This window comes from Aythya fuligula, chromosome 1 (genome assembly GCF_009819795.1).
Source record: "Aythya fuligula isolate bAytFul2 chromosome 1, bAytFul2.pri, whole genome shotgun sequence".
NCBI lineage: Eukaryota > Metazoa > Chordata > Aves > Anseriformes > Anatidae > Aythya > Aythya fuligula.
Genome location: NC_045559.1, coordinates 65,823,027 through 65,963,463, shown reverse-complemented (window position 1 = coordinate 65,963,463; position 140,437 = coordinate 65,823,027). Strand labels below are relative to the sequence as shown.

The 140,437-nt window shown below is 44.4% G+C and overlaps 8 protein-coding genes across 10 annotated transcripts in view; 3 read left to right on the top strand and 5 right to left on the bottom strand.

The window, feature by feature from the left end:
• Positions 1-10,272, bottom strand: part of BPGM (bisphosphoglycerate mutase) — a 14,336-nt gene extending 4,064 nt beyond the window's left edge. The window contains exons 1-4 of one of the 3 annotated variants that reach the window (XM_032207434.1): positions 10,199-10,265; positions 9,720-9,819; positions 7,728-7,787; positions 4,996-5,651 (exon numbers count right to left, since the gene is read on the bottom strand). In XM_032207434.1, the coding sequence (XP_032063325.1) occupies positions 4,996-5,596 (601 nt within the window). In that variant the 5' untranslated portion in view covers positions 5,597-5,651; positions 7,728-7,787; positions 9,720-9,819; positions 10,199-10,265. Of the gene's footprint in view, positions 1-4,995; positions 5,652-7,727; positions 7,788-9,719; positions 9,820-10,198 lie in introns of all 3 variants that reach the window. The other 2 variants (XM_032207432.1, XM_032207435.1) reach the window with 2 other exon arrangements.
• Positions 10,273-20,022: 9,750 nt separating this feature from the next.
• Positions 20,023-25,524, top strand: LOC116494278 (aldo-keto reductase family 1 member B1-like). The gene is made up of 10 exons (XM_032196061.1): positions 20,023-20,088; positions 20,488-20,655; positions 21,139-21,255; positions 22,601-22,678; positions 23,295-23,417; positions 23,888-23,994; positions 24,158-24,239; positions 24,413-24,496; positions 24,967-25,036; positions 25,457-25,524. The coding sequence occupies exons 1-10, from the start codon at positions 20,023-20,025 to the stop codon at positions 25,507-25,509; spliced, it is 948 nt and encodes a 315-aa protein (XP_032051952.1). The 3' UTR covers positions 25,510-25,524.
• Positions 25,525-27,921: 2,397 nt separating this feature from the next.
• On the top strand, positions 27,922-35,137 carry LOC116494270 (aldo-keto reductase family 1 member B1-like). Its single transcript, XM_032196049.1, has 10 exons — positions 27,922-28,010; positions 28,278-28,445; positions 29,216-29,332; positions 30,604-30,681; positions 31,254-31,376; positions 31,894-31,994; positions 32,212-32,293; positions 32,799-32,882; positions 33,669-33,751; positions 34,486-35,137. The coding sequence occupies exons 1-10, from the start codon at positions 27,948-27,950 to the stop codon at positions 34,526-34,528; spliced, it is 942 nt and encodes a 313-aa protein (XP_032051940.1). The 5' UTR covers positions 27,922-27,947; the 3' UTR covers positions 34,529-35,137.
• Positions 35,138-48,552: 13,415 nt separating this feature from the next.
• On the top strand, positions 48,553-57,640 carry LOC116488494 (aldo-keto reductase family 1 member B1-like). The gene is made up of 10 exons (XM_032186086.1): positions 48,553-48,652; positions 48,909-49,076; positions 49,534-49,650; positions 50,899-50,976; positions 51,350-51,472; positions 54,735-54,841; positions 55,005-55,086; positions 55,620-55,703; positions 56,182-56,264; positions 57,005-57,640. Exons 1-10 carry the CDS (start codon positions 48,587-48,589, stop codon positions 57,045-57,047), a joined length of 951 nt encoding a protein of 316 aa, XP_032041977.1. The 5' UTR covers positions 48,553-48,586; the 3' UTR covers positions 57,048-57,640.
• A 23,554-nt stretch (positions 57,641-81,194) lies between these two features.
• On the bottom strand, positions 81,195-94,829 carry USP18 (ubiquitin specific peptidase 18). The gene is made up of 11 exons (XM_032207398.1): positions 94,794-94,829; positions 91,689-91,878; positions 90,722-90,818; positions 89,488-89,633; positions 88,078-88,157; positions 87,119-87,265; positions 84,871-84,966; positions 83,399-83,569; positions 82,334-82,465; positions 81,825-81,874; positions 81,195-81,253 (listed from the first exon to the last, which is right to left on the bottom strand). Exons 2-11 carry the CDS (start codon positions 91,849-91,851, stop codon positions 81,205-81,207), a joined length of 1,131 nt encoding a protein of 376 aa, XP_032063289.1. The 5' UTR covers positions 91,852-91,878; positions 94,794-94,829; the 3' UTR covers positions 81,195-81,204.
• Positions 94,830-100,107: 5,278 nt separating this feature from the next.
• Positions 100,108-103,314, bottom strand: TUBA8 (tubulin alpha 8). The gene is made up of 4 exons (XM_032207498.1): positions 103,272-103,314; positions 102,408-102,556; positions 101,189-101,869; positions 100,108-100,395 (listed from the first exon to the last, which is right to left on the bottom strand). The coding sequence occupies exons 1-4, from the start codon at positions 103,297-103,299 to the stop codon at positions 100,108-100,110; spliced, it is 1,146 nt and encodes a 381-aa protein (XP_032063389.1). The 5' UTR covers positions 103,300-103,314.
• Positions 103,315-112,776: 9,462 nt separating this feature from the next.
• Positions 112,777-117,318, bottom strand: LOC116487630 (tubulin alpha-2 chain). Its single transcript, XM_032184735.1, has 5 exons — positions 117,192-117,318; positions 115,656-115,869; positions 114,920-115,068; positions 113,816-114,496; positions 112,777-113,070 (listed from the first exon to the last, which is right to left on the bottom strand). Exons 1-5 carry the CDS (start codon positions 117,192-117,194, stop codon positions 112,777-112,779), a joined length of 1,341 nt encoding a protein of 446 aa, XP_032040626.1. The 5' UTR covers positions 117,195-117,318.
• Positions 117,319-118,506: 1,188 nt separating this feature from the next.
• PEX26 (peroxisomal biogenesis factor 26) lies at positions 118,507-124,886 on the bottom strand. Its single transcript, XM_032184602.1, has 5 exons — positions 124,483-124,886; positions 123,968-124,108; positions 123,233-123,546; positions 121,768-121,914; positions 118,507-121,009 (listed from the first exon to the last, which is right to left on the bottom strand). The coding sequence occupies exons 1-5, from the start codon at positions 124,884-124,886 to the stop codon at positions 120,906-120,908; spliced, it is 1,110 nt and encodes a 369-aa protein (XP_032040493.1). The 3' UTR covers positions 118,507-120,905.
• Between the last annotated feature and the right edge of the window lie 15,551 nt (positions 124,887-140,437).

Genomic DNA, 140,437 nt, shown 5'->3' with positions numbered 1-140,437 from the left:
TGTAATACTGATGTTTAAGTATTCTTCAGCAGGGCTGAGTCCATGCTGCTGGAAGCAGATTTTCCCCCAGAGAGGTTTAATCATCCCTAAGAAAGTAGTCATGAGAATACAGACATTACCAAAGTACTCAGAGCCTTCTTTAGGAGGTCAGATAAAATGCTGACTGGTCAGCCACCTTCTTCAAGTGGGCATTCTCCATGTTCGTTTGAGCACCTCTGAAGCATTGGTTCTTTATTAGCTGTACGGCAGGAAGCAGTTAGGTACATGATCATAAGAATTTGCTACAGTACTTAAAGATTTTTCAGAGTCACATTTAGAACTATTCCACCTCACTTAAACTTCATTTAACTGATCTGGATGATCAAACAGGCTGCTACTTCTCTTCAAGGTGTGAAATACACAGGGGGGGACTTTGACTGGTAGACAGTCCTTCAGTATCATCTTCACAGATTTACTACAGAGTACATTTCTCCACAAATCTCAAGCTTAAAAGTTCACTTTTATCTGGTAGCTCTGAAGTACTGGCACCCTGGCAAGTCCTGCAGAGACAAACCCCATGGGGCTTAGTTTTCAGCACCTACAGCCAAATCCCACAAGAGATGGTTCAGCTTCTCCCTCCCTCTCCCATACTCTTCCCACATCTTCCTCCCATTCTTATGGTCAGAGCAACAAAAAAGCCAACGTAGTTTGAAGAGCTGGTCAAAGACCTTGACTGGAAGTTGGCTGAATGGCTGAGCTCTGAGGGTGGAGACCAGTGCTCTAAAGACTAAATGATGACCAGTAAGTAACTAATGGTGTACCCCTGGGATGGGTCCAGGCCTGTTCAACATCAGTAATAATCTGGATGATGGGGCAAAAAAAAAAAAAAAATGTACTGCCAGATGACAAAACCTGAAGGAGCAGCTGATACACCAGAAGGCCTTGTTGCCACCCAGAGGAACCAGGGCTGGAGAAGTGGGCTGACAGAAGCTCATCGAGTCCCACGAGGAGAAGCGCAGAGCTCTGCCCCTGGGGAGGAACAGCCCCAGGCACCAGGACATGCTGGGGACCGCCCAGCTGGAAAGCAGCTTGGCAGAAAAGGGCCTGGGGGTCCCGGTGGGCACCGACTGGACATGAGCCAGCAACATGCCCTTGGCTAGCAGTAACCTCTAGAACTGCTTTGTATTTGAGATCCAGATCAGGTCCTTGCATCCTCCCCACAGTCTTAATGAAAATATTGTGGCTTTAGTCTAAGTTAAATACCCAGGACCTGATGCTGCCCTTCTTAAAGGGGTGCCAGCTGCATGCAGGCTGACAGAGGACCTAGCTTCAGTGAAGTAGCAGAAGTAGGCTGTGTTATGATCTGGCTCTTGACCTTTACAGGATCTAATCTCACTGTGCAGACTTGGGGAACGATGGGCTACCACCATGGCTGCAGCCTGCTCCTGAATTTGAGAGGTGTCATTACTGAGGCCAGTCCCATGAAACAGCGTAGGAAAAAACATGATCTACAGTATTGTCATGCAGTAGAGGACTCACAGCCTGCCTTAAACTCCCCAGCAGTCACAGATTAGATCTGATTAGCTGCCAGCTATGCCATTAGGGTGAAAGAGGCCCACAGTCCTTCAGAAGTGACCCAGGCCACACTACCACAGCCAGGAACTCACAGCAACACTGTGACCAACAATTCTGAGCATGCAACTCCGGAGCCTGCCAGCATACACCTTGTTCTTGACAGGGCTTTGGCAAAAGATCCCATCTTTGGCTGAAGCACTGTTCAAATTCCCTCAAGCAAGAGGCCTGATATGCTAATATCACTGCCTTTCTGCCTGGTAGGGCACTACAATGAACTCTTCTCTCTATTAGCCTGAGTTTGTAGAGAAGATCACCACCTTCTCACAAACATGCCCCAGACCAGTCTGCTCAAGATGATGCGACTCCACAGGTCTTCCTCACACTCCAGCTTTGGAAGTCACAAACAGTTGGTCTCCAAAGCCATGCCCTTGCAGCTCCAGATCTGTTCCAACCTTCCTGCACTACCCGCAGGCACTTGCCACCCTCTTCCCTGAGGGGACTCAAGCCACCAAGGGGGCAGAAAGCTACCCACTCCTTGCTGGTTTTGCCAGTTTAGAGACAAAGCTAACTCAAAAATGCCCAACAAGCTCACAAGAAAAACAGGAGCACAGCCAGAGAGTGGGATGATGCCACTCCTTTGCCAGCTTAATTGGCAGTGATTACCAGCATCATCACACAGATCACCTGAAGATGATGCAAAAATGAGTATTCTGTAAGGACTAGATAAGCCTGGATACTATGACTGGGATCTGCCACCAACACTGTATCTTTGTGACACAAAACAGCCATGCATCTGCCTCCTCAGTGGCATTTATTAAATTCAGGGGGCTTTTACCTAGAAGGACCACTGCCCAGCATCCTCAGAGGCCACCAGCACTCTCTGGAAGAGGTCACTCAGCCCACAGGAACCAAAGAGCAAGCACTAAGCAACTGCTGTTTCTGATCTGAGTGCATACAACATGACCATTCAGTTGTTTTATTTTGTTAAACACTGTTTTCAGCAAGACTACCGCAGTTTTACTTTTACATCTTCTCACATGGAAACTGTGACAGATCCCACAGACATCTCACTTACCCTATTGAGGTCTACCCTGAGCACTGAGAAAACAAACAAAGTCCAAACCTACAATCAAAGGCTTGTTCGCCTGACATTCCGCTGCTCTGATGATTTTTGTGTGCAAGTGGAAAACAGCCGCTTTTTCAATTAACAACAAAAACATTCTGGTTCAGAAGACTGCATGCCTGTTTTGAAGAAACACTTCAAAATGGGAAGTTCAAGGATAACTTGCAAAATCTTTGAGAAAATACATTAAGTTTCACCTCAGAACAACTGGAATTATTTCATCAACTCAAGTTGAGTGAAAGTATTTATTGCCATTTAGAACTTGAGCTACAGCTTCTACAATTAACTTGTTACTAAGATACCCAAGCAGTCATTTATGACTGCTGCTTGAAACATTTGAAGCCCATTTTCTCAGTGTCCCAAAAAAACACAGCTCCAGTGAAGACAGAGGAGCCTAGACACTTCCTGCAAGCGTAGGGCAGTTTGTTATAAAAAGCCCCCACGAAATAAAGCCCACTCCACAGTGGGTGCTAGAAGTACAACAGACTAACAAGCTTTAAACACTGTTGGATGAGGTCCAGCTCCAGCAAGGCTCCAGAGCAGCTCACAGCCTTTCAGGAGAAAAAGAGAAAGTCATGAAAACAGACAAGACACCTCTTATCTAACTAGATATAGGTTGAAGATAAGCAAAAAATGCAGGTGGCAGTATCAGGTCTTAGAGGTCTGTTCACACCACCCTTCAGGACAGCTCTGCAGCAATCCAGATCCCCACTGCTTAGGGCAGAGAAAAGCCAGCACATCTCCTGCAATTGTGCACATGGTAGCTGATGGACAGTCCTTGGTGAAAAGAACTAGATCCTCTGCCAAGGATTCCTCACATTTAACTATGCAGGCATGCACTGGGAAGGATGAGGCATGGTCCAGTACAGAAAAGAAATTCTGCTTTGTTTGGTTATTTTCTCTTTTATAGTTGTAATGTGGGCAGCTCTTGAAGAATTGTACCTAATTCCAAATGCCTCACAGAAAAGCTCTGCAGCTGGCTCTAACTTACTGCTCTCACTGATATCAATGCAAAAAGGAGTCCAGCCACACTTTAAAGTAATCTTTACCAGTTGCTGATGCTGTCCTCTCTACTTTTGGTGCATAACTGCACGAACAACTGCCCGGGGTTTCTGCAGAAAGCAGCATCTCACACCTAGACATCTTGGCCAGCAAGGCTTCCTGCACTGCTGCAGTTCTTAAGGGGCAGGGCAGGGGCACTGGCTGGGGGTCCTCTTATCCCTTTATCCCTTCTGGTTTTAAATCATTTCACATATTGACAGCCATCCTGACCACATCAGTGGAACCAGCTGAACCAGCCTTCCTCCTGCATCTGAGGGATCTGTACCCCAGAATTCACTGGCTCTGTAGTTCTGGAAGCCACCTGGGTGTGCTTATCCTCTGGGCTTTTGACTCCCACTACAGCATCAGCTGCACTGACTGTTCCAGCATGCCTGAATGCAAAACATGCCTTACAGAGTCAGAGCTATGAGGGTACACAGGATTTACAGCTAGAGAAAACTGAGTGGGCACAAATCCAGTTTGCCCATATTCACAGCTACATCCCTAGCAGGCTGCTCTCATGCATGTGGTAGTCACTAAATTCTACGCTGCCCATGAAGAAATACAGACTTCCTTCCAGTTCAGGATTGCTTATACTAGAAGCAATGTCATTATAAAGAGGTGGGAGAGAAGGAAGAATCCAGCAAAAATAAATCACTTTCCAGGTCTCAAATAATAAACCTTACGTTAAGCTACTAGCTTAGCTGTTGACTGGTAGGCATCTTCTATATCTGGAAGTATTACAGTACATTCATAAGCTTTAGCAAGTACCTACTTCCTACAGAACTCCCTGTCACAGAAGCTTTTAAGAATCACCAGGATTGAATCCTTAAAAAAAGGAACGTACCACAATAAAGTCAAGAACACATCCTGCAACCCAGGATGGTTTATTTCACCATGTTAAAGCAATGCTTGTTTAATAAACAGATTATAACTTCAACCCTTCTGGCAAAACAGCTGAATAAATGCAAAAGACAGTCTGAAGAGTTTGTCTAGACTAACCTCAAAGTTTGTCTGAATACACTTGTTTAAAATGAGCAGCTAAAAGAAGGGGAAGTGCGGTGCTCTTCAACTACATTAACCCAACTGATTCTTCATCACCTCTCTTCAGCCCCCAGTTTGAATCCTGTTCCAGTAGGTCAGCTTTCCACTCTCCTTACAGACCGCAGACATTAAACATTACTGTCCAGATGAGCAATATGCTATAGAGAAAAATGCGGGACTCCACACAGGTGTGTAGGGAAGAGGGGAAGGACAGCTAAGAGGAAGACCCTTACCTTCCACATGCTTGAGCAGTGCCCTGCTGCTGTTGCCATGAGCAGATATAAGGATCATTTTGCCACTTTTGAGTTCTGGCACTATCTTTTCATTCCAATAGGGAAGGAGTCTATCAAGCACATCTTTTAGACTTTCAGCCTTTGGAAGATGATCCTGGGAGACATCACCGCATTTATACCGGCGGTCATTGTAGATCTCTTCGTAGTAGGGATGAGATTCAGTTATGGGAGGTGGCGTAACATCATAGCTTCTCCTCCAGATTTTCACTTGCTCTTCCCCATGATTCAGAGCCATCTCTGCTCTGTTAAGACCGATCAGTGCACCGTAGTGGCGCTCATTCAGTCGCCATGAGCTCTGAATGGGGACCCACTCCTGGCCCATCTCTTCCAGGATCAGCCATGCAGTCTGGATGGAGCGTCTGAGTACAGAGGTGAAGACGAGGTCAAACTCAAAGCCCAGGGCTTTAAGGTGCTTGCCACAGTTCTGAGCTTCCTTTATCCCATCACTGCTCAGCTTCTGGTCCACCCAGCTGCAGAAGCGATTCTCCTTGTTCCAGGCTCCTTCCCCATGTCTTAGGAGAACAAGCTTGTACTTAGCCATGGCGGGTGCAGCTTGGCACAGATGAAGATGGGTCTGGCATCTAGCAATGAGGCATCTAGGCATAGATGGGACACACAAACACAACCCACAGATAATGCATTACAAATATTAATATGGCAGCAAAGAGCAGACAACTATCAGGATGAAAACAACCTAAGACTAATAATGTCTGGTGAGTATGTTTTTACCTGTGAGGTCTCCTGGACTTGAATTCCTTTCCACCCCCACATGCAAGGGAAAGCACTGTCCTCCACCCAGCTTGCTGGGACAAGCCCACTTACCCAATTGATTAGTGGTAGATTTGCACAAGGTGTTCCTGCCTACAGATCTCCATCAAGTGCTTAAATAGAGCCTCATTCAACAGCAGTGGCTCCCAATCAGAGAGGCAGACCTCACTCTGTGGTGACTCATGAAATTAGAGGCAAGACATGGAGCCAAAGCTCAAGAGCTGCCCAGGTCCACACCAGCTCCAAGGGAATGCAGGCACACAGACACCATCTGTGAGTCTCAGCAATTGGAGAAAGCCACCACAAAACCTTATTAGCTTTCTCAAATGAGATTTGACTATAATTATGTTCCACATAACTTGTTTCCTCCAATTTTCTCCCCAGCACTCCTCATCTGCTAATCTCTGCTTCATTTTTCTCCAGGCTACCTCCTCAACCATTCCTCCACACAAGTGCCACAACACAACCCTAGGATGCACAGCTAGTGAGCCCTCATCTCATGGAGCCCAGAACTCATTTAACAATGAGTCCTATCCCTCTGCCTGACTTTATGACTTTAAAGCCCATTTTCCAATTCTGTTCTTACAGGCTGGGTTTTATGATCCTACTTTTTCCATAGGTAAAATTAGCATTTTACATTTTATCTTCAATAAATACAGCTACACATCCATGAAGTCAAACAGCACCTTCCTCTATTTCAGAGAACTATAGAACTGGAATTCAGGGTTGTCTTAATGGGTAAAGGACTGTGACCTAACTTAGGACTGGATTCCCAGAAATTAAATATTTATGTAATATTCATAAATTGTTTGGAGCTGCTTCAGTCACATTCCACATGGCTCAAATTCAGGCCCATCTGTAGTATGAGTTAGACCCACACAGCCTGGGTTTTGGGAAGCACCCACTACAACATCAGCATTAATTTTTACCAAACACTTTCAAAAAGCATGTAAGTTGATTTCATTACAACCAACATCAAACTAGACATGCCAACAGCACCTTAAGCTCTCCTCTACATCCACAAGGACAGAAAAATCTGGGTTAGAAGAGACCTTCAAAAGAATCCAGCCACCAGCCTGGCCCCATTGAGTCCCGTCACTAAACTATGTCCCTCACATAAAGATGCAGAAGTGGCACCTCCAGAAGTGGCAACTCCACTTCCTTGGGCAGTCTGTTCCCATGACTGACCACCCTCTCTGAAGATCTTCCCAATGTCCAGTCTGCAAACTTACTGTGGGTGGATTTGGTCCCCTCATGCTGATCATTGAGGGAAGTGTTAAACAAAACTAACTCCAAGACAGAGGCCTAGAAAACACTCTTGGTGACCAGCTATCAACTGGCTTGAACTCCATTCACTGTGGCTTTGATTTCTTCACCCTAGACACCCATCCAAGCCATAAGCAGCCAGTTTCTCCAGCAGAGCACTGTAGTAAGTGATGTCAAATGCTTTACTACAACCCAGGTAAACACCACCCACAGCCTTTCCCTCACCTACTAAACAGGTCATCTTGTCAAAAAAGGAGATCAGGTTAGTCAGGCAGGACCTGCCCTTTATAAACACATGCTGGCTCTTTTTGATCACTCAATTGTCCCATGCATGCCATGCAATGGCATTTGAGATGATCTGCTCCATAACCTTCCCTGGTAATGAGGTCACACTGTAATTCCCTGGATCCTCCTTTCTAACTCTTCTTGCAGATCAGAGTCACATTTGCTAATTTCCAGTCAACTTGAACCTACCCAGTTAGCCAGGACTGCTAAAAAATTACTGAAAGAGGCTTGGCAAGGCAAGCACCTCCACCAGCTCCTTCAGTACCCTCGGATGAATTCCATCCAGCCCCACACTTACAAACATTCAAAGATGTAGTAGGTCACCCCATTGGATTGTAGGGATTGTTACTTACCTCTTTCCCTGTCAGTCTTCCAACTGAGGAGGCCGGGTACCCTGGGAACAACTGGCCTTACTAATAAAAACCAAGGCAAAAAAATGCATTAAGTACCCCAGCCTTATCTTTCATCACTAGATTTCCCCTCACATACAATAAAGGAGATTCTCCTTAATCCTCCTTTTATTGTTGATACATAAAAGCATTTAATTGTCTTTTACTGCACTAGCCAAATTGAGTTTCAGCTGGGCTTCAGCCTAATTCTCACCCTGCGCAGCTTGACAATAGTTCTGCAGTTCTCCTGTGCTGCCCATCCCTTTTTCCAGGGTACACAAATTTTTGTGTTCAGTTCCAGAAGCTCTGTTCAGTCTTCTCCCCCACACCAGCCTGCCTTTTCCCTGACTCCCATCCAGGAGACTCAACCCTTTCATCACCAGTACCCAGCTCCACGCAGCCAAGGCATTCCCTAACACAAGGGCTACCCCTCCTCCTCTCCTTCCCCATCTCTCCTGAAGAGCCCCAAACCACCTATCCCACCCATCTCCAGACAGGCAAGCCACCCCACCGCATCTCACTGAGGCCAGTGATACCACAGCCTGGAGACTGAACCGAAACTCCCAGTTCCTCTAATTTTCCTTGGCGCATGCATTCAAGTAGAAGCACTTAAGCTTGGTTCCTAATGAAACTTATTTGATGAAATGGCTGACATTCCTCTGTGCTGCTCTTCAGGCACTCTGCTGCTGGTCTGAGCCCTTCCCTGGTTCTGGGCATCTATTGCTGCTCTGGCATCAAACCACTAAGTCAGTGAACTGAGCCACCTGTGCTCCAGAGCCTCAGAGAGATGCTCTAAAGTCCTCCACAATATGCCTTGGACTGCTTGACAGCATTGTTGGTGCCCACATTAAAGTAACAATGGACAGCTATCTGTGGGATGTACGAGACCCAGCAGTCTCTTGGCAATAGCCCTAATAAAAGCCACATAGGCAAACCTCTTGCAAGTAGGTCAGCTCATCAAATAGGCACTTCTGGTCCCTGAGAAGAAAGTCTCTTACTACTATCACCCATCTGTTTCTTGGTTGGACTGGTCAAGATAGAGTGACCAGACAAAGCTGGCTCAGTCAACACCTGCACCTCCCTTGACGCAACTGCTCCTTCTCTGCAGTCCTGGGGTTCTGCAAGGGCACCTCAGGCATCAGGGGAAATCTCTTCCTCCTGCTGCTCTTTGCTGTAAGAAGCTTCCATTGCTTTTTTTTTCTCTCCATTTTCACTCCCTTCTCTAAGGGCTTGAAGGCAAGCTTTTGGCTGTGAGTTCACTGCAGACAAGTGGAACCACCTAACTCCTCCTCAGCTTTCCTGATATCACAGCCTTACCACCTCTTGCAGGAGGCCCTCTACCCACAGAGGCATTTTGCAGGCAGGTTTGCTGCCCACCCCACCAAAAGGGAAAGGTCTGGGTGCTGCCTGCACTCTGAGCTGGGCACTGCAGCCTCTCCCTCCAGCAGCTCTGTCTGGGTAGAAGTGTCAGCAACTCTTGGGAGGTGGAAGAAACCCCAGATGGAGCTGCAGCCTTTACTCTCAGTCAGGTGCCCACCACTCTGTCCAGACAGTGACCCTGCAAGTGCTAGTAAATACACAGGGTGTCACACCTTCCTTGTACATATCTGCAGTCATTAGCACACCCCAGAGCTGCATATTCTTCAAGTGGTAGCTTTCCCAACCCATGCAAGTGCTTCCAGGAGGTCACTCCACCACCCTGGGGCATCCCTGGCTCAGGAAATCACCCTGGTCCAACACCCAAACTGACCAGCTCTGGAGCAACATGCCTCACCATGCAAGGAAAGACCGTGTGTCCTTGTGAGATGCCATGCAACAGCTCCCCAGCAATAGCTTCCAACAACTGGCACAGCTCAGAGGCTTTGCGGAGCTAAGAGCTACTAAAGTTCTACATAATATCAGCAGGTGTTGTGTGATACACAACAGAGAGTTGGTAAACACAAGGTAAAGCCTGACCTCACACAGAAGAGGCTCGAGTTTTACGTAGCAGAAGGAGCATCTCAGTTTAAATCCCTTGCACGTCCCACTTCTTCCACTCGCAGTCATCACCTGCACACTACGCAAAGAAATCAACTTATAGCAGGCACAGACACAGCACTGAGCCAGACACCAGGCTTACAGCAAGAGCCGCACAGCGCAGCCCTGAACGAACTGAACAAAGCACAGCCCCCAGCAAGCTGCATCTCCGCCAGCACCTCACCGCCCAGACCAACTGCGCTGCCCGGGAGAACAAATCCGCTCAGATCCGCGGGGCCGCAGCGGGAGCCGCTGTGAGGAGGCACAAGCAGCACGCAGCGGCCGCTCGCACAAAGAAGCCGCGGGCGGCTCCTCCACGCCAGCCCCCGCTTGCTCTCGGGGCTGCCCGAAAGCAGAGCGCACCCCACAGCCCCCGGCCCGCCTCTCACGGAGCCCCCGACCGTTAACGGCCGCCTTACCCGCAGGGGGCAGCGGCCTGCCCGTACCGCCGCAGCCGCGCCCCGCAGCTGAGCCCCCCCCAACCCCGGCCGCCCTCCTCCCGCCGCTGAGCGGTTGCCCCCCGAGCTCCGCTATAAACCCCGGCGTCCGCGCGCCCGTGACGCCGGGGAGGGAGCGGAGGTTGCGATTGGGCGGCCCGGCGGACGAGCAGCGCCGCGAGCCAATCGGAGTGCGCCCGTGGGCGAGGCCGCGGGAGGGCGGGGCGGCGGGGCGGTTGGGGGGGGAGGTCACCTGTGCCGGAAGCCGCCGGCGGCCCCTGCGCGGCCCCGCGGCCAGCACGGGGGGAGGGCGCGGGGCGGGGCGGGGCTGCCCTGAGGGGCGGCCTCGGGCTGTGGGCAGCGCCGCCCGGCCCCGAGGGGGGAATTCCCCCTGAAGCCTGGTGTAAAGCGCCCCGCTGGGGGTTCAAACCATCCCCCCGTGTCTTAGCACTGCACCCCCTGACCAAGACTCCTCCCTCTGTTCTGTAGGGCCCCCTCCAGCACTGACAAGCCACAATGAGGTCTCCCCGGCGCCTTCCCTTCTCCAGGCTGAACACCCCCAGCTCCCTCAGCCTGTCCCCAGAGGAGAGGTGCTCCAGCCCTCTGATCAGCCTCGTGGCCTCCTCTGGGCCCACTCGCACAGGTCCCTGTCCTGGTGCTGGGGGCCCCACGGCTGGACGCAGGGCTCCAGGTGGGGCCGAGCAGAGCAGAGCAGAGGGGCAGAATCCCCTCCCTGCCCTGCTGGCCTCGCTGCTTTGATGCCGCCCAGGACAGCGCTGGCCTTCCGTCCACCACCCCACTGCTGAACCCAGTGAAGAGGGAGGCCGAAGGCTGGTGCCCCCGCTGTGCGGTCACACACCTCCCATCACCCTGCCTGCCCTGGATCGCACCCAGCGCCTCGTGCCCCAGCGTGCAGGTGGGGCCGTGGGTCCAGCACGGGCAAACCGACTGATGGAGCCCGTGAGGTAAAGAAAAGAGGCAGGGATACTAGAGAAAAATAAGTATTCCTGGGCCTGAGGACCTTGGTACCTATGGGCTGTACTTCAGTGGGTAAGAATGCGCTTAACAGAAAGATGCATTACAGGCCAATATGCAGTCACAGCCACAGGACACAAGCCAGGATCTCCACGGCCATTAGATGCATAATCTTATTACGGCTACTCTTTGAACAAGATCATTTCATTAGCATGGCAAAAGCAGCCAAGCGACTTTGATTCGCATTTCAAACTGCACAAGGACCGGCAGTCCAAGCCATATCCTGTTCCCGACTTCTTGCAGACAGCTACGCTCCTTTGGCAGCAATTATCTCTTGGACCAGCTGGGCTGTGTTTTGCAGGGTCTCTGCTCTGGAACCCTTCCAGGCCGTAGCAGATGCTTTTCACTGGAATGTTTATTGCAGAAGAAGCAGCCTAGGGAACTCCTTTCCTCAACACATGAGCTTCTGCTTGGGCACCAGAACAACCGCACCGCACTGAAGAACGGCTGGGATCTGAGCGAGGCAGACACAGAAGAAAACAGGGTTGGAAAGAAGAAAGGCAGCTTAATGACTGGCGAAAACTGTGGCAAACAGGAGGGTTCTGTGCTGATTATGCTCAGTGCCCTTGATATGTTTTCAGAGAATAGTTCTTTTGTTCAAAGCTAGATCAAGTATTTGCCATAAAGCACTGCAGACATCCCCATAGTAATTTCCAGAACACCCTGAGCTCATTGTTTAGCGCTATTTGATATATGAGCTGTCTTCCTTAATAATTTCATCTTCAAAAGAAGTTTCTGTAATCAAATCCTCACATTCTTTAATAACTAAACCTTCTCTCCAAAGCTTCCTCCTGGGAGTTTTTCTACTGTGACATCGTGTCTTCCCTCCTAGGTTGTCCCCACTCCCTTCCGCCTCTGGTTGCTGCCAGCAACATGACCTTTCTCTCTGCCACCCAGATGTGTGCCCAGGAAATCCTCACCCTTTATTTCTGAATGTGTGCCAGTTTCAACAGGCCAGTTTCAACACTTCAACGGGTTTTCCTCTACGCAAGTTCCAGATCCTGTCTTTTTTTGTCTTTTATCCATGCTATTGTTGTCTCACATTTGTAGGGCTGAATCATTTCTCTGCCACTTATCTGATGGTCCACTTCTATACAAGGCCATGAAAACCTGTGTGCGTTCACATACTCAAAGCTGTTTCCCCTGTCCCTGAGACCACATCACATTCTCGTTGGCCTGAACTTTTTCATACATCTCTAACACACCTGGCTCTGGTCTATTATACGAGGACAACAAAGCCTTCTCCATCAGAGCTCAGAGAGCACATACTGAGTAAGGACACACCAGCCCTTCACCTGTCTTTTTGTTACAGCCACTCACCACGTCTTGACTTCATCAGACAAGTGGTTCTCAACATTTTTTTGGCTCGTGCTTGCCTGTGCGTCAGTCATTTTTCATCACACACCTACCCCTATTTGCCAATATATCACAAAACCACATCTTCAACCAAGCCTGTTATTAACTAAAACTTGGGGGTATACCTGACAGAGCAGTGAGGCTTCCCCCCCACACCAATTAGTCACTGAATTAGAATTTAAGCTCCTCGGCAAATGGCCTCTTTCACCTTCTGTTTTGCTAGTGCCTTATACAATGGTGCTTTCAGTTGTAAATACAGTGGGGCTTTCATCCCGTTTGGGTATGGAGGCAATATATAGCTTCACGCATCTGAGTGGTTTCTCTTTGTGTCAAAACCAAAAGCATAAATCTGTGTGGAAGACAAGTAAAGTATTCTAGTTGGTTGGAGTTTTTTACTTCAACTCCATTGCCTGGGAGAAAAATCTGTTCAAATAAAAGGACTGAGTGTATAAGCACTCAAAGTAATCTCGCATTTGTTACCAGCACTGTAGCTTTAGTCTTTAAGTGAGTGTATATGTTTTTCTCTATCACGAACTACTGAATAAGTGATAGACTGATAAAAAGGAAAAAAAAAATACATCAAAGCCTTCATTTCATTATATGCAAAACAGATGGAGGGAAGCTGCTCTGTGCTGTATCATACTCCAAATCCAAGACAGAGAATTGAATTTATGTAACCTCTATTTCAAGGCTTTGGTAATGTGAGTCTGAAGTATTAGTTGGTTGTGCTTCGAGGAATGGCAGAAGGCCCTAGAGATGTTCTGGAACATTTTTCTGAAATAAAACATGCCTTCTGTCTGTTCATCTGAAATCTTAACTAAAAAAAATATTTTATTTCTGCATATCACAAGTTGAAATCATACACATGGGGAAAACCTTGAATTTTCTCTGCCCTCAAAGCCATTGCAACAGTAAATGAGAACAGCCCTGAGACATCTTCAGACAAACACCTTACCACAAACACCAGGTGCCCGGATGCTACAGTAAGGTGTGTGTATCCCAAGGCTCCGAAGGAAAACGTTCAAGTTTAATGGCATGCGTTCCAGCACTTTTTTACCTTGCCTAAATGCTTTTCCAAAACACATCCTATATGCCTAGATACACTTGATGTATTTTCTAAAGTGTAAGATGATTCAAACAGCGATTCAGAGAGCTAAGGAGATTACAGCAACTCCCCTGTGTCTCAACACTGGCCCGGCAATTGCTTTTGTACTGCAAGGCAAAGATATGCAGGTATCCAGCCCACGTTAACAGGTACAGTTTTAGCCCCAGAACAGCTCTAAAATAAGTTGTACAGGATGCTTAACAGCTGGGAGAACAAAATTCTTTCTCACAACCAAAAGTTTTCCCATTTTTAAACCAAGAAATGCATTCTGAAGATCTACAAAGCTCACTGAATTTTTCAGTTTTTGGAGAGTTTTACATTGCAGCTTTTGGTTTGGGGCATTTCACTGTTTTCCAGTCACAAGACTGTACAAATGAATTTACTGTATCAATATCAAAAGCGAGGGAAATCCCATGATGAATCTGCTTTTTTTTTTTTCCCTGCCATGATAAACAAAGTGCTGCAGACATCAGACGTCAGTAAAAAAACTGTCTATGAAGAGATAATTCAAAAGGGGCTCCTCTAAAAAAAGAAAGCAGCAGGGTGGTGTCTAGTGAAGGCATGATAAGTTAGTTAAAAAACAAACTGGATACTGCTGATACTAGAGCATGGTAACAGCACGTACGAATCTGGGCAAATATAACCAAAAGAAAAAAAAAAAAAAAAAGGGAACTCCAGTGTCGTAGAGAACAGAGTATGTAGAGAACATATTCAACTTTGCTTGTGCTAGTGTCCTTTTGTTAGAAATTAGCAGTTCATCTTTAAAAGCTGCTTAGCAGATTTTACTTCCATGTTACAGTGAGCAGTAGGTTAACCAGGAACTTGCGGGTGTGCTTGTGCAGAGCTGTCTCCATCTCTAATTATAATGTCTGTTTTCTCACAAGCACTCTAAAAATCACAAATATTTGTCTTGTGCCGTTCTAAATTTCTTTCCATGGTATGCGGCTCTCTTGCAGATACCAGTTAAAAAAAAAAAAAAAAAATCCTGACTTATGCTTAGTTTGGTTTTGAATTGAGCAAAAAAATAATGAGTTTTCAGTATAAAAAACCTGCCCTGTGCGTCCTGGTTAGAAAAAGAGCAGGGCTGAGTCACAGCACTCTACCTTACTGTAACTTCTCTGAATGTGTTGGGGTTGCCCCAGACTTACAAAAGCCAGAAAATCAGGCCTTTCTTTTACAGGACTGTTTCCCAGGCAACTTTAGGAGTTAAGTCCCTAAATCAACAGCTGTATATCACAAGTTAATTCATGCTCCCTCCCGCCCCTTCCATTTCTTTAATGAAAAAGCTGCGTGAGTGGAAAGGCGGCTGGGACTTGCTTTTCATGCAAAAATATCATGCTTGGATGGGGAGCCAAGATTTCCAACTTCCCAGAATTTTTCAAGTCTAATTTTCGTCTCACACCTGTTTTGTTCACATGGAGATCTATTAATTTAAATCATTTTGTGTCTGACTTGCGTTGTTTTTTGATTCAGGATCACTCTTTTCCTCTCTATTGCCATCAGATCCAGCCGTCCACAGAACCTGGAAAAAATATTTTGCCTATATTTCAGCATCTCCTTTTTTAAGTTAGAAAAAATGCCAAACTTTTCTGCTTCGCAGAGACACTGGGCACAAGCCAACATTTGATGATTTGAATGAGTCTAGTACTTAGTTAAATATTAAGTAATGCTGCCATTATTCTTTCTGCGCAAATCATGCCAAATAGGTTACTGAGCTCAGCTCAGTGGATCTGTGCAAATAAATCCCAGGCAGCATGGTCCTGCCCTTCCTAAGAAGGCATTTGCAGAAGTAGCATGTATCTGATAAGGAACTATTATCTTTTGTCTGTTTGATATAGTACCTCTAGAAGAATACCACAAAATGAGGCCCATGCAGTCTGACGAAGGTCTTATGTCCTTTCACAGGTATTTAGAAACTTTCACAGGTATTTAGACACAGAAACCACTTCCTCTGGTCTGCTCTGTTACATCTAGTTCACCAGGGCTGCTGAGGGCGCACGCAGGCCAAATCGATGTTCCCAGCTTCTGCAGCAACCCACATCACGCGTGGCCATCACCTCTCCTCAGCCCCTCAGGGTCCTCGCATGTTCTGGCTACACGAGTGAGAGTCCCCAGGCAAAACAACAGCGGGAGGCATCCTGCCAGAACAATTTGCAGCTCGTGGCCACCTCCCTGCACACCCTGGAAAAGACCAGTGCTGAAAGAGCAGAAGTCCATCTGACCAACCCTGCAGCAAGCCTGGAGCACAGGGTGAAATTAGTGAAGGACAATGAGTCAAACTTTTCTGGGAATCACTGGACCTTCCACATGCCCACTGGATAATCACGTTGTCCATGGGTCCTGCCATGTGACAGGAGGAAGACCACATGAGGCTCTGCCCACACATTCACAAAACCTGAGTGACTTAGCTAAAACAGCTGGGTTCCCCTCTTGTGTGTGAGCCCAGGTTATAGAGCAGCTTCCATTCAGCTCTAACTGCACAATTACACAGCAGTATTTTTCATGTTGTTCCTAATCAAGATGAACTCGTTATTTCTACTGTGGGCTTCATTTTGTTTTGGTTTTCAAACATGAGGAAAATATTTTCAACACGTTTGTGTTTCTCAAATGGAAAACATACCTTCCTCCGCTGTTAAGGCATTCTAAGCATCAATGCATCCCCTTCCTTGTCAAAACTAGACACAGCTGATTGCTAAAACTTGAAATGGAGCATGAAAATATTTTTCCACGAGGACAATAACCTCCACTTGGCAAGACAAATAGCAGACTGTTCTCAAAAGTGACGAGTTTTGGAAAACTTACAGTCTGTGTACATGAGAGAGGAAAATCTCATTCCTTTGATAACCATGCCTACCGACAGACATTTACTGAACAGGAATGCATGTCTCGGACAAGCAAATTTTCAATTTGTAGATGAACTGGGTTTGGAGGCTGGCCATGGTGTCCTCCCTATTGTCCTTCAGTTGCTTATACCCTCACTACAAAGCCCAGTCTTCGGTGGAAAGAACTGAGGAGGTTTGGTCTTTGCTGGTGCTTTGGCACCTGTTCTTTTCACAGGGATTGACTTGGAGAAAATCAGGCAAAGAATCTGCCAGTCTCACATTAAGCCACCTCTCCAGTCTATTATCAGGAGCCTTCTCTTTATGAGTTTGAGAAAAGACACGCAAGACACTGGCATGCTTGCCTTCCGCAGCAACCAGTCCTGGCCTGTGCAAGGAAGTTGCAGTTTAATTAAACCAGCTCAAAAACTGATGCTATTAAATTAACGCTAACTCTGTGGGAGGATAGATGTTATTTTACTGAAGAGTGCTTTCTCCTGTTTCAACTGAAGTGGTAGGAACAGATTTAAGTTAAGGCAATATACAACGTACTTCAACTGATATGTGTCCAAAAAAGGCATTTGCATCAGCATAATGAAACAGCACAAGATTTTCATGTAGACAAGACTCAGAAGAAAATGTAACCATATTATACTTTGGGAATACTGTGAACATGCCTTGTTTTGCCTTTCTCTGCTGTCAACACCTCCTCCGGTGCCTCCAGGGGTCTGCTCCCTGCTGCCTGGCAGTTTTATTAACTCTCTCTTCCTGCCTCACGTGCCCTCAGGTACCCACTTGTTGGCAAGTTACACCTCGTTTTTTAGCACCGAGCTACCCCATTTGATGCAGCTCTAAAAATTTTACCTTCCTCCAGTTCTGCTAAGTTAAAAGGCTTCTCTTCAGGATAGTTACAAGCTCATATTCCAGGGTCTCCCCTGCTCCCTCTGTTTACAGCAGTATTCTTTAGTACAGCCTCAGAGCCAGACTTGTTGGGGCTTTCTTGGAAGCTGAAACATATCACTTGAAGCTCCGTGTGCTGTGGCAGTGTCAAAATCTGGCTGCTGGTTCTTGGAAGTTCATCTCTCTCCACAGGCTCACACAACAGCACCAAGGAAAAATACAAAAAAGGCCATAAACCACTGTAAGCGGCTCTACTTTCTCAGCCTGGCACAATATCCCAGCCCCTGATCAATCAGCTTGAGCCCTCCCGTTTACACTACAGAGTGGGAAAAGTGCCTGGGAAAAGGTCAGTTCTTACTTTGCTTGATGTCCTTGGTTCTTTCCCCCAGATGCCAGCATGCACAGGCCAGCACTGTGATGGAAATCCTGTGCAATTTTGTCTTTCTCACTGCTGGAGCCATCACCACGACTGCATTGTGAGCTGCAGAGGGAACAGGGATGTCTGGTGCTAAAGCGCTGGAGAGCATGCACAGTGCTGAAATCCTGACATCCATCCATTCTGAGGACATCAGCGCCGATATATAAAGCAGGTGAGACAGAGTTTGGCATTTGACTGGCTGAAGAAAGGCACAGCTGATACTGTTGGCGGACCTTTTAACAAAAGTTGTGCTCCCATCCCATTGAATCAATGGCAAATCTCCCAGCAGAAGTAGACTCTGGCCAAAAAAGTGTACCTGACACCCCAAGTCTGTAACGTGTGTGTTCCTTTCTACCAGCTGTAGACAATTCACAATCCCCATCGATCACTGCAGTCAAAACAAGCTAGAGCTGCTGAACACATCCGAGTGCTATCAGTCATAAAAAAAAAACTAACTATTCCAGATGTTGGACAGTCTGCTTCCCCTGGGATATACAACATTCCCCAGGGATACTGTAAGCTAAGTGCCTGGTTAAGAGGAGGTGGAAAACAGACTTGATTTCCCCACACACATAACAATTCCTAGAAGCGCTGTTTGGGAATGTCTTTCAGACAGAGCAGTGAGTTCAAGCAGAAGAAGCAGTCTCACTCATTTCAGTGCAAAATACAGCAGAGTAAATAATTATTTTTTTTTTCAGTGTTTTATAATTTAAGGATCAAACAATCCAAAAAGTCAGTATGTTAGTGACAATTGCTAGTTTCCTCTTCAAAACTCAGACTGGATATCTTGAAACCCTACCAGAAAATTTTGATGCCTTACATTCCTTTCGAATGTAAGCCACCTTCAATTCTTTTTTCTTTTTATTCTCTTTAGCAAAAGGACCTGGGAAGAGAGATTTCCACCATCTCGTTGTTAAAAAATCTTCAGAACACAATATGCAATTCCGTCTGCTAAAGTATTACTGAAGAAATTCAAAAGCAGCGATTGTCACACACAAGTTTAACTCTGCCCCCATGTGTGCAAACATTAAAATACACTCTATTGTCTGGCTCCTGTGCTATTTTTGTGCAGAAGGATGCATTAGCCTGTGACACTGATTATATGTGACTTCTACAACGATCCTGTAGCTATAGGTCACCTTTTCTCTTCTACGCTCGTCTCTGCATTGTGAAACTCTCCTCTATGAATGCATGGGCCATTAAAGATAAGCCTTATTGATGTGCCCGTAGCCTGTACAAATAAAATGGCAAGAATTAAAAGTCAAAAGAAAAGACAGGCCACTCTGGAATTTACCAGAAGGATGGGCCTGTTAAGAACCTAGAAAAAAAGGACCTACTTTTCTTCCCCAACTTCGCCACACATGCCCTTCAGCACGTCACATTTCCCCCATGCCTCACGTCCCAGTCTGTAAAGCATAGATAACACCACCTCCGGGTGTCTGGGTGGAAAGGAACTGCTTCTTCCCCTGTAAAACCACGCCGAGGTTTCTCCCCAGCACACGGGGTCACCAGGCTCTGACGGGGCCCCAGCCCCGGGCACCAACACCGCTGCGGGCTCTGGATGGCGGGCCCAGCCCTGCCTCGGCCTGTGGTGCCCAGCTGAGGCGGCCTCATGTCCTGCCTCGGGACTCGTGTTTGCTGACTGATCTGGGGGCACCCCCTGGTTTAGCATAATGCCGAGTCATGGGGCACAGTGCCACGGACTCAAACACACTCTTGGTGAGGCAACCAACGGGGCGAGCTTCAAAAGGGTGTTGCAAGAGCCTCGCGTATCAAAAGCAAGATAGACGCGGGCAACAGTGGCATGGGGACAAGGTGCGGCAGGGGCAAGCCCTGTACAAATACAAATCCCAGCAGGGCACAGCTGCCCTCAGCCCTCGTCTTTTGATAAGGAACTGTACTGGGAGGAAAGGTCTGCAGAGCATGATGCAGCACGTCCTGCGGAATTGATAACCACCATGATTGTTATTTGATATCAGCTTGCACATTAACCAGGGTGAGTTGAGTTTACAGTGAAGAAACCACAGCCTTGTTGCTGGATACGGGAGAACCTGGAGCGCAGGTGCGGTTCCAGCGTCTTGCCCCACCCTGGACCAGGACCCGTCGCTATTAAAGGCCCTGGGCAGGAGGCAGGAGGCAGCTGCAGCAGCACCTCCGGGCAGCACACGCAGCGATGGCGACCCACGTGCAGCTCAACACCGCGGCCAAGATGCCCCTCCTGGGGCTGGGCACCTGGAAGGTAACAGCTTCAGAGAAAAGCAGCCGCGTTGCAGAGCTCCCTGCACAAAACTCGGTTCCTCCTGGCCCAGCTGTGGAGCAGTGTCCTGGCGTCAGGGCATCTGCTCTGCCTGGCTGAGGGGCTGAGCCTGTGGGGCTGTGGAGAAATGGCTGGGGTTTGGCTTCATGCCCAGGAGCTGATGTTTCTACAAGGAATACTGTGCGGTATTCCATCTCCGGAAGGAATACTGTTCTTGACCAAAAAAAAAAAAAAAAAAAGAAAAGAAAAAAAGGAAAGAAATGTGGGAGAGTTGCTTTGGGTAAGGTACGGCAAGGCAGTTCTCCTGTTTTTATTTTTCTAGGAAATGGATATTTAATGTGTATTGTTTTGAGATTCTTAAGATTTCTTTATTATTTTCAGTCTGTACCAGGCGAGGTAAAAGCTGCAGTGATGGCTGCTATTGATGCTGGGTACCGCCACTTCGACTGTGCCTATGTTTATGAAAATGAGAGCGAAATCGGGGAAGCGATCCAGCAGAAAATAAAGGAAGGTGCTGTGAAACGAGAAGACTTATTTGTCGTCAGTAAGGTATGGATCAAAGCAGGAAGGAAAAAATGCTTTGCCTGTACTATTTTCAGAGTAGGAAGCTTAAGTGCTAGAACAAACTTTACATTGTAGGATGAAGCACCTCTCTGGATTGTGAAGTTACTTTGGTTAAGGCCCATTTCAATCACTGTTTTGTGACTTGTCTTATATTTTCATGACTTTGCCGTTTGATTTTTTTACAAGAAATGTATAAATGGTTGAATCTGACAGAAAATTTCTTTTGAGCAAGTCCATCTTGTTCTACACAAATGTGATCTCACAATAAGAGGTTTTACTGCAGTAAAACCTGTCCTGCAGTGTCAGAGGCCAGCCCTGTTCACAGAGCAAGCCCCCTTTGAAAGGCAATAGGATGTCCTAATTCCCCATGGCCTCCCAAAGACAACAGAGTGTTCCTGTCCTGTGCAGGACAGCACACGACAGCTTTAACCCAGCAACTTATGGTGTGCCTTGGCTTTTTGTCTCCAGCTGTGGTGCACATTCTTTGAAAAACCTCTGGTGAAGGGAGCCTGCCAGAAGACTCTTGCTGACCTGAAACTGGATTACCTGGACCTCTACCTCATGCACTGGCCTCTCGGCTTAAAGGTACTGCAACAGCAACTCCACTGACTTTTTCTTTCTTACATTGAATTTCCCACGTGGGGGAGCGCTTCAAAACTGCCAGTCATGCTTACAGCACTACTGCTGTTTCAGTCCAGAAAGATCACGTGTCTGTGGTGTGCACCAGCACTGCTCTGGTGCCGTTCATTCAGCCCTACTCTGGCCACTTGAGGCAGGCTCTTGAACCCTGACGCTGAGACTGCTGCTTGCTTGGCATCCTCTGCCCTCTTGATATTGGGAGAGGTGGACCTGGCACTCAGGGCAGACGTTCAAGCTGCAAGCATAAGTTACACTGCTTTCCCTTTTACAAATCCAAAGTATTTTAATCTCAAAATTACCCTTTGCAGGAAGGAGGCTACACTTTGCTGCCTGACAGAAATTCTTTCTTCTGCAGGTTATAGAACCACAGAGCAAGAGTATTTCTATTTTCCATATCTGTCCTTAATTACCGAGTCCTTAATACTGCATGTGCTTCAAAGGATAAGTCACTTTGTGTATATACCTAGTATTACCCTCTCCTTTCTGCTACAGCCAAATGAAAACCTCTATTCATTTTAATGCTTTTGAGCTCTTCAGCTCAAATTCATATGCTCAATATTGTTTAAATTTTCTTTACGCAGACAAAGCAGCCAAGTGAAACTGCATTCCCACATAATATTGTTGCGTCAGTAGAAAATTCCAATCATTCAAAGCAGTCTGTCCATAGTATCTACTTAAAAGGCTTTTCTAATTTTCCTAACAGAGCAGCTTAATCAGTGAGTCTCCCAATGGAAAGTCTGTTTGCGCGCACAGTCCCTTTTTAGCAAATCTACTTAGAACTTTAAGGTTCACAGGATCAAAACCAGTCCTCCATACGCATTTCTAAAAATGAAAAAAACAAGCTATTATTCCTAAACATTTCCAATAAATAATGGAGCAATATATGAACTGAACAATGTACGGCTCCAGAGTACTGTTCTGAGTAAATTGCTTCCCTGCATACATTTTATTTATCATCACTTTAATGGAACCAGCAGAAATACCTGCCTTTATTGGATCAGATGATGGCAAAAATGCCATGACCCTGCATAAACTAAAAATATATGACTTAAATATATTGTCATATATTAAAATATAATTATAATTAATATATTTAATATATTAAGTCATATATCAAAAATATATGACAAATATAATACGTAATTAACTTATGATGAGAATTAATGTGTGGAGGTTTTTTGTTTGTTTTTCATGCACTATTAGTTTAACTCCTTATATTCCTATTTGATTTCCTTACAAAGCTGGCTTCCCAACAGAGATTGTTACAAGCATTTTTGTTCCTCACTGACAGGCAGGAAAGGAGCTGTTTCCCAAAGATGACAATGGCGTGTGTATACCCAGCAAATCTGATGTTCTAGAGACATGGGAGGTAAGTTCAGCCACAGCAGGAGTCAAGCTTTCTCTGTCCTTGAGAGTCTCTTCCACGTTTTCATTTCATTCAGCAATCACAGAGCTGTCATCTCGTGTGTAAATTTTGTTGGAAGAAAATCAAGTAATACAAGGTAGCTTTTCAAAACTTGCATGCTTAGTCAGTACTACTATTCTTTGAGCACCTTACTGAAGCGCCTAATCCACAGTGAGCTAAACAATCACTTTGAGGAGAGCTGCAGACCAGTCTGAAGTTAGAAAATCTTCTTTGCTTGACCATTGCCTTCACCACAGTCCTTGTGCAATTCTTGAACCGCTCAAAAGCATTTTGCAAGAATAAAGACATATTAGGTTGTGATCTTGCCTACAGCCTGGGGCACAACTCTCCAGTTCTTGCATGACAGCAGATTATTGAATATCACTGTTCTTCTCATGCAGCTTGGTGTGAATTTGATCAACCTTGAGCTTGGATAAGATGGCACCTACTCTTCCCTCAGTGAACATAACAAGTCTAAATAGTTATTTTGTTCTTCTCCATAAAGGGAAAAAATCCCCATCAAATCGTCTTCAGGGATGTCTTGTATACCAGATAATGACTTTGCTCCTCTTTCTGTTAGGCCATGGAAGAGCTGGTGGATGCTGGTCTGGTAAAAGCCATTGGGGTCTCCAACTTTAACCATGAGCAGATTGAACGAATCTTGAATAAACCAGGACTGAAATACAAGCCTGCAAACCTCCAGGTAAGCTGCTAACTGACCTCAAGTGAACACTTTTCATTGACTATGAAGATCTGATCAGTTGAATGACGATATGGAAAAAGGGAGAAAAAAGTGGAGACGGCATGTACTCTAAATCCTGCTCTATAGATATTTCCGGGTACAAAAAGGACTTGAATACTTCACTTCTTGTCTCTCACCTTGCTGAACCACTGTTTATAAATGCTGGACTATTTTCTTGTGAAACATTATTTCTGGAAGAATAAAGAACCTAGAGCTATGTTTTGTGAAACCCCTGCAGCCAAACTGCAAAGAAACTTCATATAAAAATAGGTGTCTTCAATACTAAGAATGCATATTATCACCCACGCCATTGACAACGGAGATGAGCCAGGGAAAAAGGCAGCCTCTAGCTGCATTACAAAATAATCCTTGGTGCGCAGCAATACTACAATGGTTCTGCTGCTGTCAATCTCAGTACTCTTGTGTTTCAGATCGAATGCCATCCATACCTGACCCAGGAGAAGCTGATCAATTATTGCCAATCCAAAGGGATCGCTGTGACTGCATACAGTCCCCTTGGCTCTCCTGACAGGCCATGGTAAGACTCACTCCCATTTTGCAAGGGCGCTGGCAGGGATTACGCTTGAAGCATTGAGACTCCAAGTGCTCCATTAATCATTCATCAAGATACAGATTCCTGTTGCTGGGTTGGCTCTTTCTATGGAGGTTTCTTGCCACTGGTCTTTCTTTGCTCTGTGTAGGGCTAAACCAGAGGATCCTTCCCTTCTGGATGACCCCAAGATTAAAGAGATTGCAGCCAAGCACAACAAAACGCCAGCACAGGTAGGTGGGTGCTTTGCTCATCAAGTAGTGCTACCTAGGCCACAGAGACAGGAGTGATTTGAAATGCAGCTCTGCAGAAGTAGCCATAGCTCAGGCAAGCAGCTGTTGAACAGGCTCAGCTTCTGTGGCAACAGGAGCTGCCTTCTCCCTGACTCGATGGTCTCTTCTTGCAGGTTCTCCTTCGCTTCCAGGTCCAGAGAAATGTGGCTGTGATTCCGAAGTCCGTCACCCCCAAGCGCATTGTGGAGAACTTCAAGGTGGGTGATTACAAGTGGCCTGGGTGCTGCCCTGCAGGGATGGCATCCCTTCCCCCTGCAGAGCAAGCAGGGATCTTCCCAAGCTGACCTCCTCAAACACGAGCACTGTGTTTTTTTTTCTGTCTGCATGTTTACCTACATGTATACTCTGCTGAGGGCTAATCTATTGCTACAGTTGAAGAGGTGAACAAGGCTTATGTGACGATTCCTATTCTGTGGCTTTGTGGCTTAAGGATTAACCAGAACTTGCTTGGAGGCCAAGAGCAGTGAAATGGCAGAAAAGTCTCATATAGAAAAAACAATCTTCATAAAATCATTCTTGTGTATATAAAAAAGTTGTTCCTCTATCTTTTAAATCATTCATCCATGACTGAAAACCTCCACAGTGGATCTGCTGTCTAATCTTGTCTGTCTCCTTCACACTGTTAGATTTGTTCAAAGAGGTGATTTTCAGCTTTTTCTCTTGTTAGGTATTTGACTTTGAATTGACTAAAGAAGAGATGGCAACTGTTCTCAGTTTTAACAGGAACTGGAGGGTCTGTGGGATGACGCTGTAAGTGACACTGATTGTTTACTTCCAAGTCTTACATTTTGAACAACCGTTACAAGAATGTTTATGTCACAGCTACCGGCAAGCATGAAATTAAGTTAATTAAATATATATATATAATTAATTCAAATCATAGCTGATTTGTCCCAAAAAGTAACTTTTCAAGAGAATGTTTAATATTTTCAAAACACTCATTTTGAATTCAGTTTTCAGGAGACTCTCTGTAACTTGAACTACAAAATATGGTTCTGGCTGAGCATTTTGCCTTTTCCTGTATTAGAGAAATGAGGACACATATCTCCACATATTCTTCCTGCAATTACACAGTTCAGATTTTCCCTTGGTCCATGCACCAAACACACCTCTTTCCAGCATTTACTTCATCCGTGAAAAGAAACTTCCCTTTTTGATTTCTTTCAGGGCCAAAACTCACAAGGAGTACCCTTTCAATGCAGAATACTGAAGATGTTTGTAACATGGCCTTCACTAGACCTCTGGTGTCTCCTCCAACTCTGAGCTATGTGTCCAGCTTTCTTACGCCATCTGTCTTGCTTCCGCCACTGAAGGCAAAGAATACTTATTCCATCGATTTTATTTTTGGAAGAAGGAAAGAGTAGTGTTCTACAGAAAAAAAAATGTGGGATGTAATAATTTCTGCTTATCAGAAGAGATAATTATTACTGAAATGACTGGGCAGAACTGCTAAGGAGGAGATGAGGAGCTTGAACCACCATTCACTGAGTGCCTTCAGCCTTGCACCAGCACAGACCAGAGGCTGAGAAACCACAAGAAAAAGCACACATCCAGCATTTCATCAGAAGTGTCCCATGTTTTAAATAAAAATAAAATGTGAAAACATTACTGGCTGACAGACTTGTTAAGGAAAAAAAAATCTTTTTGACATTAAATAAACCATGTATGAATGTTTATGCTCTATTCTCACGCGCTGACCCAGGGATGCATAGACAGGTCTAACCGCAGCTAGCAGGCAGCCAGCCCTCACAGGAGCCTTGCCAGACCTTCTCCTACTGCCCTCTTTGGCCTCTCCAGCCCCAGAGGATGGATGAGGAGCCACAGGTCCCAGCAAGCCAGGGACAGTGGAGCCTGGCAACTCGTTTCACCACGCTCTCCTGCTCCAGAGTCTTCCTGGCAAGGGGAGATGGGCTGCTTGCGGGTAGGTCTCAAGGGTTCAATCGCACAGCCTCCTCACCTTCCACTTAGAAGCTGTCAAAGCAGTCGAGGTTTCTTGCCTGCATTTTACCCCCTTTAATTTCTGACTTCAGAGGGGTGCTGAAGGGGCAGTGTTTGCTTTCAGTTGTTCTTCCTTTCCACTGCTTCCCGCTGGACAGGTGCCCCAAAACAGCCATAAAGTTCTGTGTAGGGTTTAGTGGGAAGATCATAACACCTTCTGTTAGAGAAAAGAGGCACTCGAAGACCTCTCCCACATTTCCACTTTCAATTCAGAAACGTATAATCCAAGACCCCTTGTTTTGCCAGCCTTTGCAGGAGGACATCGACAGGCTCTTAAGGAGGCAGCCCAAAAATGTCCTCATAAATATAGGACAAATCCCAGCTCCCAGCCGTGCTCTCCACAACTCGCGTTACCATTGCAGGTTAGCAGAAACATCTTGAATAAGGGAAAGGGGCAGGCAGGCCCTGCTGCGCCTCCCAGAGCGATTTGATTTGGGGTTAGTGCTGAACCACCTGAGTGGGCTGGCAGCCGGTCTCGAGGATGTTTGTGTTTAAAAATAAATGGGAGAGGAGAGGAGAGGAGAGGAGAGGAGAGGAGAGGAGAGGAGAGGAGAGGAGAGGAGAGGAGAGGAGAGGAGAGGAGAGGAGAGGAGAGGAGAGGAGAGGAGAGGAGAGGAGAGGAGAGGAGAGGAGAGGAGAGGAGAGGAGAGGAGAGGAGAGGAGAGGAGAGGAGAGGAGAGGAGAGGAGAGGAGAGGAGAGGAGAGGAGAGGAGAGGAGAGGAGAGGAGAGGAGAGGAGAGGAGAGGAGAGGAGAGGAGAGGAGAGGAGAGGAGAGGAGAGGAGAGGAGAGGAGAGGAGAGGAGAGGAGAGGAGAGGAGAGGAGAGGAGAGGAGAGGAGAGGAGAGGAGAGGAGAGGAGAGGAGAGGAGAGGAGAGGAGAGGAGAGGAGAGGAGAGGAGAGGAGAGGAGAGGAGAGGAGAGGAGAGGAGAGGAGAGGAGAGGAGAGGAGAGGAGAGGAGAGGAGAGGAGAGGAGAGGAGAGGAGAGGAGAGGAGAGGAGAGGAGAGGAGAGGAGAGGAGAGGAGAGGAGAGGAGAGGAGAGGAGAGGAGAGGAGAGGAGAGGAGAGGAGAGGAGAGGAGAGGAGAGGAGAGGAGAGGAGAGGAGAGGAGAGGAGAGGAGAGGAGAGGAGAGGAGAGGAGAGGAGAGGAGAGGAGAGGAGAGGAGAGGAGAGGAGAGGAGAGGAGAGGAGAGGAGAGGAGAGGAGAGGAGAGGAGAGGAGAGGAGAGGAGAGGAGAGGAGAGGAGAGGAGAGGAGAGGAGAGGAGAGGAGAGGAGAGGAGAGGAGAGGAGAGGAGAGGAGAGGAGAGGAGAGGAGAGGAGAGGAGAGGAGAGGAGAGGAGAGGAGAGGAGAGGAGAGGAGAGGAGAGGAGAGGAGAGGAGAGGAGAGGAGAGGAGAGGAGAGGAGAGGAGAGGAGAGGAGAGGAGAGGAGAGGAGAGGAGAGGAGAGGAGAGGAGAGGAGAGGAGAGGAGAGGAGAGGAGAGGAGAGGAGAGGAGAGGAGAGGAGAGGAGAGGAGAAACAACACAAAACAGATGAAAATGAAATAAAGAAAGAAATAAAATAACGGCTTGGGCGGCGCTTGACGGCCGGGCTCTCGGGGCGGGCCGCCGCGGGGGTGGTGCCTCCCGTCAAGGGCCGTGCAGGAGCGGGGCCATGGCGGCCTGCGTGCGGCTGGGCGCCGCCGGGCTGCCCGCTGTGGGGCTGGGCACATGGAAGGTGGGGGGGGGACCGCAGGGAAAGGGGAGGCTGTGGGGACACCGGGCCGCTGCCGGCCTGCGGGGTGCTGCGGGGAAAGGCGGCCCTCTGCGTGTTTCTCGTTGGGGTCTTGTATTTTTGGGGGGTGGGCGGGTGGGGTGTATTAGGGGGGTAAGGGAGATTGGGGGTGTTTTCGGTGGGGTGGCTTTCTGAATTTTGGTCTTAACGGGCACGAGGCCTGCGGTGTGTTTGGGTGGGCGCTCCTCAGGCGCTGTCCTTCCCCTTCAGTCCCCGCCAGGGAAGGTGGCAGCTGCGGTGATGGCCGCTATCGACGCTGGGTACCGCCACCTGGACTGCGCCTTCGTGTACCAGAACGAGAGCGAGGTTGGGGACGGCATCCAGAAGAAGATCAAGGAGGGGGCTGTGAAGCGAGAGGAGCTCTTCGTGGTCAGCAAGGTAGGGGCCTGGGGACTTGGGGCAGGCCCCCTTCCCCTGTGACATCCTTATGGTAGGAGACCGAAGGCTTGGAGACCCCTTACTGCATTGTGGTCGGGCTCCCGGTACCACTTCTCCTTCCACCCCATCGCCACCACCATGACGATGGTGCTTGAGTCTCTGCTACCCACTGGCAGCGGGTTTTTGTTGCAGCCAGTGCATTGGCAGAACCAACGTGGCAATGGCACCTTGCTGAGGTTTGGGACAGTGTAATCCGCACTGCACGCGTCCCGAGGAAGGTGTGACTGGCGGGTTTTATTTCCCTTGGTTATCAAAGAAAATGCAAAACTTAAACGGATTTGATGTCACTTTCTTACCTTGGTAGAGTTGGTTCCATCTTCGTGGCTTTTCTGCATTTTCATGGCACTACGTGATACATTGATGCAGGAGTTTCGTGCAGTCAGGTCTGACAGATATCTGCCTTCATTTAAAAGGCTCCTGCTGTAAAGGCAGACCTTTCCTAAATGGGGATGGCATGAATGGTGTCTTCTCTAATAGAAACAGAGGTTTCCTTACCTGTGACCCTATTCAGTTACATGTGGTGCCACTGTACGTGCTGCCCTCACTGTTATGGTCCAGTCCTGCTCATAGAGCAAGTCTCGTCTGAAGAGCAATAGGTTGCTTTAACTCTACATTGCCTCCCAACGGAGGAGTGCTTTTCTCTTGTGCAGGAGGGCATCTGAGGGCTTTAACCCAGCAGCTCACGGTGTGCCTTGGCTTTTTGTCTCCAGCTGTGGTGCACGTTTTTTGAAAAACCTCTGGTGAAGGGAGCCTGCCAGAAGACTCTTGCCGACCTGAAACTGGATTACCTGGATCTCTACCTCATGCACTGGCCTTTTGGGTTGAAGGTACAGTAATAGTAAGGTGCTTTTTTACGACTGGTAATTTTCAAGACCTATATGGCTTTACAGCCCAATAATTGCTCTCACTGGGAGTGTCTGTTCCATGTACCAGTACTGCGCTGGTGCTCAGCGCTACTCTGGCCATGTGAGCTGGGCTCCTGATCTCTATCCCTGAGACTGCTGCTTATATACCCCTGTCAAAGTCTTGTCATACCCCTATGAATGACAGACCTGAGAACTAGGACATGTCTCCCAGCTGCATGCATAAGCTGTGCTGTTCTCCCTTTTTTTCTTTTTTACAATTCCCAAGTATGCTCTGAAAATCATATTTTGTGGAAAGGAGGCTACATTTTGCTGCCTGACAAATTCTTAACGCTGCATGTTACAGAATTGCAGCAAGACAATGCTTCTGTTCTCCATTTCTGTCTTTAACCACCAAGTCCATAGTACAGTATAGATTGTGTTGACCTTTGCTATAGGAGCCCTAGTGTTGTTCCACAAACCTTGTGTTTTAAACGATGAGACTTCAGTGGTGGGGGCAGCTAAGTTTTTCAGATAACCAAAGCAAAAGATGTCTCAGTTTGATTATTTATAATCTTAGCTTTTCCTTCCTGCTACAGTGTGAATAGCCTCCGTCCTACCTGTTGCTTTGGAATTGCTCAACTTCATTTCATATTCCATTTTAGCGTTGTCAGCAAAGCCATGAAAGTGAAGCTGTCCTGTGGCAGCAGCAAACTCAGTTGTGAAACACAGTTCTGTCTGTGTGTCTTTACATAATTTGTACACAAAGGCTTTTCTAACTTTCTGGCATTAGCAGCTTTACACTGGGCTTTGCCACAGAATAACTGTCACAGTATGTAATAGCTCTTTTCAACATATCTAATTTAGTAGAGACCAAAGCTACATGTGCTCAGTACCTAACTAAGTTCCACTAGATGCTCTTCTGGAAAAAAAAATATAATCTTCCTAACCGGTGAAAAGAAACAATTAATGAAATGCCAATATATGATTCTCTAATCTATAGTTTTGAGTGGTTTCTTTCCCTGCAGGTATTTGGGTGAGGCATCGTTTTAAGAGGCCCAGCAGAAATACCTGCCTTGATTAGGGTAGTTGCTAGGCAAACATACCTTACATTCCTCACTTTCTCAAGCAGGACGAAATGATTATAGACAAGAATCTTACCTGCACTGGAAGTTTAAGCTATCATGATCCTGAGCTCTTAAGGTATTAGGCAAACTTGTCAACAGATTTTCAAGCATTTTCTTCCTCTCTAACAGGCAGGAGAGGAGCTGCTTCCTACAGATGACAAAGGCATATCTATACCCAGCAATGCTGATATTCTACATACGTGGGAGGTAAGCACAGCCACAGTGGCAGAATCACATCTGCTGTCCTCAGCACTGTTAATTCAGTAGTCACAGAATAGTTAGTGCATGGATGCAGAATTAGTTGGAAAGAGTTTACAGAAGTACATTCAAATTACTTTCATGGGAGCTACAGAGCAGACTGAGGTCAGAAAAAGTTCTTTGCTTGGCCATAACAGTTGTACGATTGTTCTCATGCAGTTCTTGAACTGCTCAAATACATTTTGAAGAAATGAAGACTATAGATTGTGATCCTGCCATCATCCTAGGGCGTAGGCCTCCAGTGCTGCCACAGTAGTGCATTGTAGACTAGTGATGTGTTTTTCCTTGTGGAACTCAGAGTGAATTTCTCAGTCTTCCCAAATGAGATTTGGGGCTGGTTGCAGTGGAGGACATGGTGCAAATATTACCAGTACCTATATTTCCTCAAGAGAATCAAGTTCGGCAAGCTCAAGCAGAGCTTCTTTTTTCTCCCTCATGAGAAGCAAGAAGGAACATCACAAAGAATGTATTCAGGCCTTGTCTTGAAATCTGAATAATGACTTTACACCTCTTTCTGTCAGGCCATGGAAGAGCTGGTGGATGCTGGTCTGGTAAAAACCATTGGCATCTCTAACTTTAACCGTGAGCAAATTGAAAGAATCTTGAACAAGCCAGGACTGAAATACAAGCCTGCAAACAACCAGGTAAGCTTCTAAGTGACCTCAGGTGACTAGTTTTCAGGGATTATAATTCAGGGATTATAAAGATCTGATTACAGTTGAACAAAGATATGACAAAAAGGGAGAACAAAGTGGACGCAGCATGTACTTTAAATCCCACTCTATGAATATTTCTGGGTATGAAAAGAACTGGAATACTTTTCTTTCTCACCTTGCTAATCCACTTTTAACGAAGCTGGAGTATTTCCTTGTCTTCCTTGTGAAACACTGTTTCTGGGAGGATAAGGAACCCAGACAAGAGCTATTCTGTGACTAACCATTATTTGTGAAACCTCTGAACAAAATCCAACAAAACAAATAAGGGCTCAGTGTAAATGTTGGTGCCCTATAGAATTTAGATGCTTCTATTATCACACAGACCACCTGCAGGGTAAGATGAAGGCAGCCTGTAAATGAGAGATTAAGATTCAGAAAAGTCGCTGGAGTACTGGGGACATAACAGTAGTTCTGCAACTGTTGGTCTGTGCTCCTGTGTTGGCAGATCGAGAGTCACCCATACCTTTCCCAGGAGAAGCTTATTGACTACTGCCAATCCAAGGGGATCACTGTGACAGCGTATTGTCCCCTTGGGCGCCCTGACAGGTAACTTATCAATGGGTTAGTGTGTTCTTGGTTCAAATCATTCAGATTAATTGGGAGAGTTGTGGTGCATGTATGTGTACATACACACATGTAACAATTACACAGTGCTCTCTCTCTTTCCCCCACATAAATTATTCATGCTAGGTAGAATCTCTCTGCAGTGGTTGAGTCTCTCTGCAGTACTTCTTTACAGTTTCTTACTTTTTCTCTCTTGTAGGGCCACACCAGAGGAGCCTCCCATTCTGGATGACCCCAAGATTAAAGACATTGCAGCCAAGCATAACAAAACTCCAGCACAGGTAAGTAGGTGCAAGACAGTGACTACTGTTTCATGTAACAGTTCTTCAGGAAAAGAGACCTGAAGAGAGGCTACAGAGCCTGTATATGTGTTCCCTGTGAACTGTGGATGTCTTCTGTAGTGTTGATGAGCAATATTGCAGGCTGCAGAGTAAGCAACCTGCATATGCTTTAAAAAGATAGATTTTTGAGCCCTCTTAAGGTGTTACTTCCCCTCTCTAGCCTTGTTGCAGAGAATGAAAGCCTTGCATAGGTTACTGAAAATCCAGGAGGTAAGAGAAGGAATTGACTGTCCCGAAGCTGGGTGGAAAAGGAGGCTTCCCATATGAGGCTCCACCACTTCCCTCTTTGCTTGTTAGGAAGTGCTACCTAGGCCACAGGACAGGAGTGATTTGAAATGCAGCTCTGCAGAAGTAGCCATAGCTCAGGCAAGCAGCTGTTGAACAGGCTCAGCTTCTGTGGCAACAGGAGCTGCCTTCTCCCTGACTCAGTGGTCTCTTCTTGCAGGTTCTCCTTCGCTTCCAGATCCAGAGAAATGTGGCTGTGATTCCCAAATCTGTCACCCCGCAGCGCATTGTGGAGAACTTCAAGGTGGGTGATTACAAGTGGCCTGGGTGCTGCCCTGCAGGGATGGCATCCCTTCCCCCTGCAGAGCAAGCAGGGATCCTTTCTTAGTTTTCCCATGCTGACCTCCTCAAACAAGAGGGCTGGGCTTTTTCTCTCTGCATGTTTATGTACACTCTACTAAGGGCTGAACTAGGGCTGAAATGAAGAGTGCAATTGGCAAAGAGAGGTTGATGGAGGTCATGGAAACAGTGTGCTGAAAACCTTGACATGCAGTCTCCTATTCTGCAGACTGTAGATGAATTGGCATCAGGGCTTGCTGGAGCCCAAGTGCAGTAGCATGCCAGAAAAGTCTTGTATAATATAAGCAGTGTCAAGAATACTGGTGTCAGTAAAGCACACTGCTCCTCTCACTGCTAAGTCAGTGGTGTCTTCCTGATGTTGGACGTCAGGATTTCAAAAGAAACATAGCTGAATGTATTGGAATATGGAAATCTTCCAGATGTTTCTTTGGAATTGGAGAGAAATGCAACCCACAAGTAGAAGCATCCTGCAACACCAAGTACACACCAAGCATCTTGGAACAGCTGATGCATGTAACTGCAACTTACGTGTTGTTTTTTTTTGTTTGTTTGTTTTGTTTTGTTTTGTTTTCACCTCTGTCTTGAAAATGCAAAGAGAATTCATTTTCACCCCACTCATGAAGCCATTTCTAACACACCTTCCCGTGTGGACTTGTTCTTTAATTTTGTGAATTTTGCTTCCATTCTGGTTTGTTCAAAAAGGTGATTTCCAGCTGTTTTTCCTTGTTAGGTGTTTGACTTTGAATTGACTAAAGAGGAGATGGCAACCATTCTCAGCTTAAACAGAAACTGGAGAATATGTGAAATGGTCATGTAAGTGACAGATTTTCTCTTTCAAACTCCTTTCAATACCCTGTATTCTGAACTCACAGGTGCTTGTGTAATTGTTTAAATTGGGCATGTTTTTGAACTCTGAAATCATAAGGGAGACGAAGCATCTGTTATTTAGCATCTTAGTAGCTTTATATCTTCACTGTATTGCCTGAAGGATAAGCCTAAGTCATAGTATGTACTCGTGACTTCTTTCTCCAGGAAGCGTGTAACTGGAATGCTGGAAGGAGAGTTCTAGTTAATAGCTTTGGCTGTCTCTGTATTAGAGAAGTGAGCATTAGGCAGTTTTAAACGCATGATGATTCTTCTATTGTTGAGATCGTAGTAAACTGATGTCAGCTTTTCATAGGTGGCTGGGGGAGGGAATGACTATCTAAACTGCACTATGAGCTGCTGCTTGCAGATGTGCCCCATGGAAATATATCCAGACAAGGCCTTGGTTGAAAGGCCACAAACTGCTGTATGGTCTGTAAGCAGTGTGAACTTCAGCTTTTTTTAATCTAGAAGTGACTTGGTTCCAGCACTTCTAAATGCTCAGTGCCTTAATAACAGGAAAAGACTTGCATATGTTGTTTGTGTGCCACTTGCACGCTGGTAAAAGCAGAAGACACCCAAATTAATTCTGCTGTTGCACAACAAGTGACACATCTGCTGTAGTTCTGTACAGCATTTATTTTATCTTTGAAAGTAATCTTTCATCTTTTGTTTTCCTTCAGGTGCAAAAATCACAAGGAGTACCCTTTCCATGCTGAATACTGAAGATAGTTTTATCCTGTCCACCTGCAGGTGGCTGGGGCCTAACAAGTTTATACCACTGCCTGGGGTGGTCCACCACGTAGCTTACACACTGTATCTGTCCTGTCAGCAAAGACAGTATATATATTCAGTGACTGTTTGGGATTTTCTTCTTTGGTAGAAGAAAACAGTAAAATTGTTCTAAAGAACAAAATATGGGCTAAAACAACTGGCTGTGATAATTCTCTACTCATTGGATAAGTGTGTTTATCTGGCTGAAATGGCAAAGTAGAAAACATTAAGAATGAACTAGTAGTAGATGACTTTTTTTAATCCTGTCTAGTATCAACACTACTTAACCCTGTAGGGTAGGGATATGTGAGCACAGAAGAAAGATCTATCCTGAAAGAATGAACTACATAATCATTGCTTGAAGATGAAAGACGATGATTAACTTCACTTGCAGAGCACAGCCCAAAGCTCTTTGGAAAGAGGAATAAATAGGAAAAATGTCTGACCTACATACCAGTTTATACTGGCTGTATTGCAGTCACATCCTTTACAGGCCAAAACGGAACATTGATTGGGTTTGTATACTATCCAAAAGTAAAATAAAAAAAAGATTACAGATTACTGATGGTTTGGAAGTTCTTGTCTAACATGAAAAATTGATTTTATTTTTATTTTTTTTTAATGCAAGGGCATTGGTTTGCCATATGAAGCAATTATCCATTATAAACTGTCATTGGAGCATCAGGATCTTATCGTGATCAAGATTTGAATGCCTCAGTATAACAAGCTTTGATTGACAGAACAATGCAGACAAGATCAGTAGAGTATGATGTGCCTTAGTTTGGGCTGTGTATCAAGAAGCAACAGGAGAACAAAACCTGGAAAGCTGTATGGTGGTACTGCTGCAGACTTGTTTTGTAGCCTGTGCTGATGCTTTCTATACCAAGAGTAACAGTGAGGGAGGGAGAAAAGAGAGACAGAGGAGGCAGCATTATGCTGATGTCTAACGCTGCATAGAAGTAGAGGTTTCAAGGTAGAATGAAGTGTTGATACTGAGCAGCTGCTCAGAGCCTGATGCACTTCACTGAAGTGAGCATCATGTTCCCTCCAGGCTACACTGGCATGGTAACAGACAGGCCTCATTTAACTGTAACTCATTTATGCACATGAGTGCATAAATGAGTTACAGGCTTTCCTTGAAAAAGCCTGTCCCTCATGGTGGAGGATGAAGGAAAGGAGGACATCTCAGTGCTAGGAGAGCTAGCAGGGGTTTCAACAGCATGGCATTTCAGGGGTCTGTGGCTGTAGCATGCCTTGGGCTGGTGGACACAGGGCAACTGCAGGACAACTGCTGTGCTCTAATCCCAGATCCTGGTGTACGATGTCACAAAAGCTTAGGAAGTTTGAGTGGTGCAGTGCTCTGGAAACTTTGTATCTAGTTGAAACAACTAATAAAGAACAAAGTGATTTAAAAAAAAAAAAAAAAAGCTGCTTTTTATAAAGGTTAATGTAACCAATATTTCCAAAAGAACGTGAATCTTAATATTACAGAATCACAGAATCACAGAATTTCTAGGTTGGAAGAGACCTCAAGATCACTGAGTCCAACCTCTGACCTAACGCTAACAGTCCCCACTAAACCATATCCCTAAGCTCTACATCTAAACGTCTTTTCAAGACTTCCAGGGATGGTGACTCCACCACTTCCCTGGGCAGCCTGTTCCAATGTCTAACAACCCTTTCAGTAAAGAAGTTCTTCCTAACATCCAACCTAAAACTCCCCTGGCGCAACTTAAGCCCATTCCCCCTCGTCCTGTCACCAGGCACATGGGAGAACAGACCAACCCCCACCTCGCTACAGCCTCCTTTAAGGTATCTGTAAAGAGCAATAAGGTCGCCCCTGAGCCTCCTTTTCTTCAGGCTGAACAAGCCCAGCTCCCTCAGCCGCTCCTCGTAGGACTTGTTCTCCAGGCCCCTCACCAGCTTCATCACCCTTCTCTGGACAAATATTACTTAGGAACAAAAGAATTTACAAGGGCACAATGACCTTTTGGTTTTTGTGGTTGTTGTTTACTTATTTAAACTCTTCCACATTTGAAACGCTCCTCAGTGTCTTGTGACAGAGGTGGTCAGCTGTAGCCATCTGCACGTGATGGATGTGAATTCTCCCTGGGCCAATTTCCCTCAGTAAAACCATACAGTGCTTTTCCCTACAGCCATCAGAGGGCAGCCAGCCCTCGGAGAAGACTTGCATGTCTCTGCTATTACAAGGCAGAAGCAAATCAGGCAGCCTTCCTGTTTGTAAAGATTACAGGGACTTGCCTTCTTCTGTCATCTCGATTCTTGCTCTTCTCTGGTACGAACCACTGCTCGTCTCCTGAAGCTATGATTTTCGGTAATTCAGAATTACTGAATCCAAATGTCAGCAAACTCGAATAAGCATCCTGCTTCAGTACAAAACTGCACTTGATCAAGTAAGACCCTTCCTCACACAGACTTTATCTCCAACATTCACTGTAAGGAACCCTTGGGCATTTTACCAAGCGTGCAGTTTGTAGGATTTCCCAGGCCAGCTGATACACAGTGTCATGTGCCATACTTCTCTCCCAAAGGCCGTACAGCTGTCTGACAGCCCCAGTGAAGCTGAGAGAAAGACCTGATGGCTCACATGCCTTGGCATGATGAGAGGAAAGTCCCACACCAATAGGCCCAAACAGGAGTGCAAAATGGCAAATCTTCTGTCCCAAATCCTCTGTTAAAAGGCTGAGACATCTTTCATTTAAAAAATGATTGGGGAAAATCAAGCACCAGCCTATGCAGGACATTAACTGTTTGCAGAGGAATTAAGATAAAAAACTTAAGAGAAAATAAGAGGAAGATCAAATTTTATTTTCTATCTGTGCTCTCCACCTAGTCTTGTCTGTCTCTTTGGTGTTAACAATTCACTTTGTTACTGTCCCAGTGCAAAATCTGACTGATTCTGGCACTTCCTACACCAAGAGTTCCCGAACCTGGCACTGAAACATGACGCTGCTGGTACTAACAAATCATCAGCAAAATACCACTAGTTCAAGCATTCAGAGGCAAACTGGTACTTCATCTGGTATTTAGGCTGCTCTCAGCAAATCACAGGCATGGCATAATGTCATTTTCAAAAAAAGTGTTGTTTTTTTTTTCTATGTAAAAATTAGCATTCATCAGGAAAAGAAAAAAAAAAAGGAAAAGATATGGATGCTCATTTTGAAGTTTCGTACAAGGGTGACTTCTCTGGAGGGAGATGATCTTTGTCAGGACAAGCCCATATAACTCCTGCTAATAATTAAGGTCAAGCCAGAGGTCAGGCATGGAAAATTGTTCTCCTCGAACCCAGCTAACACCAGTTAGCCCACTCCCTGGCAGTTCTCACTCTTGTGCAAACAGCTTGCTTTCAATACTGTCGGCAGAACTGAGGAACAGGCTCAGGCTAACTGCAAGCTTTCCACTGATTTCACTGACCCCTGAACCAAACTCCAAGAGACTGAGCACATTTACAGAGAAGGAATCCGGAAAATGGAAAGGTAAACACTGCATTATATAACTGTTTTCTGATACAACTGAGACACATCGCATCCTGCTGGGGATGGCTGTGGTGCTGACACAAAACGGGAAGATTAAAGAGGCAACCAGTTAGCAGGTCTGCCCTCAGGTAAGTGGAGCAAAAAGCATGATGCTGCAAAGAACCTGGACATCTGCTGTGGGAGAGGCACCCAGAGAAAAATGCAATATTATACTTCCAAATAATGGACTAAATGCCTGACTAAATTCTCCAAGTGTGAGCAAGCAGCAAAACCTTCCAGGCAGCCCTGACGTAATATCCTGGTCTATCTAGTGGCTCCTGCAGGTAAATGTTTGTTTTCCTCGCTGTGCTGTGACACCTTCAACAGAACGGCATACTGTTATCCACAACATTTTAAAGCCAGCTTCTAATGAGCAATTACAGGCCACCTACTGTTTATACACTTGTACATTTTATTCTGAAACACTGCACCTGCCTGAAAACGGGAACAATGTGATGAACGTCATGCCACTCATTAAAAACCCAGTAGTCTGCAACTTAAAAAATAATAATAAATTAGAAGAAACTTCTCCCAACATTCAAAATAAAGTTCTTAAAAACAGTGTTTTCTATATTATTCCCACAGAACAGCCCACTTTTCTCTCCTATGATGATGTACGAAGGCTGAATCCATCCCACATTTGTGGGGGAATGGAAGGCTGAAAGCTCCCAAAACCACGCAGGCCGCATGTGCTGAGGTTTCTCTGCAGGAGCCCGGTTGGCCCCCACTATTTTGGGGGACACTCTGTTCCCCCAGAGGGCCCCTCCGAGGCTCTCTTGGCTGCAAAAGGAGCCGCTCTGACAGCACAGAGAGAAGTGGTGCTTGCCACGGGGCCGGCAGTGGTGGCAGCAGCCTGCAGCCTGTCATGGGGAGGCACAACCAGCGAGACTCAGCACTGCCGAGTGCTGCCTCTGTGGCACATAATCTAAAATGTGGGTCAAGGTTACTTTGAGTTCCTTGAGTTGTCAGCTTTATGAGACAATTCGGGTGTTTCAAGCAGGTTCTGACAGAGATTTGCGCAATTGTTAATAGAACCGAAAACCAAATGGTGATCTGTGCAGTGCCTGAGAACCCAGTGTGGTAGATGACTACGGTACAGACCAATGCCCCCCTCCACCAAACTAAAATTCTCCAGCAGGGCAGCTGCTGACTGTTTTTCTTCTCAGTAATGGCAGCAAGGAGTCAGAGCTCCCTGGCACAAAACTCGGTTCCTCCTGGGTCAGCTGTGGAGCAATGCCCTGGCGCTGGGGCTTCGGCTCCGCCTGCCCGTGCGAGTGGGGCTGTGGAGAAATGGCTGGGGGTTGCCTTCAAGCCCAGAAGCCTGCACGTATAAAATGAATATAATTTTAAGAGCATTGTATGGCATAATTCTTCTTTAAAAAAAAAAAAAAAAAAAAAAAAAAAAAAAGGCCTTTGAACGTGTTTCTATCTTTTTTCAGTCCCCAGCAGATAAGGTAGGAGTTGCACTGATGGCTGCTATAGATGCTGAGTACCACCACTTGGATTGTCCCTACATGCACCAGAATGAGAAGGAAGCTGGAAAAGGGATTCAGCAGAAAATCAAGGAAGGTGCTGTGGAACAAGAGGAGCTCTTTGTGGCCAGTAAGGTAGGGAGCAGGCAATGTAGGATCCAGGGGAGGATCTGCTGTGTATAGAGCACATTCATAGGAGGCAATTCAAAGCAGTAGGGAAAGACTGTGCTGCAGCATGGAGCAGTTCAGAACACAGTTCAGACCAAAGCTGATATAAACTTCTTATTGTCACTTCATCATGTAGGCAGTTATGCAAGATAGGCTCCACAGTCTCTTTTATTTCCACAACTGTTCAAAATGCATGATAAACTCAAGCTGACGCTGTCCCAGAATGAGTACTGTGTTTTTTTTTGTTGTTGTTGTTGTTGTTGTTGTTTTCCTTTTTTTTTTCTTTTTTTTTCTTTTTTTCTCATATGTGGGAAATATTAGATTTGGCTCATCACAGAAACTATTAACTTGAACACTATCTGCCTATATGAAGTGGCTTGTATGTGTCTTAACTGAAGGAACAGGATTGTTTTTTCAGTTTACCACCACAGCACATCCTGTCTTCAGTGTCAGAGGCCAGCCCTGTTCACAGAGCAAGCCCCCTTTGAAGAGCAATAGGATGTCCTAATTCCTCATGGCCTTCCAAAGACAACAGAGTGTTCCTGTCCTGTGTAGGACAGCACACGACTGCTTTAACCCAGCAGGTCATAGTGTGGTTTGGCTTTTTGTCTCCAGCTGTGGTGCATGTTTTATGAAAAACATCTGGTGAAGGGAAACTGGATTACCTGGATCTCTGCCTCATGCACTGGCCTCTTGGGTTCAAGGTGCGGCAACAGCAACTCCACTGACTTTCCTACATGGGAGAGCTCTTCAAAACTGCCAGTCATGCTCACAGCACTACTGCTGTTTCAGTCCAGAAAGATCACGTGTCTGTGGTGTGCACCAGCACTGCTCTGGTGCCGTTCATTCAGCCCTACTCTGGCCACTTGAGGCAGGCTCTTGAACCCTGACGCTGAGACTGCTGCTTGCTTGGCATCCTCTGCCCTCTTGATACTGGGAGAGGCAGACCTAGCACTAAGGTCAGGCCTTCCAGCTGTAAGCATGAGCTTGCTGGTTTACTTTTGTCTATGTATTGCATTCTGCAAATCCAAAATATGCTCACCTGCCAATGACTTAGCTCCCTCTTTAGGGGAAGGAGAGCTGTACTCTGCTGTCTGACAGTAATTCTTTCCTCTGCATTTTACAGACTCACTAGAGGAAAGACAATGTTTCTGATTTCTGTCTCACTTTTTAATCACTGAGTCCTTAATGCAATACAGATTGAGCTGACATTTGCTGTAGGAGCTTTCACATTGTTTCACAGGCCCTAGATTTCAAAAGGTGAGACTTTCAGACTGCTTGCACTTCAGAGAAGCTGGCACCTCAGCCTATTTCTAGCCTTAGCTTTTCCTTTCTGCTACAGCCAAGTCAAGAGCTTCATTCTGTCTCTTGCTTTTGATCTTGTCAACTGTACTTTGTACTTTCAAAGGTGTCGTGATTAGCTTTATGTGAACAAAGCCACTGAGTGAAAGTGTCATGGCTTTATACTAAGACATCTGCAAAACAAACTAGGTGTAGAGTAGTATGGAGATGTGGGGATACAGCTCTACTCTCATACAGTGGGATACAATTTTCCTTGTGCCACTGACATGAACTGAGGATTCCCACAAAAGAATTGCATGTGTGCAGAGTATATTTTATTCCACAGGTGTGACTCACCACAGACCTAACCTACATGCTCTTCATACCTAAGCATTTCCTTATATTTGTTTTTAAAGAGAAAATGCCATAACCCTGCATGAAGGATACAGACAAGTACTAGTGTTTCCTGCACTAGACATTTAAACTATTATGGTCCTCAGTTGTCGCAGTATTAACCTAACCTCCCAACAGGGAATGTTTCAAGTGTGTTCTCTCACTGACAGGCAGGAGTGGACCCTTTCCCATAGTTGACAAAGGCAGGTCAATACCCAGCAACACTATGTGGCAGGTAAGCTCAGTCTCAGTGGCAGAACCATGTTTTCTGTCCCCAGCAGTCTCTTCCATGTCTTCATTACCTTCAGCAGTCACATCTTATGTGTTGATTTCATGGCATACAAAGTAGCTTTTCAAAACAAACTTGATAATCTTCAATGGAGCTATAGATCAAAGGACCTGACTAATGATCACAGTTGACTTTACCACAGTCCTTGAACTGCTCAGATATATTTTGCTGGAATAAAGACATTTTAGGTTCTATTCATGCCTAAACAAGAGCAGGATATTGAGTGTAACTGCTTTCCACATGTAACTTGGCATGAATTTCACCATCTTAAGAAAAGAGCCTTTGGGCTCGGGTGTGACAAAAGACATGGCACAATTGTACCACAGGCCCCTCTTCCCTCAGATGTTCCAAGTACAAACAGTTGTCATGTCCTCTCATGAAGAGAAACAAGCTGCATCAGAACGTCACTTCGGAACCTGTCTACTATTCCAGATGATGACTTTGCTCCTCTTTCTGTCAGGTCATGGAAGAGCTGCTGGATGCTGGTCAGGTGAAAGCCGCTAGCGTCTCCAGTTTTAACCATGAGGAGGTTGAATGAACCTTGAACAAGCCTGGACTGAAATACAAGCCTGCAAACAAACAGGTAAGTGACTGCTAAGTGCCCTCAGGTGACTAGTTTTCAGGGATTATAAAGATCTGATTGCACTTGAATCCAGATATGGAAAAAGAGGGAACAAAGTGGACATAGTGTGCACTCTAAATCCCACCCTATGATTATTTCTGAATATACATAAGGATGTTTTGGATCTCCTGTATCCTGATGGGGCTGAAGTTGGGGGACACGGATTACAACTGGAACTTCCCAAAGCTCCTTATTTGACCTGCTATTAGTGAAAGAATCAAGCTCCTAGTATCAGCAGATTACTGTTTATACAATGCATGCATTTCTTCCTTCTTGTGTGTGTGCACGCACACAGGCACATGCACAACTTGCTGAGTCATGCTGCTGGAATAAAAAATGGGAAGTCAATTTTAATTATATGTGCAGAAATAGAGCATGAATTGACACTAGAGGCACCCTGGTATCTGCCCTGAAAAATGTATAAAATATGAATAGTATATATATATATAATATATATAAAATATAAACTGTATATACATATATATATTAAAATCACCCTACTCTTCATTTACCTATAGCAGCCCCTACCTTCTTGGATGCAGGAGCTACACACCTGCTGTAGATGCTTATTTCTCCAAGTGGCCTTGTACAGATTCAGCAGACTCTTACAGTTCCAAATTCACTAATTCCTGTAGATTTACTAAGAGCACTAGTCTCCTGAGCTTTTCAGTCCTTAGATATATTAACACTTTCTCTGCTTATAGTTACAAAAAAAAAGAAAAAAAGAAAAAAGAAAAAAAAAAAAGAGCAGGCTGAAAAGACAAAATGCATCTTCATCCAAACCTACAGAATCCCTTCACACAAAGTCATAAAAAGGGGCTTTTATGACAAGAACAGAGAAAATGAAATAATAGCAGATGCAGCATGCCCTTATAATCTCACTCTACAATTATTACTGTATGTACAAGGCATAGGGGTTTTAAGTATTTGCTAAACTGCAGCTTAGATATCTCAGAGAAGTACTTCAGAACATTCCTTCCTGGGGTGAAGGAACCCAAAGATAAGCTTCAGGAAACCCTTCTTCCCCAGCACAAAGAGCCAAAGATGCAGGAAGCCTTACTGTAAGTAGGCACTATACAAAACTAGGGCTGTATAATATCCTGCAAAACTGGCACAGTGTGAAAAAAATCAGCCTGTAACTGCATTGGGTGATTATCCCTGCAGCAAGTTACATCAGTTGTATTATTATCAATGTCTGTAGTTCTGTGTTGACAGACTGAATGCCATTCATACCTGACCCAGGAGAAGTTGATCAAGTACTGCCAATCCAAAGGGATCGCTGCATTGGCATACAGCCCCCTTGGCTCTCCTGACAGGCCATGGTAAGACTGATTTGCAAGTAGCAAGGATGTTGGCATGGATTGTGCTTGAAGGGTTGATACTACAAATGCACCATTGATTGTTGATCTAGGTACAGGTTTGTGCTGATAGCTTTTCTGTGCGTAGGGCTAAGCCAGGGGATACACAGCATGAAGGACAGCTAATGACAAAGGATGCAAAGGATCCTCGCTCTTCATTCCGTGTGAACTACGGTGCTCTCCTGTGGTGTTAATCAGTACTGCAGGTACTGGCCATCAGTACTTCACGAGATGCTTAGTTGGATTAAGTGGAATATGAAAGCCTTGTAAATCTTCCTTTGGATCAGGGCAGGAAGATGCAACTTTGAGAAATGGAAGCATTCTGCAACACAAAGGGCTCACAAAGCTTCTTGGAACAGCTGGCACATAAAACTGCAGCTTCTGATTTTTATTCCCTCTGCCACTGAAGTCTTGGAAATCCAGAGATGACTCTTTCCTTTCCCTCCTTCATGAAGCAGTCATTTCTTCTCACTAACTTACTCCAGCGTGGACTTGTTCTTTAATTCTGTGAATCTTGTTTACAATCTCTCATGTTCAGGGGTGATTTCCAGCTGTTATTTATTGCGTGTTTGCCTTTGAACTGACTAAAGAAGAGATGACAACCATTCGCAGCTTTAACAGGAACCGGAGAGCCCACGTGATGAGCACATAAGTGGTAGTGGTCGTTATTATTTTTCAAAACCCTTAATTTATGAATACTATATACACATTTTATGTCTGAACACTGCCTAGAATGCTGAGAGTCTGAATGACAACGGGACAAAGGTGTTCCCAGCATACAAAGGGCTCATACCTTCCAGGAAAACAAATCTGGAGTAAATTAATTCTACAACTTATTTTGATGGCTGAAAGGAATTCCTTTCTATTCAAGAGCAAAACTGATGAGGAGTGCCATTTCAATGCAAAATACTGAAGATGGTCATATCCTGCCCTCCTCTGGAGTTTGGTCTGATATTCTTCCTACTAATTTATCCAGCTTTCTTATTGCATCTGTCCTCCTGCTGCACGTCAAGAAGTCACAGGATATGTATTCAGTGACGTTAGGTTTGTTTTTTGTTTTTTGTTTTTTGTTTTTTTTTTTACTTTCCTTGAAAAAAAGGACAGAGTGAATTAGTTCTAAAGAACAAAATGTGAGCTGTTATAATTTCCTGCCCAAATGTGGAATTAGAAAACACAGAGAGACCTTGAAATACAAATTTACATTTGTACTCAGTCTTGCATCAGTGCAACAGTCAGAAGAAGACAGCACCTGGGAACATTGGATAAAAACCTCCTATGAGGAATGTGAAGTAAAGACCAGGTTCCTGTGGATGAGGGAGACAACCAGGAATTTCACCACTTTAAAACTAACCCCAAGAGTCGGTTTGTTCATTTGTTTTTCCCTTATGTACCCACCCGCCACCCCTTTATCCCTCTTAAATTTTCTTTATGCAGAAAACATACAGGTGTGTACTGGGCAGTACTTTACACAGGCTTTCTTCTGTGTGTCAAAATACAGCAGAGTGGTGACTTTCTTTTGGATATAACTACTTCAACATGTGCTTCACATTATTGCTCTCTGTGAAATTCTATCCTTATGTAAAAACTATTAATGAAGCCAAACTTTTGCATACAAATTCATTCAAATGCCAATATTTAAAAAACAAAAACAAACGAACAAAGCACACAAAATTAATCTTTAAATGCAACAATGAAATAAGAATCCTGCCTGATCAAAAATATTTTCTGCTTTAAAAATCTGAGTATATATGGTTTTGCATAGTCTGGAGTTAGGAGTGAGACAGGATGTTGGACCATGTGTACAATTTGGCTGCAGGAATTGAATTCTTTTCAATGGTCAATTATTTTCATGAGTTCAAGATTCTGCTTTTTGTAGACAGAATTAATATTACTTTTCCAACTAAAACTTCTTTCAAAAAAAAAAAAAAAAAAAGTTATATACAACCCCCTAGGCCAAGAACGAAATGTGACTTTTGCTCATAAGTCACAGGCAGCTGCTAAAGGCTCTGAGTGAGATTCATCTTGCCTAACTTTAGGTGCCTACACAGCACAGGTGCAGACACTCAACCTGTACCTCGGGGTCATCCTCCAAGCTGCAGTCACAGCCAAGGGATGTCTGAGTGAAACAAGGCAGCAGTGTTCAGTGTGATGCGTTACACCCACGGTACCGCAGTCCCTGCATAACAGCTGGGAGCATGGAAAATTACTACCCCTCTCTAACACTTTTTCCCAGGTCAGCCACACTACTGGGCTCCCAACATTATCCTTGGCCATGCTGCAGATTTCACACCTGTCTTCTGGCATGCTCCCCTCAGTACAATACATAAGGACAACACACAACATCCCAGCAGCTTATCAGGCAATGCCAGAGGGGCGTTAGTAACTACCCAGCCTTTGGGGCTTTTGGGCCATGGCATCAGGGATCACCCACCCCATTCAGAGTCCCCTACCCCTTCCCTGTAAGCACAATCCAGCAGTGCAAGGAACTGCAGTTAATTACTTCTTTCTTCCCTGGGGGCATATCCAGCACCTGTGGGATGAGCGGGATCAGGCCATTGCCCCACACAGCTCTTGACTAGCAGATCCCAAAGCCCTCCTCTCTTGCGCAGGGCCCTGCTTGCAAGCAGCACACAGCCCAGACTCTGCAGGGCTCTGTTCTCCCCTTACAAAAGCCACATCCCAAAAAATCTGCAGCAGTGGCATTTCCTCAACATTTGGCTGGTCCCCAGCATTTTTTTTTTCAAGCACATGCAGCACTTGGGATCAACAGACAAGCCCAAAGACAAAAAGCCTTGTTAACTCCAAGGAGGTAAGAAGCAACCACAGCATGCTCCTGGTATGATATGAACGCAGCGCGAGGAAGAGGCCAAGGTCTTCTCTTTGTGCCAGAGAGAAATTCCTACTGCCATTGGCGACTTCCCCCAGGCACCCACTTTTGCTGTGATTCCAGCTGGAAACTGACATGCTGTCACCTCAAAGCACTGATTTTGGCTGTGTTTGCACCTGTCGGTGCCTACAGCTGCAGACCCTTGCAGCTGTCCTCCTTACAAGCAGAGGCGATTGTACTTTGTGCTTCTGCCACCCCCTGAGTTTTCCTTTGCACGTTTTCAGCGGGCCACACAGCCTCTGCTGGTGAAGCCCACCACCTCCACAAGGACATACCCACTTCCATTATTTTGGACCTGGTTCGTCCCAGATCCCAAACACTGCTGGTCTCCGAAGTCTCCGCTTGTGGTGAAATTAGAGTGCAAAGTCAGCAAAACAAAGCAAGAAACTCATGATACTACACATCCTGTTTCAGTGCGAAACCTCGTGCACAGATCAGGAAAAAAGAAAAGAGAAGCCCTTCCTGCAGCGTGCAGCTCGGCCTCTGCAGCATTCACAGCCGAGGAACAGGCAGGCACGGCACCAAGGACGGGCCCTGCAAGCTTCTCCAGGCTGGCTGCCACCCGGTGACACAGGCAGTGCTTCTTCCTTCCCCAAGGCCCCGCTGCCTCGTGACAGCCCCAGCAGGGCCTCTGGGAGAGAAAGACAGCTGGAAAATGGTTTGCCTTAGAGGCGAGGGAAAAGCCTCTCACTCACAAGAACAAAGAGCAGGGCCCAGTGCAGAACTTCTGCCCCAGGTCTTTTGTAACAAGATGGAGACATCTCCCCCAGCTGAAAGCAGCAGGGAAAACCGAACTGAAAATGTAGCGCACGAGCACGGGGTTATGTAAGTGCTTTGCGATCCAAGTGAAAACACATCGCATCCTGCCGGGGACGGCCGATGGCGCTGACACAGAACAGGAGGACCATTAGCGAGGAAAATCCATTACCTTGCCCGCCCTTAGTTAAATGGAGCAAAAACCTCAGTGCTGCACAGCGCACAGGCCTCTGCCGTGGGAGAGGCACCTGAGGAGGCTCCCCACGTGCTCCTGTGGCCAAGGCTGGCTTTTTCCACTGCGCTGTAGCCTCCTCGCCAGAGCAGCACGCGCTTGTCCACAGGGTTTCGACACCGATGTTGGACGTGCCAGCGCGTACTCGTGCAATACAAATTCGTTTTGTCCTGCGAGGCCCTCAGCACCTCCCTGAGGACGGCGGGGCAATTCGGCTATGATGTCACGCACTAAAAACTCACTGTTCCTCTCCTGCAGCTTTCAAAACACGTTAAAAAAAAAAATAATAATAACAACAATCCCAACATTCAAACAGAGCTCTTTTTTTCTTAAATCTGGCTTTTCCCAAATGACCCCCGGGCACCACAGGGAAGGGAAGGGAAGGGAAGGGAAGGGAAGGGAAGGGAAGGGAAGGGAAGGGAAGGGAAGGGAAGGGAAGGGAAGGAAGGGAAGGGAAGGGAAGGGAAGGGAAGGGAAGGGAAGGGAAGGGAAGGGAAGGGAAGGGAAGGGAAGGGAAGGGAAGGGAAGGGAAGGGAAGGGAAGGGAAGGGAAGGGAAGGGAAGGGAAGGGAAGGGAAGGGAAGGGAAGGGAAGGGAAGGGAAGGGAAGGGAAGGGAAGGGAAGGGAAGGGAAGGGAAGGGAAGGGAAGGGAAGGGAGGGAAGGGAAGGGAAGGGAAGGGAAGGGAAGGGAAGGGAAGGGAAGGGAAGGGAAGGGAAGGGAAGGGAAGGGAAGGGAAGGGAAGGGAAGGGAAGGGAAGGGAAGGGAAGGGAAGGGAAGGGAAGGGAAGGGAAGGGAAGGGAAGGGAAGGGAAGGGAAGGGAAGGGAAGGGAAGGGAAGGGAAGGGAAGGGAAGGGAAGGGAAGGGAAGGGAAGGGAAAGTGGCCCCGAGCAGCGGTCCCGGGGGCTCAGCCCCGGCGCCGCCCCCTGCCCGCCTCCCTCCCTCCCTCGCTGCGCTCCGGGGCGGGCCGGGCGCTATTAAAGCGGCGTGCGAGAGGCTCCGGCGGTGCGTGTGGAGCCATGGCTACCTACGTGCAGCTGAACACGGGGGCCAAGATGCCCATCGTGGGGCTGGGCACATGGAAGGTGAGCGGGAGGAGGCCCGGCCCGGGCGGCGGCGCGGGGAAGGGGGAGGCCGCGGGGGCGCGGGGCCGCTGCCCGGCCTGCGAGCGGCCTGCGCGGAGGTCGGCTTTTTTGGGGGCTGTTTCTCGTTCGTGTTTTTTTGTTTTGTTTTTTTAAGTGTGTTTTCGGTGGGGTGGCTTTCTGAATTTTGGTCTTAACGGGCACGAGGCCTGCGGTGTGTTTGGGTGGGCGCTCCTCAGGCGCTGTCCTTCCCCTTCAGTCCCCGCCAGGGAAGGTGGCAGCTGCGGTGATGGCCGCTATCGACGCTGGGTACCGCCACCTGGACTGCGCCTTCGTGTACCAGAACGAGAGCGAGGTTGGGGACGGCATCCAGAAGAAGATCAAGGAGGGGGCTGTGAAGCGAGAGGAGCTCTTCGTGGTCAGCAAGGTAGGGGCCTGGGGGTGTACGAGCCCCGGGGAGAATGGTGTTCTTGTGGTAACCCCAGGTCCAAGCTTCTTCTGTCGTCCCTACCTGCACAGAGAACTAGGTGGGATATGTGCTGAGTACAGGAGTGATGCTTTGAGCTTTTCCCAGCACTAAACTTTGCTATTGTCTTTTATGCAGCACCTGACCCTGTTGTGGGTAGCTTTTAAATAATGACTTAATTGGTCGAGGCTGCTTCTGTTGCCTGCAGTGCCCCCCTTCAGCTCTGTGTGCTGCCACTGCATCACTGGCCTTGCTATCGGGGGCTGTTCCTGCCCACAGAGCAAGCCTTCTTTGAAGAGAAATAAGAACCTAATTTCACACTCTCTTCCAAAAGAGAGATCTCTCCTGATTGGGACAGAAATGTTCCAGGAACTTTTAGCCCAGCAGCTCATGGTGTGCCTTGGCTTTCTGTCTCCAGCTGTGGTGCACGTTTCATGAAAAACATCTGGTAAAGGGAGCCTGCCAGAAGACTCTTGCTGACCTGAAACTGGATTACCTGGATCTCTACCTCATCCACTGGCCCCTTGGGTTTAAGGTACAGTAATGTGCTTGGCTTTCTGTTATAGCTGGCAGTTTTGAAGAGTTACAGTCTTACAGCCCAACAATGTCTCCATCTGAGAAAGATAATCATGTGCCTGCACATGAGTCAGGCTGTTGATTCCTGCTTCTGAGATTCTTGCTTGCACAGCACCCTCTCTTTTGATTGTAGAAGAAGTAGACCTAGTAGTAGGGGCAGGTTTCCCTGCCGCAAGTATAAATTATGCAGCTCTAAATTATGCAGCTCTCGTTCTTATTACTACTACCTCTGTGTTGTCTCTTACAAATCCAGAGTATGGTCAACAATGACTTGGTTCCTGCTTTGTGTGAAGGAGGGTGGTACTCTGCTGTCTGACAGACTTTTTTTTCCCCTCTGTGTTTCAGACTCAGAGAATATTTTTCTACTTCTGTCTGTAATCACTGCATCTTTAATATTAATATAAATTGAGTTGACCGTTGCTGTAGGAGTTGTAATGTTCCACAGACTTTACATTCTAAAAGGTTGAAGCTTTTTAGTTCCTAACTTTAATGTGCTACACACAAAGGATTTGATGTCTGCTTGAAAATGTGTAAGCTTAGTCTGTTACAGCCTGAACAAAATCTGTGCCCTACCTGTTGCTTCTGAGATAACTGTTCTTTGTGGTTTTCATAGTATCTGTATCTTTAATATTAGATTAATGTGAACAGAATTGTCAAAGTGAAAATGTGTTCAAGTATAGTAAGGTATCCCTAGAAAACACCTGCTTTTGGAAGTTCGTAAATCATAGCCAGCCCTAACTGGGACACAGACTGTTGCAACATTCCCTTTGCCAGCAACTGAAACAATGAGGTTCCCTGTGAAAGACCTGTCAGCAGATACGGTCCTCACAGACTGATGCTCCTAGGTCCTAAGTGGGTCCTTACTACAAAAATGCACAGCTCTTATGTGAGCATAACAGTGTATCGTATTAAAATGCATAACACAGGAAGCAAACTTGTAAGCTGGAAATAATTCTACAAGAGAATTGTCCTGTTTTACATACGTATTGTGGTGACCCAACAGACTTTGCTGTGTCCAGTGAAGTAGTTGTCTTTATGAGATGACTGCTGACAAAAATGCCACAAACCCATGTGAAGGCAAAAGAAAAGACTGAAGAATGTAGATAATGAATATTAGTATTTCTTGCACTATGTTTGTGATATCATGGTCTTCAGCTGGTGTTAACCTTTACAGCAGAGAATGTTTCAAGTGTTTTCTCACTGACAGGCAGGAGAGGACCTGTTTCCAACAGATGACAAAGGCATGTCAATACCCAGCAACACTGATATTCTACATACGTGGGAGGTAAGTCTGCCCACAGCAAGAGTCACATCTTCTGTCCTCAGCTGTTTCTGCCGTGCCTTCACTACCTTCAGCAGTCTAAACTGTCTCATGTACACAGAACTACTTGAAAGGACTCACTGGTACAGTGGTGGATATTTAAATGTTGATTTTTTGTTTCCAAGTCATCATGAATTCCTGTAATCTCAAAGAATGAATCTTTGGGCTTTGAGACTGGAGATGTGGAATAAATATACCAGTGCTTTGTTTGTCTCAAGACAAACACTGCAGATCTAAACACATTCTCTTTGTGAAAAGGACAAAATAAGCCATGTTAGGAAAAATGTGTACAGACCCTTTCATACATATCAGATGCTGATTTGGCTCTTTCCATTAGGCCATGGAAGAGCTGGTGGATGCTGGTCTGGTAAAAGCCATTGGAATCTCCAACTTCAACCATGAACAGATAGAAAGAATCTTGAACAAGCCAGGATTGAAATACAAGCCTGCCAACAACCAGGTAAGCAGTTCAGTGACCAAAGATGAATGCTTTTTTCTTCTGTGTTTCAAGTATTATGAAAATCTTCTTATGGGATAAGGTTGGAGTTTCTGCACTACTGCTTGAAAGGAGCAGCTCCAGCATATCTTATTTTGGAGGGGGGAAAAAAATCCCCTGAGCTTAAATCTGCATTTCAGTTGAATAAAACCCAGGATATGTACAAGAGCTTGGTAGAGAATTGGATGATTTTTCAACTCTGTTGTGGAGAAGACAGTTCCTGTTGTTGATGACTTGAGACTAAAGGAAATGAACAGGGAATGCTTTATGGACTGCTTACAGATTTGAGGAGGGTTGGGAGGAAATGGACTTAGAAGGTAGGCTGTAAAGTAAAATTGTCCAGGTGTATTGGCAACACTTAAAATTTTAGGAAAACACAGACTGCAGAAGACTTCAGGATATAGTGTAATGTACAGTTTGGAGCAACATCAGCTGTGACACTTGATCAGGCTACCCTGGGCTTTATCCAGTCAGTTCTTGAAAACCTGCAAGGCTGGAGACTGCACAGCCTCTTGAGGCAGTGTGCTCCACTGCCTGACACCCTCTCCTTGTTAGGATGAGGGAGTTTAGGGAGTTTTCCTGTATCTAGTCTGAACCTGTCTTGTTTCAATTTATGCATGCTGTCTGTTTTCCTCTCACCATGCACCACTGAAGAGCTTGGCTTGACTTCTGATGACCTTCTTGTAGGTATTGGAGAACTTACTAGGAGCCCAGAAGCCTTCCTTCTCCAGGCTGAACAATCCTAATTCACTCAACCTGCCCTAATACAGTAGGTGCTCTGGCCCTCAGCCGTCCTGCTGTCCCTCTGCTGAATTTGACAGTTTCCCAATCTTCTCCTGAGAGGACTGGGAAGGGGGCAATGTGGGCACTGTATTCTGAAGGTGGTCTGACAGATGCTGAGTAGAAGGGGGTGATCGCTTCCCGTGACCTACTGGCTGTGTTCCTGTTGCCAAGGATCACTACTGGCTTGCTTGAAGCCATGGCAGGCTGAGCTACTAGGTCCTTCCTAGCAGAGCTGCTCCCCAGGCAGTCAGGCTGCAGCCTGTGTCATTGCTGGGGGCTCTTTCTTCCAAGGCGCAGGGCTTTGCATGCAGCTTTCTTGAATCTTGTAAGGTTTATGTAGGACTTCTCCCACTACCTGAGTAGGTCCCTCTGAAGTGGCAGCCCACCCTTGAGTGTTTTCTCTTGTCCACTTCTCTCCACTGGTCAGTTTGGCATCACCTGCAAACATGACAAGCTCATAGCCTGTCAAGTTGTTGAGGAAGACAGGTCCTGTGATAGATTTCCTGTGTTTATCTAGTCTTGTCCTAAACTGCTCTGCTTATTGTGGGACTGCAGTAAGTTCTCAATACTGAATTACAAGAACTGGTTAACTTACTGTGATAGCTTGAGCATATGTACTAAAACAGGATCTTAACACCTGTCTTCAGAAAGCTAATGGGAGTATTCCCTGCAAGTCTGTCCATTGTCAAACAAACCTGACAGCTGCAAAATTCATAATTCTGGACTAACTTCATATTCAGTCCAATCTACTTTTAGGAAACTTAGAAGTCTTATCAGACCTACCACACCTTGTTGCCAAAGAACTTTTCACTGTAGTTGGCAACTACTCCTCTGTCACTTGTATAGGGGATGTTGACCTTATGTCTCTTCCACACTGCTAAGTTTTCTCACCAATGGGTGTTGTTGGCTGTCCTTCAATACCTACTGCGTCTGAAGAAACAGTTGCAAGTCTGAAACTCTTGTCTTGTGAACTCTTACCAGTTAGCCTAATACAAGATTATAGTGCTTCCTGCAAACCGTTTCTCTCTGATTAGTTGGAATTACTGGACTCTAAATGAAGTGTCTACAGTGTCATTCTCGTTCTTAACTATGAATGCAGCCAGTATGCAAGTTTCATTCATGGTGAGATACCAGTTTGGCAAGGCAGTAATTACATTATGATAATATTGCTAATTAGTTCATGAAGAAGATCTGAGTCAAGTATTTAATCATTGTCAGTGTGTATTGCAATATCTTAAAATACTTATTTAAATGTATCGGAGGCTTTTCACCATGGCCTGAACATACCACTAGATAATGCAACTCAGGAATTTTTCAACTTGAGTTCAGGTGGGCAGGTAAGGATGACTTTGCCTCACTTGTATGGTCTGAATCTTACCTATTGAATAGCAGAGAAAATACCCAACTTGGCTAAATGCTCTGTTATTCTGAGTAGTATTGAAGCAAAATAAATGTATAATTTGCCTAAAAACTGAGTTGTGCCCTGTTGCATCTAATATTTCAACATGCTTCAGAAGAGAAACAGCCATGCAAGCTTCTGATAACAGCAAGCAGCCAGAACCATAAATAAAGCAGTCAAGGGTGTAATCTAATCCCATGATTTATGCTGTTGCTCCACCTGCCAATGGCATGTTTCTTTGAAAGCTTGAATGACAGTGTAGTCAAAAAGGTTTTTGAGTTTGCCTGCTAAAAGAAGAGTACTGCTCCCTGGTATGAAATTATCCTCAAAGTCCATCTATGTAAAGCAGCAAAACTTCATGTTAATTCAGTGCTGCCAGATATTTGGATAATGTCTGTTCTGTACTACATATCAGTGCATTAACTTGCCAGAACACAGATCTGGTGCACTAAGAAGTATGTAGATAGTCTTCTGGAAACTAATGGTAAGCACAAATGCATTTCTAAAAGTTATATAATGCAGAGTAATCTGAAGATCTAGAATCTGTAGCAATTAGTAGCTACTTTCAATATTTGCAGACTGGGAATATTCTGCATGCTTATTGACATAAAGCAGATAAAAAGGAATGAAACAATGCCTGTATTGAGGCAGTATGGAATCTGTAAAAACCTAATACTTTTACAACATTTAATTAGGTAAGAGGACTTTGTACTCTATTGGTCTGCTATCCCATTGTTATGACTTTATGGTACTTCTGCATGTGTGTCTCATTGAACTGAGATGAACTTCACTTCAGAAGTTAGTAAGATGATAATTCATGTTAGAAATAATATGGATCAGGAAAGTTTTAAGAAAATGGTGTTATAGTTCTTGGACACCTGCACTTGCAAGCAGAAGGGGAATGGGGATATACAGAAACAAATGCTGCATAATATCATGCAGACTATAAATTACAATAAAAATCAACACTTGGTTGGATTTTAAAAAATAATGAAACATGAAAGCAGCTGTGCCACTGTCAGTTTCTGTACTCTTGTGTTTCAGATCGAATGCCATCCATACCTGACCCAGGAGAAGCTGATCAATTATTGCCAATCCAAAGGGATCGCTGTGACTGCATACAGTCCCCTTGGCTCTCCTGACAGGCCATGGTAAGACTCACTCCCATTTTGCAAGGGCGCTGGCAGGGATTACGCTTGGAGCATTGAGACTCCAAGTGCTCCATTAATCATTCATCAAGATACAGATTCCTGTTGCTGGGTTGGCTCTTTCTATGGAGGTTTCTTGCCACTGGTCTTTCTTTGCTCTGTGTAGGGCTAAACCAGAGGATCCTTCCCTTCTGGATGACCCCAAGATTAAAGAGATTGCAGCCAAGCACAACAAAACTCCGGCACAGGTAGGTGGGTGCTGGACAGTGGGTACTGCTTCCTGTAACACAGGATTTGTTGTTCTTTAGAACAGCTACTGACAAACAATGTAAAATGAAGAGCTTGACTCCTCATTCACTGAGCTGCGGTGTTATATAGCAGTGCAGCTCATTTATTGCATAGTCTGAAATGCTTTCTTGAAAGGGTTATTTGACCATCAACAAGAAACATTTTCTTGACCCATCTTCAAATGTTTGTCTTCTAATCTTAAGCCGGTGCAGAGAAATGAACACTTGTGTAGACTACCTATGTTTAGGTAGGAAGGAAACAAACCTTGTATCATAAGACTGGAAGGGCTACCACAGGGCTCCACTGCTCTATTTGCACTTCAGAAGGCGCTGCTGAGACTTAGGTACAATTTGAAATGCAGCTCTGCTGTGAGTGGTTAGTTCTGCTGAATTGTACAGTTTACAGCTCCTACTTTCTTACAGAACAAAAGCTCTTCTCTCTGACTCAGTGGTATGCTCTGACTTCTTTCTGACTCAGTGGTCTCTTTCTGCAGGTTCTCATTCGGTTCCACATCCAGAGAAATGTGGTTGTGATTCCCAAGTCCATCACCCCCCAGCGCATTGTGGAGAACTTCAAGGTGGGTGATTACAAGTGGCCAGTATGCAGGGATGGCATCCTTTCCCTCTGTGGAGCAAGTGGTCCTTTCTCAGCCTTCCAAAGTAATCCTCAGATGAGGACTACAGTTTTTCTCACATTACCTATAATGAGGGCTAAGCTAAAGCTGAAACTGGAGACACAATGAACAGATGCATCCTTTACAAATAGTGTTGCAGAATGCCTCCATCCTCTAAATGCTCAAGCTTCTTGGAGCAGCTGGCATATAAAAACTCCAACTTCTGAAGCAACTTCTGAACTTTCAAATGCTTCCTTCCCTCCTTCTCCCACTGCTAGTGGAGTCTTGGAAATCCAAAGGTGCTTTTTTCCTCTTCCCCCTTCTTGAAGCCACCATTTCTTCTCACTAGCACCCCTCCAATGTGGACTTGTGCTTTAATTCTATGAGTCTTGCTTAGTCTGATTTGTTTGAAGAGGTGATTTCCAGCTGTTTCTCTTGTTAGGTGTTTGACTTTGAGCTGACTAAAGAAGAGATGACAACCATTCTCAGCTTTAATAGAAACTGGAGAGCCTGTGCAATGAGCACGTAAGTGATATTTTTAAACTGATAAGTTGTCACAGTTTTGTGTACTAGACCTGTTTAAGGTTCAGGATACTCAAACTCAATTTCCAAAGAGTTCAACTTCAAAATATTTTTTCACAGTAAAATTTCAGATGTTCATATCATGAACCAAACTATGATGATCATAAAGCAAACTTGATGTTCATCTTGAGTTCAGTCTGCAAGAAGGCTTTTGTAGCTAGAATTCCGAGAGAAGGATTCTTGTTCATAATCTTCATTTTGTCTATATTGGAGATAGGAGTATGAGGCAGACTCAATTCATGATCAACTTTGCTTGTGGAATTTTATTTATCTTTACTAACTTTTATGTATGTTATAAAAAAGGCACTATGATCTTAATGGGTTACTGGAGAAGTGGGTGAACATTCAAGAAGTAATGTTGAGGATTTGCAACTTAAAAGCCTGAAGCTAGATATGAAGTCTCTGAAAGACTGCAAAAAAGATTCTCTAGGCAGTAGACAGTAAAACCTTGAATTAGTGATCTGTGAAGTGCCTAGGTCCCACAGCCTGAAATGCTCAGCCTGAACAACAGGAAGATACTTGAGAATCTTTGTTTACAAATGAAACACATCACCAAAGAAAACAGAAGTCTGAAACTGACTCTGTTTATACAGTTCAGTTCCTCCTCTGATTCTCTGCAGGGAGTACAGCTGCATGTAGTATTTTTCAGCTGTTAGAATAATGTTCTCCTCGATTTCTTTCAGGTGCAAAACCCACAAGGACTACCCTTTCAATGCAGAGTATTGAAGATAGTTTCCTGCCTCTCCCCAGACTTCTCAGATATGCTTCTGCTGTTGCCTTTGAGTTGTCTATCTAGCTTTCTCACTGCATCAACCCTCTTTTTTGCCCACAAAGACGCAGTGTGTGTACCCAGTGACTTTGGGTGTGCTTTTTGTTGTTTTTGTTTTGTTTTTCTTTTGAGGAAGGACATGCTAAAAAGTTTCTGAAGAGCACACTGTGTGGACTACAGTAGAGTGTCTTTGCCAAACTGCATGTCTGGAATTGGTAAGCAAGAAACATTGAGAAAGTTTGAGCTACTAGTCACTTACTTTGGAATATTGTGAATTGTAGCTAGTGACATTTGTCTGGATCTTGTCTGGAAGGACCAGGATATGACAGATTTTGCATAACTAGGTTGAGGTCAGATACTTTCTAATTACTTCTGGATTTGATTTTTTTTTTGTAACACTCCATGCTCTTTTCCTCTAATTGGAAGTACCAATTTTTTTTAAGTATAGCAGTTGCTACATGGGTAGCTCTTCAAAAAGTGTATAAGTCCTGGTTTCTTGGTGATATAAAAGCTGGGTTTGCTTATAATAAAATATAGTTTCATTACTGTGTGTAATGACATGGTTATTTCAGCAATGCTGTTAATGGCAGCATAGAATAGCTGTATTATATTAGCTGTCTGGTTACACAAATGCAAGGAAAATTACTGTTCCCCCTAGAAATCCCTATAGCTGATGTTAGCTTCTCACACATAGCCAGCAGGTTATCTATTGAATTCATGCTACTGCTTGTGGAATGCGTGAGTGTTAGGCATTAGTGTGTATCAATGGCCACAGGTTCACCTTCGGCCATTGAGTAGCCTACTTGAGCCTCTTTAAATACTACTCTTACAGTATGCCTGACAGTTAATATACTGATGTTTAAATCTATTTTATGAAACTGGCAGTATATTTGGTCTAGTAGAAAACTCATTCCTTTAAAGACATGAAGCCTACACAGAATCCTATGGGATGTTTTAAGTAAACAATAGAAAACATGTGCCTTCCAGGCAGGCAGCATGTGATGCAGGAAAGGCTTCTGTGCTTGTACAAGCAACAGCTGCAAATAACACAAAATGGATTTCTAAAAAACTCCTGCATCATGAGCTGGCAGATCAAAAGCTTACTACAGTGTTTTGGGAGTACAGAAGTAAGCTTATGGCCACATTTTGACACAAGATATCCTTTGCTTTATTTGTTCTCACAACACATGCTGGTAACGATTCTCAAGTTGTTGCCTTCTGAGAGCTGCTTAAGTCTATTCACAAGAGGCATTTAGACAGATGTAAAAATGGTGGCTAGTGTTGGGGTGATTTTCTTGGGTGTTCTCACAAATTTCTTTCCAAGGTCTGACTTGACTTAGAGTATGAAGGAGGGTGTGTAGTCCTGACAGGAAGAGCGTTCTTTCTGATGGGGTGAAAGAAGGAGATAACAGAACTGCTAAGGCATGATTACCCCTAAACAGTGAGCTTAAGGTATGCTATGTAATTATGGAACCAGAATCCTACCTTCAGGCAAACTCTGCTGGCTTGAAAAGCAAAGCAATAAAACATTACTGCCCAGTGAATGCAGCTGTTCTCAGAGTATTACTCTAAGTCGGCTTGTTTTCTGATTCTGACAAAAAAAAAAAACAACACAAAAACAACACAAAAGGTACTGAGGAGTCATGCTAATTTAAAACTTGCCTTTCTGATGAATTGAAATGATTGTTATATTGGGGGAATGGGGTGAACACCATTTTTGTTATCCTCAAATGCTTTTTAAAATCTTTCCAGTATAGCTGATGCCAGACTTTGTGCAATACACATTTGGTCAGAACAATTTACAACAGGCTCAACAGACAAGATTGCATTAAGATGCATCGGGGAGGGGAGAGAATCAGTCTGACTCTAAGCAATATTCTTTTCCAGTGCTGATTCTTCTAACATAAATTGATTATAATTACTTTAAAGTCTGGTCTTAAAGGTAAACACAGAAAGTTTCAGCTCCAAAAGTGGTTCTGTATATTTATAATGCAATAAATAAAAGCCCAGAGGCATCAAGAAAAAGCAGACCAGCTAATGGGCTTAGATTAGTCTGAGCTGTGACAGAAAACTGTTTGCGGCATTGTTGACTTGCTTGGAAATAACATCTTTGTGGCAAGTGTTCCAGCAAAGAGTTATATTGCGGATAAGGGACTCCAAAATAGCACATCAGGCTCTGTTCACTTCCTCTGTTTTCATTTCACTGTAACTTTATGGAAGTTCGTGCCTGGAATTTTTCCATTCTCAGAGTAGGAATTTTTCCATTCTATGAGTAGGAATTTTACTGGAGAAGGCTTTCAGACAGACTGCCCTGCAGCAGAGGGAAGATCAGCAAGCTCTCTGAGAGGAGTGGTATTGTAACAGGCTCTCTCTGTATTTTTCTGGATGACCTAAGGGGGAAGAATTTGGAAAGGGTCATTCTGGGACACAAGGCAGTGCTTAACCAACAGAGGACTTGAATGCTTGGTGAAATATGAGTGGGAATAGAGGAAAAACAAATATCTGAGGGAAGAAATGATGCCTAAGCTTGAACAGAAAGCTGGCTGTTGACAGAGGATGAAGAGTAGGAAGGGAATGAGAGAGATCAATGATAAGGCTTTTTTTGAATTTAATTTTATTTAATTTTTTAACTTTCTATAATCTTTCCATAAATTATATCTGGCCTTGAAAAATTAAACAAGGCTGAAATGGGAAGAACCAGCCTTTTAGACTACAGCCAAGTCTTCATTTAATTTAAACCCCATGCTTGGGCTACTCTCTACATACCAGGATAGAGATTTGCTTTCATCTTCTAAAAGGTAAAGTGGAATGATCAAAGACTATGGTATCCGGAGCCTAGCATTCCTGCTAACTGAGTTCTTCCTGCTATAACTGTTCACAGCATTTGTTTTTCTATTGTGGCTTGACGGATCTCTGGATTTCTGATCAAAGAAACTTTTAAGGACAAATACAATCTTGTAGCTCTCACAATGAAGTGGTTTTTTTTTTTTTTTGTTCTTTCTCAATTTAAGAACTTGTAGTTCAACTCCACCTTGTTGACATTCTTAACTAGATTTTCTCATGACACCACTGCAACAGCTAGTGTGGTACTGTAGGACCCCTAGGAAGGGAAGTCCAGCTGGCTCACAGGAAAAATTAAGAACAAGATATGATCAGTCCTAATATGATCAATCGTAGGACCTGTAGAATTAGTGTTTGCACTCAAAATTCATGAGTTTTTTTTTCAGTTGCATTCTTGCTACTTGAAATACTAGACCAGCGGGTCTTTTTTCATGTTAAAAGATTTTCTTGGAGAGAATAGATGCATTTCAGTAGTAGCCAAGAGCAGTGGTGAACTGGTTTGTCAGGGAAAGGGGTACCTTTTCAAAACACAAGTTTTGTTTGGGTAGCGGGGGAGAATACAAGAAGCTGCCATCAGTATCAGACTTGTTTGAGGTGTGATACCACCAACAGTCTTACAGGTACAGTATGTTTCAGCATGCAGTTAACATGGCTTCGGGAGAAAATGGCTTCTGATACTGGAACACAAGCCAGGCTGGTTGGAACCACTCTGTATATAACGCTCTGTAACTTAGTCTTTACTTCCCTCTGGGGAAGACAAGGCTCTTCCTGCTGTTCCTGAGACTGACACAAGTGCATATTGTAAGGCTTGTGCAGAGCTGTGACAACTGGGCCACAGGAAACTCCTCAGGATATTCCTTGTATTCACTAAGGTGAAGGTATTACTAGAAAACAGAGGTCTTCGAAGCACAGAACAGTTGACTTGGGACAAATAACTTTCTTTTTACTCACTTAATCCCTAGTTTAGCAACTGTGAGCTATTTGTAACACACCAGACATACCTGGCCTTGTCCTTAGTCACTTAAAAAGTATAGAGCTGAGTCTTATGAAGGCCCTGCCAGAATTTAAATGGAGAAGCCACTCAACACTCTTTCACAGGTCACATTGCTCTCACATTTTAATTTGTTAAACTGCATGGCATTGGGACCATTAGTACAAACACTTGCAGGACTACATTTTGCTCAAATTCTTCAGATAATCTAGACTGCATATTCAGCTTAATGTAAGTTTTCTTAACTGGTTGTTTCCTTAACTGCATGTCAAGTAAAACAGTTTATTCTGCTAGAATAAGCCTGACTACAGTTGATAGCTGTTCATAAAAACAGCTGAACTAGATCAGATTAAATAACTACTAACTGCAGCATCCTGTTCAACTATCGCCAAAATAAGTTTTCTAAGGTGAGTAAATAGTGTTATAGTGGTGTTCGTTGAATAGTCTGACTGCAGCTTAAGGTATTAGTGTTTAACAGCCATCAGTTAACTTCCTTTTTCAGTTACCTTGTGAGTCTTACACTCCAAGGGAATAATTTTCACAACCATGCACTTCTGTGAAGAATTGGTGTCTTATTTGTCTGGGAGTTGTCTGCTGCAAGATTCATTTAATGCTCCCAACTTATATGGTGGAGGAGATAGCAGCTGGTCTATCTCCTTTTACATTTTCCAAGCTGCTCCAGACTTTGTAATGTTCTGTCATAGTTCCTTGCATTGGTATCTGATCAAGGAGAGTCTCAGCCTACATAACTGCTACCTGTGGAAATTATTCCTGTGCTATTGATCATCCTATTAAGTCTTCTATAAATCTTTCTGAGAGGGAGGTACAGGCTAGAACTCGTTGTGCAGGACTGAATGCAAAAAAGTTCATAGTGGAACAGATCTGCCTTAATGTTTCCTCACATTCTGGTTGCTTTTGAATGATACTGAGTTCAACATAAATTGTGGAAAAGCTTGGAATTATACTACATGGAGGATGTTCTTAATTTTACCTGTTGTTCCTTAGCTATATTACCATGTTGTTCCTCTAAAGCAGGGGAATGTTGCTTTTTTTTCACCCACCCCCTCTGGAACTGTTAATGAAGGGCTGACTATACTGGAACAGATGAACCACACAATAAAAGCTCAAGTCATGGGACAACGTGTTGTGATACAAAGGCAAAATGCTAAGCTATTGTCCATTCATTGGGTTCAGTGTGGTGCTATGGATAACCTCACTGCTGACTCGGAAAGATCTGAAGGTTTGCTTTAAGAGCACAGTCACATAGCTGATGAAAACTGATAATAATTTGGGATAATGTAACCTTCTTGCTGTAGTTCCAACGAAGTGGGTGACTGTGCTGCTGAGGAAGTAGGCACATGGGAAGAAAAGCTGCTAGTCCTTCAAAGAACTACTCAAGGATCTTACTCAATTTCTCTCCTTTCCTGTCAATTGAATTTACAGTAGCTGTAAAAGAATCCTGAGTCTTTCCTTGCCTGTCACAGCAATTTTTATTTTCTCCACAAGCAGGTTCTATGTAAAACAAAAGCTGAACTTGTAAAAACAGAAGAGAACAGATTTTTGGAATCCTCAAAACTGAATACAGGCTGATTGTGCTTAGTGGCTTCCTCTCTACAGATCTCTTTAATTAGAGCAATGCCCTGGTGACACCTGTTGGGGTAAGGGAACTGGTGAAGCAAGGAAAGTGTGCTTATCAAGCAGCTTACAGCAGGCTTGCTCCTGTTGGCTGTTGTGAGGCAGCAGTAGTCTAACAGAAGGTTATCTTGTCTTTAAGTTGTATGGATGCAGCTGTGCTGCAAAATAGAAGATACTTTATTGCCCCATAACAGATACCACCCAATTTTTCTCCTACCTCTGGTAAAGTCTCTACAGCTGGAAAAAAAAAAACACAAACTATTGTCTGTAAAAACAAATGAACAATCTCTGGCTTCTAGCTTGTTTTGAATTTTTTTACTATTATATGGCTGCTGTGATCATGTAGTCCAACTTCCTGCCTACTGCAGTCTATAAACATCCTGTAAATAACTTTGATAGTTGTGATTAAGTTGGAATGCTGTTAGAAAACTCCTCTGAAGCAGAGTATGTTTCAAGATAGCTGTGCACCCCAGCCTTGAGTGAGCGTTGCTCCTCCTGCTGTGGATTGACAGCTTGACTGCTGCCTCAGAAAAGGTCCAGCTCTCCTCTAGGAGTGCTTCTGACAGAAACAAGGCCACAGTCTTCAATCCCAGGAAGCACAGCCTGTTCCATGCAGCTTACTTTCTAACTGAGGTTATGATGATGTACTGTAACTGACCTTTTCAGTGTAGGAAATGGGGGGGGGGGGGGGGGAAAAGAGCCTGTTGCAAGCACCTTTCTGTCCACACCACTGCACTAAACTGTCTGTTTTGACAGTTTTTGACAGAATTGCTTTCCCAGTTCTAGGGCACCTGTTACTACAGCATTTTGTAAGAGTCTAAAGTAGCTGAAAGATGTCATCACTTCCTTTATAGACTTAAAAACCTCAGCTTCAAAGAAGATCAGCTGGCAAAGGCTATCCATGAGGTCTGTACCCTAGCCCTGACCCTTAATTACATAATCATCCTTCCTCTCTGCAAGCAGTGCTGGTCCATATTGTTCTACTGGACTGAAAGAGCCCAGAGGGATTACAGGAGTTCTGTGGGTCAGAGTTCAAGAGCAAGAAGTCTCAATTAACAGACACTTCATTAAAACTTTGGGTCAAAACACAAGATGGTATCAAGGGAATGATACAGGGGTGAAAACCTGCTCCTGGCTTCTAAAAGCTGCCCAAATTTTGCTTATTAAATAAGACGGTTGCCAAACAAAATAGTTCCTGTGTCTTTTATCAGACTGGAGTTGCTGGGAGAGATTCACACTCTGAACTGCAGGTATTCTACTGATAAAGGCAGTATTTATATACTTGTATCTACAATAAACCAAACATACTGATCTCCTACTAGTTTGTTAGTATTTAGCAGTTCATAAATGTGGAAACCTCATTATGAAAACAGCTCCAGAAATATAATTCAGTGTCCTCTGAAGTGTTGTCAATCATTTACAGTGAAGTTACTGAAGTTGGTAACAATTGAAAATCACATTGTCTACTCATAATTAATTTAACATGAGAAGACTTATATTAGCAACTAAAAAATAGTTTGCATGTTTTGACCTGTTGTCCAAAAACACAAGCACTAGGAGAATCTTTTAAGTTTCTTTACAGTTTATCATGATTTGTTTATGATGAAAGCTGGTTTTCACAAGTTCAGGATTATTAAACTTCTTTAATTGTCATTACTAAATGCTTATACAATATGTATTTTGTTACAAGTGAGAACAATTACAAGATCAAAGTAAAGATACAGATAAAGGAGGGATAGAACTGTAGTTGATACTAAATGAAGCAAACTCATGCCTGCTTGAAGTTTACTCCTCAGTAGTCCCATGAACTACGTTCTTCCATCTTGGGCAATACATAGTCAACTTCTGCTGTGATTTAATATGCCTGAAGCACTACAAATCACTTCAACAATGAAATATAGTCCTCCTGATCCCTGAGGGATCTGAAGATAATGCCCACATTAGTCCTCCAAAAAGATAGTTCTTGTTTTTTTTTTGCATAAGAAAGCAAGCATAGGATTAAAATGCTCATATCATATAGTCTTAAAGCTGAGAAAAAAAGAGCTTTCTCCCCTGTCCCAGTGTAAGCTCTGCAGAGCTAAAACTGAACTGCAATAAAAACAAACCCTGCTTACCTTACATAGCGTAGTGGAAGTTCATGCTTTGTAACCTTCACATGTGCCAATGACCTCGTTCTCAGAAGATAATGTTTGCATAGCTGAAATTGCCAAACTTCTCTGCAATATTAAATGACTCTCTTGTGAACTGGAAGTTTGCAGAATTCTATTAGATAAGCGAGTAAACCTAGGGAAACAATAAATGGCAGGTCTTGCTAAGTCTGTATATAACTGTTCTGATCTCTAGATGCTGCCCTAATAATGTTGGCATAAATACACAGGCACAGATTTTCACTTAAAAAAAAATTGCAACTCATTCTTAAAATGGAGTTTATTTACAGCGACTGTCTGTTACATAAAGTAGCCAAAGAAAACAAGAAAAAAATGCCCTTTTTTCTTTTTTTTTTTTTAGAATTTCCAACTGATTTTGATTTTCAGGCATTAGTCCAAAATCCATTACAGGTGTCTTAACATACAACGTCCCTGCATATTAGAACATGGACGGTGCTCTAATAAACCCTGGTGCTGGATTCCAGCAGCTATGGATATGACACGTATCGGCTAAGGTTACCCCTTCCTTTATACGAGGCTATGCAATGATAATCCAATCCTGCTGAAAGACAGAGGAGGAGGGGAAGAAGGAGGTACTCACTCACTTAATGCACAGATTTGGTATTACTTCTTGAAGGTGAGGAGGGTTTCCATCTCCTCTTTAGCCAATTCACAGTCAAACACATGAAAACAAGATGCCAAACAGCTGATTTATACCAATTTGCAAAAATACAAGTTCATTTGCAGAAAGAATACCAAAAACAGAAGCAGAAAAGTGTTGTATTAGTGCTAGAAAGCACATAACAGATGCATGTTTGTAGCAAACAATGAAATAATGTCAAACTTATAATGCTGGTGGGAGCCTAATTGCATCATTTTTACATCACCAGGTGGAAGTTGCTATCTTTTTCTTGATCTGTTTTCAAGATGGAGTCTCAGGTCCTTACTTTTAAAATAATATTTTTCATTCATAAAGAAGTAACCTACATGGTATCTGACAAACAAGTTTTTTTGCATTTCTAGGTGTGAAGGGAATACTTTGTTCCACTGGCAGAGTGGATTTCTCTATGTATGTAAGACTAACACCACTAAGAATTTTATAAGGTACCCTCTTACCTTAACGTTTTCCTCAGTATGGTGTGGAGTGACAGGTTTGGGAATTACATTCACGTTTCTTTGAATATGGAGCCAGATGAGCACCTGGAAGAACAGAGATTTAAAGCTGAGAAGTTCTGCCCATCTTCTGAAAGCTGAAAAAAATACTTGCCTACATGGCTGCAGGGAGCAGCCCTACTGATAATCAGAGATGATTTACACAGGAAAAACACAGAAAAAGCACTATAATAAGCATTTCCTAATTATTATTGCATGAAGTCATTTAACCGTTATTTTTCTCAAGTCGGGATGACAGCATGGGAGTGCATTGAACAAGAATTCAGAATTGGCCAGGGGTGCTGTGTGTAGAAGTGGCTAGTGTGCCAATAACAGCCCACCAGTTAAAATCCAGACATTGGTGATCACTGACAGTCTTCTAACACTAGGTCTTTATAACTAGTCTTAGAATATTTGTGAAGCGTTCCATGCTGGATGAGACAGCTGGAACTCAACTTTCCATAAAGTCTTTGTAAATAGTTATTTTGGCACAAGTTGGAAAACTACATGTCACAGGGGAAAATACAATGAGCAGTGGGCAGTTGTCCCATCTTTCATCAGCACGGTTTCTCTGCTAAGTCCCAGGTCAGAGAAAGCCATGAAGACTGGAATAAAAGCAAATTTCTTCAAGTCAGCCATTAAAAAAACCCAGGTCTCAGCAGGACAGCATGCTTCCTATTTTTGCAAGTGTGTGGTGCTTTGGCTTTTGTTTGTTTGTTGGTGGTTTTTTTTAGATCAGAAGTTTTGTTATGTGTTTAATAAGCTGACCAAAGTTCAGTTAAGAATTATCTTCACAACTTTCATCAACCACACGATCCTTTTTCTCCTAACTGTGAAGATGTAGTAACAGCACAGGAGCGAACTAGTGGAATAGATATCACAATAAGCATGAGAAAGGTTTCTGTCTGCTTGTCCTTTTTAAGCAATTATCAAGCATTTTTCTAGTTATATCAGTTTTACTCTGTAAGGTCTTATCCACATGCCAATTCTGATATTGGCTCCAATATACGTGTGAGAAGAAATCTCACAAAGCATTCTTACCATGGCCAGTTGGGTGCTCCAAGGGGGCAATATGTAGGGACAGAGATCCCTTTGGACTGGCAAAACTTAATCAGCTCTTCCTGAGGAAGGTATGGGTGGCTCTCAATCTACAAAAATAAAAAGATGCTGGTTTCTTTGAACACAGAAGTGACTTCAAGATTAAACATCACTATGGTGACCTGCTAACTCCACATCAGCTTTGAAAAGACTGCTCCTGTGCAGTTTGTGGTTTTTATGAGTGTCAGCCAGTATTCCAGATTGTTTCCTCTTCTTCTCAACCCTGCCCAGCAAGGCCCAATCTTCATACATTAGTTTCCCTTTCCAGTTCCCTGCTTCATTTTTCATAATTTCTCATAGTCCCATATCAATGGGCTCCAAGCTCCAGCTGTCCACATCCAGCTAGAGCACCCACCCGTCATTGTACCCAGCCCTACCTATCCCAGTCCTGCCGACCCACCAGTGGTGTAGCCAGCTCCGATCCCTGCCAGCACATGGGATGCGTGCAGGGGCACCAGGAGCAGAGCAAGGCAGCCTCGTGCCCCACAGCCTCAGCTGCAGAGCTCAGCTCCCAGCCCACACGAGCTTGGTACTGCAGTCAGAGGTAAGGTGAAGCCTTGTGAGCCAGCATCACCACAGGCTTGTGAAACTGCAGCTTCCTGTGCAAGTGAGGGCACAGAACGTAAGTCCCGTTTTTTCCGATGCTTGGTAATTCAGCCAAATACAGGTGTGTTCTCACAGGGATATCAAAAAGCACCCCCCTGGCATAAAAGCTATTGCATGGCCAGACATGTTCTGCTAAATGCAACGCCACAGATGGGTGTGATGCAGGTACTGATGAGGTGAAGAAGAATTTACTTGATTATTTGCAGGCTTGTGGTTCAAATCTGGTTTGCTCAAGAGCCGATCTGTCTGTCTACAGTTGAAGCTGGAGATTCTGATGGCTTTTACCCTTCCCACACTTCCACCACCTCTTCCTTGGCCTAGAAATAGCACAGAATCAGACTTGTTATTGAATTAGGATTTATTTTTTTCCCATAAGGAGAAAATGCCTGCAGAAAGACTTCAGTGGAAACTCATCACAGCTGGGATGCTCTTGTGATGTGGCATTAGTACAGCACAGTGAACATTGGGATCCTGGTCAAAGACTCAGGGTGTCACATCATGTGTCATCATACATAAAAACAACAGCTTTATTCTGGATTAACAATTATTACAGTGTGATTATTTCAGTGTAATGCAGCTATTTTGAAATGCTATCCCTAAGTAGATCTTTTCTAAAATATCAGAGGGTGGGTTTTTTTTCAGAATAATTCCTCAGCTAACAAAATAAATATCCCGTAATAAAAAGCCTGTAGTTGGAACAGAGTGGCTGAACAAGGAGCTATTTTGAGAGAGTCAGAGCAGAGAACCCGATCCTTGCTACGGATGAATTTCCCAGGGGAGCCATACCACTTAGCTGTGGCCATATAGCACAAGCAGAGCTACACTCCTGCCACCTCCTATTTTCTCTCACACTAACAAACAATAAAACAGTTCGACAGCCTTAATTAGCTTGGCACCTCTAACACAGAAGAAGCGGGAGAAAATCTATTTACTGCCTTCAGAGCAGAAGATACACCTCTAGCCAAACAGAAATCCTGTTCATTCGAAGTTGCTATCATAAGCAGCAGCCTGACATGACCAGGTTTTTCCTTCAAACAAGAAACAAAATCGTGCTTTGTTCTTGGGGTCAGACAGAAAGCAGAAGGGGAAGAGCATCACTGAATTCTTTTGACTGGCGTGTCTCTGGTCCTCTTTTGACCTGGCCCTGGTGAGAACAGGGAGGGCAGAGGGCCCAAACCAACAGCAAGCAGAAATTGGTGCCTGTGCCCAGGTCTGGACTCACGCACCCAGCCACCAGGACTGGGCAGCTCCAGCTGCTGCAGGGTGCATGCACACAGCTTCCCTTCTGCCATGCCCACCCAGCAGTAGGCATAAAAATACCTCGATTTTGGCAAAGTGAGGCAAGAAGGAGCCCCAGGGCACAGAACAATCGGCAATCTGGGATTCTTCACGTTGGAAATTCTCCCCAGATGACTCCCAGCATGGTCAGTGGGAAGTTTTCAGGCTGTTATTTCAAACTAGCAAGAATTTTTCATCATGTCAACAAACATTCCTCCACATATTTAGAAAAGCTGTACCACTGGGAATGATCATACCATTGCCATCTGCAGGAAATGGCTCCTCTCTGGCCTGTCATTGCAAAAGAAACATGGGTTTAAGGTAGGCTGAATCACAAGTAGTTAAAGGGATCACGTAGAAGTCCAGCAAGCAAGTGGAGCTGGAGACACGGTGGATATCCTGGCTTATGTTTGTGTTGGGGAGAGAGGTGGCCAAGAACACTAAACCATATGAGCACGGTAATCTTCAAGAAAATCTGCTTCTGGAGAATCCGTCCTGCAGGCAGAGGAAGGGCAGACACTTTTATGTGCTCCAGTCGGGTTGTGGGAAGTCTGGGGATGTGACACAATGGGGAAGTGAGGATTTATTTAACCTGGGGGTAGAGAGAGAAGAGAAAAAAGGGAATTCACAACTGTTTGATCCTGGATAAGCACCGAACGGCCAAACCCCAGGCTTTTAGAGGAATGTGATATGGATGGTGATTTGATCCATGACATGGAAATACTGTGCAGGGGAAAATAAGGTGATTTTGTACAACAAGACCTATCTTCAGCAGCCATGACTTTACCTTTCCTCCTGGGCACTCCATACTGAGGTTCATCATTATGTCTTAATGAGGTTTAACAACACTCTTCATTAGAGAGCACTAAGGACTCATCCAGTCCCAAAAGAAAAAGTGGCAGAGCCCCAACAGGGCTTACAGGAGTTCAAGCCTCATACCTTGAATCCCATGGGCCAGCACATCAGGCAGAGATCCAAATAACCCAGCAGGAGGGCAGTGAGTGCTTTCTGGCACCCCTCCTTCACCAGGGACTCCCCGTGGAAGGTGCCCCACAGCTGGGGGGACACAGCCCAGGAGCTCCTTTCCCAGCCTCATGGCTCCAGAGCATCCTGGGCAGGGAGGACACAGAAGCAGCTCACGGTACGGGACAACTCACTGTGAGGAAGGTGCGGTTTTGTGCACCTGACTGTATTTGCAGCAATACCTGTCTGCTAAGTGAAATAAGACAGAGAGGCTCTAAAATTCCAACAGTTTAGACAACAATTGAACAAAATGAATTAAAAAGCAAAACTGGTTTTGATTTTAATTACACCAGTTTTGATTAAAAACCAACCTGCCAGTTTCCAGCAGATAGAAGTTACTTTATTTTTCCTACTATTGTTGTCAGGGGGAAAACCAAACCAAAACATAACACCCGGGAGTTAACAGGCTGAGCCCGGCAGCGCAGCGGGAGTGACGACGAGTACAATAGCCAGGCTTCCTATCTCAGAGGCAGCTGAGAGCACGGCCTCAGTTCCTGTCTCCATTGCTGACAATGGATATCAACTACAAAAAAAATCTCTCCCACATCAAGCTATTTTTTTCAAGAGTTGACCTCTCCCTTCCCTCCATCCACAAAGGGCTTACACCTGACAGAAAGGAGTCTGCAGGCTGGGACCTTGTCTCCTCCTGAGAAGGGGCCTCACGTGAGATGAGTTACCCAAGGACACACCTTACTGACAATAAAGAGGTCTTCTCACCTCAAAACGCCCTCCTCATTTTTTTCTCGTAGTGCATCCATGATCTCACTCTCATTCTGGTACGCGAAGGCACAGTCAAAGTGGTGGCACCCAACATTGATGGCACGCTTCACCGCATCTCTTGCTTTTACTAGCAGAGACTGAAACAAAAAGGAAAGTCAGTAAGTCGGTATATAACAGAAAAAGAAGTTTGCTGTCCTCCAAATCTGGAGACTTTAAAATTCAAAATGATGAGGTGCTCTATTTTGGATCTTGCTTTTGTTTGTTTTCCAGAATAAAGCGCACTGACCCTTGGCACTGGCCACAGCAGTCACTGAAGAGCTGCCTGAGCTGATCTGCCGTTTTATAAGGATTGAATGCTCACATTCAGACAGCAAGGTATCTTGAAATAAGTTTTAACTTGCCCAGAAATAAAGAGCAGTTTCAGTATGAGCTACTGGCAGCCTAAGAAAATGAGCCGTGCCTGGAAAGGCTGCCGGCCTTGCACATGAACAAGACGCCTCTTGCTGGCACAGGACAAGGGACACAAGAGGACTGCAAACCACTACAGACAGTGCCACCTCGCGGGGAAAACACACAACACGGGATCTGAGACCGAAGTAAATCAAGTTCTTGGCTCAGAGACACCAAAGAGTTGTTTGATGACTGCACACCAATTCTGGAAAATGGCTATTGAAATGGAAACATGACTCAAAACCACTGCCACTGCCTACATTTAGCTTAATAATATCACTCTTTTAAAATGTTTTCAATTTTCCAAGTATTTCCAAACAAAGGTTGCTTGGTTGGTTCACCTTAATTCAAAATGATATCACATGGAAACCGCAGCAGGATTTGGGGTTCTTGGTTTTGTTTGTTTGTTTGTTTGTTTGTTTTTTTTACATGAGGCTATGCATGACCAAGTACTGAGTTTAAAGTTGCCCAAGTTTTCATTTTTGCAGCCTTTCCCGATCCCACCTCTTCTGATGTACAAATAATACTGCTCTTTGTGTGTCATGGGAAAGCAGACTAACAACAACACCTTGTAGACAACACAGCACAGAGTATTTATCTCTGGGTGCTGCTGGAGCACAGAGAAGCTCTTTGCTGTGGCTGCCCCATCCCTGGAGGTGCTCAAGGCCAGGCTGGATGGGGCTTTGGGCAGCCTGGTCAGGTGGGAGGTGTCCCTGCCCAAGGCACAGGTTTTGCAACTCAATGGTCTTTAAGGTCCCTTCCAACCCAAACCATTCTGCGACCCTGTGCAGGAGAGAGCTCCCTGGGAGAAACCACAACAGCAACTGTGCTGCTTTTGAGTGCAGGAGAAGCCACTGGAGGACCATGGTGACGATACACCCTGTCATTACATAAAGCGAGATGTTTTCAGAAAAATAATCTATTATATATTACAATGTGCTCACTGAACAGGACTTCAAATTTCTGAAGTCAGGGTGATGGGGTAAAGAGGATGCCCCATTGTTCCACCAAAACACAGGGAGTTGCAGCACACGTTATGTGGGAACCTCAATATCACAAAGCTTTGATTAATTAATCTCAGTAGGTTTGGGCCACATTCTCATTGCAGTAACATAAGAGATTTTGTGGTGACAGATCACGTGAACAAAAATTTCCTTACGTTAGTGTCCTAACAGGTTCCTTCAGAGAGCTCACAAATCCTAGCATTAGTGCCCTAAGAGGCCTCACACAAACACTCTTCATTTAAAGCCTATGTATTTACACTCAGGCCTCCTAGTGTCTGCTGTCATCAGACCAATCAAGACTGAAAGGGTTAAACAAAGTCAGCCCTATTTGCACGTAAGTTATGCAATAATTAGTATCAGCTGACCAAGAAATACAACAAGAAGAATTTAAGATACTTTCATGGTGACTGAACAGTGTGTTACGGACTTGGCAGCTTACAGTTCAATATACTTGGTTTCCAGCCTCAAGTTCAAGAGACAATCCACTTTTTTTCTCTCTTTCTTAATAAGCTCACTTTCACCCCTTTTAAATGCTTCTCTTCTTTTATATTTATAATTCAGCACACCCTTAAATATTGTGTTTTACCTAAACCAAATACATTCCCATAGTATTTGCAAGTAAAGAGCTACCCAAACTATTTTTTCTGCAAAGTGCTATGTATTCATCTGGTGTCATATGGAAAAGTTATCCTTAGTCTCTAAGGAGTTCATGTAGATTCCCATTTCCAAATCCATCTCTCATCACTTAAATTCCCCTATTTACATATGTTCATCAAAGATCATACCTACACACATGTTAGGATACTAATACACAGCACCAAGAGCAAGAACAACGACAAATAGGGCAGGCAGAATTTTTTACTTCTGCAGTACGTTGTTTGTTTTTTTCATAGTTAAGAAAAAAATCTCCTTGTCATCACTACCTGCTCACTTTACAAATTTTCTGAAGACAGGTGTAAAAAGCCTTCAATACCTGAAATATTTAAAGAGGCAAGAAATACCCTGTAGAGGGCTTGGTGCATTTTCCTGACCCCAAGAGAAGTTGGCTGGAAAAGCCTTCTGCCTATCTCAGCAATTTATTGGTGTCACCTGTGTGACCATAGGGGCATTGCCCCTCCCTCCTGCCTTGTGGTTGGCTGCAGGCAAGGAAAAAAATGAACAGAATGGATAAAATAAAATAAAATAAAATAAAATAAAATAAAATAAAATAAAATAAAATAAAATAAAATAAAATAAAATAAAATAAAATAAAATAAAATAAAATAAAAAGTGCCTTGCCTATTATCTCACTCTTTGGAGAATGTCAAAATTTACTGCAGACTTCTTCCATGTATTTGTTGGGTGAATTTGTTGTACCAGTTACACATACTGCATTGACTGAGGTTGCAGCTTTTTGTATACCTCATAGTCCATGCTTTTCTGCAAGAAAAATGGTATTTGAGGAGTTCACACACCCCTGAAGAGCCATTTCTGGTCTCACCTTCTCCCAAACCTTTCACCAGAAGGAGCCGCCAAGCTGCTTGTCTTAGGAGGAAACTCAGTTCTGCCCACAAGAGGGATCAAGTATCCAAACCTCACCATCAAAATCACGGGCTTTGAAGGGTTTCTGGCTGATCTAAAGCTTCTCTGTAGTTTTAACCCTGCTCCTTGACTGACATTTTATTGTAGGTGTGTCAGATTTATCAGTGTTATCTTTTCTCTCAAAGAGGAAATAAAGTTTCTGTGGCGTTTGCCCTCAATCACTGTAGAAGAGGTGTTCACTCAATTCATATATCACTATAAGCAATTGTTTTTCTCAGCTATCCATTATTACCATCTTTATCATTCTACAGATCTTGAAATCTGCAACTGCACAGTCCTTGCTTACCATACAAAAGTAATTTCTAACATCAGAAAATACACCTTACAAAATGCTCAGCCTCAGTTTAGGGATATGTCAGTCCAATGATGATGTGAATTCACATCACCAGTGAAGGTGCATTTACATTTTCATTAGGATTTCTTCATCTGCTCACAGAGCTTCATGCCTATAGACAAAATTTCACTTTGTCATAAGATTCTGAGATTAAATGATGGCTTACTTATATTATAATTTGCTGCACTACACAATATTTTAAAGCGGGATATTAACTAAAAATGCATGTCCCTTCCTCTTCCAATTCATTTATAATCTTCCTGCATTTCTCAGGATTAGTATTAGCATTCCCAGGATGTAATAATGATAATATCTCATCAGAAGTCAAATTACTTGATTGTTTGATACATTTAAAATGTTCTGATGCAGTTTTGCTGGTATCTTAAAAAAAACAAAAAACAAAAAAACAAAAAACAAAACAAAAACAAAACAAAACAAAAAAAAAAAAAAAAAACAAAAAAAAAAAATTGGACAATGGATTATTTCCTATTCAGCTGTCTTGTATCCCCAGTCGTTGCTGGTGCCCATCTCAACCAGCAGCATCTTCCTCTGCCTGCAGCCTGACCTTTTCTGCACTGCTCTGTGCAGATGTTCTTGCAGCTCCTTCCTACAACCTCATCTTTTCCACTGCAGTCAGCACCTCAACCCTATGTCCAAAGATTTCAATCGAGATGTGCAAATCACTGCAGCTTTGGGACAAGCCTTAGTTTAACCTATGAACAAGAACCCCTAACCAAAGGAGACCCCTAATGAGAGGGGCTCCCCCTTGACCATGGCACTGCTCTGCCAGTACCAGCACAGGCCTGGGGAGCAGCACTGCTACCCTGGCAATACCTCGCTCAGAGAGGCACATTTCCACACTAAAACAAACTATGGGAGAACTTTCAGTCATGAGTCTATTTTGGAAAACAATAATCAACTCCAAGCACCCTTTCTTAAGTCTGCCTGAAGGTTGTGGTTCACTTTGCCTTTAACTTCTTCCATTTTTCACCACATATATTCCTGTTTGTTATGTTTTCTTAATTCAGGTAGATTTACCTCAGAAACATTTCCAGTTTCTTGACCGTGTTTGTATCAGAAATGTGTTCTCTTTTAAGCTCTTTAAAGCATTTGTGACTCCTGGGCCTACTTTAGCAGCCAGGTGCCCACTGTCTGCCAGCTTCAAGCCGGTAAAACATAAACCAGCCAGTGTGGGAAGCAGCAAGGGATCAGAGCTGAATAGCCCTATACTGAAATAAACTGCTTCATAAAATACCTCTGAAAGGTTGTCTGAGGTTACTGTTTGCACTTGAAAACGCTGCCCTCCGCCTCCAGCTTCAGGCACAAGCTGTGTTGCCAGAAGAAATGCCAGCTGCTGGGCTCCCTTCCCCTTGGTTCTCACAGCTCTGGGAGACCACAGGCTGCAGGGGACAGCCTGTGATATCAGGGGCCTCTCCACATGGAGATCTGCTCCATGTGGGACCCATGGGCTGCAGGGGGACAGCCTGCTCCACCAGGGCCCTCTCCACAAGCCACAGGGGAACTGCTGCTGCCTGCCTGGAGCACCTCCTGCCCTCCTGCTGCACTCACCTGGGGGCTGCAGGGCTGCTTCTCACCCCTCTCTCCCAGCTGTGTTGCACAGCAGTTTTTTTCCCCTTTCTTCAATCTGCTCTCCCAGTAAGCCCACCCAGTGTCAATTACTGGCTCGGCTCTGGCTAGCAGTGGGTCACTTTGGAGCCAGCTTAAACTTGCCCCTGTCTGAAATGGGGCAGCTGCTGGGCCCTGCTCATAGAGGCCACCGCTGCAGCCCCGTTAATACCAAAACCTTGGCACGTAAATCCACTGCAATACATTGCTACGATTTCCCTGGGCCTGAGTTTGGGCACGTCAAGAAACTTGGCTCCAATGATAGGAGGGCAGCAAGAAAAAGCTGCCTGAAAGGAAGAGCTGTTGAAATGCCTGAGGGCCATGGCTGGCTTCAGGAAAGGCAAAAAGTAAAGCTGCAGTTCATCCCATAGGCACCAGTTTGAACCCCGGGTTGCTGAGTGCAGGCTGGCTTTTTATGCAACATCCCTCCGTGGACAAGTGAGGACTGCACTTGAGAAGATCTGCTCAGCAAAGGCAAACCCTGTGGGAAGATGATGCCTTAAAACTACAGCTCGTCCCCAGGAGTGCTGTCACGGGATTCATTACTGGAATCTGTCAGACAGACAAAACAGGTTATTGTGGTCTGCTATTAATTATCAGTAAAGCCATTGTTATTAAAATCATTAGTAAAGCTAATTACAAACGTGTATTACACATTTCATTGTAGTTTAGAGTAATTACAGTCTTATTAATCCATGGGTTTTATTCCATATTAGGATGGCTCCTTTCTTGCAGACCTTTTTTAAACATACAACGCTTCTGTTCAATGTTTCTGTGTAAACACCAGTGATAAATAGTTAATAACTGACTCCTGTAAATTAAAATTATACTGGCAGTAAAACATCAAGGATTGTTTCTCTTTTACTTTCATATATAGTTTTGGGATTTGCAACATACAAAAACTTTAGAGACTAGGTATGATATATATATGCATCATATAACATCAATACATACATATTTATTTAAAAAAATAAAAACTATTTTTAATGTATTTATTGAAACTGGGGAATATCTGGAGCTGTGGATGAGTGCCAGAGATGAAGCAGACAATCTGTGTATTTTACACCTGCTCTATTGCTACATCACGGACTTTCCCTTAAGACTCAGCAATCCCAAAACAAACAAACAAAAAAAAAGGAAATGAAGACTTACCAGAATTTAGAGTAATTTCTCCACCCATTTATTCCTGGCTTTATCTTGCTTTTCAGGGACTTTGCTACCTGTGCTAGCTTTCATTTGCACAGTGGCTCTAGCATGGGGCAAATAATCCCAACTCCTTTGACGGGACTCTATGGCTGTGCTTCTGGCAGAAATCCAGGAGGTGCTTTTCCATACCCTGCCCCTATTCGAGGTGGACTCCACATTTTATATATATAAATATATGTATACAGCTACTTTGCAGGGTATGAAATCTCAGCACAGACTGTTTTGCCTAGCATTTAATTTCATGTACTTAAGAGTCATTCATATGCAGTTTATCTAGTGCACAAACTAACTGCTGTGGATGCAGAGGCATCCATGGTGACTTTTTGCAAAAGCAGCACAGGTCTGATGGAGTTTTTGAATCTATATGCAATGCACTTTGCACATTGTCCCACTCCTCTCATGGCCCAGCTGGCTCTGGAAGCAATATAAACTGGCAAGAAACCTGACAATAAATCCTTTGTATCTCCTGTGCAAGGGTCAAGTGCCCTGGGAAGGTTTAGTCTCATTTTCTCATCCGTTAGTTATATCCTGAATACTTCTGAGGTGGAATTGCTGCAGCGTATGAGCTCTGTGAGTGTGGCCCACAGCCTCCCAGCAGCGCTCCCTGCTGTGCTCTACACCGGAATGAAAAGGGTGGAAAAGGAAAGCTGTATTTTTTATGCAGTGCAACCCTTGTTTTTCTTCAAATGCAAACGCTGTATTTAATTTCCACATGCCTTCCAGGCATATAAGTTTTTCATAGGGCTCACAGTCAGTCTTCTTCAGCATATGTCTCCCAGACACAGTCCTGTAAGCAGTGACCCCAAATTTGCAATGAAATGAACTACATTATTAGTTGTTTTTAAGTACCAATAATGAGCTCAGCCTTTCTGCATATAGTGCTGTGGACAGCCAGCAAATCTGTATCACCACGAATTTTGTAAAGGGCAGGCAGCAGTGAAGAGGTCAAAGAGGAGCACAATATTTAGAACTAGAGAAGTTAATCCTCTTCATTTTCAGAAACACACAGTATCTACAATTGTGTTTGCTATTAATTTTAATGTGACTTTTCATCATGAAAATCAAAAGGAAGGAGACAGAGGTTTCATATCAAACTCACATAGCTCAGATTTGATCCCATTCATCCTTGGGCTATGTTTCAGAACAGCAGTCCTGAGGCCCTGCTTGGTTACAGTAGCAGCATGTGCATGTTGGGGAGCAAGTGGGAGCAGAAGTGTTGTGGCCAGTGCAGAGCCTGTGCCAGGGCTCCCAACATCTCCTCTTCTTCCTGATCAATCCACTGCATGCAGTGTGTGGCTCTACACCTGGTAAGAACTATGTGTTGATGCTGATCAAACCTGTGTTTGCTTCGTGCTGAGCAATGGAGCCTACCTGTCAGCTCCACAAGTGCAGCAACAGACCCCGCAACCTTTTTCCCCTGCCTATGGGTTGACCCCAGAGGTTGCTTCTTCCCCTCCCAGCCTCATGAACACGATGTTCAAGGCCAGAAGTGATATAGGGCATCTGTAATTTTAGATCAGGCAACGGTGAGAAGAGACAAATCCTGTGAAAGAGCTGCGCAAAGCTCTACCTGTAACCTTCACTCTGTTTTGAGTGCTGCCTTTGAACTGAGGCCCCCACCTCCCTGCTTCCTGAGGCCCCATGCTCCCTGACACTTCCTTGAAAAGACCGCAGAAGAAAGGTTATAGGCCAGAAAACCTCTAACCTCAGATGGCTCTGATTCTAGTTCAAACACTTTTATTATGATGATTGAAGTACTTCAACTGTCTAGACCTCAGGGACTTGCAGTCTTTGGGGACCCTCAGTTATAGCCTGACATGGTGAAAAGAATCAGTCTCCGTGTTTGTTAATTCAGGTCATGAACTTGGACGGTCCTGACGTGGGTACAGCACTCATTTTACCACTTTTGCTCTGGGACCAGTACCACAAAGAGCACAGGGTGGAAAGCTCAGGGTTACTGCAGGGTTATGGTAAACTGCTAAATCTCTCTGTCTTTACCAGCCACGGCCTCCCTGCATGTTCAGAGAGCCAGCCAGCGCGGACAAATAACATAGTATGTGTTGTCTCTTACAGCATCTCTGTCCTCCCACAGGTGTTCCAGCAGCTGATATGAAAATGTCCCCAAGGAGCCCTAATTGTTAGAAATACCTCACTGGGGCTTCCAGTATTAAAAGTATAACCTTTGTGCCCATTTCTGTCTACACCACATTTGGGACTTGACAGCTCCTGGCTTCCAGCACGTAAGAGAACACCACACTCACAGAAATGTTTGGTAGTGGGGTTGTGCTGTTGCTGGGAATAAGGCAAGCTAACAAGCAGTGGGAGCTGAGTGGCCCTTACTGGGAAATTTATGATTTGAGGGAAAAACAGACCAAGAACAAACCAGAAAGCTTATTTTCTAGGGAATTTATCCCATCATGTTTTATTCAAAGAACAAAAAGCATAGATTTTTTTTTTTTTTTATTGAGAAACTAACTGAAAAGATTCTAAATATATCTCAGCAATTCCTTCCCTACCAGGTGCCATACCTGTAAGGTCATGTATGATACATTTCAAGCATTTTTTTCATAAGCATAGCTTGTTTTTAAATTTCAGATTATATCAAATCAGAAGTGTTCTTTCAGTCTTTTGACATATTCTCAGTTTCTGGAATTGCAGTCTTTCAGCTACTTCACGTATACAAAGTGATGGATAAAGCAGACCAGAACTTGATTTTCTTATTCACCACTCACAAGGTACTTCAGGAGTATGAATCATTCCTGAAGGAGAACAGGCTGAAAACTCCTCATGCTGGTGACAAATAGATTTCTTAAAGTAGAATGAGGAGTGCAAGTACAAGAGAGTTAAACAGAATAATGGACCTTGCCAATACGGTGAAATAAATACGTGCTAGCTCATAACAATCTAATTCTACAGCTATGATACAAACTGTTGATTTACCTTCCATATACCAACAGAAAACGGACATGATTTGGGACTTTCATCATCATAAAAAAAAAAAAAAGATTATATATAGCTGCTAAATAAATTAGTAATTTTTAAATGCACCCAGTCCTACAAAAATAGCACCCTTCTAAAGAAACAGTCAAAGAATACCTCTAGGCTGGAAGGTACTTCAGGTATCAAACTACAGGAATCACTGACCCTTTCACACTGTGGTAGGTCAAGACTTACCATGATGAGCGCTTTAAAAGCATTGTAACCAAACTTTTTGACTTTCCTCAGAGATGAACCCTATGATGATATTTTAGAACACCACTCTTCTGATTGCTGCATGATACTGACCTTCCTTTCTAACTCTTCTTTTCTTTATTTTCCTTCCAGCTGTGTAGTCTTGCCATCTTGCCATGGGAGCACAGGCTGGACCTGTGCTCCCAACACAAAATGACAGGATTCAACAGAAGATTTTAAAATGACTCACTCTTTTTTTTTTTTTTTTTCAGACTTGCTCTCTACAGAGTATTTTCTGTTTGAGGGATATTTCCACTGCATGAAGGAAGGGTGAGAGGGAGAGAGCAAGACAATTCTTGCTGGCAAAGAGCTGAAGAAAAACAAAAATTCCCAATGTTCAAGCATATCAGAGCTTCTCATTTCTCCTCTTATCACATTGTATCAAGTGTATTGCACAAAATCACTAACTACCTTCAAAATTTCTGGATATCACTGAGTGATATACCTCTATACAGGAAAAAATGAATAAAAATGCCTGATAGGCATGCTAAAACAAAATCAGAACTACTGCAATAGCTCCTGATTTAAAAACATTTTATGCTGACACCAACTTTCAATAACATCTCAATCCCTGCAGCGATAGATTTCCTTGAAGGTTTTTAGGAGCAAACATCAGTGATGCATGCGTGATAAGGACCCTGGTCCCTGTTCCAGTTGTTTCTCAAGACTTTTGGGGTCTCCCCCTCATCATGCCAACATCTAACAAGGCCTTCAAAGGGCAGAGTAAGCCTCAAGATCGTATGACCTTATGGCTATCATGGCTCTCTAGCCATAACATATGCCTTCTTGGAACATCATGAAGACTTTCAGGACGAAAGATTCCTCTGCATTGGGATCTAGGTATCAGCATTCAGTAAACTGCTAAATCAGCAGAGACAAGGACTAACTTTACTATTATTTAAGAGGAAATTAATGTATAGAATTACACAAATATCAATGATACAGTTAATAAATAATCACATGACATGAAAGAAAATGTTTCTAGATGCAACAGTTCTTAGATCCTTTCTCCAGCTGAGTTTGTCCTCCATTTCTCTTACTAAAAAAAAATAATGTGAAGGTCATAGACTGAGCACAGATCTTTTCTGTGGAGCATTTTTACCCATCCACACTGATACACAGATGCTGAGCTTCATGGACAAGGCACAGTTTCCCAAAACTCTGGAATCATCTGGATTCATCTGGATAAGCCTATTGGGGATGCTTTTTCATGTAAATCAAGAGATAGGCTGTTTGTCCCCTGTGGAAAAAAAGAAAAAGCATAGCAAGTATGTTTGAAGATCTTGGTAATCTTAGTTGTAAGCAACCTCCCAGGTGTTCTCCTATTCATCCTTTTTGAGATTTAGGTCAGCAGAAGTGGCTCTCCCCAGTGTTCCTATGGGAGTTTACAATTCTAACCCGCTGGCAGCGCTATAGCTTATAGGAGGAATTCTCTCTCTCTGTGCTCATTGTCTTATGATGCATCAAAACACAAAGCATGGAGAAATCCTGACTGATGTGCCTTAGTCAGGTAACTTTACTTAGGTAACTTTAGTCAGGATTGAGGGTGGCACTGGTGACAATCATAAGTAAGAGTACTGCTCCTGCAGCCCCACTAATGACTACTCATTAATCCTGCAGGCTCAAGGTACAGCCATATACAGGTAGGTGTATTAAGTAACCAGACTGCAGCAGTGCCACTTCTACACTTCTGTATTCCCAGATCATGCTAGGCAATATACAGTTCAAATAATTTGTTTTCCCTCTCTTTGCTACATCATTTTCCAGACCCCAGAGAAACATTGGGTGAAAACACAGAGGCTCTCACTTACCAGTAGAGGTCTGAATGTCCATATGTACATTTAACATCATCCCACGACACCTGAAGAAAAACACAGAAGATGAAGGTGGTAAAAACTCTTAGTGGATGGGCATACAGTGACACCAGTACAGCAGTCCTCACGAGGGTGACAAAAGTCATACTTTCAGGAACTAAAAACATTTTAATAAAGCAGTTTATTACTCTTACTTTATGAGGAAAATCAGTTCCTCTGCCTCTCTTGAACATAAGTTAAACAGATCTAGAGTACATAATGTAGGGTATACGGTCAATAGCTGTTTCTGCAAAATGCAAACCAGAGCCTGAGGTCTTTTTTGGAACAGAAGCTAGAGCTGTTTTGCCCTTAACTCAGAGTATGCTGTAGCAGAAGAATGAGGTGCACAAAGCTCTGCAGCTTCATTTTTCTATCCTGGTTCCCTTTTATCAGCAGTCAGTCAGATTAAATAAGATCTGGAGGAGTGTCTGGAAAGTTACAAAGGAAATGTAGATTTGTGTCCTCACCTGGCAAACAGTAGAATCATTGAAGCAATACCATTTGCATTCTGTGAGACTTCGAATATAGGCACAGTAATGTCCAGAATGAGCTGATCCTGAATGAGCAACAACAGCAAAAAGCTCATACTGCCAGGCAGCCTGTAAAGAGACATAGGGTAACTTTCAGTGAAGAAGTTTTCATTTATCTCTGCTGAAGAAAAGCAGCAGCCAGGACAGCAAGAACGTGCATTGCACAAGCAAAAATGAGAAAGGTTAGATTTGTCTCGAGTACCCTGTCTTTTATAGTATTACCTGCAGAGTTCTGCCCACCTGCTGTGGACTGGCAGCCTCCCTGGAGGTCACAGTAACATGGAAAAGGCAGTCGGACAGCAAAGAGGCAGTAAAGGGATGACAAAGGTGCTACGCTGCAGGCAGCACTGCACCGGCAAGGTTTTGCTGCTGCCACACTTTCCCTTGTTACTTCTTAGTAAAGTGAAGACACCCACATTATGGCAGATCACTCAGCTGCATGGCAAAGCTGTTGTCTTCCTGCTAACTTCGACTCTGTGGCAAACAATACTGTACAGGAAACTGCCAGGAATGAAATTCCCCTGTTTTGGGCTGCCAGCCTCTGCAGATGGTATGTCTGAGGCTCACTGAAGCTGTCTTGCCACGGAAGCTGAACCCCAAGTTGCCTCTAAGGCAACAGCTGGATTTGGCCATCCAAATCATCTGTGTTTTAAGTCTTTTTGGTAGTATAGTTAGACACAGAAGAAAAAAAGTTATGCTAACCATTCTCAGAAAAATAAAAGGTTTTATTTCCATAAAGCCTGTTTTCTGTCCTAATGGCAGAAATCTCCAGTTATGGTACCTTTGGTGATTTACTCTAAGCACAGAAACTTGAGCCTGAAATAGCCAGAACCATGGGATGTGAGACAACTCCAGACACAGGTAAAGACTGAGATGTACATTTCTAAGACAGATGCTTTGAACTGAGGTGAGCACCAGTGTGATCTCTAAGTTTTTATCAAACTTGAGCAAAGGTGAGAAGAAAATCTACCTCTTTCAGAGAACGCATTGGGAGTATCTCACCTTTTCACTGTCATGTGCTTGGCTCTGCTGTTCTGTCAAGACTGCATTGAAATCAAGTTCTTGTGGGAATGGCAGACAATGACTAAGTTTGTGGACGTCAGCTGATCTTTCAAAGCAGAAGCGCTTTAGGTGTATGGTCAGGGTCTGTGGCAGATGGACTAGCTTCATGCTCTGTAAAGTAATAAATAATGCAATTTAAAACCAAGGAGCAAACCCAGGGGAGCTGGGATGGAAACAGCCATTACCACCAAGCAAATGTAGCACGGGGAGCAGGTGGTGCTACAGTGAATGAAAACCAACTGCACAGGACAGCAGGTGCCAAACCTTAGTAGCCCATCTATGCAGAGGAGACACATACATGTAGTAAAGCCGTGCTGACCAAGTTTCTCAACTTCAGCGTGATCAACACTGAGCCTCGGGTGTCTCATGGGTTGCTTCATTTCTCATCTGCTTTCCCAACTTTATGTTGGTAGCACTCCCATACCTGTTCCCTCGGATCACTGACCCATGGACTGGAAGATGATGGTGCTAAAGACTGTTTAGGCAACCAAAGCAGCCACAGCATACAATACAGATGGTGCAGCATGCTAGATAGCTGCAACAACCAGCAGGCTGTTTCTACACCATGAAAACTAATCATGTTCAGAAGGATTTTCTCTCTTGAACATCTTCTCTGTGAAGATTACGTTGAGTTGTTTTGCTATCTACTGGGTTGGCTGTACTCTTCAGTGGCAAGATACCTGATGTGTTCATCACCTCCTTAAACCTGAGCACCACAACACCATCAATAAATAGATAAGGTCTTGGGTGGGTGGGTTGATAGGCAACCACAGTGCCTGGTGAGGAGAGGCAAGCCAACTTCCTTGTGACGTGGCCAGCAGAGCTCTGTGGAGCATGCCAAGCTGACAGCTCACTCCTCCCAGCACTGCCTTTGTTGACATTACTGTTGCTGCCACCAAGACATATGTATGTACCTTGGTCTAGGAGGGCAACCCACTCCTGAAAATATTGTGGAAAGTCCCCTCCAAGCCTTGAGCTGAAGTACTCTCCCCTATACATCTCTCTCTTCACCGTGCTAGTCTCTTAATGAAACAGCTAACTCATCTGCTGCCAGAGACCAATACTATAAGTGCAAATCCCAGTGGAGAGCAGGGGAGAAGAGAAATCCCCCTATGGTATCCTACTCTTAAGGGTATGCACAGCACCAGTAGCATATTTTTGTCTAACCTGAGGTGACTTGCATTAAAACCCAGGAAAGCATTCTTTTGTCACTAGAGCTACATTCACAGCACAGATCTGCCTAATCAGAAAGATGCATATGGCTTATACCTAGCTACTGCTGCCATGCAGGCAAATCTTTATGTTGCTCATCTCCTCTTAAATTTATATGGTTCAGACCTTCTTCCACCCTTCCCAGTCCTACAGGGAGTTCTGGGTATAAGAAACATATGGAGAAATACTTCTTTGATTACCTGCAGAAAAGGTGTTTTCTTTTCACAGTATTCACAGAAACACATGTTGTGACCAGTCAACTCTTCTGGATGGAAAAAGCACTGCAGGCAGTCCTCCTGAGAAGACAGAGGAGATTTCTTTCAGTTGAATTCCTTCAAGCCAGATTTCTATTTCTACTTTGTTTCACTGGGTACATGCAAACAGCAAAGCTACAGAAGGCCTACTTTATTCAAAGGACAAAATAATGCAAAATACTTTTCTCTCCTTTATCATGAGTTAGAGTGAAATCAAGTACTGCTAGTTGGATTTTTCTGCTCGTTTTTCATGTTAAAAAGGAGATTTTGCCTGCCTTGCTTTCTTCTGATTTGTATACTGTAAGTTAGACTCCTTCTTGAACAACTACCCAGGCAGTTAGAAAATGTGACATGTTCAGTGACCTGTACACTAAGCAGCAAGTGGCACTGTTAAGCATGCTAGTCACAGTAGCATTAACAGACAATTTTTTAACCAAACAAAATAGGAGGAGGATTTGGTCATGTCAGCCCATACAGGTACTTCAGTTTTCCTTTTTTTGTTTAACTTGAGCTCTAACAGCACAGTTTATTTTGTTTTCCTGCACACAGGAGAGTGACAGAAGTAACATCACCTTCATTCTTCTAAATACAAAGACGGAATTCAGGAAGGAAGTTTGCAGGAAGAAAACACCGGGTATGAAGACTGGCTAAGGCAGAGCAGGGAAGGCTGACCAAACGCAGAAAACTAGACTGGTGGACGTCCTGACCCATCTGTTTATAAGTGACTTATGACATTAGATGCCTTAATTTCCAAAAGGCCCTGCTTAAGTCACATTAGGACTGGAAGTCTCATTTAGCACTGAACCTCCAAAACCAAAGAGCCTGTAAGTTGGGATACCCAAAACCAAGAGATTCAAGGTCACTAGTGACTTTTGAAAATGATCTTCATTGAGCCACAGTTCTTTATCTTCCACCATCTGAAGTCAGCAAACATGACTGCAAAGCTTCCCTTTATATAGCAACCCTCATATTATCAGTGACTATACAGGCAGCCACAGTCAGACTACACTGGCAAGGCATTCACATATGTACACACGCATACACATACACTCTGTGCCAAATCACTTCTATTGCAGCGTGACCAGATGGCCCATACAGGCCAGGGCAGTCCTAAACTAGACACTTGTCCCATTATGCCAACATGGGAAAAAATATCTTCTTTGTATCAACAAAAATATCCACAAAACATCAACAAAGTAACACCAACAGAAATACACTGATCTAGCTCCAACTTAGAATGAGCATGTGTAAGAAACAGTTGTGCATCTTTCACCCAGGACGCACATTACACCCTACCTCCCTTTTCACACTGCAGACCTGAGGTCCCCTGTTCTTACTCTCGCATTGGGTAAAAGTGAGACTAGATCCCAGACTCAGTCCTTACCCTATCTTGTAGTCCAACGCAAGACCGTACCCCCACTGTGCAGCCTGGTACTGGATCATCCCCACCACGTTCATTTTCTTTAAATTTGATAGTGGTACATTGTGGCAAATGCACCATAAACAATCAGCTCCCTGTGTATCCCCTCTTCCCTAGCTCTGGGTGTTACATCATGTGGTGTTTCATCAGCAGTAAAAAATTAGAATACACAAAAATGACACTGCTGCATGAGTGTATTTTACACCTATTTCAGTTATTATTTTTGCCTCAGGGGTTCTGAAGGAGGTTTCCTTATCTTGGAACAGTACAAAGTAGTCAGAATAAGGTTCAGTTGTCCAGTGAAGCTGAAAACATCCACCCCCTATTTGTTGCAGCACCCATATAGCCACCAACACTGCTCTGTCTGGGTATCAAACAGCAGTACCGATTTACCAGTAAAAGGACACTGCACTGGGCAAATGCAGGATGCCTGGCCAAGGATTACAAGTTCTGTAGGGCACTTCACTGTGGTAGCTAAGCTCTCACAGGTGTGCATCACTGCGTAAGTCTGAGTCTTATATTTAGTCAACAGTCTTCTCAAAAAGAACTTTCAAGGACTTTATTTTCCAACCCCAAAATCAAACAGATTTTTTTGGAGAAGTTTAGAGCCCCTTAAAACAAACAAGAAATGAGAATGGGAAAAAGTCACCTCAAAACCCCAGACAATCTGTAAAGATTCTAGCTGAGTCCCATGAAACACCAGTCCTGCAGGGAGAAGACTCCCACAGCGAATAGAGGAGGAATCTAAGGAAACAGCGCTGCCACTGATCTTACCAGCGTCTTCAGCTTGTGGGAATTGGAATCCAACACTGGGAGTGGAAGGGTTAACATGTTGCTATTCCTCTTCGTTTCAGAAGAGCAGATCTGACAGGCCAGGTGCTCCTGTACGCAGATAGTGTACAAATCACTCAGCTTTGTAACCTGGAGAGAGTAAAAATAGCCAAAACACGGTTTGTGAAGAACACAATGGAAGTATTTCCCCGTGCATGTGGGAAGGGCTGTGTGGGCATGTCACTTCACTCAGTGTCACTGGTTTAAGGCTTGAACCCAGATCTGACATGAACTTATGTGGACAGGGCTCTTCCCACCACTTAAAGGAGAACAACTCCTTCCCCTCATCCGCTAGCAGAGGGAAGAGACGCATCCTATAACAAGAACGGACAGCTCAGTGTCTGCTTTAATGCTGTTTTATTTGGAATTGCAACAGGAGCCCATCTTCTGCATGAAGGGAACTGCGACACTGGCTTGAGGAAGAGTCCCTGTTCTCTTATTTTACACAGCTCCCCTGGGAGGAACTGTCATATACAGAACATACCAACAGTGACTAATGCTAATGAAATGCACATAGGCGACTTCAAAGAGCGAAGGAACTGTGTCAAGACATGCCAACTAATGCTTACAGAAATTTGGGAAGTAAAGAAATGCATGTTGAATAAATTTGGCGTTGCACAAAGATAAATCGTTTTGTTTATTAATAAACTCTCCCACTAGAAAGAAGACCCTGACATGCTCTAAAGATAGGATGAACAAAAGTTAACCATGGTTCGAACTGATGAAGCCTATGAAATCAAGATTGTCCATCTGAAAGATGAGAGGGAAGATCCAGATGGGAGATAATTCCAAAAATTTCATAGGATAATTGACAATGGATGGGATTTTTCTTAGAGAAGCAGAAGAAACCGCATATGACAAAGGCTAAAGAGCCTGGTGTTCATTTCAGTGACTGTCCTTACCAGGTCTTGGTCTTTTATCTGCCTCTTTACCAAGTTCCAGAGAGTCAGAAAGAGTTGGGCAGCATCGTGTTGCATAAACACTGGACAAACAGAAAACACAACCTTGATCAGTATTATTGACAGCAGCGAGCACATACTTCCCACAGGTGGCAAAGGTTGTCTCATTCTCCTTAACCCATTAATCCAGTGTCCTGTTCCATTGCCATCCTCCACCAGAGAGGGAGCTTAGACCGGAGACAAGCTGTGGTGGCTTCATGTGACCTGAGCAGGCAGGGGGAAAATATGGGAGTGCTTGAGTGCCCTACTGTAAAGCAAATATAAAGTAAAACCTTTATATTTGTGGACTACCTGTATGCTTGATAACAGGTGAAACAAATTTTGTGGAATAATTCAACACCGTGAGATGGAAGTGTTTTCAACTTCACTAAGAGTCTGCAAGACTTGCCAAAGGTATTGACTTCAGCTGATTTGTGTTAAGATTACAGGCACCCCTGAACAAAGATATCTCAGAAAATAAACCTTTCCTCATGTCTACTAGCACATCTATGATCCAGGCAAAGTACTACTTGCCAGGATATATAACTTTATGAACCACACCTGAATTTTAAGAATGAAGTGTCAAGCTTTACAAGTTCTGTTTGGGCATCTCTCTTTAACTGAAAGAGAGAAGGCAGAATGCAGAGCCATTCAGTCTCAGAAGGAATTATATAAACAGAAATATGTTAGCTCATGTTCCCGCTTCACATAGATCTGGGCTGGCTACTGTCTTGTCCCTCTCAGTGTTGCTCTGTTTTGTCTTTTATAAGAGAAAGATCAGGGCATTTGTATGCAAACTACCATCTTTATTTGTACACATAAACAGACCCTCGGTATCACATCCTCACTGGACACCTGTGCATTCAATAATCTCTCTCCTTCAGGCCCATGTCCAGGTGGGAGGTTAAGCCAGCAAATTCTTCTCTTAGCATTTATAACAACAAACAGGAAAGGGATCCTTGGGAAATTGGGTGAGCTCAGTATCTTTTCCACATAAACTCTTCATTCTAATAAGAAATATTATCTGTTTCAGTTACCATATCAGTACAGTAAGACAAATCAAGCCGTAAGCTGTCCAGCCTATGCTCTGCACAGCCCTTTCATTCTTGCCAGCATAAATAGATGAGTCTTCTCATCCTTTGGACATCAGCAAGGATATCTGGCAGGGCTTTTTTTCCCGTTCTTCAGAATTAAGACACAGCACCTCACTAACAACTAGGAGGTAGCTATAAAGAGCACTACATCTTCAACTACCTACTCCTCATGTTTCTGAATCCCTGAATGAGATGACAAAGTCTGCACTGCTTGCTAGTGCTTGAAAACTAATATCCCCAGTTTGCGGAAAGAGGTGGACATGGGAAAGGGGCTGCTTACAATCCATTCTGTATACTGAAAGACAGCGAGCAAGATCTGTGGGAAAAACAGCTTTCTGCTTGCCAGACTGCATGTTCTCCAACAGCAAAAGCATTTGGTATGGGACATTCCTCCTCTTCAGTGAGGCATTTGGGGGCACCGTGATCCTATAAAGAGAAGACATAGTATGAATGGTAATCAAGCAGCAAAATAGAGAAGTATTAGACACCACACCTGAAGGAGCAGAGGTGTATGGCACAGATAGCAACTCCAGAAGAATCAGAATGGGCACGTTTTTAGCAAAAGAAGGAAAAAGAGAAAGCCCCCGTTCCCTGTCCCTCTGCACAGCTTGGGGGGAGGACATAGAAGAGGGTAGATGGGGGAAAAGGTGTTTTTAGTTTGCTTTTAGTTTGTCACTGTTCCAGTCAGCTAGAGATAGACAATAACTTATATTAAACTCCCTATGTTGAGCCTGTTTTGCCCGTCACAATGTTAAGTGATCTCCTTGTCCTTATCTCAACCCTTGAGCCCTTTCCATCACATTTTCTCCCCCTTTTCCTTTGAGGAGGGGGAGTGAGAAAGCAGCTGTGGTGGAGTTCAGCTGCGTACCATGGTAAAAACACCACATTCATTTCCAAATACGAGGCAAACTGAGCAGGACCTGAAGTGTCTTCCATGTTCTAGAAGCAACATTAGTTACAGCTGTTTTCAAAGCTGCTCTTGTCTCCCACCTATCCTTTCCTTCATTTTCAACATACCCCTAAAATTTCATGGGTAGGTATATCATAATGCTTGTATTTCAACCATATGCCAACTGGGAATCTCTTTGCCTTCTCTAAATTTATTGCAGTCAACAGTTTTTTTCTGAGCCTTTCTTCAAATAACAATGGCAACCCACAGCCTACATTATTTAGCTTTGCCCATTCATGACATGAGTCTTCTCTGCCTGTAACTTTTCTTCTTCCCCCTCTGCACACTGGTGAGTGTGGAAGAGTGAGGTACAAGTCATAAAGGCTCCATTCAGGATTGCAGCATTCTGATGTGCAAACATCACAGGAATGAAAGATGACTAACAAGTCAGAACTGCAGCCTCTACCTTTGTAGGCTCTAGTCTGTACAAGAGAGGCAGAGACCATGCTGAAAGCACCTAACACTCCTGATGAGCCAATCCTTCAAATGTAGCTCCCATACAAACAAGGAACGGAGACATCAGTGCAACAGGAGAGCTATCTCAGGTGATTCAAACAGGTGGTACCTTCGTAGTATCCTGGTGAAGTGTATGTTCATGAGGAACACTTGGAGTAGAGAGTTCAGACAGCAGGTCTGCCCCATGTTGTAAAGTCCAACAGCTCCTGTAGGTACAAAAAAGAGGAAATGAGTTCAAAGATAGGTACAAGAAAAGAAAGTGAAAATCATTTAAGGGATGGTAAACATCTTTTTGTATGTATTCGCCCATTCTGTGCACAGGTCCAACATCTTGTTCAGACCTTAGAGAGGGTTCAGCCTATGTTCAAGTAGATAACATTTACTTTTGTTTGGCAACTGACAGGAAAAATCCAAGTAAGCAAGGATCCTGATACTCAGATGTCTTCCTTTTTCTTTTTTTTTTTTTCTCTTTTTTTTTTTTTATAAGAAAGGAGATAGCCTGGGAGAAGTGGAAAAAGTCAGCTAGAGTTGTTCAAACTGCATACAAAAGAAAAGGATATTCTGTGCCCCAAAGCAATATTAGTAAATTACAATCAGAAATTATAAAGTCATCACCAAAGTGAGAGAGGGCATGGAACAGAAACTCAGAACAACTGAATTGCATACAGCTAGTGGTAATGAGGGATGCATCTCAGACGGAAGAGCATGTACACCTGAAATACTGATGACAGCCTTTGGGAGGCCAATCTAGTGATGCAGCAGAATAACCACGACCTTGTCCATGGTTGAGCAAATCTTGAAGCAATGCTGGCTGTGCTTGGAAAGAGGACAGCATCTAGGTGTTTTCAGCTGCAGTAACCAATATGAGGACTTCAAAGGGGAGAACACCCTGAGATCCTCACGTAAGCCCTTCTCAAAAAACAAAATGGTTACTTGACAGCACAAAATGAGAATCATCTGCACATTCCTCGGTGAAGAGGTAAAGAATAGGAGAAGATGAAACCTAAGGACAAAGAATGGAACAGAAGGCACTACAGACAGAAAATACGAGTGAAAAATAGGCAAAGCTTTATTACCATTTTTTAAGTCTGCCACACCAAAGACTAATGGTAGCCTCTGGTCTTTAGTCTTCAGCTCTTTCTTTTCCTCTTTATTATCTTCTTCTTCTGCCGTCACGTTTTCACGTAGTGACATCTCTGGCTTTTTGCTCCTTTCTTGACGTCCACTTCTTTGGCCCATCAACAATACAGCACTATGACAGAAGAACTGCAGAAGGACACAGAAAAATGGGGATCACCCAGAAACACAAGATTTGTCTTTGTATTTGATATTTTCATTACGAAAAAGCTGAAATGTCAATAAAATTAGTATGATTACTGCAGTGACATTTGGTATGTTTGAATTAGTATGGATATAGTAGCTGTGCAGTATATCAGCACGGTAAGAGACATGGAACTGGATGGCAACTGCACATCCTGTACCCCTTGTATGACTACATAAATGGCCTTCCAATTCCACAGAAACAGCCCCACCTAACCTGGGAACTCCGGATATACCTGTTCAAGATTTGGTGAATAAAATTATTAAAATTGTTCAAATACCAGGCAATGCAAAATTTCTCTTTTCAGTAAAAGCAATGCTTTAAAGCCTAAAGCACCCTAAATATTCAAAGGGGCAAATTTCACCTTCTCTACCTTTTAATCTGATAAGCATTTATGGTTTTTTTTTCTGGTTGGGCTCTTATCTGCATTGTTTTTAAGTGCCCTAGTCACAGCTCTAGAGGAGCACCTTGGACTCTAATTTTTAAAAGCATTTAAGCACCTAAGAATCATTTTCATTTTACAATCCTTCAGGCAAAGGAACTGTTTAAGAGAGCCATTATAATGCCTTGATTTTAAAGGGAGTACTGAATGGACCATTTCTCTAACAGTCTCTTATGACTCAACTACTGGTTCTTTAAAAAAAATAATAAAAAAATCACTGAACTAAAGCAAAGTAAAAATACTCAAGCAAAACAATGCGATAAATGCAACTAAACAAAAATGAAACATTTTTAAGAGCCCACATTCGACATGGAAGCTGAATCAGAAAAAAATGGTATGCTTAGGGAAACACTCACAGGAAAACAAAATAGAGAAAGAAAGGAAAAAAATACCATATGTTCAGGAATCATCATTACACAAATGATGAACAGCATGTAAAATGAACCCGAGGTCATTCCAGGTGCAAAAAGAGTGAAGAAAATCTACCAAGAAAGGGAAATTACCAAAAAATCCTGGTTCTGCTTTTCATGAACAGAATTTTTTATTTCAAAAGCTTGTTATTTTTCAGGTTGACTCTGCCTAATAATGCTATATTTCAAAGTTTACAAAAAATTTATCATGGAAACTAGAAAACTAGAAATTATTTTTCCCAATTACCATTTTTAAGCTTCAGTGTATTTTTCCCAACCATCCTTTATCAAAGTTACTTTTGAACTCAAAGTGTCATACACCCAGATATGCTAAATAACATCAAATTTGCTGAAGAGATTTATCTGGGGAAAAAAAAAAAAAAAAGAAAAAAAGAAAGAAAAAAAGAAAGAAAAAAGAAAAAAGAAAAAGAAAAAGATAAAGAAAAAGAAAAAGAAAAAGAAAAAGAAAAAGAAAAAGAAAAAGAAAAAGAAAAAGAAAAAGAAAAAGAAAAAGAAAAAGAACCTCGGGCATTCAAACACAGATTCAAGAACATTGCTCTTCATATTGAAAAACAGCAATTAGGACGGCTATGTGGGAAAAGTAAAATTGGATTTCAATTTCTTCTTCTGCAAAACACTCTGAGCTCAGGCTGCCTTTTCCCTGGGAAGCAATTTAACCAGGCATTCAGGTTTCTGAAAGCCCAGCACACCTCTGCTTGAGCAGCAAAAGCTGGTGGGTTTTGCTGGTGTAGTATCAGCAGGAGGGTGAGCAACGCCCACAGCCAGGGAGGACACAGGAGGAGACAGAAAGGAGGGGAAATGGTCAGCAGAGGAGCTGAACAGCAGCTATGGGTGTGCTGGGGATGAGCAGAACTTGTAAAACACAGTTCTGGGTACAGTTAAGGGCAGGATGAATGAGCAGGCTTGGGGCTACGAAGCTTTGGGTGATTTGAGAAATAGGTAGAAAGATGGTAGGGCAAGAAGGTGCAGGGCTCTACAGAGATGGCAGGGTTTGAAGGATTCGGCTCTGCGGTTTGATGACGCTCTCCCCCAGGCACCCTGGCACTGCTAACAGAAACCCTGGGTTGGGAGCAGGGACAGGAACAGAACTTTCCAACCCTTGCACAGAATTACCTCGTTTCAGCTATAAAAAATACAGTATTTCTAAGGTTTGCCATGACCTTCCTTTCCTGGCATAAAATGTACAAAAGTTCTGTTGCTGGGGCACGGGACTCGAGGAGCAAGCAACCCGATTTCTCCCCTATCACTGGAGGAGCAGGGACCCTTCTCAGTTCTCTTTGCAGGCGAGAGGGATGGCTCAGTCCTGCTGTACGTGGCTTGGCCGAGCCAAGCGACCAGGCTACCTCTGGGCAGCGAAAAGGCGGCAGTGATGTCTGCCTCACGTCCTCCACCCCGTGATCGGTGAGCCCTCTGGCCCACCCTTTCGTCCTCCATTTCGCTCTGCACCAGGTCGCTGGCCTGAGGAGGGCCTCTTGGTTCCCGGTCGTCAGTCACTTTTTCCTAGCATCGCCACTCCTTTCCCCTTCTTTCCATGCCAAGGGCACAGACCTCAGCCCTGAGGGGATAGATGGTGGTCCCTGGGTGCTCCAGGTCTGGGATGGACCGGAGCCCTTTATCTCCGTGCTTCTCATGGACACCGCTAAAATAACACTTTGCACTGTTCTGTTTGTGTCTAGCCCGCTCCCTTTTTTAGATATATTTTTGTCCATTGGAGAATATTGGTTGAAACATTAAAGAGAAACCATCCCAGCCACTACAAACGCCCATCACTTGCGCTCCCTTGCCAGCATGCCCAACACCCTAGAGGGTCCACCAGCTCAAAAGTCATTTTCACCGGTGAAAAGAAACACAAGCGACCAGGCTGATGCGCTACGAGTCCGGAGCCAGCAGTGCTCCGACTGGGTGCGTGCGGCCATGCAGCCGTCCCACCACGGTCTGGCTCCCCGACCCCGAGCAGCAGCAGCCGCAGCCCCCTCACAGCTCCTACCTCGCTCAGTCGGAGCCTCGGCAGCCCCTCAGCGACTCCCCGGAGCCGCGGGCGGACCCGGACCCTGCGGGCAGTCCCGTCGCACATCGCCCCGCTCACCTGCGGCTGCCGCGGCGGCGCTGCCCGAGCGAGACTGCGGGGCGGCTGCGTCAGAGGGCAGAGCGCCCACGGGGCCGCTCAGTTTTGATTTCCCGCTTCGCTCAGCCCAGGGACGGAAAGTGAAACTTCCCGCAGCCGCTCGCTGCGCTCCCTTCTCGCCGCCAGGGGCAGCCCCGCGGCGGGCAGAGCCGGGAGATGGCGGCGGCTCCAGCCGGGGCCCCTCCGCTGCTGCCCCTCGGCACTCCGAGCCTGCTCCGGGGGGGAAGGAGTGGGGTTGGATGGCACGGGGAGAAGCGGAGCGCTGCAGAAAGCAAGCTGGTCGTCGGCTGTGGCTGCCCCTCGGGAGGTGTGTGCTGCCTGTGCCTACAGCGTTCAACACCAGGCATTTGTTAGCACGGTGTTGGCTTCTTGTGGCAGCGAAAGCAAGGGGAAGGGCAAACTGTTCTCAAGGCACAGAAGCAAGAAATGGCTCGTTTAAAATAACCCCAAATAAGTACATGTCTTAGAAACTTAACCCGCATTCCAACCTAAAAGCCTCAGGAGTTTACTGCTTACGTGTGCCGTGGTTCCACAGTCAGATAGCTGAATGGCAGCACCGTGGTAAAGATACCCCAGCAAACCCCTGTGCCATGCGATGTCTGGTTTCAACAAGGCCAAGGATGCCTGGACCAGCAGAAGTGCTTGGGTGGCTGCTCCTCCAGTGTGTGCCGGGATTCCTGGCCTTCCTCTTTCTGGCTGTCAGCAGGAGGAACGGAGGGGCACGGCACCCTGGAAAGGGGCTTTGCTTGTTGGAGGATGGCCATCAGCCCGGCTTTGCCCCACATGAGGAGGCAGGAGAGTTCAGAGGTGAGTGATGCTGCCCGGCAGAGCTCTGCTGACTGAAGAAACGGTGCAGCTGAAGTAGGGCATCCTGCTATGTGTGTGAAAGAGATGGAGTCTCTGGGACCCCAGAATTGAGACTCCCCTTGCGATTTGGCAGGGCATACCTGCCTTCCCTTTATCTAAGAGCTCCAGCAGGCTGAGACAGCTAGACAGTCTCCAGACAAGCCCAAACCCTCAACCGTGCCTCTACTGGGGTTGGCAATTCCAATTCCAATGAGGCAAAAGGTGTTGCTACTTTACACAGGCTATGGGGAGCTCCTGAAGGCCTCTGTTTCCCTTTCTTTGCTTCCTAGAACCTCACTGGTGTCTTTGGGATGCACCTTTACCCCTCAGGAAAGCCCTTTCTTTGAGCTAACACACTGAATTTGCATGTGCTGTGCAAAAGCCTCCAGCTGTTGTGTTACTAATTTACTAAATTCAGTGGATGTTACAAAAAAAAAAAAAAAAAAAAAAAAGAGAGAGAGAAGGGAAGGAAGGAAGAAAAGAGGGAAAGGTAAGAAAGAGAAAGGAAGGAAAGAAAGAAATGATGAGGGAAACCATGGCTTAACGTAGCCCTGCCTTACAGGCTTCTTCTTGTACAATAAAAACATTTCACAGTTAGAGCCAGCACAGCTGCTGGGCAGTCAGAGCTCCTCAGCTGTGGCAGCAGTGGCAGTAAAAAGCTTCCTGAACTGCCACACAGACATATATGGGGAGCTGGAGCAGCTGCAGGCGGAAGATTACAAATGACTCAGCGTCTTTCTTGTGACTCAGGTGGAGCTTGTTGGGAATGATGTAGTGGTGTTCACTTTCTATTCCTAGCTTGTGTGGAGCCTGCCTGATAGAAGGGAGGAAGAGAGAAAGAACTGTGAAGCCATAAATTGCCCAGAGACGGGTAAACCACCTAAGCAGATTGACATCAGAGGTTAAATAGGAGCTAGGTCTGACAGATCTGCATAAACCAGTGAGGAAGTGTGCAGGTGACGTGGCTTTTGGTAGTGATTCCTGTGAGAGCCTGGGTACTAGATTAAGAGGAGCATATGTCTTGTTTAAGAATATTTTAAGGTTTGCTTGTGGAATCTGGTTGTGACACCCCACTTCCAAAATGGGTATTGGGCAGAAACCTGAGCCTGGAAGATACACTTAGTTGATGGGATGACTAAAGGTGAATAAATTCGGTGTTTGGGGCCCAAATACACTGACTATTGAGCGTCATGGTATAGTAGCACTTTGAAAAAAGCTGCTTGCTCCTGGTAACTGCCACAGAACTTATACAGTAAATAAAATAACCCATAAAATAGATAATCAGGATGTGATTTTAAAAGCACTCAGGGAGTTAGGAACTCCACCCCCGTTGTTTCAGGACACATGATGTACGCCACACTGGATCAGTGACGTCAAGTTCTTCATTGCATCAATTTCAGTAGTTTTTCAAGGAAGAAGGCAAGTGCTTCCTCTGCCTTTTTTTTTTTTTTTTCTTTCATTTACAAAATTTCCTGTTTCTGATTTTGGTCCCAGTTCAGGAAAGAACTTTGAGGGGAGCCATTTAAGAATCTAAATACAATCAGTGTGGGTAATACGTATTCATGTTGTTTCAGTTTAAGTACATAAGCAAGTATATCATGAATAGGGATATTCTTCTAAAGAGAGGCATTTTTGGTACTCCATAAGTACCTAGTTTATTATAATGATCTAGATAATTAAATGCATGCAATGCATACAGCATGTACAAGTTTTATGTGACGTACTGCAAACTGTAACCGCCAACAGAAATAGAAATCACAGAATACCCTGACTGGAAGGGATCAATATCTACATGAGGAAGATCACAGAATAGTTAAGGTTGGGAGGGACCTCTGGAGGTCATCTGGTCCAAACCTCCAGCTCAAACAGTGCCACCCAGAGCAGAGATCACTCTGGATGGCAGCACAACCCTCTGGCATATTGACCACTCCTCCCAGTTTTGTGTCATCTGCAAATTTGCTAAGGGTACACTCTGTGTTCAGTTCTGTTCAACATATTCATTAATGATTTGGATGATGCTGCCATCCAGAGAGACCTCCCTTGGCAGGTAGGAGAGGTGGGCCGACAGAAGCTCATGGAGTCCCACGAGGAGAAGCACAGAGCCCTGCCGAGGCACCAGGACGTGCTAGGGGCCACCCAGCTGGAAAGCAGCTTGGCAGAAAAGGGCCTGGAGGTCCCGGTGGGCACCGACTGGACATGAGCCAGCAACGTGCCCTTGGCTAGCAGTAACCGGGGCTGCATTAGGCAGGGCATTGCCAGCAGGCCAGGAAGGTGATCCTTCTCTACTCAGCACTGGTGAAGCCACACACAGAGTCCTGTGTCTGCTGCTGGGCTACCCAGCACAAGACACGTGGAGATACTGGAGAGAGTCCAATGAAAGGATAGTTAGGGACTAATGAAAGGCTGAGACAGCTGGGACTATTTCACTTGGAGAACAAAAGGCTCAGGGAGAATCTTATCAATGTACATAAATATTTGAAGGGAGGGTGCAAAGAAAATGGAACCAGGCCCTTTTCAGTGTTTTCCAGTGACAGGTCAAGAGGCAATGGACACACACTGAAACAGAAGGTTCCATCTGAATGTTAGGAAACTTTTTTTATTGTGCTGATGATTAAGCCCTGGCACAGGTTGCCCAGAGAGATTGTGGAGTCTCCCTCTTCGGAGATTTTCTAAAGCCATCTGGACGTGGTCCTGGTGACTGTGCTGTAGGTGTCCCTGCATAAGCAGGGGATTTGGACCAGATGGCCTCCAGAGGCCATTCAACTTGCCCTTCCAGCTTCAACCGTTGTGTGATTGTCTGGATCATTAATGAAGATGTTGAACACAGCTGGACCCAGTATTGATGCCTAAGGTACACCACTAGTTACTGGCCTCCAACTTTGCACCACTGATCCGCACCCTTTAGTCTTGGCTGTTCAGACAACTTACAATCTGCTTCACTGCTCGTCCAGCCTGTACTTCAACAGCTTCTCTACGAGGATCTGATCAGAGACTGTCAAAAGCCTTACTGAAGTCTAGGTAGGCTGTACTCACTGCTGTCCCCTAATCTACCAGGCTACTCATTTCGTCATAGAAGTTTATCAAGTTAGTCAGGCACGACTTGGTGAATCCATACTGACTACTTCTGTTGGTTGTCTTGCTGTTCATGTGCCTGTAAGTGGTGTCCAGGATTAGCTGCTCAAGGATCAAGGGACGCTGACCAACATATAATTCCCTGGATCCTCTTCCTTGCCTTTTTTGAAGATAGGAGTGACATTTGCTTTCTTCCAGTCTTTGGGCACTTGCCATGATCGATAAAAGATTATCCAGAGTGGCCTCGCAGTGACTCCTGCCGGCTCCCTCGCTTGTGGGTGCATTCCATCAGGACCCTATATCTAGATAAAAAATTGCTGAGGGTTCTCCTAGTCAAGAAAGACTGTCATTGCCTAGGATGTGAATCCTATCAATACAAAATCTTTGATCACTACTTTGAATTATCTTTGAGTGAGCATTCAAATATCTGTATTGCATACTCACTTGCAGGTGGTTCGCTAAGTAAACATTGCCACAGATGGCACCATGGTCTGCTCAGTAAAGTAGAGAATGCTGCTTGCAGAGGAAGAACCATTCAGGTAAATACTTAAATGTTTTATGACTCAATAGGGATAATGTAAAAAGAAAAAATGGTGTTTGTTTCTTTGTTTGTTTGTTTTAAAGAGGCAATTTTCTCACTTAGAGAATTTCAGAGAAATTTCAGAAAAAAAGATTTCACCTGCTGCAGCCATAAAGCCTTGGATCCAACCAAAAGGGATATTTGTTTCAAGGCATAGGTATTTATCCTCCAAATCTGGAAAAAAAAAGCACTGCTTTAACATTTCTGATTAAAATGTTTTATCAGAAGTAGTGTTTCAAAGAAACAGAGGATAGTGAACCACAGAGCAGAGGATCCATTTCTCCAAAGTCATTATTTTTTGCAATGCCAACAAGCAGAAGGCAAAAGTATGCCAAATTTGAGATTTGAAATCTATGCTGTTTCACCATGCTCCACTATAAGCTTGTATATATTGGACTACAGTGTTTTTACTGTATGTTAGAGCTTGAAGAGGCTTACGTTAAATGTGCAAGGAATGAAAGCAACACTTTGTGCATCACTGGGAGTGGTGGCACATTACTACAACTGATCATATCTTACAGTGCAATTTACTTGTGGTGTATGGAATAAAAAATGTCCTTACATGACCCCTTCTATATTTCTGTATATTGCATACAAAGGGGTGACATAATGGCAGACGTACAATACAGTGATACAGAGACAATTCTGGGCTCACTGGGAGCAAAATATAGTTTAAAATTACTCCCCATCGTTTTCTTCTTCAAATGAGTCAGTTCCCACTTCTTCATAGTCCTTCTCCAGGGCAGCTAGGTCCTCACGAGCCTCTGCAAATTCTCCTTCCTCCATACCTTCACCCACATACCAGTGCACAAAGGCTCTCTTGGCGTACATCAGATCAAACTTGTGGTCGAGCCTTGCCCAGGCCTCTGCAATGGCTGTGGTGTTGCTCAGCATGCAGACTGCTCGCTGAACTTGGGCGAGGTCTCCGCCAGGAACTACTGTGGGAGGTTGATAGTTGATCCCAACCTGGAATTAGGAATATAAGAGAAATAAGAAAAAGTGCAGGAAGCAGTCACAGAGTAGAAAAAAGCGTGAGTAACATTATGGATGCTGCGGTAGAGGGGTGCCACTATCAAAACTACTGAATGGCACCTGCCAAAAAAAAATAAATAAGGTTATACATAGTTTGATACATGATCATTTTAATAGCTGTTTAATGCACACTGGCAACTTCCTGGCTTTCTAAACAGCTACACAACACTGAACATACAGTTTTACCAAGGTAACTCTGTACAAACTAATACAGAAAGTTGGTACCTGGTTAAAAGTGTTCAGTTTATTAAGCAAGCTTTTTGAATGACAAATGTTTTCCAATGTTAATGTCTGTATTGCTGTAGAAATTATGGTTCTCAGCACTACTGTGTAGCCAAAGGAGACATGCTGTATAAGATTTCTGTGTGGGAGGGTTAATTGACAGCTTCTGTAATATCAGCATTACCTTTATTGAATGTATTAGTTTCAGTGTTTCCTTAGTTTTAGTTGCTGCTTCAGAGGGAACACTCACTGTCTTTTACACATTCAGCTCTGAAAATAATCCTTCTTTAGATTTTAACTCATACACATCAAATATCCTTTTATGTAAGTATTTACAATTCTGTGTCAGTGGGATGTCATTAGGAGAAAGGCCGCATTGTATACACACACACACCTTTCTTAGGTTCATTCTTCTCACTAGTGAAAAACATGCAAGATCTAAAACTTTAAATACAAGTTTTCAGCTAGACTTTAAGCGTTAAAGAGAAACTCATGGCATTCTCACCTTGAAGCCTGTTGGACACCAGTCAACAAACTGGATATTTCTCTTGGTCTTGATGGCAGCAATTGCTACATTGACATCTTTGGGAACTACATCACCACGATAGAGCATGCAGCAGGCCATGTACTTCCCATGTCGTGGGTCACACTTCACCATCTGGTTGTTGGGCTCAAAGCAGGCATTGGTGATTTCAGCCACCGAGAGCTGCTCATGATATGCTCTGTCAGAGGAGATGATGGGGGCGTAGGTCACTAAGGGGAAGTGGATGCGTGGGTAGGGAACCAGGTTTGTCTGAAACTCTGTCAGATCCACATTGAGGGCACCATCAAAGCGCAGCGAGGCGGTGATGGAGGAGACAATCTGGCTGATGAGGCGGTTGAGGTTAGTGTAAGTTGGGCGCTCAATGTCCAGGTTTCTGCGACAGATATCATAGATAGCCTCATTGTCCACCATGAAAGCACAGTCTGAGTGTTCCAGGGTGGTGTGTGTGGTGAGGATAGAATTGTAGGGTTCCACCACAGCGGTGGAGACCTGAGGGGCAGGGTAGATGGCAAACTCTAGTTTGGACTTCTTCCCATAATCCACAGAGAGGCGCTCCATCAGCAAGGAGGTGAAGCCAGAGCCAGTGCCCCCACCAAAGCTGTGGAAGATCAAGAATCCCTGCAGTCCAGAACAGGCATCTGTCTAGAAACCAAAAGAGAAAGGACTAAGAATAGTGGCTGTAAAATAATGAAAGACTACGTTTGCTTATTCTGAGGTGAAGGAGAGAGCAGTTATCAGCAGTATACAGGACATGTTTCAGGTCCTTCTTGAGAAGGAATTGCTGATAATCCTGTTCTTTTCTTCCTTCACTGGTTCAATTTCTGACATACAAATTAGCCTCTTACCTATAGAGCTTTTTTCTCTGAACTTCACACTTCTTTTAGTTAGTCTAACTGAAACCAGCAACGTACCTAATCCAACCTTCTGTATCAGTCTGGGTGCTCTAGTGCTGTGCTAATGACGAAGAATTACATATTCAGAACCATCTTTTAAGAATATCTGGAGCCATACAACCAGAAAGTGAACTGCTAGACTTCCTTCTCTTGGATTAGTAAGGATGCCTCTGTATGTCTTGCAATTACTTTTCTAAACTGTTAGTTTGATTTGTAGGTAGGAAGCTTCCTGTTCTGCACTTCTTCCTTCAGCAGAACCAAACTACTACAAAACTACTGTGACTTACCAGCTTACGAACACGATCAAGTACCACATCAATGCTTTCCTTGCCAATGGTGTAGTGGCCACGGGCATAGTTATTAGCTGCGTCTTCCTTTCCAGTGATCAGTTGTTCTGGATGGAAAAGCTGACGGAAGGTGCCAGCCCGCACTTCATCTGACCAAGAGAGAGAAATTGTAAGAAACTGCGTGGCTGTGCTCCAACTGCCAGCAAGTTGGCAAGCTTTCAGTCATGGGAGGCCTTGACCCAGAAATGAACAAAAAAAAAACAGGTGCTGGAGAAGGGAAAACTGTTTCCTAAGAATATTTTCATTGTTGCATTCTGTTGATTTGTTGTAGTAACTGTATCCATCTGCAAAAGCTGTTCTTTTCTCAAGAACTTTGCCAAGTACAAATCACAAGAAAAACAGTGTGACTTGGAAGAAAAAATTTGGGTTCTTCCCAGGCGCCCCAAATGAGATTTTAGAAATCTCATTTTTTCCTGGAAAGAAACTGTCAGCCTCACACTTTGAATCCAAAGTGGAGAAAAAAAGCAGAACTCAGGCGGCAAAAATGTCATGATAAACAAAACTAAGAGTTAAAGGTTTTTGCAAAGAAAAGTCATACAAACCATGAATACTAGCTACTGAACTGCTGGTGATCCTGCCATTTCTAGGTTTGTAACACCTACAGAGATAACAGAGTCATGACAGAATCTGGCATTCATTGTCACAAGAAAATTAATTTTATTCTGTCTGAAGGGAGACCAAGATACAAAGGGTGTGCTTCTTTGTTCTAGTGGAGGATGGTGACACACCATTGTAATATTAGGAAGAGTAAGCTCTTCTCCATTTTCTAGGAATGTAAAAAAATAAAATTATTTTTATACTGACCTACTACACTTGGTTCCAAATCCACCATTACAGCCCGTGGCACGTGCTTCCCAGTGACTGTTTCATTGAAAAACGTGGTAAAAGAGTCATCGTAGTTGAGTTGACTGTTCTGGTCCTTGAAGGTGCCATCCGGCTGAATGCCATGCTCCAGGCAGAAGAGTTCCCAGCACGCATTTCCTATCTGAACTCCAGCCTGGCCGACATGAATGGAGATGCACTCACGCTAGGGAGAGAGAGCAGAGAGAGGGTCAGGAAACCCAATGTGCATTAATATTCCTTATTCCTAACAGTTACGTTTTCCCAGCTTTTCAAAAATATTGTTTGTCACTGGCAGCATTTCATTTGTTTGTTTGACCTCATGGCTACAGTGAGACTGTATGCATACAGACAAAAGGTTGGTACAGCTCTTTAAAAATGGAGCTCTATGTGCAGTAACACATGAGTACATGAAAGTAAGTTGAAAAAATACATAATTTCAGATACACAAAACCCACCTTTCCTCTTACAGATTGGCTATGCTGAGGAACACATCCCAGTTGAGTTTATTTTTACTTCAGGCTGGAACCTGACACAGCCATATGGTATTTTTCAACCGTATGTAACCCAAGACAGGTGATGTCTTTGGATCCTTTTACCCTCTGATAGCACACCAGAGTGGAAACTTGGAAGAACTCCTTTCAGCAGTATTCACCTCAGGAAATGATTTCAGATTCTCTCAGCTGAAAAATGTTCTTTCAAGCTCCTGAACCAGCTGTGAATTTTACACTGCAGGTGCACTTCTTATTAAGGCACTGTCACTGCATACAATGTGCTTATTTACATAATTTTGAACATAATTGTTGTGGTAGCTTTTAACGTTAATGAAAGGGAAACAACGTATGTAATACCAGACTAAACTAGGCAGATGCCAACTGCTGAAAAGCCTTTGCACTCTGAGTACAAGAGAATGAAGAACCTGGTGCTGGATTTTATAAGTTCAGAAAAAGAATCATAGAGCAGATAGTTCTGAGTTGGTCCAGACTTTTATGCCACTGAGTGAAGGGAAAGGAAGTTTTGTAAGTAAGGCAGTTACAGACCATGTGGAGTTTTTCAGCCTCCGTTTCTGCTTTGGAGCAATTGTAATTGTAGTCTTCTGAGCTCCACCTTTGTGATCTCAATAGCCCTGACTACACTAGTGAGTGAAAAAGTCTGGATAGCCTGTGCTGACTGATAATTAGCACACACTCTGGCACAGTTTTGGCTTGTGCCAGTTCATACTTAACGAGACAATGCTTAAGCCCCATTCAGAGGACAACTTGTTGTCAAGAATGGTTTCCAGAGAGCAGCTCATTCACTACTGCCTGACTTTGGAGAGGGAAAAAGATGCCTAAGTATGAAGTGGGGTATGCTACCTCATCTCAAGGCCAGATAATGGTCCCCAGTCATTTTTAGTTTGTAATGTAGATATATCCAATGACAAAAGAGCAGGTATAGCCAGTAAACTTATTATTATTATTATTATCTATCATTAATTATTATTATTAACTATTATTATTATCATGTAACTGCTAATCCTGCAAACTCATCCTGTGACCTGACAATCAAATATATCTTCCCCAAACACTAAATTCTCAGGCAGAATGTATGACCAGTGATGTCTCTGGAGCAGTTTTCTTCACAAATTAGCAATAACTAAACCTATTTTTCAGAAGCAAGTGGAGTTTTAGAAGTCACCACTGCCACAGGTGGTCATCCTCAGAAGTTCACGTGAATGTGGAAAATCAATCTAAATATTTCATTCAACGAAATATATTATTTCTATTCCTCAGAAGTTCACATGAATGTGGAAAATCAATCTAAATATTTCATTCAAGGAAATATATTATTTCTATTCACCACTCATTTTTAAGTTGCTGACTCAGGATTCATTTGTGGCAGCATATGCAACATGCTCTGAAGTGTACTTGTGCAACCTTGTTTTTTTCAGTTCAGTTGTGCAAAAGTATCTGAGTTATTTGAGTGATGATGAGTCTTCATTGACTGGTATGTTGTAGTAGAGTCACAATCTGGAGGAGTACTCAGGAGAAACTGAAGGCAAATTTGGGCTTAACAAGTTCAATTAATACTGGTTTTGCACAATGCAAACTCATGCTCTTCATTTAGATCCCAATGTGAATCTACAAGGCTGACAGCAAGAAAGAAAAAAATCTCTTTCCTTTTAAACACAGAAATGAGGCAAGGTGACTTTTTAACAGAATATCTTCTAGAGCAAAGCTACAATTAAAAGTCAAGCAATACTTGGAACCATTTTTTAAAATCAGCAATCTTTTTTTTTTTTTTTTTTTTTTTTTTTTTTTCTTTCACAGATGTAACAAGTGAATGTTGCCTTAGAAAGTTAATATTGTAGATCTTAGTATAGGACTACAGTCAAAAACTGCAGAACCAGTTCCTTTCCTTTTAGACTGAGCTTCCAGTGGCACTGGTTTGAAGCAGTACCTCAACTCTGCCTTTTGAGCCAGGATTCCTGCTGTGACTGGTTTCAATTCCCGTCTTCTATCCCAGCTATCATTTGGAAATATTCTGACAAGTAGAGAAGACAGTAACAGGGATTTAATTTTGCATAGTAAATGGCTTTAAAATAGATGTCAGACTTTTAGCAGGAAAAAGAGTGGGCCTTCTTCAGAGTCACAAGCAAAGTAAACTGATCTCTACATGATATTTAAATTTTGAGCAGACTCCAAACTCGTATTTCGCATTGCATCACTGATGTGCTGGGTCCTATCTTACATATTGTGAACCTGACCTTTTATCCAGCAAGAGACAGTAGAAAGGGTCCTTCATGAAATGAAACCTATGACTGCTTTGATTGTTAAAACAACAGATTACTACCTGGCCTAAATATTTACTGTAAAAAGACAGGCTTTAGTCTTGCAGATGTTCACTGCTATTCCTGAAACATACTCACTACCCTAACTGTAGAAGGCTTGGTCTGTCTTAAGGCATGACGAACGTACAGAAGCGCGTCCCTTGCCTGTGAAATGAGCGCTCTCATTTTGGGTCTACAGCTGTACTGGCAGAGAGTAACATAGTTCTCCACACCAGAATAAGACTCGGTGCTAGACATAAATCAGTACAAGGTGATTTTTTTATTTTTCACTTTATAAGAGGTTTTGAGATGTTTCTATGGATCTATTCAAAATCTATTAAAAATATTTCTTATTTACTTCAGCACATACACGTATAAAAACCTTCATGCACTCCAGAAACACACATATACATTGTATAACTATGAACAGTACGGCCATTGGGGGTGAATTAATATAAAACAGATACAAAGGTAAGTAACCTCTCTGTTTTATTTCTAAAGGATTATTTCATACGAAAATTAACTTGTCTTGAGAAAATATAGTCACAACAGAGAATACTAGAAAGCAAAGACTCCCAATCTAATTCATCTTATAATTTTACTAATTTGAGACTCTCTGAAGAAAACGTTGGATCAGCATGCCTTACTGCCCCGGTGAGGTATTCTGACACTCCTCCATGCTACGACTAGCGAGGGAGATCAGACTTTGTGGCACAAACCACTGATTATGGCAAATCCCCCTGGCTGCCCTCACCCATAATCCTCCCGGTCCCAGTATGGGGATGTGTGTGATCCCACACATCCCCCCTTACCATGGTGTCTCCAGTGGTGTTCCCTTCCCTCTCAGATCAGTGATAGCAGGTCTTTGCAGGAGCTCAGCTTTGAGCTGCAGGGCAGGAGGCAGCCTGGCCAGTACCAGGCACCTGCTGCTGCACTTCAGTGTCATAGTGCTCTGGGGAATAGGTCAGAGACTCCTCAGTTCTGCCTTCTGCATCACCGCCTCCTGCCCTCCCAGCCACCCCACGTATGCAAATTCATCCAGATAGGCAGGGCTCAGATCTACCCCAGATTTCAGATTTAGTCTCATCTGGTTCTGCATGATTTTTAAATTTGAGTGCAGCCATGTAACACGTTTCATACTATGCTTTCTAACACCTGAGTACTATATGTACATGTCACATGCAAGAGAGATGCCATCCCAATTCCCTGTTCTGACAGCATGCCAAGAATCATTCCTAAATTTTCCAAAAAAATCATTCCTAAATTTTCCATTCATTGTCTGACAGCATGCCAAGACTCATTCCTAAATTCCAATACAGAAGATCAAGAGTGCATAAGGAAATATGAATGGAACAGAGAAGGGCAGAAGACAAAGCAAAAATTGAGAACTGAAACATAAATGTAGTTACTGTTTTGAAGTGTGCTCTTAAATGCTGGCCTGACTTATTTCTGCCCATACTCCAGCTGTCTCTCTGTTAGCATTTCAATCCTTCTATTGCTTCTCTTTCTAGGTACAGCCATCTGGGCTCTCAGCAGCATGGGACAGCTTTCAGTGTAGAGTCTAACTTGTCTGTTGAAATACAGAAAGAAATTTGGTTCCCATTGCAGTACTTACTGCAAGAAATAGCTGGAGGCATCACACAAATGTTCAGACACCAAATTAGGGCAGTCTCCTCCACTTTTTTTTTTCTTCCTGCATTAGCTCAGCACTGGAAAGAATCAGCTTCACTCAGTGGACAAATCCTCATCATTTCAACTCTTTGGTTACAAAAATTGCGAGAGGCACTCTTAATTACTTTAATCTGGGTATTATGTATCCCATCTTTAGAAATATGCTATTTAGTATGATGTTTGATCAGCAGAAATATAAATTCCCAATTCCTAAATTTTAGGTTAATCTACTTTGCTATGGTATTAATAGATTGTTCTGCTACTGTTGACAACCAGCATCAAAGTATATTCTGCTTTAACTCCTACATTTTAACTACACAAAGTAGTTTGTGCTGTTTTTTATAAGCTCACATTTACTTTGGTATATTCTTTGTGTGTGTGTGTGTGTGTGTGTGTGTGTGTGTGTGTTCTTTACAAAAACCTGCAAATCCCTCCTCTGATTTTGGCTAGGAAAAGCTGCAAAGGAAGGTTTCCCATGATAATTTCTGTCTGCTGCTTCTTCAGAAAGCCATCAGATCATCATAGCTTTAAGGCAGAGGAAGATTGCTCCAGTGTTCTCCCAGTGGAACTTGTAACATCCCAGTCCAGCTCGTGTGCTAGGCAATCTGAAATGTCAAAGCTCACAGCACCACCAGATGTAGAGCTCTGTTCAGAGAATCATCTCAGGAAAAAGTCTCACAGCAAATACTTTAGACAATCCAGTACCCACATCCTCTTAGGCATTTTTTGAGTCAACGTGTCAGATCTCACAGCTACCAAAGCACTCTGAATTACTAAGCCATTTGCAACTTAGTCCATTGTCATGGTTCCGCTCGAGTGGGCAGCCGAGTTCCACCACAGCCACTCTCTCACTCCCCCTCCTCAGAGAGGAACGGGGAGAAAATACGATGAAAAGGGCTCAAAGGTTGAGATAAGGACAAAGAGATCACGTAGTAATTATTGTAACGGGCAAAACAAACTGCATAGGGAGATAGTAAGATTTATTGCTTATTACTAACAAGCTAAAGAAGTGAGAAACAAAGGAAAGAAACCAAAAGCACCTTCCCCCCCCAATCCACCCTCTTCTTCCTCCTCCCCCTGAGCAGCGCAGGGGAACAGGGGAATGGGGGTTATGGTCAGTCTACAGCACTTCTCTGCCGCTCCTTCTCGGTCACTCTCATCCCCTGTGCTGTGGGGTCCCTCCCATGGGATGCAGTCCTTGACGAACTGATCCGGTGTGGGCTTTCCACAGGCAGCGGCTCTTCCAGAACTGCTCCAGATATGGGTCCGTACCACGGGGTCCATCCCTCAGGAGCAAACTGCTCCAACCTGGCTCCCCCACGGGCAGCAGCTCCTGCCAGGCTCCCTGCTCCTCCAAGGTCTTCTCTCCACGGTCTACAGGTCCGGCCTGGAATCTGCTCCGGCAGGGGCCTTCCACAGGCAGCAGCCTCCATTGGTGCAGGGCCACCTGCTCCACCGTGGTCTCCTCCACGGGCTGCAGCGTGGAACCCTGCTCCACCGTGGTACTCCGTGGGCTGCAGGGGGACAGCCTACTTCACCATGGTCCTCACCACAGGCCGCAGGGGACTTCTGCTCCAGCACCTGAAGCACCTCTCCCCCTCCTTCTTCACTGACCTTGGCGCCTGCAAAGCTGTTCCTCACTCCTCTCACTCTCCCAGCTGCTGTGTGGCGCAGCGTTTTTTTCCCTGTCTTAAATCTGCTCTCACAGAGGCGCAAACAACATCACTCATTGACTCAGCTCTGGTCAGCAGTGGGGCCCTTACCAAACATGGGGCAGCTTCTAGATCCTTCTCACAGAAACCACCCCTATGGCTCCCTGCTACCAAAACCTTACCACGTAAACCCACTACATCCATGTCTGCACTTTCTCTGTTCCTCCATTGCCCTTCTCCTCTCTTCTGAAGTAGGCAGGGAGAGCACCTCTTTGACTCTGTGTTAATCACTCCTCTGCCCATACCACTCAAACTCAACTGTCCCAAGACTACAGACTTGCCAGTCTTGTGTTGCCCAGCAGATCTGGGCATAGTATTTTTCATGAAGTGTGGATTTCCTTATTTTGTGCTGTCCACCCCTGTTTCTGAGTGCTTAGGCAGAAAGCCCTCAGTCTTGATTCAGAGGGTAACCTGAAAGCACAGCGTGGGACTGCTCCCAGGTACCAGTGAGTTTCTGTGACTCCAGGGTGGACCTCTAGACTTTCTCCAGAGAAAGACCAGGCAGATGTCCTGGGCCTGGATTCTTGGAAAAAAGTCATCTTGCTCACTGCTGTCATTCAACCTGTGTGGGTAGATGGTGACCTGGCCTCTGGGCTTAACCTTCCTCATACAGGGTATGTCCCATACAGGCCTCGTCACAGACTAGACTCAGCTGGAAGGGTCTGGACGTGCTTCAAGGGCTTCCTGTGCTGTGCCATAGGTGCCCTCCAGAGCCACACAACAGAGCAGTGCCCTTGGGAGTTACCATCTCCAATCGTTTATGATATTAGCAAAACCCACCTCTTAGAGGGATTTAAAAAAAATAACACTCATACAAAACCCTGCACCTTTTTCTCTATTTAAAAATTTCTGAAAATAGATTTTTTTTTAATAATCTAGAGCTTAGAAGTACTGCACAACAGATCCTGAGCTCACAACCACTAAGTCCTGTGATCTATCAGTTCTCTTCTGCCTAGAGAGCTAAATAAGTTAACAGGCAAATGAAGGATGGTAACTTCTTTATCTCATGGAAGCCACCTCCTCTGCCAGATGTGCAGCCCTCCCTGCAGATACAGTTATCTAAGTGTCTCACTCAATACTGGAAGAATTGTAGATCAATTTGGAACAGTAATGTGCCAACTTACAAAACCATGCCTTCCTAAGAAGTTATTTTATATATTTATTATATAAAAACCTCTCTTGTTTTTAATTTTATGCATGTGTAGACAGTACATGGTGCACGTACTTTGCATTTCCCATGCATTGTGATACCTTCCTAAGTGAGATAAATGGGTCATACAAAGTCTTCCCTATGTCCCTTTTAGAGCTGTAGCCTGTCGTTCTGTTGCCACCTGCTGGGAGAACGGACAGCATCTCGCTTCAGGTGTTTCTGAAATCCTAGTCTAGTACCTCAGTATCTACGTAGGAATCAGCAATCTCGATAAGAAATAAGAAATCATCTCCCATGGTTTGGGAATTTCAGAACTAGAGGTTTTAAAATAAAGACCAACCATTCATTTTGCAAATTAAAAAGGCAAATTACATCAATTATGTTTCTGGATATGCCCACTTGTCTTTAAGACCTTTCAGCAAACCTAACAAACTGAGCCACCAGAAAGGAGACAACACTTCCTCTTAACAGTTTGGGCAAAACATAATGCAGTTCTGTAGCCCTGCTGGAATTGTAGGTAATGAGCATATGTTTCAGTGAAAACACTGATTTCTTTAAAATAAATTTATTTATTAAATATCAGTAATAAATCCAGCATTAAAGTGTGTTATGTATTAAAGCATTTTGGCCTGTCCATCCCCTCCAGGTGTCTCTTTGTTAGCATTATGGGAAACCTTCCAGATAACTGTGAGCACTTAAGCAAGTCAGACATGCATGGCAAGACAGACATAATGTCAGCACGACGGGCTTATTGTATTGCTTCATGTATTGTTCAAGCACAGCACTCCTTGACAGGTAACCCAAACATTCAGGGTTTGCTTTACCTTCTATTATACTTTTCCTCCCCTCCTAAATAGTTGCACAAGCCTCTAGATTTTCATCACTGTCCCTGTTTTTCTAACTTTACACCTTTATTTGGTATTTTCAGCTTTAGTTAGTACCCCCAGTAAGCTAACAGCCCCTTCACTTTCTGCTGATTTGAGCAAAGTCCCTACAACTCCCCTTTCACTATATGTAATGTCTAGTAGCTTCTCCTGCCATCATCTCATAAATTCAGACATAGGTTAGTGCTAGGCAGCCACTTTTCTTCTTCCGTTGTCTGCAACATCCAACAGTTTCTCTCGTTGTTACCAGTTTTACCTCAGGCCACAGCTGGCCATCTGCCTGCGTGCCTTAACAATATATTGTTCTAAAATCCTCAAGCAATGGGAATATACAAAAATATACCCTATGAAGACTAAAACGTGAAGCCATAGCTGTTCTTAGCCATCCCCCCTGTATCTATAACACATTCTTTGTCATGGTTCTGGTTTATTCCATCTCAGTAAGTCTGATGGAGCTGGTAATGCTTCTGTCCAGCGTGCCACATTTTAAGGTCATTTTAAGGCCTTTGACTGAGTCACGGATACTATTAGTTTAGGAATTACAACACAACTGTCGGCATACTTGCGCCTCCACACCACTCTAGTTATGATGGCTACACATTTGCTGCACAAGCATATCATGTTCTAAATCCACATTGAAGCAAAGAGTTGTCCAAGTTGTGTCCCTACTCTTGGCAGCTGGCAAAATCACACCTTCCAACCACCCCACACTGTGGATTGTGCAGAAGCAAGGGAACTCAGAGTAGGTGTGTGTTCTCAGCACCGACAGAATTCTCGCTGCATCTTAAAGTAGGGCAGCTTTACAAGCGTTATGTTTAGAACTAATATGAAATAAAGACTGAGAAGTTCAGGTAACTCCTCTTCACATAGTGTCTGTAGTAGTTGTGTGGGAAATTTTGAAGCAACAGAGTTCCTCAAATAATATTACAGCTGCGTGACTATCTTTATGTTGAATAAATGACAGTACAGAAGTCAAAGGAACTCTTCCTTCCACAAGTAAACTTCCTTTCAGGAATATATTAGCAAGAAATACGACAGCTGTTGTGTTCTAAGGCAAACTGACTGGTTTAGCTGGTTATGTGTCCTGTGCTTGCTGTCTTGTGGTCTCATAGTGGACAACTCACTGTTTACAGTCTACTAAGGTGCCAATGGACTTGGTACATGTGAGAAAAGTGAAAATGAAGCCACATGAAATAAAGAGACATAGAGACAATCTTATGCACATTAAAAGGCAGATTAAGTTTTAAGGTTGCCCTGCATCGTTTTCATCCTCAAATGAATCAGTTGCTACTTCCTCGTAGTCCTTCTCCAGGGCAGACAAGTCCTCTCGGGCTTCTGCAAATTCTTCTTCTTCCATGCCTTCACTTACATACCAGTGCACAAAGGCTCTCTTGGCATACATCAGATCAAACTTGTGGTCGAGCCTTGCCCAGGCCTCTGCAATGGCTGTGGTGTTACTCAGCATGCAGACTGCTCGCTCGACTTGGGCAAGGTCTCCTCCTGGCGTAGCCGTGGGAGGTTGATAGTTGATCCCAACCTGCAAACAACAGTAGAAAAAAGACAGTTGCAAAAAAAGTTACAAGAAAAGGGATAAAAAGAGGCAATAAATGGGTTAAGAAAATTGTAGAGCCACTGGTGAGTGGAAGAAAAAAAAAGTAAGGAAAAACACAAATTATGTTAGTGAAATCCCTGACAAGTCTAATGTCATTCAAGATATGTTTTGTGTGCAAGTCAGTTCCTACTCTCACCCAAGTAAAATAAAGAGCCACTGACCAGAACAGGACTCTCAATGAAGAAAAACACAAAAATGTGTTGATATGCTTGACAAAACTGGTGAAAGTGGCTGTTCATGGAGATACTGTAGAAATGTTTCACTTACCAACAATGTATTATTGATACAGTTTTGCTGTGTTGTTTCTTTTTTTTTTTTTTTTTTTTTAATCTCATCAAGGACACTCTCAGCAGTGTCTTTAGAATATAAGCCTTATCTTAATCTTTCTTTTAGAATGCAATATTTTAAGTTTAGAGTCTTACAGGGTTGACATTGTCCCAGTAATGAAAATAAAAATAGTATATACGCTCCCATTTACTTAAAGGCTTATAAGTCTGTGTCAGTGGGATGTCATTAGGAGAAAGGGCACATTTTATACACACATCTTTCTTAGGTTCATTCTTCTCACTAGTGAAAAACATGCAAAATCTAAAACTTTAAATACAAGTTTTCAGCTAAAATGAATTTGCTCATAAAACATGAAAGAGAAGCTCATGGCAGCCTTTCTCACCTTGAAGCCCGTTGGACACCAGTCAACAAACTGGAGGGACCTGTTGGTCTTGATGGCAGCAATTGCTACATTGACATCTTTGGGAACTACATCACCACGATAGAGCATGCAGCAGGCCATGTACTTCCCATGTCGTGGGTCACACTTCACCATCTGGTTGTTGGGCTCGAAGCAGGAGCTGGTGATTTCAGCCACCGAGAGCTGCTCGTGATATGCTCTGTCAGAAGAGATGATGGGGGCGTAGGTCACTAAGGGGAAGTGGATGCGTGGGTAGGGAACCAGGTTTGTCTGAAACTCTGTCAGATCCACGTTGAGGGCACCATCAAAGCGCAGTGAGGCGGTGATGGAGGAGACAATCTGGCTGATGAGGCGGTTGAGGTTAGTGTAAGTTGGGCGCTCAATGTCTAGGTTTCGGTGGCAGATATCATAGATAGCCTCATTGTCCACCATGAAAGCACAGTCTGAGTGTTCCAGGGTGGTGTGTGTGGTGAGGATAGAATTGTAGGGTTCCACCACAGCGGTGGAGACCTGAGGGGCAGGGTAAATGGCAAACTCTAGTTTGGACTTCTTTCCGTAATCCACAGAGAGGCGCTCCATCAACAAGGAGGTGAAGCCAGAGCCAGTGCCCCCACCAAAGCTGTGGAAGATCAAGAATCCCTGCAGTCCAGAACAGGCATCAGCCTGAAAAAAAAAACAACAGGAAAAGTAAAAGAATAAGTGAGCATATTTTAAATTAGACCCTCAGATAGAAACAGCAATACCCGCATGAGATGCACAGCAAAAGAGTTAGCAGTTTTACCAGAAAATCCACATCATCTGTTTTCCCCTGTAAATCTCAGGCTAGTGTATCACTAGAGCAATACATATACATGCATATATTTTTCCTAACAATAACAATGGTACAGCAATATTTAAGTTTTTCCATTTAAGTCTTCCACTCACATGAAAGCTAAGCTTGGACATCAAGTAAACACATTTTTCTGTTCTGAGCCAATGACAGGAGTAAAAACAAAATGAGAGCCACTATCAAAAAAAAAAAGTATGACATGTTACATCCCCTCCCACCCACCAAGTGTGTCCTGCTTCTAACGTAACAGTGCATACCAGTTTGCGGATACGATCTAATGCCATGTCAATTTTGTCTTTGCCAATGGAGTAGTGGCCACGTGCATAGTTATTTGCTGCATCTTCTTTTCCAGTGATCAGCTGTTCTGGGTGGAAAAGCTGCCGGTAGGTGCCAGTCCGCACTTCATCTGAACGACAAAGAAAATGTACAAGCTTAGAAGAGAACCCTCAGGTAAATTATTAGAAAATATTTGCAAGAGTAAAACATCTTTTAGGATACTCCTGCTTTCTGATTCTCCATGCTCCTGTCTTTCATGTAAATACGAAGAAAGCATTTTCCACAGTTAGCAAAAGAAAAATAAAATCGCACACACACACACACAAAGATTAGAAGGGAACCTCCCTAAGTAGTTTAAATTGTACTCATAACCAGTGCGGGTTTAGACAATAGTAAACTTTTGAGTTTATTATTAGTTAAGGCATCCATGACAGAATCAGTTTTCATCTAGCTGAAGGTGTCCCTGCCCATGGCAGGGAGTTGGAATTATATGATCTTTAAGGTCCCTTCCAACCCAAACCATTCTATGATTTTATGATCATTTCAATTGAGAATAACATATTTTAGTAATATTTCCTATTTAAAACTTTGAATATTCTACCTGGAGGTCAAGATCATCCCTAAAGATAAGGTAGAGTCCTGCTATTTGGTGATCTGAGCTTTGCCACACAGGAGAGTTAATTCATTTCACTTTTCCAGGACTGGTTCTATACTGACCTACTACCGTTGGTTCTAAGTCCACCATAATAGCCCGGGGTACATATTTTCTGGTGCTTGTCTCTCTGAAAAATGTGGCAAAAGAGTCGTCATTGCTGGGTGGGTCACTGAAGGTGCCATCTGGCTGAATGCTGTGTTCCAGACAGAAGAGTTCCCAACACGCGTTGCCAATTTGAACTCCAGCTTGGCCAATGTGAACAGAGATGCACTCGCGCTGTAGTGGGAAAATAAGGGGAATGGTGGGAAGAAAAAATGAGAATCGGTTTATAGACTGTTAGGATGCTATCTGAAACCCCAAATAAACCAATGATTACAAAAGTTTCCACAAGACTGGAATTAACAAAAAACATTCTAATACTTATTTTAAAATAAGTAGATAAGTATTTTGTCGTGTGCAGAAAGAGACGCTAAGGACAACTAGAGATTTGCAGCTGTGTCTACACATGATGTAGAATATGTACATGGTCTGTGTGTAAATACATGTAAGCCTGTACAGATAGAAAAACTGTATATAAATATACAAAATAAACTATAGTAGGTCCCAGCTGAGGAATGGCAGCTAAATCCAGTTGTCTGGGACAAGGTGCAGCTATGCTGCCTTATCGACATATAGAGAAAGCAAAGGGAATGAAGTATCTTCTGATCACTCAGCCTTCTATGAAACGAGTGTTAGGTGCAAAATAAGTTCATAGAAATTAAAGTAACTGGAATTAAAGTGTCCTTACTAGCTTAATTCATTCAACTCCTGAATGTTTCAGCTCATTCCCTGGGCAATTTTAATTTAATTTAAGAAGAGTTGACTTGCTGGAAATGTTTTCTACTAGATTCTCAAAACTGACTATGCAATCTAGGGAAACTGTTTTCTGTAGTCACAGAAACCCATCAGTTTGTAATCTAGGTGTACCACTGTGGCACTAATTCAATTAGGACCAAGTAAAAAGCAATAAGGAGACCAAAGGTATGCAAATTCAAAAATACTTTAGCACAGTAACTTGTCATTATGCAATTAATTTCATTATTGTGCCACCTGCATCTATTTGTAGCATTGTTCCATAAGGGGAAAACAAAACAAAACAAAACAAACAAACAAAAAACAAACATGCCTCTGCATGCTTGAGGATAAAAACAGGACTAGAAACAAATGCTGGAAGAGGCTGTCCTAATGCTTACCAACCTCACAAGAGGTTGTGGTAATCTTTTTCTTTCTCAATAACTGCTTTTGAAACCAGGCTCGACAGGCTTTTAATAAGGTTCACCCAACCTCTCAATTGCAAAACCTTGGACGCAGTACAAGAATTACAGATTTTCCCTGGTTTAGGCTACTCAAAAAAATGTAGAGAATCATGATGGCCTAGAAAGACCACAGGTTGTGAACATCCATCTTTGGTCCCCCTCTTTTAGTCACGGCTCTAACGCTGAAGCAAAAACATCCCCTCAGCCTTCCCACCTTCACTCAGCCCTTGACCAGAGCAGGGAGGAAACAAAGGCCAGCCTCACTGTTCCTTATCTCATAAAATAACCTGCTCCTTTCCTTACCATGGTTTCTCCTGTGTGTTTCTTTTCTGGATTGGATGCAGAAGCGGTGGTTACTGATGTTTCTACTGTTGTACAGGCAACCTGACGTGAGGGGGACAGTGCATTCTTCCTTCGCTGGTGGGGGCCTGCAGCATCACAGTGGAGGCAGGAGAGGTCACAATCGCTCCCAGGCAACCTTCCCATGGCACCTGCTCCACTTACATCACTAGCCTGCTTGCACCCAGCCCTATAGTCTGTCGTTAAGAAAGTTTTCCCAGTTAGTTCTCCGTACAAAACATTAGTTTAAAAGGTAAAATAAAAAAATAAAAGAGTTACAGCTGATATTAGCAGCCAGTATTTCAACAGATAAGGGTGTCTTCACAAATAACTGTTTTCCTTCCTTGAAACGCTTACAACTGGTGAATCTGCTACTGGCAACTCATTTTAAAGAGTAATCATTTCAGAATTTCTTCATTAACACTTCCAAATGGTGGCATTTTTGTGTCTTTCTGACAAAGGCGACTGTGTCCTCCGTTCAGCTGCAGTCCACTTGCACAACTCCCCCTGACGGAAGTGAGTTGGGGAACAGGTTAGGCTGTAAGGAGTTCCACTTGGTTGGCTATTTCATCATCTGTGGACAAAATACATCAGATTATCTCCTGGCCTCCTTTTCTTTGTGACACCTGTTTAGCTGATCACAGACGACTGTTCTTCAGCCCTTCAGGTGCTACACTGTGCCGGTACAAGTTCTTTGCATCCAGCAAGAGGATGCAAAAACAAAAAAGCAAAAACATCATTTGCTCTTTGTTCTGGAGATACATGCAGTAGGTTCACATACACGTGGCAGGCACACACACTCTCTCTGAATGAGCCTTAAATGATAGGATTCCTGTGGAACTATGCACGGCTACATCTTTTCCCTCCGTGTTAGAATGACAGAAAAAACGCAGCTAAATATAAGCAACAGGTACTTTATTCTTAGCAGTACTGATCTTGGCCACCCCAAGGTACACAGAGACACTGAAGTATTAAAAATATATATGCTGCACCTTTCACGGAAAGTAATTATCACTCGCTGAACTCCTATGAAAATGCAGACCTGTTTCTACTGAATTAACAAGTCCTCTGCTTAATTCATGTATGCCCATGCAATGCAGACACATACTGAAACATCTCCAGAAATTATTTCACAAATCTATAGTGTCAACACATTTAATACAAAAGCTTTGATACACATAATCACAGCACAAATAAGCAACTCTACAATGAGGTAAATAATTAGTCATTTTATTGTGAAAATTAAATGTTGCAGGCTTACTATTAATTGCAAAACCAAAACCAAAACAAAACAAAACAAAAAAACAGATTGCTCATTTCTGCCTTCTTCCCTCTCATGAGGAACCAAATACAATACAAATGCAAAATCAGCAGTACTCAAGAGAAGTGGAGGTTGCTAACCTACAATTAAAATCAAGTTGAAGGTTAAAGTTCTGGTTAATGAGTGGCTGAGATATTTATCAGAATTTTAAAAAGTAATGTATGGTCTGTGCAGACCACTGATCCCAAGCCCCCAAAACGGGCACCTCTGCCATTTAACTGAAAGCATTAATTGAAATCTAAAGCAAACAAATGTTTTTTAGGTAAACAGTCAAGTGTTGTTAACAATTTGGCCTGACTTCGGAGGGAAGCTTACTATTTTATTAGCTTAAAGTATGTAGAGCAAGGCCTTACAAAGTGGTCAGTAGATACAACCGAGTCCCTTCTTGGAAGAACTCAACTCCAGCCAGACCCTCTGTGTTTGATTCTACCTGGTTTTCCCGTCAAGCGTTGGTTGCAAGGAGCTGTAACCACACTGACAGCTGGATTACAAAAACACTTAGCAGTATCAAGAACAGCTCTTCCCTATGTACAGAGTATGTAAGAAATAATTATATTAAGTATATAAGAAATAGAGAAATAATTATATAAACCATATTAAAGAGTTATGTGCTGCTTATCCTGATGTAAAGAAACAAAAGCGTTGAAGGGACGGGATTTTTTTGTGGTTTTGTTCATCTAACTAGGCAAGGTGATTACTGTTTTCTGCATTCGTGGGTGACCTACCCCGCTTTATCTCACTTATCTCTATTGGGATAACTCAAGAAGAACTAGACAACATTATTTTAGCAGAGCACACACAGCACGTGGACACCGGCAGGCTGCCCTCCTTGTAAATAAAACAGAAATAGCTGAGCTGCCACCTCGGTGTATAGCTATTGCTAGAGACAATCCGCTTGAAGGGGGCTACTGTTGTAATACACTGCAGTGGCATGCATATAGGCTACTTTTCCCAAGTTTGGTGTGTTGGATAGGATTTGCTTGCCAGAACAGTGGCTTTGTTCCCCATTTTACCATTTTGACTCATGTCGGCGAGCCCGAATCCTCTTGGCACAGATGCTAGGAAGGCTGCCTAAGTTTGCCACAATGGCTCCGTGCCTCTAAGTTGTTCTTTCCAGCACACTTCACACACTGCTTCAGCAGAAGCACTATTTAAATAATCTGCACTCTCTCCTTTGGCATTACTCATTGTCAATCTATGATAGGTGGGTGGAAAAGAAATCAATCATTTTACTGCCAGTCTCCAGTCTCTGCTCCAGGTGGTCAAAAATGGGGTCAGTCTGCTAACAAACCACCTGCAAATACAGTAATTTTCTTGCTACAGTTTTGGGAAGGCTTGAGGATCTCAGAGAAATCTCTTTCCACTTCTTAATAAGTTTTGTTGCGAATGATAGGACATTGCTAAATAGTTACCATGTAAATCAGGACTTTAGACGTATGGGTGGGAAGATGGGTTCTGGACACACAGAGACTCTCTGACATCTACATAAACAAAGCCAGAGGTATGGAAAGAGTAAAACAATGCAACAACTTCAGTTGTTGTTGTTCAACTAGACAATAATATGGAATACAGTTTAAAAAAATAAACCTATTTCCTTACCACCGCCACGTGCTCCTAAGGATTACTGCACATCAGGCAAGCACAAAGCACTGTCATTTGCATTTAAGAACAGCAGGTGCAGCACAACAGGATCTGTGGCACACCACCTAGGTTTTCTGGCTTAGAAATGACTAAAATCAAGGGCGCCTGTAAGAGGAGGTATCAGTCACAAGAGAAACCACGGTGTTCAAACTGCAACAGGCTTTGTTTTCTGCAGTGTTTTTCTTCCACAGGCTTGTCCTACATCCCGTGCTGGATGAACTGGGCATTTTAGATGTCTCCAGGCAAAACAGAGTGTTTCCCTAATTACTGGTACTCCTCTGCCTTTCACAGTCATGCTTCCAGGGATGTGATTTCAGTTGTTAAGTGAACTGCCCGGTATTGCAAGGATGGAACCTTCTTCCAGAACATCTCAGGCATCCTGCTTCCTAAGTGTCCATACAACTCGCACTCAAGAGCTACATCCAAATGAGCCCCTTCATCAGTTGTAGATTATGGAAGGCATGGCTTTACCCTAGAGCTGGACAGACCGGAGCTTAATAGACAAGAAATGTCAGGGATACTTGGCATGGTTTCAAAATTCATATACCACTGTTCCCTGGCTGAAGAAAGGAAGGTACTGCTAAGCAGGAGTTTACAGGTGGTCATCTCCATTAGGGCACAGATCTCAACAGTACTTGAAGAGCCTCACGAAGTCCTCAAGACAAGCTGACACTTCTGCAGCAGCAGAGAAGAACACGTTCTGTGGTGGAATACACTTAATCTCGAATTGGAGGCCTATGAATTGGAGACAATACAGCTGCCCAAGCCTGTCGGAAGAGCTGGACCAGTTTGCAAAGGAATGGCAATGATGTGGGAGAAGCTGCGGAACAAAACACAAAGCAAGACAGTTTTACCTTTTATAATGAAAGGCTAAGAAATACTAAACATACTGAAAAAGAACTAATCCAACTAGAGTTAATGGAAACCTATACATCTTAATTCCTTCTGCTTAGTTCAGTACTTTGGACTTCACCCCAGGCACGACTCCCATCCCCAGCAAGGTTTCTGCAGTATTTTCCAGTGGGCAGAATAGCCACAGAGTGCCCACCACCCAGCAGAAAGGGTGTCTCCAGCCAAAGAAAACACCCACCCCCTCCACACCCCAGCAGCCACATTCATGTCATGGGACCTGCCCGTTTGTCAGTGACAGCTCCAGCCACCACTCGCAAGGCTCCAGCATGAGGAGCTCAAAAGCACGAGCAAGTCTCCGCTTTCCTGACAGGACAGCCCGCGGAGGCAATCACTCTTCCAAGAGCCATTCACCTCGTAGCACCTCAAGGTGGCAGAGGCTGAGTGTAGGACAGCCCAGCCCTCCTCCCTTAGCCAGTGCCTCGTCTGTTGGAAAGAACTGAGGGTGGAATAACGGTTAACAGGAAACGGACTCCTGTACAGCTGCATCCTTCTACGTGGATTGCAACGGGAAACATCTGAAACACGCCCAAACAGTACGTTCCTAGCCAGTTTTTGTGTCTCCCAAAGGTGAAACATTCATACAGACCAAATCTATTTAAATCAGCAATTGTCTTCTGTAGCCATTAAAGGATTAAAAAAAAAAAAAAGGAAATCTTAATACCGTACCCGGATCTAATCTCACTACCACAAGGTACAGCAGAAAAGTAGCCAAGAGCATCTTTTTGTAAGGAAATAAATAGAAGTGGCTTGACATGGACCTCAGTGTTCTTCGTAGCAACGTCAACATGGTTAAGAGCTTTTGGGACAGAGCACCTAGAAAATGAGAATAGAGAAGCTGTTAGGGTAAAGTTAAAAAAAATAAATCATACAGATACTAGGAAATTATTATAAATAAGGTAAGACTATTCATATTTTAGTTGGCCTGAGAGGTTTTTGTGGTTTTAGTGTTTTTTTGTTTTTTTTTTTTTTTAAATATTATTCTTATTATTACTATTATGATTTTGGTGGTTTTAAAAAGGGAACAGAGAAAGAGTACAAATTTATGATATAATTATCCATTCATTTTTTAAGCCATCATCTTATACCACCGTAGTTGCAGCTTCTCTCCTGGGAGATAAAGTGATTTACAGTGCTGGAGAAGCAGAGCTTGAAATGCCAGATGTGGATTCTTCTCCATTGACTCGACTTCTACTGCAGAAGTAGTAGAAAATACAAAGAGCCAACAAAGTGCCTTTATAGGATGGCTAGTTAGATTTATTTTCCTTGGTACGGCTTTTTTTCTGTTTGTATTTTTTTATATATAATAAATTTATTACTAAGCATTTTAGAACCTGGAAAATTATTCTCATCTCTGAGTACTGCTCGAGGCTAAATGTGTTTTTGAATTGTCAGCAAACAAATAATTGTCTTCCACTTCCTTCATTGACACCCAGCAGGACTTCCTTGTGGCTGGTATGGTCCGACATCATTATTAATACGTACTTAATTCTCACTACCGTTTTTTAGCAAGGGATGAGCAGGATTGTGTAGGTAGTACAGCAAATCAGTTAGAGCCAGATGTGAAGAGTCATTGCACAATTGTATTTGAACAGAAGCCACTCACTCACTTAAGGATGTGTTCCATAAATGGCTTTGGTTGCCATCTCACTGGTAAAAGGACACCACCGCTACATAACCAGACTTAAGGAAGAAAAAGCAATGGAAAGGTTGGTAAGAGATTACATTGCTTCTTTCCAAAGCCACTGCTCTGACTCTGGTTTCAAACAGCAGCAAATGAGATGGTTTCAATGATCACAGGGCCTGCAAAAGTTTTTACTCTTGGAACTCGCTTCTCTTAATGTGCCAGTGAGAGTTTGCTGTCTGTACACACTGCACAGTCCTGAGTGCTTGTGAAAGTCATCTCACCAACAGCTCTAGGGTACAAACAGATTTTCTGGGATGGACTATTACAGATTATAAGGAAGAGGGCAGACAGTTGATAGGTACTAACACAGAACACACAGATGTTGGTGACCAATCATAGTCCAGATTGAACTATTCTGGTAATCTTTAAGATATGTGTATCTCTAAAACTTTAAATAGATAATTTATTAAAAAAAAAAAAAGAGTACAAACAAGAGGGAAAGCCTACCCAAAACAGTCTCTGTTGCTTTGTCTTGCTCCTCTTCATCAGTTGAGTGCATCTCTTCCTGTTGAGTCCACTGACATTGGCTATCACAAATGGTCTTGAGAAATGCCAGCTTCTGCTCGCTGTTTAAAACATCACAGCTGTCTACAAGCTCTTCTGCCGCCTTAAATTGGCCAAGTGGAAGCAACACATGCAGCAGATAAAGCTCCATCAACGAACTGTACTCAGGAAGTGTCTTATTGCTTAGGTTTCTCAGCCAGGTAGTGCCAACCTCCAGCATCACCTGGGGCTCTCCCACTTTGCTATACAACAGGATACTGCAACACAAGAAAGAAATAATAGAAAACAGTAATCTTGTGAAAGTTGGGATCACTAGCAATTACTACCCAGAAGTACCTATGGTTAGGGCAGGCAGCAAGGCTTACGCTTGAGGTACAGAGACATCTCCCAGGGGAGCAGTGCGCTCTCAGAATCACACTGGCCCAGGTATTCCCAAAGGCAGCAAGAGCATGTTCACTACTGATTATGAACCCAGACGGGGGAAGAAAAATAAAAACATTCTGCAAAAGAAACAAACTCAGGTTTTTAATTTTATTATTCTTCTTTGTGAGAACAGGTCCCACGTTCCACTTTCATCCTTGCAACCTGCAAGGTGAAAACATCACACAATGTTCAGGTCTGGCCCGCTCTTAACTAACGCAGGCCCTGTGCACGCGGCAGCCACAGACCCACACTCACCACAGCTCCAGGATCTTTGGGGGCAGGTGCCCAGGGAACTGGTAATACCGCAGGAGCCACGACAGCACTTCTCTCCAGCGGTTCATCTCAGCCAGAGCCTGGATGCCCACGACACACAGGGAGCACTTCACCTCTGCAGGACTGGTAATGAAGACAGAGACGTAAGCGCTTCTTATAACCGAATTTCCCACTGCATCCATTCTTACGAGCTACTTTGGCTAGCTCTGTGTGGTGCTGTACCAGCAGCTTGCCTCTCCCTTCCCTCCCCTCTACCTCTTCTCCCTCTCAATATAGGCGAGTTTGATGACCCCAAGATGTGCAGCCTGCACCTCTAGGAGCAAGCAGGGAAGGTTTCTACGTACAGTTGAGGGATGACAGACACGCACCGCCTTTTATACAAAAGACTGCGTTTATTAAACGCAGAAAGCCCCTAAAAGCGCGGACCAGCCCCACGAGCAGCCCCGGGCCGCCCGGCCCGCAGTCACCCCCGCGCCCCGGAGCCGCCCCCCTCGCACCTCTCGGGGCCGCTGCCGGTGCCGCTGCCGGGCCCCAGGATGCTGCAGCCCGCCTCACAGCGCTCCAGGGCGGCGGCGAAGTCGCGGTGCAGCACCAGCAGGTCGCCCGCCTCCTCCAGCAGCGAGGCGGCCTGGGCCAGCAGCGGGGACCAGCCGGCGGCCGGCGCCCCGCTCATGGCGGCGGCGGGCGGGCTGCCGCTGCCGCCACGACACAGCCTCGCCGCCCGCCCGCGCCCCGATCCGCCTCCAGCAGCGCCGCCGCCGCCGCCCTCCCGAGCCCCTCTCGGGTGGGACGGGCACCGAGAGCCGCCCCGGCACCCAGGGGCCGCCCGCTCCCGCTGGGAGGCCGGCAGAAGGCGGCCGCCACCGCCCCCCGGCGGCGCCAGGGCGGCCCCGGCGGCCATCTTCTGTGGCGCCCGCCGGGAGATGTAGTCCCTGCCAGCCTCGGGTCGCGTCCTGCCGAGGGGCGGTGTCTGACAAAATTCTGGCTAGAGAGCACCCAAGGGGTGTTTACTCGGGCCGCTCGTTCAGCAGCACCCTGGGGATAGGTGCTGCCCCAAGGGAGGACCGCCGTGCCACAAGCCTGTACCCACACGGGACATCTTTATTTAGGGTCAGGGCACGTCTCTGGCTTTGCCCCGGTGCTAAGCGTTCAGGGGGTTAACCCAAGAGAAGGGGAAGCCCTTCTCACTCGCCTGGCTGCCAAAGAGAGAACGACGAAACCCAAAGAACAACTAAACCACCTCGGTGCCAAAAGCAGCAGGGGTCAGCGCCCCGCGAAGGTCACCGCCTTGTCCGCTCGGCGGCCGCCAGGTGTCACCCGCAGCACAAGCATTACCGCCTGCCAAATTCAAAGTTTTCAGGTGCTGCTTTGGAGTAAGGCGATAAAGTTGTTGTCCTGGGGTTTTCCTCGCCATAAACAGCCCGTGGGAGAAGGGCCTTGGAGTGCCTGGTAGTGGGGGAGCGCTCCCTGTGTGCTCCCTGTGTGCTCCCTCTGAAGCTTGGCTTTGCCAGCGGGATCCTGTGTTGGACAGGCTTTCCTCTCCTCGGGTTATAAAATCATTAAGGTTGGGAAAGACCTTCAAAATCATCTGGTCCAACCATCACCCTACCACCATGTCTCTGAGCACCAGGTCCAGCCTTTCCTTGAACACCCCCAGGGATGGGGATGCTCCTCTGGGATCCTTTCTTCACTCACCCAGCAGCCACTGCTTTAAGCAAATTAAACTATTAAATGGAGTTGGGTAATCATAACAGTATCTCCATCAGTACCCTACAGGCAACAATATAAAAATGTTTCACATTCTTCTTTAACTGGTATTTTAAAACAATAGGGTGTCTTGGTTGCAAAATAATTATTGCGCTCTGTGGAAACTCTCTTCAGAAATGAATCTGTACAGAAGAGGCAGGATTTATTATACTGTTTTGAAATGCAGATCTCCTACTATAGCTATTTAATTAAATAAATTAAAGTTACTAATGCAGAACATGTAGAAGAGTGAAGCACGGTTTTTAAAGGAAGTTTCCATGCCGTTACAGTGCTGGCTATGGGGAACAAAGTGTGGGGAGAATCCATAAAAATTGGTGCTAACTCTGTAAGTGGCTGCTTACAGGTGGCAGGACTGTGTGCTGGCACCTCAGGGTGACGGTACAAGCGCTCCGCACCAGCAGCAGCTTTCGCAAGGTGGTGCATGCGTGTGTGCTGTGCCATGAGCTGTGGAAGAGGCCCCAGACAAATTAAGCACATTTAAGCCACAGCAGAGAAACATTGCAGAAGGCAGGGCCGAGCAGCTAAGCAAAGGCGGGGATAAAGCCTTTCGGACTTCTGTTACTGTTGCCTGGCTCTTGCAATTTGGAAAACAACATTCCTTTTTGGGAACTACAAGTCCCAAAGTGCACTGTGGGAAGACTCTGGCTTGTACCAGCTAGTGCCCAGCACAAATTCCCAAATATGGATAAGGAATCAATTTTGAAAAAGCCTCACACTCACCAAATACTCCTCACTGAGACACTGAAAAGGAGCGAGACAGCATGAAAATGAGGTGAGTCTGCAACATGCAAAGGTTTTATTTGAGAATGTCTCTTGGGGAGAGCAGCCAAGAATATTCTGTTCCGTAGAAGGACAGCACTGCGGTGCACAGGCGATATGAGAACTGTGGCAGTGGAAGGGACTTGGAAGTGGGATTGTTGTTTCAGGTGGGCAAGTAAGCAGCAGGAGCTGCTGTGCTGCGGGGTGAGTCAGATCCTGTTTCCTTGCAGATGCTCTTTATTAATAAGGAACTATGGAAAGATACATGAGCTGCAATAACACTGCCGTAAGTTAGAGGCGGAGAAGGGCAGGGGAGAGGTAGGAGCTGCGCTAAGCAGCAGTTGCAGTGCGGTTGGTTAAGAAGCTCTGGTGGAACAAGTAGCCTTCTAATAGTGATAATTACGGGTGAAATTAATGTCTCTGTAAGGCATGGCAGAATGTTTTTGTACTTCACCCCTCTTCCTAGAGGGGACAGTGTGGTGCCTTGAAGGCCAAACTCATACCATTCCCTGGCCTGCAGAAGATGGTAACACACGGAATTGCGTAACTTCAGGCCACGAACAGCTACCCATTTACTGGCAATTTGTTGATGAGCCAAACAAAATCCTTCTGTGATGGAATCGTCCCAGGGGAGGAGAGGGATGCTCGACCTCCAGCCTCAGAGGAGCAAAGTCCCAGCAGCCTCCCTTCGTTTCCCTGGCACTCTCCTTGCAGTCCAGGTGCCGTTCGTGGGCCTTATTTCTCGCTGCCATCGAGTGCAGCTGCTCGGCCGGCTCCACAGCCTCCTCCTGCTGTGTAGGGCCATGGTGCAGTGCTGCAAGTGTAGGAGGTTCGGCCAGGACAGGGAGTGAAGCGTGAGGCGGTTTGGGCTGGTAAACTGAGCTGTCACGTGTGGATGCTCATCACCAAATCAGAATGACGCTGTTTTTCCAGCCTTCCCGAAATGAGAAGGGCACAGACTGTTTTCAAAGCTGCAAGAGTCACTCTTGTACCTGAATTATCCTACACAGCAGGGCTATTCCCCTACAAATATATTGGAGGAAGTCAACGTACTTGACTGTGCTCCTGCTTCCTGGATAACCATTTATTGTAACCAGAAAAGCTGAATTCAAGCAAACTTGCTTAAGAAGGAGCATCACAGTGGATTTTGTGTTGTGAGTGTTGAGGCCTGGTTCTTTGCTCTGGCCTGAAATCTAGGATTTTTGGTCATGGTTGTCCTGATTTTATACTGGAAAAGGAATGAAGCAAGTTGCAGAGGGGCCTTGTTTGTGTCTTCATCAGCTGTGAATTCACAGGTTCCCCTCCTCCCGCTCCTGCGAAGCAGTTCAAGGAGAGTTTAGAGTTACAGGCACCTGTGGAAGGCCTCCTGAGGCAAATCGCCTCAAGTATTAATCCAGATCTGACCAGCACACGGTCACAGGGCCAGGGAGCTGGCAATCAGTCTTTTCTGCGGTCTCTTCTGTGTCAGTAGGCTGTTAATGCGAGATTAGCAGCATTAGGGAGGCTTGGAGCTAGAAACTGTGAGGCCCTACAATTTGAGCTGAAGCGAAAGAAACACCTTTACGTCCAGACAAAAGCACAGAGCAGCAAAGCATGTTAATAAAGGCATTATAAGCATGGCTGAAGGGAGCATGGTCTCTAGGAAAGCTGTGGAGTTTTGCAGGCCTTGGTAGCCATGTATAAGGCAATGAGGGCCACAGAGAGTGCAGGCTCCAGTGTGCAGCACTCCGTCTGCACCACCACATGCTTTTGTTTGGGTCTGGCTAGGCCATTACATGCTGGAACCTGTAATTCACCTGTAATGTCCACAAGCGGTGCACCCCTATTAAATATGAAAATATCTGGCTGCAGTTCCCTTCAGTTAGCCCAAACTCAGGCCCCCTCTAGCTCCCGGCAGGCCTTCATTAGAGCTCCCGGTGGTGTGAAGGTGAGCACTTTCCACCTGTGCGTTGAACAGATGGCCAAGCATGACCTTCTGCTTTCTATTTTACTTAGCGTGGGACAGAAGCAAATGTATTTTGTTGTTTTAAACATAGAAGTACTGAGCGGTGACTCACCTGATGTTGAACCCCCCTGCTGGTGTTCCTAGTTACTGTTTTTTAAAGCACTCGCCTCTTATTTTGGCTGCATGAAAACCCAGATAACCAACAGGCAAGGATGGTAGAAGACAGGAAAGAAAACCGCAGGGGTAATCATAGCTACAATCCTGCCGGAGTTGTCACATGGCATTGAAGGGTGAGCAAATCCCTGCTACAACCTTCACCACTGAACCACAACCACTGTGTAAGGTGCAAACACTGGAAACCAGAAGACTGGAAATGCAGAGTTGTTTCCACAACTTGTAGTAACTTGAGTTTTTCTTAATTAATGGCAAAAGCTTCCCGAAACAAAGGGCGATTTTGAATTGATTGTGCCTCTTTCTTTGTTCCATGCGGAGCAGAATGCCAGACTTGGCAAGGCAGCAGCCAGCTCATACCAGCTGTTACTTTTTATTTCATTGTTACTGTTATAATAGTAATAATTAGTGCTGGGTGGGGCATTTCATAGCTTTAAGGTGACCAGTTCGGTTAAAAGCCTAAGGCTTCTTCTTTTCTGCAACCAGTTATTATCTGTGAGAACATACTGAAGGCTGTCATCAGTGTGGGTCAATTAAATCCTGTCTGCCTGGCACTGCATCTCTTCGCTCACAGATTCAGAGTTGCATGCCCTTCTAATGGTTAATATCTCTTCTTAGAGCCCCACCTGCTGAAATCAGTTGGTATCAGTTAATCTCTCTCTTTCCTCTTTTCCAAAAGTGAACAGTGTGCTCTCATGGTTGGGAGAAAAAATCCTGAAGGTGCTGACACCATATGGCAAATAAGAAAAGTATTTTCTCAAGTCACATTGTTTTAACCTAGCTTCATAACTCCTCAGTACTTGTCTTTTTCAGTGTTTTTAAGACATCTGTGCCCCATTTTTAATGCAAGCTTTCTATGCCCTCCTGTCAGTTATCCCTACGAACCAATCCTGCATGCTCTGCATGAGTTGCAAACTGCAGCAGACGTCACAGACATTAACAAACCCGTTTGCGTCTCAGACCGCTGGTCCTGGCTCTTATGTGGCTGGGTCTTGTGATGCCCATAGAAGCTGCAGCTGGAGGTTGTTTTAGGAAAGCTGGCAGCGCTTTAGAGTTGCCTGGTAACAGCATCCATCGCTGGGAGAGGATCGGCTGGGGAGGGACCGTGCACTGATGCAACCTCTGCGTCTGCTGTTCCAGGGCACACATACCGTACCGCTGGGCACCCCTTGGGCGCCAGGTCCGCGGTGGGCAGGACTTCCCTGCTTGTTTTGGAGAGCAATTAAGAAGCCACTCTTTATTTTATTATTTTGTCTCCAAGCTTTTGTTACATTGGTAATGAAACAGCAGCATCTCTCTGTTTTTGGGGTGGGATTTTCCCCTTCCTTTGGAAGATCTGCATGCTATTTTAGGGCGTTACTGGATTGAGGGGTATGATTCTGCTTTGTATAAAATTAGTGCCTGGAGCAGCATATTACCCCCGTTTCTCCTGTGAATTGATGTTCTCTTTCCCTCTGTCCCCTTCTTACTTGCTGGTCCTTCTCACCTTTCTCAGCAGCCTCACAGCAATACTGGGTGCAGACAAATGTAGGATCAGGTGCCTAATTAGTTTATGTGGACTTAAACACACTTGTTTACTTCTTGGCACTGGGGGAAGGGCAGCCCACAAGGAATCCAAGGGCTGTCTCTCCTGGAGGTTTTCAGCTTTAAAAGCAGCCTGAGCAGCCTGAAAGGGCAGGCCACAGTTTTCTAGCTTCATTTTCATTCTAGATGCCTGTTTGTGGAGGAAGTTGAAAACTCAGTCTGTATTACCAAATCTGAAATAATTTCTCATTTAGGGTTAGATCCGAAGTGTTTATTTCCAAAAAGTGACTCAGTGTAGACAACCTGAAAGAACTTGCTTGAAAGGTTATGGAAAAGCTAATAAACTGTAATTACCATATTTTGGAACTCTACCATAGAGCAGAACAGTTGCATTTCAAATATTTTGGGTTTAGTCAAAGTGAACTTCAAGCTATAACTTTCCTGTCTCCGACTGCAGTCACCCTTTGGCAGACATAGCTGGGGGAATTTGGTGTGCTATTCCCAGCACAATTAACTCTCACCCCGGATCAATGCTGGCTCGTCTCTGGGAAGCAGGAACACAGCAGCTCGTGTTAGTGCGTGTCAGCCACGCGCTGCAGAGACAGGGGCTGCTGTTAAACTACCGCCGAGAAGGGCTTGGACCAAGGTGGCTCGTGGCTCTGCAGTGCTTGCAAGATCTTTCCCAGCATTTCCAGGGTGAGAGCGGCCCGGCTGTGGGGACAAGGGCTTCAGGGAGCAGCAGGGGCTGCTCCGTGGAGGAGGACACATCGTGAGCCTAGGGCAGGTAGGGGCAGTGCCCTCTGACCAGGGTGCAGTCACACCCGTGGGATCTGGAGGGCTGACAGCATCAGGCACTGATAGCAGCACCAGCACCAGAGGCATTAGGATCAGGGTCCGTGCCAGGAGTCCAGTGGGGAGCACCTGGAGATAGGACTGCAACACAGGTCCAAGGTCTGCCCAGGGGCAGTGACAGCACCGCAGGCTCCTACAGCTCCAGCAGAGCTCAGGCCAGACCCGGGTGCCCAGGATGGAGCTTACATGGAGCCCCCATCCCTGGCCACAGGGAGCAAGAGGCAGGGTGGGAGTCCCTGCTGAGGCTGCTCAGGGCGTGGAAGGTCTGTCAGTGCTGTCAGGGTGCAGGCCCTGGCACTGACTTCCTAAGCTACTCCAGGTGTTTCCAAAATGATTGAACAGCTAGATAGCGTAGTCATTTTTTAAGCAGTTCTACTGATTAATAGACTTGTGCAAGTGCCTTGATTTAGCTGAAAATTAAATATGTCCTGGGAAGGTATGCGTCAAGCATTAAAATTATCCCAAGTCATCTTAGATGCAGAGTTTATTGACGAGAGATTTCTTCCTGTACAGTTGTTCTCTCTCTGAACATCAGCTTCTCTTTTCATAAAACAGAGGTAATATTTTCATTGTCTTTACTGCCTGGTAGAAGGGTTATTAGTCTTGCAGTTTGTGTTGTATTTATGAAATGTTCTGAGAGCTTTGGATGAAAAGAAATGAATTAAGGTAAAGAGAAGAAACAGAAGTATGCTGTGGCTGGGTGTACTAGCAAAAGAAAATTACTCATGAGCAAAGTAATGGAAATGAGACTCACCCATAAACATTGGCCAGTCCCATGGGGATGGTGACTGGGGTGGATTCTGCCAGATGCTCAGAACTTAATTTTTGCATTTGGGGACAGAGAGCATCTGCCCTCCTGTTCCTCATGAGGTGTATTTGTGAGGAAGCACCAGAAGGGTAGTAGACAGCAGAAGATTATAGCTGCGTGCAGGTGTGTCAGGCTGGCACCAGGAATACAACTAGGTCATGAGGGTGGAGGTCAATGCAAACAGGAGGGAACATTTAGAGGGGAATCAGGAGGCCGTGCTAAGTTTGAAAGGGAGAGTGGATGGACAGATCTGACTGCTGACAGCCTTGGCAATTGGGAACAGAACCGTAAGTAGCTCAGATTTGTTCTTTGTGTTCAAGAACACTGATCCATGCCAGGACTCAGCATCCCGTCTTTCTCGTGTAAAATTAACCAGCAGTTAACATTCCCCATGTGCTGTAAGCTGCCAGAACAATAGGCCTATTCTAAGCTCCCCTTGCAAGAGTGTCTCATGCCAAAAGGTGTGTTCACCAGAAGAAACTCAGTTCTAGGAAGATACTCAGATAATTTTAGGAGGTGGAATCAGTGCATGCTAAATCCCCAAAGGAGGTGACTCGCAAAGTAGTCTTAGCTCGGTAAATCATTACCAAAAGCTAGGCTAGAAGCACTAAAACACTTTGTATAACGCGCACAAACTTTGTGACTTCATCCTCCAAACCGCTGTTTTTTGTTTTCCTAAGTTTGCTGTGATCAAAGCTGGTTCTGTGCTCTCACCACTCATGTGACAGCAGAAGATTCAGACTGGCCAGAAATAGGACAAACATGGGACTGGATTGCTAGAGCTGCCTGAATCAGAGGGCTAGAGGAGAACTGTGAAGCACTTCCTAGGCTGCCTTCACCACTGCTCAGCGAGTCAGAGGTTAACAAAGAACCTTATTCTTTGAAAAGATAATCGACACTGAAGCCAAGTCAGCCATCCCACAGCCAAGTAAGCCCTGGAGATCATCAATTTTTGTGAACAATGGCTGCTGATGTTCAGGATTCAGTGAGTTAAGTGGTTAATCCTATACAGAAAGCTGCATTCATAATGGCATTTAAATGGGGGAATCCACCCAATTCGACCCCTAGAGAATTGCTTCCTGCTGTTACACTGATGGATACGTCTATAAATACCACGGTAGCCATCGGCAGATAGTATCTTGCAGAGTTGAAAAGCCTCTTTCTATTAAGTGATACATTGATCTTCATGAAACAGCAGCAGCCTGGCTTAATGAGCCAGGCTGCTGAAACCAATGCAGAAACCAAACAGAAACCAATCCCCTCACTTTCACAGGGTGACTGTAGCCAAAGAGAAGGACGATCCATATATTGTTTCCTTCTTCATTTGGTGAAAAACATCAGAAATCTCCCATACATACTCTTTCTTCCTCCTGCCCAGTCATCCCCAACCAGGCTGTTTCCTTGTGTTCTGTATCAGGCAATTGTGGATCAAACCATCCTTTGCAGCCTTTTCCTGCAAATCGATCCAAACTTAGCATTTGTTCATCAGAAGAATCCACTGGTCCAGACAGTTTTTAGCGTAAGTGTTGATGGTCCTGTGTTTTTTGTTTGTTGTTGTTTTCTTTAAAGATCAAAATCCTAACTTTTTTAAGGCTATCCCATCATGATGCCAGGCCTGACTCATAAACATGTCCATCTCAGAGCTGCTGGTACTGCATACGTATGATGTGTGCTTACGCATAGTACGTGGCCTTCTGCCCCGTTCTCCACGCCGCCTGTTTGGTCTCCGTGCCTGCACGTGCAGACAGGCCTCAGGACAAGCTTCTTAGAAGAAGCCAGGACTCCATGGTCCCCCCAAAGCCACGCTCAGAGCTGCTCACAATGTGAGGATATGGAAGAAAGGGGCACTGCGAGGGCAGAATGCTTAGGGCGCTCACCTCACCTCTCTCCCTTCTCCCACAAGTTTTGGCCTTCTTCTCCCTCCCCACAGCCTGACAGCGGCCTTCCCATGGAGATAAATTCTGTCTTTAGCACTGTGCATGGGTGTTTCTGCTTAGAAGTAGTCCTACACTTGCCTGGCAGTGAAGGAAGAAAGGAACGTTACAAGGACTTTGTTCTGGGACTAGTCTTTTGCAGCTTCAGTGTCTTTGAATGTGAGACAGGCTTTTGCTTCAGAAACTCGAGAAGGAGTTAAAGTAAACTGGAACATCAGAGGATGGTCATGCGATTCAACAGCTCTGCCTGCCCCAGTTGCTCACACAGTTGGGTCTGCCGATCTCAGTGACTCAAAGAAAGGAGCTGTCATTAGCTCTGGGGAGCCAACACGCTAAGAAAATGGTTCTCCATTTTCAGCAGTATCAACAAAATTGTTTACCGAGTTCCAAAGAGATATATTTTTGGCATCGCTGTGGCCTGATTTGGCCTGCTGAATGTTACTTATGAGTAAGGAGGAAAGAACTTGACTTGACTCTCAGTTATAAAGCAGAATTTGTATGGTTGACAGCTATAGAAAAACAAAGCAAACCAAGTTTTTGTGTGTTTACCTCATCTGATCCGGAGAGACAATGACGATGGGGCCCACTGCTTTCGACAGGAGGGACACCATTTTTGTAAATCGCCTCTCTGGTCCCTCAGAACAACCACAGCCTGAGACTCCCAGGATGAGACATCGCTTCTACGTCTAATTGTAAGTGGCCTACTCAGAGTCACACACGGCTGTGGAGGAGCTGGAGGGGGGCCTCAAACCTTTTTTTCTAAGGGAATTTCTGTCACAGGCAAGCTTCCTCTTCGTCATTTGAGGCCACGTCAACTGTGACTCTGCAGTGGTTTGTAGTCTCTTTTATGTCAACAGAGCCCTGCTTTGGTTTTCTAGAGAAATTGCAGAACCAAAGGTATTTCCAGGACTCAGCCTTTATGGGGGAGCCCCAGCCACCTGTGGTCTCTGCTGAGGGAGGAGAGCAGAGCCCCCTGCAGATGTGGTAAGGGGACAGCTGCAGCTAAGGCTGGATCCTGAGCCTGGTGGCCAGGTGAAAATGCTGCTAAGTGGGTAACCAGCCACAAGATCTTCACTCAGGTTCCATAAAAATACATGTGGCAGTACCAGGAAAGCTACACTCTTCGAACAGCCACGGGTGGATGGTGTGGCTGACTGCACAGCTTGGGATAGAAATAACAACCGTGGCAGCACTGTCTTCATCCTGGCTGCTGCCTAGGAAGGGCAACATGGGAAAGAGTAAGAGCACAGAGAGCAACAACAGTAAAATAAATAGTAGCCTGATGAATCATTCATGCCAAGGGTTTATACAGTGCTTTACCTATCCAAAGCACAGTGCAAAACATTAGCTGATTAACCTTAGTTAATAATGCAGGTCATTAAATGAAGTGGAATGAAAATGGTTAGAGGAAGCATGGAGTATGAAGGCTTCCTGAAACGATTAAATGATTTTTCTGGCTTTGACGGAAGGAAAAAATTTATTCCTTTAGGGTTTCAGTGTGTTCACAGTGTAGGTGTTATTACTGCAGTTTTAATAACCACCTGCCTAATTCCCTGGAATAGGAGATGACATGCAGCATAGCCAAAGGTGTCTTGTTTGCTTGAACAACATCTACAGTTATGTGAGACTAATAAAAATGAGAATTATCACCAATCCTATGTTTCAGGGGAGAGAATGATGGCCAGCTTCTTGGAAGAAATCTTATTCCTTCAGCTGTTCCCTAGCAGGATTATTTTTTGCACATTCCTTTGCAAAACGTAGCATTTGCCTTTTCTGGGAGATAGGATGTGGTTACGGTGTGACCTACTGCTTTACCTTAAGCAGCAGGGGAAGATGAAGCTGTTCTGTCACTCAGGGCAAGGGAATCGTGCAATGAGCCTGGCAAGCAAAAGACTGAGAATAGTGCAAGTGAAAGCTAATGTTTTTAACGGGCTAAATCATCTCCCTGCAGCACGAAGACGGGAGTCTTTGGCAGAGAATCACTGTGCAACTCGATTCCTGGCTGTGACATATTTAGGCTTGCATTATCACCTGCTGCCCACACGTATGTGGCATAAGCTCCTCAGAGAACCTGTGAAGAGATGCATTTTCAGTCAGCTGACCTGAATCACTTCTTTGTTGCTGAGCCCCTGAAACTGCTGGGAGGAGAAACGTTTCGTGCCAGAGCAGTACAACCTCAGACCAAGCACGTAGCCCTGATTTCCCAAATTCAAAGGTTGACTGACTGTATCGTGTAAGTCGGGTTTTCTGTGTACCTGAAACCTGATAACTTGGTATCTGCCACAAGTACAATGCAAGCAATTGGTGCTGCAGATAAAGCCAACAACCTTCAAGAAAGCAGTGATTTAATAGACTACTAATTGCTTTGATACCTTTGCTACCGTCCTTATAAAGGACTACAAAAGTCTGCGTTTCCTTATGACCTGGGATACTGTCACTGTAAGCAATGAAAGCTATCAGACCTCCTTTTTTCTCCTCCTTTTCCTCTGTCTAGCTCTCCTGGGGATGGATGATCCTGGCAGCTAGACCTGCCCCAGGCTTTTGCCTTTTGTTTTCCTGTACTTTTCTTTTGGCACAATTCAGAAGTTTTCAGTGTTGTGCTTCCACAATCACATGCTAAAATATTTGCACAGCTGTCTGATGACAGAAAAGGGGAGAGAGAGAAAACCCATTCCTCTGTTATTTGAAAATTAAAAAAACAACAAAACAAACAAAACCACCACCAACAACAACAAAACCAAAGGCAACCAACAAAAACAAACCCACAACCAGATTGTAAAAAAATCGTCAGTTTGTTCTGCTCTTTCGCCCTGTCTGGTTTTCCCCATGTCCTTCACCTTTCTCTTTTCATACACATAAACCCACCTTTTAATGCTTCTCTTAAAATGCTCAGGGGTTAAAAGCCCATGGGGTTAAAACGCCCATGGGACTCCACTGCCCACCTGTGTGCACTCCTTTCAGCCTGCTCCCGGCATACAGAAATAGGACCAACTCCTACAGGCTATCATTAGGCATTCTTCAGGCAAAATTCTGACTGAAGTTGGTGGAAGTTTTGGCAGAAGGGCTGCAAAACTAATTACATTCCTCCCCCAAGTATATATATTGGATGGTGATGAGAGATGAGAAAATACTGCCTAGAAAGAAAGTCCATTAATAAATGAGAACTAGATGTGGGGAAGAACAGTTGATTGAATTATTTATAATGCAGTTATAAAATTGCTGAGTTGCTGGGCTTTCCAGAAACCTATCAATAACAGGCATGACCATAGCAGCAGTTAATAAGAGCACAGACAAGCAGGAGCAAGGATCTCCATGAAAATCGGGTATGGAAATGTTTCGCAAAAAGCCTAGCATAGCTAAATCATTTAGCACAGAAGGTATTTTAGAGAGGTGGTAACTCTCTAATGGCCTGGAAAACTCATTGTGAGTTTTTACCAGCAGTGCACCACAGAATTTCAAGCAAAAACTGAGCAAGTGTGGTCCCCTCTTTTAAAAATAGAAAAACGGCATAGGTGCTCCCTGATAAGGCTAACTATAGGTCATGGTGAAAAAAGAAAATATGTGCAAAATGTGTGTAAAAAGTATCCCTGGGTAGTGACACTAAGAGCAAAAATGAATGTCAGTATTTAAAAGAATGAATATTGCCACAAGTTTTTTGTCAGTTACCTAATTAGTGACCAGTGATGACAGCAGATATGCTCTATTAGACAACCTGTTGCAATGTCTGGAAAGTTTAACTTTTCAAACCTTCGGCGCCTAAAAGAAGTAAAAGTGAAAAGGCCAGCAAGGCCTTTTTCAGCCTTGACATCTCTAATTCCCATGCATGCACTCCCACTGCAAACAATCCACTCCCTTCCTACACGCACAAACACACTCCCTGCCTTTATCCTGCCCTCGGACCACACACGCATCTCTACCCGCTTGCTGCAGCCTCCTCCCTCGGACACAGGAACCCCTTTTCTGAAGCCGCTCCTCAAAGAAAGGTGTGTTCCCACCCCAGTCCACCAAGTTTGAGGGTTTTTTTTTAAGGGTTTATTGATGTCCCCAGTCACAAACTCCAGACAAAGCAGTCCTTTCTGTGAGGGAACTTCACACCCAGGAATGTGGTCTGGACATCTATGGACAAAGGGACATTCATGTTCCCGCTCCTCTTGCCTCTTAATCCTAGAGGAAGAACAAATGTGCTGATGTTAGCCATCCAGCTGGGTTTAGGAAACGTGTCCTGCTGCGGATGCACGTTTACGGTATCTCTCTTTTTGTTTGTGGCGTGAGGCTGAGGTGTGCAGGCACAGGGACACGCTCTGTCTGTGCTGGCCTGCATTCAGCAGCCTGGATGGCGTTTCCAGCCCGTTAGCCTCCGAAGCGTTCCGCTCCTGAAATTAGCTTGATGAGGCGACTGATGAGAAAATGGCGCTTATTAGCTGCTGTCATTTTTATACCCTCTTCCAGAAGTAATGGTACAGCAACTCATGATCCCATTAAACCTTCTAGTGAGTGCTCTGACTGCGAAAGGACAAAGCTGCAAACAGCCAAGGCTTCTCGGTGCTGCAGGCCAAGCCCGGCCACCTCCTCTCCCCTGTGTCCCCCTTCAGCTTGCATAACCCCCAGTAACCCAGCACTGCTCCTTCTCAGGATCGTCTTCTCCAGGGCACAGCTTCGTTCTGAATGGCCTCATGCTATCACACCCAGGGGCACAAGTCTCTTCCACCAAGCCAAGCATAAAAATGTCTGGAGGGGAGGGGGGTCGGCAAGACAGATGTATTTAATTATATGTGCCAGCCAGCATTTCCCCTAGGTAAGATTAAGTGTGCAGTTCAGCTTCTGATCTAATTCCATTCTCGTTTAACATCACTGTGGAAGGAGCCATAAACTGCCCGCTGTAATGCAGATTTTTATAACGTGCTTTCATATTTTCAGTAACCTCCTGTCTGTATGGAGCCAGGTGCTCGTAACCCTGGGTGTACTCGTAACTAATTTTTGAACAAGCCACTACGCCGCCATGCCAGGACCGGGGGGTGCTGTTAGAGCCCAGCATCTTCAGGGTGAAGGCTCCAGGCTTCCCGGGACCGTCCCGAAATGGGCTCACCTGCTTTGCAGACATACTTCTGTGCTGCCCCGTCTTGCAGCATTGTCATGGGCACCACTGTATTTGGTGATGTTCTCCAAGCCCCACGTTTTGGAATCACATAAGCACAGGAGAAATGTAACTTCTCCTAAACCAAATTAAATCACAATTTTCTTTTAGTATTGGAGAAAAGCTTGGAAACTGAGTCTGAAGGCAGAAGCAAAGATGAGTAACAAGACTTTCATTGTTACTGTTATTGAAGTCAGGGATTTTTGTAGCCCACTCACAGTTTTCTGAATGTGGTTCAAGTCTCTCTAACCCTTCTGGCCGATACTGCTGCTCTGAACAAGTCCCATCTCTGCTGCTTCAGATTATATTGGGAAAAAAATGTACTTAATCCCCTGCCATGATAGGATCTTTAATATCTGGATTTTGGCATCAGGAGGCCTGTCCCTATCCAGCAGGTTATGATGAGCCATCGTCAGGGAAAGCTCAAACAATTTGGGTTAAAAGTGAGGACAGGAAAGTTAGTGTGGGTTTTAACTGCTGCTTGTTTGTTTTTGTCCCTACCACCTACGTGTACAAAGAGCTGTGTTTGTTACGGGCATCCTGAGAGAGGAAATCTCTTACCTTAAAAGAAGCACTTGGCATTAGGAGAGAATAATATGGAGAGCAACAAAGAACCATTAGTGACGTTTTATTAAGAAGATGAGATAAATAGTCTCTCGTAAACAAGTGGTATTATTTAACTATCCAAGGATTTGCTTTCCAAAACAAGCCTGAATTGTTCATTGTCCAGCAAAATAACGCCTGCTCTGCAGTCCTGACTTCTTCTCTAAATAGAGCACAGAGTCTGTAAGACTCTGTGCCTGCGGGCTGTCCTACCACATTACTAATGACATTTATGTCAATGCTGTCATAAAAATATTTTAAATAAGTAGAGAACAGCAATGTTCAGACAGAGAAAGGATAACGTGAGGAGGCTTTAGTTCAGGAGACAGGAACAAAGGAACTCTGCCTGCCCTACAGCTTCCCCGTAGCTGTAGACGGGGCCTCACAGACACACTTGCACTCGCTCGTGTTGGCAGAGAAAAACCTGGCAGAACAATGCCCCGTTGCTGCCTCAGCTGCTCGGTCACCTGCTCAGACAGAATTATGGCACCCTGTCCTAGCTGTTCTTCAGGCACTGGTGGGCACGCATTGATGCTCCGAGGTTTGCCAGAACAAGGTTCCTCTTCCCCGTTGCACATGCCGCAGGGTTTCCCAGGGGCAGTGACGGCTCCCTGGGGATGCTGCCACACCATAAACGAGATGGGGCTCCGGGAGGGGAGCAGCCAAAGGTGCGCGTGTGGGCAGGAAGCACTCGCTGTCTGAAACAGCCTTCCTTGAGAATGGGTGGCTTACCCCAGTCAGAGGCCTGGGAGGAGGAGGAGGAGGAAGAGGAGGAGGAGGAGGGGGCAATGCGAGCATTTGGGGCTGCCGCTGCCGCCCGGCTCCCAGAGGAGACCACTGCTGCGTTGCCATGGCAGTGGTGACGAACTGGCAGCCGGAGCCAGCATCGCCCATCTCCCCCAGCCCCTGCGCGATGATGCTCAGGGAAGGACGCGCAGAAGGAGCTTCGCATCCC

What these genes read in the sequence shown, in the direction of transcription:
- TUBA8 (XM_032207498.1), bottom strand. Translation starts at nt 103,299, where the DNA reads ATGGTGGATTTGGAACCAAGTGTAGTAG. An exon ending in TTTGGAACCAAGTGTAGTAG is followed by an intron (nt 102,557 to 103,271) that starts GTCAGTATAAAA and finishes TCTCTTGGTCAG; the next exon opens with ATGAAGTGCGGGCTGGCACC. An exon ending in TTGATCGTGTTCGTAAGCTG is followed by an intron (nt 101,870 to 102,407) that starts GTAAGTCACAGT and finishes TTTGGTTTCTAG; the next exon opens with ACAGATGCCTGTTCTGGACT.
- LOC116494270 (XM_032196049.1), top strand. Translation starts at nt 27,948, where the DNA reads ATGGCGGCCTGCGTGCGGCTGGGCGCCGCCGGGCTGCCCGCTGTGGGG. An exon ending in AGCTCTTCGTGGTCAGCAAG is followed by an intron (nt 28,446 to 29,215) that starts GTAGGGGCCTGG and finishes TTTTGTCTCCAG; the next exon opens with CTGTGGTGCACGTTTTTTGA. An exon ending in CCCCTTGGGCGCCCTGACAG is followed by an intron (nt 31,995 to 32,211) that starts GTAACTTATCAA and finishes TCTCTCTTGTAG; the next exon opens with GGCCACACCAGAGGAGCCTC.
- LOC116494278 (XM_032196061.1), top strand. Translation starts at nt 20,023, where the DNA reads ATGGCGACCCACGTGCAGCTCAACACCGCGGCCAAGATGCCCCTCCTG. An exon ending in TGGGGCTGGGCACCTGGAAG is followed by an intron (nt 20,089 to 20,487) that starts GTAACAGCTTCA and finishes TATTATTTTCAG; the next exon opens with TCTGTACCAGGCGAGGTAAA. An exon ending in ACTTATTTGTCGTCAGTAAG is followed by an intron (nt 20,656 to 21,138) that starts GTATGGATCAAA and finishes TTTTGTCTCCAG; the next exon opens with CTGTGGTGCACATTCTTTGA.
- LOC116488494 (XM_032186086.1), top strand. Translation starts at nt 48,587, where the DNA reads ATGGCTACCTACGTGCAGCTGAACACGGGGGCCAAGATGCCCATCGTG. An exon ending in ACTGGCCCCTTGGGTTTAAG is followed by an intron (nt 49,651 to 50,898) that starts GTACAGTAATGT and finishes TCTCACTGACAG; the next exon opens with GCAGGAGAGGACCTGTTTCC. An exon ending in GGCTCTCCTGACAGGCCATG is followed by an intron (nt 54,842 to 55,004) that starts GTAAGACTCACT and finishes TGCTCTGTGTAG; the next exon opens with GGCTAAACCAGAGGATCCTT.
- USP18 (XM_032207398.1), bottom strand. Translation starts at nt 91,851, where the DNA reads ATGGGCCAAAGAAGTGGACGTCAAGAAAGGAGCAAAAAGCCAGAGATG. An exon ending in TGTGGCAGACTTAAAAAATG is followed by an intron (nt 90,819 to 91,688) that starts GTAATAAAGCTT and finishes TTGTACCTACAG; the next exon opens with GAGCTGTTGGACTTTACAAC. An exon ending in ATGATTCTACTGTTTGCCAG is followed by an intron (nt 81,875 to 82,333) that starts GTGAGGACACAA and finishes GTTTTTCTTCAG; the next exon opens with GTGTCGTGGGATGATGTTAA.
- LOC116487630 (XM_032184735.1), bottom strand. An exon ending in CTTAGAACCAACGGTAGTAG is followed by an intron (nt 115,069 to 115,655) that starts GTCAGTATAGAA and finishes TTTGTCGTTCAG; the next exon opens with ATGAAGTGCGGACTGGCACC. An exon ending in TAGATCGTATCCGCAAACTG is followed by an intron (nt 114,497 to 114,919) that starts GTATGCACTGTT and finishes TTTTTTTTTCAG; the next exon opens with GCTGATGCCTGTTCTGGACT.
- PEX26 (XM_032184602.1), bottom strand. Translation starts at nt 124,886, where the DNA reads ATGGCCGCCGGGGCCGCCCTGGCGCCGCCGGGGGGCGGTGGCGGCCGC. An exon ending in ACCGGCAGCGGCCCCGAGAG is followed by an intron (nt 124,109 to 124,482) that starts GTGCGAGGGGGG and finishes CTTCATTACCAG; the next exon opens with TCCTGCAGAGGTGAAGTGCT. An exon ending in CCAAAGATCCTGGAGCTGTG is followed by an intron (nt 123,547 to 123,967) that starts GTGAGTGTGGGT and finishes CTTGTGTTGCAG; the next exon opens with TATCCTGTTGTATAGCAAAG.